At 36.9% G+C, this 144179-nt stretch overlaps 1 protein-coding gene and 2 non-coding genes across 10 annotated transcripts; all 3 read right to left on the reverse strand.

Annotated features, from left to right (window-relative positions):
- Positions 1–5346: 5346 nt before the first annotated feature.
- Positions 5347–5473, reverse strand: LOC126024832 (small nucleolar RNA SNORA51). The gene has a single exon (XR_007500932.1). It is a non-coding gene; the product is annotated as a small nucleolar RNA SNORA51 (small nucleolar RNA).
- A 13343-nt stretch (positions 5474–18816) lies between these two features.
- On the reverse strand, positions 18817–108737 carry KIDINS220 (kinase D interacting substrate 220). Of its 8 annotated transcripts, none has more exons than XM_049784510.1 (31): positions 108723–108737; positions 102789–102932; positions 96224–96322; positions 94797–94895; positions 92364–92462; positions 91305–91403; positions 90830–90928; positions 88786–88983; positions 87469–87567; positions 84227–84325; positions 82869–82967; positions 81798–81975; positions 80835–80999; positions 79653–79832; positions 79083–79248; positions 77265–77416; positions 76814–77103; positions 75744–75884; positions 74034–74277; positions 73785–73873; positions 72292–72436; positions 68654–68816; positions 43571–43749; positions 41155–41381; positions 39851–39964; positions 39079–39135; positions 33589–33624; positions 25893–26024; positions 23719–23817; positions 22748–22981; positions 18817–21727 (listed from the first exon to the last, which is right to left on the reverse strand). In XM_049784510.1, exons 2-31 carry the CDS (start codon positions 102894–102896, stop codon positions 20465–20467), a joined length of 5352 nt encoding a protein of 1783 aa, XP_049640467.1. In that variant the 5' UTR covers positions 102897–102932; positions 108723–108737; the 3' UTR covers positions 18817–20464. The 8 variants fall into 8 exon arrangements, with proteins under 8 accessions (XP_049640467.1, XP_049640464.1, XP_049640466.1 ...); XM_049784507.1 differs by having other exon boundaries at positions 91305–91406; XM_049784509.1 differs by lacking the exon at positions 108723–108737 and having other exon boundaries at positions 91305–91406; positions 102789–102935.
- Positions 103396–103501, reverse strand: LOC126025185 (U6 spliceosomal RNA). The gene has a single exon (XR_007501229.1). It is a non-coding gene; the product is annotated as a U6 spliceosomal RNA (small nuclear RNA).
- Positions 108738–144179: the final 35442 nt, after the last annotated feature.

The following is a 144179-nucleotide window of genomic DNA, read 5'->3' on the forward strand; positions in this document are numbered from 1 at the left end:
GTGCGCTCCCAGTCTCACCTGGGGCCACGTTCTCAGGCCCTGCCCCAGCAGGTGTGTGGGTGGCGCCGGGGAGTCTGCCCCTGCAGGCGCTTCCCGGAATCTGTCACCGCTGAGCACCGGGGCAGGGCGTGGAGCGGCGCCCCGGGTACCCCCAACTGCGCCAAGGTTCTGGGGTGCAGAGCGGGGGGAGGGGCAGGAAATCTGGGCCTTTCGGAACCGCATACCCCGCCCCGACATTTCTCACCCGTCTTAGGTGAGCGCGTTCTTTGCCCTGACACCACCCCCTGCACCCTCTACGTTTTCTGCAGTTAACCGGACCCCCCAAGAAGTGGGCTCCGGCCACTGCACCAGAATGGGGTGCGGGGTGCCCAACGGAGGCCAACCCGCCTTGGAGAACTGTCACCTGGCTTCAGGGCCACCTGTCACCAGCTCGTCCTAGCGCCCTGCAAGCACTGGGCAGGGAGGAAGCGCTCAGACAGTTCTCTGTCCCCCGTGGGTGCAGAAAGCAACTGCTGCTACCTAGGAGGCATTTTGGGGGTGCGTCTGTCCTCTCCCCATCTTCAGCAAGGGCTTCAGGCTTCAGACTTGGCGGGTGGTCAGACCTTGCACGGCTCCGATGGCGACGTTCGGATCCGACCCCGGAGCAGCTGCAGAGTCACGGCCCCGTTGGAAGCGCGAAATTTTCCCGCAAAGACTTTTTTTGAGGGGCAGGACTTTTCTCTGCGCCCGAACCTCTGCGATGGTCCTGCCGGTGGAGGCCGCGCGCCACCTGCTGGCTGCTGTGAGGATGGCGGCTGGCGGGCAGCGTTCCTGACATCCCAGGACTTTGGAAAGCTGCAGAATTTGAAAGCTGGAGGGCAATATTCCCACCACCGACTTTGCACTGATGAAGGGGGTGTGTGTGTTCTGTTTATGACTGAAAGCCAACTACAATCATACTTGTAATGATGGTGCTTAAATAAATATTTTATAATAAAAATAATTAAAAAAGAAAGAAAGCTGGAGGAGCCATCAGTAAATGCCTTCAGCAAGTGTCATAGGGGAGAAAACAACCCTTTTGAAGATTAAATGGCAGCACAAAGTATGGCTCCTTTCTCCATCCCCTCCGAAAGATGAAGTTGTGCCTTAATTCATCATGCCATAAAAGTTTTGACTCAAAGTGCATTAAAGCTTTAATCATAAAAATCTACAACTATAAAATTCTTAGAAAACATGACTTGCACTCTATGACAATAAATTTGACAATGATTTCCTGGCTATGACACTTAGGTCACTAGGAAAAGACGTTTAACATAGACGAATTGAATTTAGTGGACATTTTAGTTGTGCATTGATGAATACTACTAGCAGAAAGAAAAGGCAGTCGGCAATGAAGGAAAGCAAGTGTCTGATGAGGGATTCGGAGGCAGTGCATATAGAGGACTCCTAAAACTCACAACAGAAAACTAACCAGATTTTAAAAGTTAACCAAGAGTGACCAGAGTGAAAATATAGCAAGTAAGCCTTGGCTGTGGTTAAACTGGTTTCAATCCCTCGCATCTCATTTGATCCCCTAAAACCCCTCAAGGAACAGTTCTGAGCACAGAGCTAGTAGTAAGCTGTGAGTATTACTGGGTGTGACCCAAAAAGAAAAAAATACAAAAAACCAGAATGCACACTTTTCCAAAGATTTATGAATGGTCTATTTCTTTCTCCAAAGATTTATCAGCCCATAAAAATGGTGAGTTGAAGAGATAGTTCCAGAGGTAAGGCACTTGTTCCATAGATGACTGCTTTGGACACAGTCCCGGTTCCATTCATGCACTATATAAGTTGCCCCAAACACCACCAGAAATGATCAGAAATAATCCCCTGCACATCACAAAGTTGTGGCCCCTGAACAAACAAAAAGAAAAATGACCCCCATCACTAATCAGTAAGAAAATGTACAAACACAATAAGATGCTACTTCATATCAGGAGAGTTACTATTTTGAAACAAAAACAAAATCTCAGAGGGGTTAGGGATATAGCTCAAATGGAAGAGCAGATGCCTAACAAGGCCTGAGTGTAATCTCTGGCCCTTCATGACCACCCCCCTGCCTAAAACACTTCAAGTAACACCAGGGTGGCCCTATCTAAAAGACTATAAAATGACAAGTGTTGGTGAGGATATAGAAGTCAGACATGTGTGAAGGAATGTGAAATTATACATCCATGAAAGAAAAAAATGTAGCAGCTCCTAAAACACTTCTTCCTACTTTTCTCCCATTTTATATCTTTACAATGGCCAAGCTCATGCTTGATTGGGGTACTCACCCCTTGGCTGCAGTGCTTGTTGGGGTATGTGCTTTAGTTGCAATGTTTACGTTCCTGCTCCCCAGGAGGATCACTCTTACTTGGTGGTGTGGAGAGTTGCTATTTCCAGTCTTTCCCTTTTGTACGCTCAGCCCTCAGGCTGGAGATCTTCCTTATAGCTCTGTGATATCTCAGAGTCTATTCCCATAGTTCTGGATAGCAGTAAATATTTCAATGTCTAGTCACTGCTACTTTTGCCCTTCTTCACAAGGACAGTCTCTGTACTGGTTCCTCACTGGACCCACCTGATGTGCCTGGATCTTTAACCTTCAGCATTCTGTGATGTTCTGATAAAGAGCGCCAAATCTTGGCCTTAAAACAGATTTTTAGCTCAAGATTTGTTTCATGTTGCTGCATAGCAAAGTCCCCTAAACATAGCAGCTATTAATACCATCTTGCCCAAGTGCCTGGATCTTTAACCTTCAGCATTCTGTGATGTGACTTAAGAAAATCACCTCCAGCTCAGCCCCCCTGGAGAATCAGCTTCCAGACTTGCTCTTGCGGTGGCTGGCAGCCTCTGTTCTCACCTGCTGTCTCAGGTTCCTTGACATGTGGTCCCCTATCCCCAGGACAGCTGGTTGTTCCCAGAGATGTCCTGGATAAAAGTTGCCACCTTTGCTAACCTAGATTTGACCTCTCACCACTCTCAGTCATAGCTCAACAAATGAAGCAATGAAGGAAAGCAAGTGTCTGATGAGTGCATATAGAGGACTCCTAAAACTCACAACAGAAAACTAACCAGAGTTTTAAAGTTGACCAAGAGGGGCCAGAGTGATAAGCCTTGAATGTGATTAAACTAGTTTCACTCCCTATAATCTCATTTGATCCCCTAGACCCCTCAAGGAACAGTTTTGGGGCCAGAGAGATAGCATGGAGGTAAAGCATTTGCCTTGCATGTAGAAGGATGGTGATTCGAATCCCAGCATCCCATATGCCCCCTCCCCCCCCCCCCTCCCCCCCCCCCCCCCGCCTGCCAGGAGCAATTTCTGAGTGTAGAGCCAGGAGTAACCCCTGAGCACTGCCAGGTGTGACCCAAAAACAAAAGAAAAGAAAACAAAACAAAAGGAACAGTTCTGAGCACAGAGGTAGTAATAAACTGTGAGTATTACTGGGTGTGACCCAAAAAGAAAAAAAATTATAAAAAACCAGAATCAACAATTTTCCAAAAATTAATGAATGGTCTGTTTCTTTCTCCAAAGATTTATCAGCACATAAAAAATGGTGTGTTCAAAAGCAGCAAGGGGAGAGTAAATGATCATGCAAGGAGTCTAGAGTTAATCCCATGATAGTATACTTCAGGGGTGAGAAACCCTGTATCTCCTAGGTCAAGGGAATTCCCTCTACAATATTCCCAATAGTTACTGTGCCTATGCAGGGGGATAAAGAAAAGGAGAAAAAAAAAGGCACAAAACAATCATTTTTCCACATGTTTATTTATCAATTGATTGATTTTTTTGACATCTTTATTTTGGTGTGGAGACTACGGTTGATGTCTCCAATATTATTTTATTTTATTTTGTCTTGTCTTTCTCTTTCTTTTTGCACTCGGGCATGATTTGATTTCAGAACCGAGACTATTGTGTGGTGCCTGTCTTTATTGCTGTAGTGCTCACCGGTTATTTAATTTGATATTTTTTTCTGTATTGTTGTGATATCTCAATTACCTTTTTCACGTCTTCTTTCAAACTGAAGTTGGAAGCCTCTCGAGGAACTCTGCCCATTTTCAGCATATTTGACTTTTGACTTCTATTTTTTTCCTCTTATTTTGTACCCCAATCTATTGCTTTTCTTTTCTTCAAACAAAACCACATACCTCGATATTTTTAGCTCTGCCTCTTAGAGGGGGGAAACAAGGGAGGGTTCCAGGACCAAACAGATATGTGATCACTAATAGTAAGCCAGACAAAGAGGGGTCCACCTACTCTAGCAGCCCGGGGGGTGGGGGGTGATGGTGGGGTATATGGGTTGTAGAAAGGGAACTGGAATGGGGGGAGGACATAGTTGGTAATGGGTATTTCCCTGATTCAATGTTAATATGTACCTAAAATACTACTGTGAAAGATATGTAAGCCATTATGGAAAAAAATTGTATTTTTAATCAGAAAAAAATAAATAAATAATGGTGATTTGAAGAGATTGTCTGCCTCCCTCCTCAAAGGGAGGGGACAGAGGTGTGGGTGTGGACACCTGAAACTCTTTGGGGTTGAGTACACAAGTCCTTTGACTTTTTACATTTTAAAATCTCCCTCCCCTTGGTTGCTGCTGTGGGAATGAATGTCTGGGGTCTCACATACGTGGTTGTGGTGCTCTTATGCTGAAGGCACATATTCTATCTGTTGTAGTGATCATGGGTGGGGCACATACTGCCTATGCAGTTCACAGACACCAGGCTATGTTGCATTTCAGATGATAGCACCAGGCATTCTAAATGGTAGAGCTGTTGGGTTTTCCCTCAGCAGATATGGGAGGCACCAAGAATTAAACTCAGAGTCTTATGGGAGGCACCAAGAATTAAACTCAGAGTCTTATAAAATAAGCACTTTTTTCCCCATAAGACAAGCACTTTGACCACTGAGACTTCCCCAGGTCACACCCAGATCTTAACAAGATTTTTAATTTTGGGGAAAACTTTGGGTTGTGATACAGCTATGATCAGAACTAGTCCAGGCACCCTGATTCTTTCTCTGATGGTAACAAGCAGAATACAAACTAGAATATATTTTCATGATCAAGAATTAAAAACCATATGTCCTACAAATGATAGATATCTTTTTATTTTTTAATGTCTGGCATCCTACCACAGGCATCATTTTAGAAGGTCCTGGGAGACATTTGGTGGAAATGGCAGGGATAATTTCGGCTATGTAACTCCTACAGCCATATCTTGCTTTGTCACTAAAAATCACAATTTAGGAATGGTGCTGGCATTTCCTCCAGCTGCTGAGATGTCAAGATGTCAATGGCTTCTATGAGTAGTTTTTAATTGTAACTGATTTATTTTTAATTATTTTTTTGTCCCCCAATTCACAAAACAGACCAGGGCCTGGGTTGAAGTATATATGGGGTGCATTTCCTGTACCTCCTCTTTCTATACAGTCAGTGTAAAGAACACAGCCTGTGGTAAGAATTGGGAGGCCTTATCTTTTCTTTTCTTTTCTTTTGATTTTTAATATATATATACACACATATATATAATCCTTCACCAGTGCAACATTTTAATATATTTTTTTAATATATTGCCTATATATTTATATATTGCCTATATTTTTCTAATATATAACTTATTTATTTCAAATTCATTACTAAATTAATTAATTTAATTAATTTCTTTTGGGTATTTGGGTTACACCCAGCAGCGCTCAGGGGTTACTCTATGCTCAGAAATTGCTCCAGGCAGGCTCGGGGGACCATAAGGAATGCCAGAATTCGAACCACCATCCTCTGCATGCAAGGCAAACGCCTTACCTCCATACTATCCCTCTGTTCCCCTAAATTAGTTTTTAACCCAAAAGTAACATATTAAATAACCAGATGTAATGTAATATAGTTCTATGGGCAGAACTTTTAACTGAGATAAATAAATATTCCCATTTCTGCAATGGCAGGGGTATATTTTTTTAACTTATCTAAAAGATGCGAGAGAGAGAGAGAGAGAGAGAGAGAGAGAGAGAGAAGAGAGAGAGATCTTTGTATTAAAGGATTTGGTTCTGAAAACAATTATTCTAATAATAAATGAATTGGCAAGGTGAAATGAGTTCCAGGTATAATAATAGCCAAGGATATATTACAATTCTTCCCTCTTCAATCCCGCCTCCAGCTATCACATGTTTGCAGCTCAACTGAGGTGAAACATTTTCATTACAGAGTATGTCACACATAATTGACAGTCTTTCAGTCAACTGAAGGACATTCTTGAGTCCAAGGGATTGTTAGAAGTAGATCAGAGGGTCAAAGTTCCTACCATCTGCCATGTTGAGAGTGACTTTAGGGTAATTCTCAGTGGGAGAAGCTGAGGACTTGTGTGCTATATCTAGAGAAAGATAGGGAACTTGACTCCTAAATCTTCTATTGATATGCAATCTTAAAATAGTATATATTGAAGATTTTTATACACTTCAACATTTTCTGTGGAGGGCCTTTATATTCTTAGTTTTAGGCAAGAACCCAAGTTTTCTGAGATTCCATAGCCAAATCATCAGTGAAATAGAAGAGAGGGTGGGGGGCTCTTGCTGGAGGCCATATGCAAGCGCGCTAGGGTGACAGTGTCTGAAAAGAAAGCCATTTCTATTTTTTACATCTTCTTTCACTATAGTACGGGTGTAAATTTTAACTGACATTTCAAACTAACTGAAATTTTCCGAGAATGGTAGAGAGGAGCAGGGAGGTGCAGAGAGGCAGTTTTTTCCTGAAAGTACACTTAAGACTTCACTGTTGAGGGAAAATGCCTATTTGATTTTAAATATTTTTGATCAAGACTAATCGATCCATTTTTCTGTCCCACGGTAACCTCAGGGGATTTCAGGAGACATAGAGCTTATGTCACCCCACCTCACCTCCCCCTGCAATGGGGAAGAAGAAGGGTGCAAACATTTTAGCCTTGGGGCTGTCTCTCCCATGTGAGGTGCAGTCACTAGCCGCAGAAGCCTACCCAGCTGGGGTGACCCTGCTCCTGCATCCTCCCTCCTCTCCTGCCTTTCCATCTTTCCTCTTCCTGGGCATGATCAACCCCCAGAAGTCCTTGTCTTCCTTATTTCTGTAGTGATGGGCCATAGGTGTTGTTTTCCAAAAATGGCAGCAAAAATATTTCTGGGTCTTGTGCTTTTCTAGAGCCTTGCCACGCTGTCAGCAAGACACAGAGTGTCTCCTGCCCTGCCTTGCCATGCCCTACACTAGATTTGGTGCGAACTTTGGCAGACATGCTGAAATCCAAGTTCAAAAGGCAGAACAAAATCTGCTGCTCTCCCAGCAGTCTTTCCCTGTACTCTCTCCCTCACTCTGTCCTTTCTCCATCCCTCCCTCCCCTCCACTTCTCTCCGCCCCCTCTTCTCTCTCCTTTCATCTCCTCTTCTTTTACATTTTTCTCCTCTCTTCCTCCCCCCCTTCTTCCCTTTCTCTGATCTTTTCCCTCCCCTCTTGCCTTCTCTCCCCATTTTTCTTTTCTTCTTTCTCCTCTCCTCTCCCCTCTCCTCCCCAAACTTTCCCTTCTCTCCTTTCTTATCTTCTCTTCTTTCCCCTCCAGGCCCCAAAACTCCCCTTTCCTCTTCTCTCCTCCTAAACCTTTCTTATCCCCTCCTCTCATCTCCCCTCTCACCCTGGAGATGTAGCTGCCATTTTGTATAGTTCTCACACTGCAGAGAACACTGTATCCAGGAATGCTTGCCCCAGCAGTCCCTCCCTACATTTAACATCATCACCTGACCCATAGGGATTGAAGCACCTGTGAGATGCCTCCCGCCCTGCCCCATGTCACCACAGCTGCAACTTAACTTCTGACTGAGGACACACATGGTGGAGACTACTGTAGATCTCTAAGCAAACTATCGATCACCTGCCTATTATCTCTCCTGGCAATTTCTTATCCTGCTATCCTGCTAGAGGGTAAGTAAGCCAAGGCATGGTGTAAGGAAATCTTCAATAAGCCACAATTAAGTCTTAATATTTTTGTATGTTTGTTTTGTTTTTGGGGGGCTATATCTGGTAGTGCTCAGGGGCTACTCCTGGCTCTGCACTCAGAAATTTCTCCTGGTAGGCTCTGGGGGACCCTATGGGATGTTGGGGATCGAAGCCGGGTTCCTCCCAGGTCAGCCACATGCAAGTCTAACACCCTACAGCTGTGCTATCACTCCAGCCCAGGTTTTAGTGCCTCAAGGTTCTTTTTTGGTTTATTTAGTTCATTTGTTTAAAATTAAAAGAAATCAATTAAAAATGTAAAGTCAGGAATTATAATCTTCAAACTATTAATTTATATAATCTTCTTAAAGGATTTTGAAAAACTGTGTCTCCGTTCACACCATTTTAAATTGCCATCTAAACTCATTTTTGTTGTTGCATTTTGGGCCACACCCAGTGACATTCAGGGGTTACTCCTAGCTATGTGCTCAGAAATCGCTTCTGGCTTGGGGGACCATATGGAATGCAGGGACCAAACCGAGATCCGTCCTGTATCAGTCGTGTGAAAAACAAACTCCCTCCCACTGCACTATCCCTCCAGCTCCCTAAAATCATTGTTAAAACTAATGACTGCAAATACAATTTCACACAAAAGCAGTCCAGCATTTCAGTTCAGCAAAGCCTGTGGACTATCAGCACAATTTAATTTTTATTGGGGAGGTGCACCCCACTGTGTTCAGGGCTTCCTCTTGAGCTTGCTGAACAGCAATAAATGGGAACAGGACCCCAGTCTCCAGTCCCTGTCGAAGTAGGTTGACTGTGATGCCACATCAATTGCCGGGCACCAGCAACTCTGAACCCTGGACCAGAGAGCCTTGGTGGGCTAGATCTGGTGCTATTCCAGTTACAGGGCATTAATGACTCAATGACTTTTTGTCATCCAGGTGCACACAACTTAGAACCACAGGCACCAGTTCAATCATACAAGCATTTAAAAAAGGGGCCAGTGATAGAACAGTGGTAGGGCATTTGCCAAGCATGCGGCCAACCCAGGACTAACTCAGGACAGACCTGGTTCAATTCTCTGCATTCCATATAGTCCCCAAGCCTGCCAGGAGTGATTTCTTAATGGAGCCAGGAGTAATCTCTGAGCACTGCCTGGTGTGGCTTAAAAACTAAACATACCCCTCAAAAAAAGGCAAATAAAAAATAGTACCCACTGTACTATTGTTCTGTCATTTCATTATAAAATTAACTATAAAATTCCTTTTTATGTATTTGCATTTTACCTACAATTTTTATTTTATATAATCTTTCAGGGTATAACATTACTGTATTTTAAGATATGATATTGATAATTTTGAAATTAAAACAACTGCAAGATAGACCAAGTTGAACATGCTCAAAAAGCACTCTGAGTTCAATATTACAGTCAAGTTAAGTGTGTTAGACTTGAAAATTAGGAGCAGGAGAGATAAATACAGTGGGTAAGGTGCTTGGTCCTCAAGCTCACCAGAAATGATTCCTGAGTTCAGCGAAATGCCCAAACACCACTGAGAATGGTTCAAAAACAAGAAATGATTTAAAAAATCATAATCTCTTTTTGGAAGTCCTATATTTTTGCATGTTGTTAAACTAGGAACATTCCTATTTTTGAATATTCTATTATTTTTCTACCTATTACAGCTCTTTTAGTAATAAAATCTGTTGATAATTTACATACCATGTTTATGTTTGAGTCTTGCATTTCAAGAGCAAGCTAAGGCTGCTACAGAGGAGATTGTATGTTGTTAGCAGAAAAAGATTCTCCTGTGTTGTGATGCTTTATTAAGTTTTAAGTTATAGTTAAAACTTAAGTCATACTTAAAACCTTTTAAGTTTTAAGTCAGTTTGCCTTTCAATAGAAGATATTGTACTAAGCAAGTACAGCAGGTGAGGAACAAGGAGCATATGTCCATACATGGGAGATTGTAGGGGAAATAGTCTAGTGGGGCTAGAGAGATAAGTCCAGCAGGGAGGGTGACCTATGTTCAATTTCTGGCACCATGTATGGTTCCTGGAACACTACTAGGAATGATAGTTGAGTGTAGATCTATGAGTAAACCCTGAGCACCACCAGGAGCTCCCAAACCAAAAATAAAGATGACTAGCTCTGAACTTATTTTCCTGAAAATCATTGTCATATTTATGAAACACTTCATAAGTGGGCAACATTACTTGAAAAAAATCAATTTTTACAGGACTAAACTGGAGCCATATTTTGAATTTTCATCAAATATCATAGAACTGGATACTTAGGTGATGGCATAGTCACTGACATTACTGAACAGGAATTGTGTATTTTTCAGAAGCTCTGGAGACATTTGTGTGCAGACTGGTGAAGAGAAAAAGAGGTGGGAGGCAAGTGATGGTGTGGTTCTATTCAAGGTGAATGGACTATGGCGATAGTCTTCAAAGATGTTACAGAAACAAGTTGAGAAGTTGGTGAACAATGAGAGGAGAGAGAATGGGACTGTGAGGGCAAGCAATTTTTGTGCCTGAGTAATTGAGATGTTATGGCACCAATGACAAGGCAAGGAAATTTGGGTTTGGGGACTTATTTTTAGTTAGTTTTTAGATATGCAACACATGAGGTCATGAACATTTATTGGAAAGGTTCAACTGGTGCTAGAGAAAGGGGAGAACTGTAATTTGAAGGTGACTGAACATATATATATATACAAAGTTGTTCTCTAACATGGTATCTTGGATCACAGCTGTTTTCTCTTTGCAGCATTCCAAACAGAAAAGTCTCCATTTTAGTCTCTTATGCTATCAACTTACACAATTCACGTCCAACTCCTATAATAATAATATTATTATTATTATTATTATTGTTAATTTTTTGGTTTTTGGGTCACACCTGGCAGTGCTCAGGGTTACTCCTGGCTCCCCGCTCAGAAATCACTCCTGGCAGGCTCGGGGGACCATATGGGATGCCGGGATCCGAACCACTGTCCTTCTGTATGCAAGGCAAATGCCCTACCTTCATGCTATCTCTCTGGCCCAACTCATAATATTATTAAGATGAATAACTACTCAATACATTTTGCAAATTTAGGTACTAATGTTTGCAAGTGACTTATATATAATAACAATTGGGAAGTGGTATTTGATATTTTACATCAAAATTCTTCCTTCCTCCATCATATATATTTATATGTATTTAATATATATCAAATATATATTTATATATTTAAAAGACAATGACAAATCTTTGGCCATCTGATAAATAGTGCATCAGGTATATGACCCAAGACTTGGCACTAAGATGTTTTCTTTCTTTTTTTTTTTTTTTTTGTGGTTTTTGGGTCACACCCGGCAGTGCTCAGGGGTTATTCCTGGCTCCATGCTCAGAAATTGCTCCTGGCAGGCACGGGAGACCATATGGGACGCCGGGATTCGAACCGATGACCTTCTGCATGAAAGGCAAATGCCTTACCTCCATGCTATCTCTCCGGCCCCTAAGATGTTTTCTTTCACTTGCAATGTACTAACTCGACCAATTCAGTAATAGATTTAAAAATAAGCTAACAAAGTGATAGGTAAGTGCACGTAGTTTTAATACTTCAAGGTGGTTTTGTGCATGCGAAATGAAGAATTCTAGCGATGTCATCTAGAGATCAAGTAACCAGACAGGTTTACTCTGATATTCAAATTCATAAAGGTCAAGATAGTCTGTGACTGCACCCCTTTAATTCCCATCATTCTAAGAGTAGAGGAAAATAATTTTTATGAAGATCTGTTATTCATTCAGCTAAGCACAGGCTCCTATGCATTTAGTAACCTTGAGTAATATCTTCTAGAATAGAATATAAAAAACAGAAGCACCATAGACTCACTTAGGACAGATTTTAGTTCTCCCAGAAACCTGCTTCACATTACAAATTTAATTTTTCAGATGTATGGACAGAACTGCTTAATTGAAAATGACCCTCCTTTAGAATTGTCCTAGATTAGATTTTCTGCTTTCATATGAGATGCCGGGATTTTAACCAATGACCTTCTGCATGAAAGGCAAACACCTTACCTCCATGCTATCTCTCCGGCCCAGTTTTCTGCTTTCAATAGACTTCTCTACCGGAATAAAAACTGCATGCAGTCAAAGTCAAGATTTCTCAACAAAAAAAATTCTGAAAATAAGAGTAGTCAGTTTTTTAATTTGCTATGATTTCAGTGGCAAAGACTCGTTAAAATCTTTTCCTGAGATAAAAGTTCCAGCCAATGGAATTATGAAGGCCGATAGAGGTGGGAATGGGTATATACCACTCCCAGGCCTGCACCACCCAGACTTTCTAGGTGTGGTCCTTCATCCTCCCTCTCTACAGCATCCAACGATGAAAATCAGATGGGACAGAGGACCTTTTAAGTTACAAAATATCAACTTAGGTCTAATACTTAATTGTTATAAGGACATGAATTAAACTTCAGCCTATCAGATCAATGAGATTTTGGGATTGTTATAATGACTAAACTTTTTTTGTGTGTGTAGTTTTTGGGTCACACCCGGCAGTGCTCAGGGGTTTTTCCTGGCTCCGTGCTCAGAAATTGCTCCTGGCAGGCACGGGGGACCATATGGGATGCCGGGATTTGAACCGATGACCTTCTGCATGAAAGGCAAACACCTTACCTCCATGCTATCTCTCCGGCCCATGACTAAACTTTTAATTAGAAATTTACAAATACTGGGGCCAGAGCGATAGCCTTGCATGCAGCTGATCAGGGACAGACCCAAGTTGGATTCTTGGCATCCCATATGGTTCCCCTGAGCCTGCCAGGAACGATTTCTGAACGCAGAGCCAGGAATAACATCTGAGCGCCACCAGGTATGGCCCCAAAACAAAAAACAAAAACAAAAAAAAGAAGTTTTCAAATACATAATGATCTACTTACATGTTTTCAATATACAGTCCCAGTATATAAAATGCTTATCTAAGGTTGAATTCATCAGAATGTTTTAAAGATAAAGATGGTAGTGAAATACAAGGATAATAAATAAGAATAAAAACCAATCTTAGGAAAAAGAAAGGTTTGAAAACTAAGCTAAAGAGGGATGGATAAACCTATATAACAAATTTTCTGAGATAGTTCTGGTATTTATTATTCCCTTTGTAAAGATGTACCCCAATTTGGGCTCAGATAAAACATGTTTTCACCATAACTAAGTTCTAACTGAAAATATTTTTGTCTAAAAGTAAAATGCAGAATGAAGCCATTTAAATTTTATTTCAGTCTTATATTCAAAATATGAGCTTTTTTTTTTTTTTTTTTTTTTTTACAAAGGAACAAATAGGGATTCAAGTACACAGTAAGATTTAAAAATAGGGCCGGAGAGATAGCAGAGTGGTAGGGCATTTGTCTTGCAAGCGGCCGACCCAGGACCAATGGTGTTTCGAATCCCAGCATTCCATATGGTCCCCTGTGCCTGCCAGGAGCGATTTTTGAGCACAGAGCCAGGAGTAACCCTTGAGCACCACCGGGTCTGGCCCGAAAACAAAAACAAAAAACAAAAAAAGATTTAAAAATAATGTAGCCTTGTGCTTCAAATGACAGTGATTTCAAGATGAACTGACTTTTTACTTGAGCATTTGACAAAGCATAATTTTTTTTGTCACAAATAGAAAAACTTGTAAGGTCTAAACAGATACAGTGATAAGGAAGAATGGAATCTATGAAAAACTAGAATTCAATTGCACAGTATTTTTTTAAATAAAGATATTTTATTTATTAAACTGTAAAATAAATTTTTAAGAATTTTTTTTGTTTTTGTTTTGGGGCCACACCCAGTGATGTTCAGAGGTTACTCCTGGCTATGTGCTTAGAAATCGCTCCTGGCTTGGGGGACCATATGGGACGCTTAGGGATTGAAATGTAGCCTGTCCTAGGTTAGCTCGAAAAAGGCAAACGCCCTATCACTTGCGCCACTGCTTTGCCCCTAAAATAAAATTTTTAACAGGGACTTTTTTGGGGGGGTCACACCAGGCAGTGCTCAGGGGTTATTCCTGGCTCTATGCTCAGAAATCACTCCTGGCAGGTCCATATGGGATGCCAGGATTCAAACCAGCATCCTTCTGCATGCGAGGCAAATGCCTTACCTCCATGCTATCTCTCTCGCTACTTAACAGGGATTTTATTTTGAAAACACACCTCATAATCTAAGTATATTTTCTGAAAAAATTTATTGATGAAAACATAAATATATATATTTTATTGATGAAAATATAAATTTATTTATAAAATAAACATAAAATTTATTTTATTGGTGAAAATATAAATGCATATACTTTATTTTTAAATTTTATTTAAATACTTTGATTACAAACAGGACTATAGTTGGGTTTCAATCACCAAAAATATTAAGGTATTCAAAAACTTTTTTTTTTGTGTTTTTGGGCCACACCCATTGACACTTAGGGGTACTCCTGGCTATGTGCACAGAAATTGCTCCTGGCTTGGGGGACCATATGGGAGGTGGGGGGATCGAACTGGGGTCCATCCTAGGCTAGCGCAGGCAAGGCAGATGTCTTACCTCTAGCGCCATCACGCCGACCCCCTCATTATTTTAAGAAGACACTGCCGAGCAGACTCTTCTAGTTTAGTTATGCTTTATTCATTCAACAAATATTGATTGAATGCTACTCGCTGTTCAAAACCCAGATTTTCCTCTGGGTTCATTCCCACTCTTGTCCTACAATATGTCTTATGGCAAAATAAGATGCATATATGATATCCTTAAAAATAAATGACAAAAAAATGGAGAACTCAAGTAAAGCACGGGGGTTGGGGGACACAAATAACACTAAAAAAAGAAAATATTTTTAAATGAAGAGTTTAATCTTTATTATTATAACAGTAAGCAGTTTAATAAAAACTTCAGAAAAAAACTTCAGAAATATCTAAAAAATACTGTAACTGTCAATAACTGTGTTAATTTTGAAAATACTTAACTTTTTATCTGACCAAGAAAGTGGCTTAAGATGAGCATATCATATTATATATTTTATTAACATGCTTTTAACTACCCATTGGGCTTTTTCACTAACATTTCATTTAAAAAAATTCATTACTTCTAATTTAAATTCGACAACTAAGAACAAAATAAATAAATAAATAAATAAATAAAACCAATAGAAGTGAACAAATCTTCTCCAATCAAGTGGAAGGCAGGATCACTCCTGGCAGGTAGTATCTTCTTTTCTTACTTATGTTGGTTGATGAAGCCAAGTATGAGAAGTGAACCGAATTTTCAGGCAGATTGGTCTACGGGCAGGGGACTAAGATCTACAGCCCTTGTTGCCTTTAAAGAAAATGAGGTAAATAAGTATAAAATACATTCAAGTTAGAAACTGAGAGTGGATATCACAAAGATCTTAATAGTTTTGAATACTTAACTTAAATAGGATCACAATGATCTTAATAGTTTCGAATACTTAATTTGAATAGGAAGCATATAGTTCTGTGATCTTTTTTTATTTATTAGTTCACTTTGAAATTTTACTATTTTGTCAAATTTCAATAAAACTGAGAAAGGGCTAATAAATATCTTGGGACTGCTACTACTAAGCAAACATAATGAATCTTAGAAAGTTAAGGATTTTTTTTTTTTTTTTTTTTTTGGTCACACCTGGCTGCGCTCAGGGGTTACTCCTGGCTCTATGCTCAGAAGTAGCGCCTGGCAGGCAAGGGAGACCATATGGAACACCGGGATTCGAACCAACCACCTTAGGTCCTGGATCGGCTACTTGCAAGACAAACACCGCTTTGCTATCTCTCCAGACACGAAAGTTAAGGATTTTAAGTGTATTCACTGTAAACGAATTATTCCTCAACAGATTTGAAATACTGAAGTGCTTTAAGACAAATGCCTTTATTATACAGTATTATGTAACTTATGTTTTTGTCAATTTTGTTTGTTCTTCACTTTGGGTTAATCAAATTTTCCCCCCTCTTTTAGAACAATCCTATTAGAAACTGAAAATAATTGCTTTTCTTTCGATAGACCTTTTTTTTTTTTTGGTTTTTGAGCCACACCCAGCAGTGCTCAGGAGTTACTCCTGGCTGTCTGCTCAGAAATAGCTCCTGGCAGACACAGGGGACCATATGGGACACTGGGATTTGAACCAACCACCTTTGGTCCTGGATCGGCTGCTTGCAAGGCAAACACCGCTGTGCTATCTCTCCGGGCCCTCGATAGACCTTTCATAAATTATTTTTTATTCAATGTAATTTTGAATTCACTGTAACTGTGAATTTAAAATAGTTCTCTTTATTCAAAATAGAACTACAATCGCTCAGGTTCTATTCAAAAGGTTTTTCTACTCCAAAGTTCCAAGAAATTCTTGTTAGAAGCCTTCTCCCTGCTTAAATCCTAGCACAAAGACTCAAGATGGTGTCCCTCAAGTCTACATTATACTAACAAGTTTACTTTAGAAGTTTTGGTCAGGTAGGCAAGAGTGGCTTGACCTGTAGCCATGGTTTTAGCTGTTTCTTACTTAATTCTATTTCTTTTTTTGGGGGGGGTCACACCTGGCAGCATTCAGGGGTTACTTCTGCTTTATGCTCACTCCTGGCAGGCACGGGGGCCATATGGGATGCCAGTATTCGAACCACCGTCCTTCTACATGCAAGGCAAACGCCTCACTTCCATGCTATCTCTCTGGCACCTTAATTCTATTTCTTAAAATGATGAGAATAAATGTTCTTCAATTCATGTGTTTTGATAGCTGACTTAAAAGTAGTTAATACTAAAAACTAATGTTTTTTACATACCTTAATTTAAACTGTCTCCTCTGAAGATTTATCTACCTCAGTGACAGCATTTTCTTCCTAGGCATGAAAGGGTTTAAAATTATGTAAGATTTAAAATTCTCTTGCTAGTTTAATCAGTTTCAACCAAGGATTCTCAACCTTTCTGAAGTGATGAGTCATTATTAGACTAACCAGTGCTGGCATCCAGTTGATACTTTATTATTATTTTTTTTTTTTTTTGGTTTTTGGGCCATACCCGGTAACGCTCAGGGGTTACTCCTGGCTATGTGCTCAGAAGTTGCTCCTGGCTTGGGGGACCATATGGGACACCGGGGGATCGAACCTTGGTCCGTCCAAGGCTAGCGAAGGCAAGGCAGGCACCTTACCTTTAGCGCCACCGCCCGGCCCCTGCTTTATTATTTTTTAATTTTTCATTTGCATAACTGTTTTCTCTGTTTAAAATTCTCAGGTAGGGAATGGTAGGGGCAATGATACCTCGGAACTTGAAAATGTAATCATCCCACATAGTCCACTGGTGTCCTCCAACTTCCACCCAGACGCCAAGCAAAAAGTCTCCCCATAAATTCTTTTCCTTCTACCAAATTTCAATGCAACTCTAGAAGGGCAGGCAGAGAAGGAAGGAGCCTTGATAGTGAATGTCAAGTATTTTCCAAAGAAAATAATTGTGGGACCAGAGAAAGTACAGCAGGTAGGACTCTTAACTTGCACGCAGATGACCAAAGTTCAATCCCAGTACCCCATATGGTCCCGAGTTGCCAGGATAATCTTCGAGCATAGGTGTGGCCCCCAATTAAAGAAAAAGAAGTTAATTTTAAGGCACATTCCTTTTATCTGCCTATTCTTTCAATGTTACTCTTCTGTTAAGAGAAATAGTGTTCCTCTGGTTCTCTTTTTTTCCTAGGAGTTATATTTTTTTCAAGTTAGTCAGGAATTCAGGATTTTAAAAATATGGGGTACTTCTAAATAGGCTGAGAATTCCTGGTGTAACCAAAAATTATGTGGTCTTAAACTTTTGAAATTTACTATTTTAGCCAGAATAAAGAACTTACTTTCACTCTGAAATATATTATGAAAGTTAGTATTTTTAAGGGAAAAGTACATAAACTACAAATATGCATCGCCGCACCACCACAGCATGCAAATTATCTAGAGTTCTCAATGGAAGCGTTTTAGAAAAAAAAAGTTTCTAAAAATATTTGGCAAAGCAATTAAAATTATTTGATCCTATATAAATTGAAATAAGCTTTGAACTTGATTGAAATAAGTAAAATATAAATAAAGATGTCCTATTAATAAAGAAAATGTTGACTTAGTAATAAATATTTATATTTTCCAGAGCTGATCCTTAAAATTCCAGTATTTTGGAAATTTTATCAGTAGAAAGGTGTCAACAAATTCTTTTCAGTTTTAGTTTTCTACACACTTTACTCATCAATATCAATTCACTTATCAGAGATGAATGGATCTGGCTTAAATATTATGCTACAAAAATAGAACTATCTGTGGGTCAATATCTTATAGACCCTAAATGATGAGGATCTAAGGGACTGGCTAATTTAGAGTAACAATTTTCCTTTTCTGTTGATTTATTTGATAGCATTGATGTACAGATGAGAATCTAATTGAGTTATAAATTAGAAATAGATACAGACACAATCATGGACAGATTCAAAAGGATGAAGGTGTGACTCAATAATACATCTAGTCAATTTCTGTAGCAGTATGAAGAAAGTTCAAACTTTTCTAGAATGTTCATATAATTGTTATCTGCCCAGGATCTGGATAAGTTTTTTTTTTTAAAGCTCATCAATAATGCATAATTTAGAATATTACTGTTGGGCCCTCATGCCTCACAGAAGCAGAATTTGGGTACTGTGACCTAGGAGCCAAGCCCTTTCAGACAGATTAGTTAGGGCAGCTCAATTCATATATGCACTTCCAACTGCGTAATATAAATCTGAAATTTTAGGAGATAAAACAAACACACACAAAAATCATTTTAAATTCTAACAAGAACATGAATCATCCCTTACTCTTGTGAATAAAAATTCATGAGTCAGAATAGCATGCAATTTTTTTTATTGTTTTCTAAGTCTATTTGTACACTTAATACTCTATGTTAACTTCATAAACAGTATACATACGACAACAATATTAAGCAGAATATACTCTCAGTAAAGAAACAAAATATTGCCTGAGAAATAATGACTAATTATACAATATTGAAAACTAATACCATAACTCTTAAACTGTTAAAACATTTCAATGATATCAATAACATATCTTTAAAAAACTGGTTAAAACATTTGTTAAAATCATGCAAAGTGAACACTTTATGAAAAATGTTAGCATATACTCAACACCAAGGTAATGAAAACAAATATAGCAATTACCAAGTGCAATCACTTGTTAAGTAAATAAATTTATGCATTAACTTAGTAAAATTAATTAGATGATAGTCATCACAAATATAACACTAACATTCAGGTAAGAGCACATTCACGATATCCACACGTATAATATTCTCTGTGACTGAGGACATACTGCCAAAATTAATTCCACATAAATTAAGCTAAAGTTCAAGAACAAAAGGAGCAATGCTTGGAGACAGGTACATGTCTAGTTTACTCAGTACTGAAATATGATCATTCCCTCTACTCTAACAATAAATGAAAAGTCACATCGGTGTAATCTTTTTTATCACATGTTTTTACTCTTTAAAAAAGTATTTTCTTGCATATGATCATTCCCCTTGGTCTAACTTAGGAATAGACAAAGTAAATAAACTCTGCTGTGCTACAGAAGATAATTATTTCACTTTATCTAGTTTCTTTGTCAATTGCCAGCTGCCAGTGACCTTCCTGATGTAACTGTCTCCTCATTTGCTCACTCCATAGTATTTATTATTGCCTGTTATTAGTAAGTTATCCTACATTTAATATTTTTCCTCTCATATTTCAATGGTCAATGAAAAATGGTGGAAACAAAATTTAATGAGTTAGAGCAAACCAGGGTGGGTTCTCAAGCAGATGGAAAATGCCTGAAGTCAGGTCTAGAAATTTGGAGACCAACCAGGTGACCTCCTTGTAAGGTCATGGTCCTTGCAACTAATGGCTAGTTATGGGACTTTACCTTGTGCATAAATGACTTACTTTCCTATCAATTCCCCTTTATCATATATTTTCTACTTGAAAAAGTTTAATATGAAATTTGTTAGTACATAGAATACTGGTTACTGGTCTTTAAATTATACTTTTTAATCTGTGGACTACTCTGTAAGTTTCCATTTCTATTTTGAATCTAAAGAGAGTAAAATTTACGTCTGGATCATCTAATTCCATGTTTTCTCTCAAATATTTGATAAGTAAATCTCCTACAAAAAGAGTCTCTAAATTCTTACTTTGTTTGGCAAATTAAGTCCTTTGTTTAATAATTTACTTGATTTATCTTCATTTCAGATCTTATCTCAAACATTTTTATGGGGTTATGTACCAATAAAGATCAAATTAACAGTATTTGAATTCTTAAGCTTCTAACTATAAGCATGGATGGTTGGGTGATAACCACTCTCTCCTCTAGTTTGCTTTATTGAATACTATGTCTCTTTAACCAAAGGTCTTCTCAGACATTATTATGACATATATACAGATAATATGCATGGACAGATTCACTATAAAACTCAATACGGTTCTACTTCTGCTTATTCTTCCTTAAAGAATGCTTTCTCTTTCCTCTCCAAAACCTGTACTCTCAGGAGAGGCTACTGCATGAAGCTCTGAAGAATCTTTTGAGAGCCTTGTGTAACTTGAACGCTGGCTTCGCTTATGTGCCATGCTTTTCAGATTTTCATTCTGAACAGAAGTTGAGGTGGAGCTGGAACTAGGCCTCAAAATGACCTGTGAAGTATCCCTAATTCCCTCCATTTCATCAAAATTCTGATTAGCTCGATTAGTGGGGGCACTGTTGTTGTTCAGGGTCACAGTACTGGGTGTACGATTCAGATTGTAGGCTTTCTGACACGATGGCCAGTTCTCCTCGGGGCTACTGGCTATTAAGCTACACTCGGAAGGGCTTTTCTTGTCTTCTGAGCAAATGGACATCCGAGCTATGATTGGGTCTTGCAGGCCACTCAAGCTATGTGGTATTCCCCTTTTTCCAGGATGGCTGTCGTCTTCAAGTTCTATGAGATTTGCCTTTTCAAGCTGGGCATCGTCAGCAGCTTCATTGTGAAGAGAGTGATTTGGAGAGCTTTCATTGGATCTCACTCCTGAATCAGATGAATCTTTTTTGTCAAGAAGGGCATCGGATAAATACTCTTTAGCTTTAATGAAGGTTCTAATGGGTTCAGCACTGTGTTCAGGAGACTTGGATGCTCTTTCTACTTTCCCGTCAGCCTTTTTATCTTTGTCATCTTTGAGCAGTGGAGTATTATCCGATTCTTCTGTTCCAGACTCATCTTCATCACTTGGAAGTTTTTGATAGCGCAGTCCACCTCCTTTAAGCTTCAAGTCTGTCTGGAAGAGACTAGACCTTTCTGAAGATTTCTTGCTGGAGAGAAGCTTACTGCCTGACTGATCAGATTTTTCATCTTCCTCAGTGATAGGATCCAATGGTGAGGCATCACTAGTAGAAACCCCTGATGATGAATAGTCTATAACATCTCCCCTCTTCATTAAAAATGCCTTCCTTCCATCATCTTGTTTTGGTTCACTGTCTTTACCTTTTTCTGCTTCTAGATTAGAATGAATAGAGCCCCCTGATGAACTCTGACCCATGTAATATGTACTATGTGGAGAAGATCTGCCACTAATTGTTGTAGACCCTGTTCCCCCTTCTAGCTGTGACATCTGAGCAATATATTCTCTATAGGCATCCCTATACTCAGCCTGCACCTTATCAGTAAGCTTTGAAATTTCAATACTGGAATCCTGGGAATTAAGACTCGAAAGACTTGGGGTTCTTCGAGTTTGTGACTGTAAAGACAAAAATAAAAATTAATTCAAATAAGCAAAAAAAGGGGCAAAATAAACATCTCAGCAGTATAAATGTGTATACTTTTTTAAATCCTCAAAATACCAAATTAATTTAAAGTTATTCCTCATAATATACTTTAACAAAAGCTGTGAATTATTTTAAAATCAGAAAGATTTATAATCTCAAACTTTTAAGTTTTTAAGATAGTCATTTTTATTGATAAAAATATAAAAATTTCTTTTAGAAAGAAAATATGCATTAACATATTCAAGATACTCAATCTTCATTGTACAACATAAAGTATATCTCAGATTATAATTCAGAATGGGAAGAAAATTCTTAAAGGAAGAGAGTATAGAAAGCAATAGAAAACATAAAAGGATTCAAGTAATCAGAAATGGAATGGAAGCCACTAGTCAGGTCCTGATTTTATTGCTAACAATTAATGGATTTAAGAAGAAAATGATCATCAAAAACTAATCTCTCTCTCTCTCTCTCTCTCTCTCTTTTTCTTTCTTTTAGTTTTTGGGCCACACCCAGTGATGCTCAGGAGTTACTCCTGGCTATGCGCTCAGACATCGCTCCTGGCTTGGAGGGACCATATGAGACGCCGGGGGATCAAATCACAGTCTATCCTAGGCTAGCACAAGCAAGGAAGACACCTTACCACTTGTACCATCGCTCCGGCCCCCAAAACTAATCTTTCTAATATTCTAATCCAAGATTGATTTACCCTTATGCCACTACTCTATTTTCACTTATCAATTTCTGAATATTCTAATCCAGAACTGATTTACCCTTATACCACTATTCTATTTTCACTTACCAATTTCTGAAATAATTTTATCAATTATCATCTCCAAAAGAATACAGTTCCTTAACAAAAGGGGGTGCTGCACCCAGTCTATAACATTTACACTGGAACTCAAATTATTTTCTGTATGATTATGTAAATGTAGCAATATAGCCTCCATAAATTAATATCTTTTTGGTCTCAATATGAAAATGACAATAATTACCTGCCAACTTAGATTACTATGACGTGGGGCACCCTCATCCAGGCCAAGTGTATTCAGTTCTTCAAAGCTGAAGTTCAGTGTGTAGGGCTGATTGGACAGCTCGGTATGAGGCAGTTCATTGTGCGAAGAATGACGAGCAGTTTCACCATGAGACACTGGGCCACTGTTGTTTTCACTCAGCAAACGTGGTTCTTCAGGGACCACTTGGTTCTCTGCATTTCTCATCTCTAGTACCTTGACAGAAAGTTAAAATAACATCAATATCCACATTAATGAATTGTATTTCAGAAGTTTTAGGGATTAACAACTTAGAAATGGGCAGTCACTCAATGGTAAAAGCATCTTTTAAGTAAAAACACTGTAATGGGAGGAAAAGATATCTCTGAACAGAATAGAATTCTGTTTGAAAGCATACAAATGAACATTTATAGTCGAGGGGGAGTTGGGGGTCAGAGAATGGACAATTGCTAAGAAGGACCATTAGAAATAAGGGAGACTCTAGCTTAAATGACTTGATAGGGATCCTGCTGGTGGAAAGCCTGGTGACCTCGGAGATGGTGGGGAATAAAGAATCTGATCAGATACCATGGTCCTACACACTGATTGACAGTTCTGCTGAATTAATTTCATGAGTTTTGCTAAATCTGACATAACCTACAACAAGGTTTAAATGCTTAAGACATTTCTGACCAGAATTAGATCAGAAGAAGCACTTTTCAGTTATAAATTATGTACAGTTGACAAACACCTCTTCCTAAATTTTCCAAATAAAATTCCCAAAGGGATTGTTGATTGCTGCTATTTATTCTGTATGAAATACTATATAAAGGTAGTAAGTAGAAAATAGTTTTTAGGTGTTTTTTTAAATATAGAAAATACAAATTTAGAGCATATTATCACTATAAGTTTAGACCATATAGAAAAACAACAGCATTTTTGTCTAATACAAGTCTAAAATATAAATATCTTACTGTGCTTCTAAAAAGGTGCCAGTCTCCAAAATTCATACTCATCTCTTTCTTCAGCTCATCAATGTTACACTGAGCTAATACACGACCATTTATGTTCGCCTGAATAAAAATATAAAGCCAAAAAAGAGTCAGACATTATAAAGTAACTTGTGATTAAGTATATTATAGTTATTTAAAGTCAATAAAAATTAGAAATATTAGTCAAAAAAGGCCTCTCATTCCATGTAATTAATATAATAAACAAGTTAAAATTTCACAACATAAGCCACTTCATAAAATCCAGACATTTCCCTGTGTGTGCGAAGCACTTATGAAAAACATTCATTTTCAAGAACCAATACTAACCCTTCCAACTTTGCCCCAAATACCTACCCTGTCACGTGCAATATAAAACATCAAATATGAAATGGAAGAAACATATGAGAACCTATGCCCATCACAGCATTATTAACTAAAGCCAAGATTTGGGAACATGTCAAGTGCCCAACAATAGAATAAAGAAGATGTGGCATATATACCTAATGCAATACTACTCAGGAAAAACAATCAACTCTTGTAATTTGCTGCAACTTGGATGGAATCAGAGGGTGTCAGAAGTAAATGATGAACAAATTAGTCATCCATATAAAGAATTAGAAAACCTCTAATGAAATAAACCCCAAGATAAGGTCAGCAGAGATGCAGTCTAAAGATGCAAAGGTAAAAGGAACTTGAAATAAAGATGGAAGGATGTTAACACTCTGGCACTGGGCATGGTACAAGTATAAAATATTAATACTGGTGAAAAAGAAGGAATGATGGAAAGGAGGAAGGGTGAGTGACTTGGCATAATGGACCTTTGAGTCCAGACTCAGTGAAAAGAAAACCACTGACTTATGGAAACAAAATTATCACAAAGGATATCCATTGGAGACTTCATTATTTCCTGATGTTACTTATACATCCACAGGAGAAAATCAGTTTGTACCTGGGAGAAGAACTGATGCTTTTGCAAACAGAAATCAAAACTCACAAGGTATGGAGGGATCTGAAAACTATTTGACTAGATATGTGTTAAGATTAAGATTAGTGGAACAGGTGACTGGCTTGACTGTATAGTGGGAGGATACTTGTATTGCATGTGGCCAACCCAGGTTTGATATCCATTACTCCGATATAGGCCCCTAAACCTGTCAGAAGTGGCCCTGAGTGCAGAACCAGGAGTAAGCCCTGAGTACTGCAGGGTATGGCCCTCAAAAAAAAAACAAACAAATGAAAGTTTAGTAGAATAGTATTTGTATTTCTTTTGAAAAAATTAAAAGTCATCATTTAAGCAAACAAGCATTAGACACTTGCAATAATATGCCTTTATTAGTCAGATATAAAAATATGCTTAATGGAAATATCTATTATAACTGGGACTTATATTTTCCTTGCAATAAATGTACAACTTTGTGGAAACTACTAGACTTGAAAGAATGGGACCTAGGAAGTAATAAACTTTCTCAATGTAGCTTTGTAAACCCTAAGAGGTTTTTATCAAAAGAGGGCCCAGAGTGATGGTGCAGAGGTAAGGTGTTTGCCTTGCATGACCCAGGATGGATTGTGGTTCGATCCCCCAGCGTCCCATATGGCATATGGTCCCCCAAACCAGGAGTGATTTCGGAGTGCAGAGCCAGGAGTAACCCCTGAGTCCGCTCCCCCAAAAGAGGTATGATCATAAGTCCTGTTAGGCATGAAAATGAGATTATTTTTATCAAATAGGAAATAAAATACAAGGATGGATTTTTTTGAAAATTATCAAGTCACTAATGCAATTAAAGAAAATGTAGTAGGAGGGAAACCTTTAAATTTCTATGTTGTAACTTGAAAAATATGAATGACTGTTTATTTAAATGTGAAATTTCAAAGCTTTTATCAAGATATTTCATCAAGACATTTCTCATCAAGAGTATTTTAATTTATACTTTCACTTTTCCAATAATACAATATACCTTTTAATTTTATTTGCCAATTTTAGGAAATATAAGTTAGGACATGAAATGGTAATAATTAGGTTTCCATTTCCATTTAATTTTCCCATTTCAACAGAGGACCCATCTTTAAGAGGCTAAACATAAAATGTTCACTCTTCATAAAGCCTTTGTTCCCTACCCTCACCTTATCTCGAGCCAGCAGGTACATGTATACATTACCTTTTTGATTGTTGCACAATACTGAGGCAGCATACTCTGGTCCAACCCTTCTATTTGTTTCAGCTTCTCACAAACTGCATCCACATTCATTGAATTCAGTGATATCACTGGTCCTGAGGCTGGGCCTGATCCCTAGATAAGTCATATGAAAATTAGATGTGAGGAAGAGCAGTTGATGGCAGACATAAAGTCAAGTGCCAGAAAAACATACTATGAGTTACTTTGATAAATGACACATTTTCAAATGAAGTGAAAACAAAGAATGTGTATAATATTGTAAAATGCCAAGCGGAAATAGATGTAGCTATTGCTCTCTCTGAATGAGTAGCTTGTTTTCTAGAGGATACAACATAATAATAAAGGCCACTTTTTGAATACAGTGAATATGACCTAGAGTCCTAGACAGTGCCAACCTCTCAAATGTTCAGTCTAATCTATGATTTAATAGGTCTTAATACAGGAAGAACAGGGTTTTTTTTTTAGAAAGGAAGAAAATAAATGATTTTTATTCCATTATAAAATTACAAAAGGCTAAACTACAAAATAATTTTAAAGGTGCCTATACTAAAGAGCTGATAATGTGTCAGAGACTACCTAAAATTATACCAATACTGAAGCTTTAACTCTTTTTTTTTTTTTTTTTGGTTTTTCGGGCCACACCTGTTTGATGCTCAGGGGTTACTCCTGGCTAAGCGCTCAGAAATCGCCCCTGGCTTGGGGGGACCATATGGGACACTGGGGGATCGAACCGCGGTCCTGATCCTTGGCTAGCGTTTGCAAGGCGGACACCTTACCTCTAGCGCCACCTTGCCGGCCCCAAGCTTTAACTCTTAATTATACTTTATGTCCAAGGGATCTAGACTCCCCTCAACAATCTATACAATAATTATGTACACAAAATAAAAGTATTACTTCTTAAACATGTGAAGTGAGTATTTCATTACGATTTGGTTTCATTTCAAGTAAAAGTCAAAATACTGAACAATTCTGGTACTCAGAAGAAAAAATTTCTGAATGTGATAGTGACAAAGAAGTATTTGACTGTGAATCACCCAAAGTACAGATGTACAGATGTACAAATATTGAGGCCTAAAGAGATTGACTATAAAGCCATGGGGGAAAAAAAGCCAAAATGGTCAATGTGGACCAGAACCCTAACATTTTCACAACCACCCATTCTCTTTATTCTGATTGTCTATTTTTTCTTTTTTCTTTTTGGGCCACACCTGGTGAACGCTCAGGGGTTATTCCTAGCTATGTGCTCAGAAATCGCTCCTGGCTTGGGGAACCATATGGGATGCTGGGGGATGAAACTGTGGTTAGTCCTGGGTTAGTGTGTGCAAGGCAAATGCCCTCCCACTTGCGCCACCGCTCCAGCCCTCTGTCTATTTTTTTTTGGGGGGGGGAGAGTCACATCCGGCAGTGCTCAGGGGTTACTTCTGGCTCTACAGGGTTACTCCTGGTTCTATGCTAGAAATTGTTCCTGGCAAGCTCGGGGGACCATATGGGATGCCAAGATTCGAACCACCATCCTTCTGCATGCAAGACACCCTACCTCCATGCTATCTCTCCAGCCCCCTGACTGTCTATTTTTGAGTAGAATAGAAACTATAGACAAATGAAGTCAAGTAGCAAAGATAATTCTGTTTTTAAAAATTAATTTAAATTGCTACTGCAATTTAATAATTCTGATAATTCATAATTATCAGTACATAAGTAGATTACAATATTCAAACTACCTCCAGTCTGTTGCTAAAATGTATTCCTAAAATGAAAGCATAATACTTAATTATGAATTGATATGTGTACACACATAATTTAAACAAAATATATGTAATACTGCATGTAAATATAAATAGAACTAGGAAATGAGATATATTAGCAGATTGGGACATTAATTTTATGAGAGTTAGGAGGGCCTTAGCAAGCTTATTAAGACAGGCTCATCAAAATCTAGAAATTAATAACTTGGGATATACTACACTAATATATTTATTCAATGTCTGCTTTAAATTAATATTTTAAATTTAAATTTAAATTAATATATATTGCATTATATATATTCTCTCTATATATTCTATATATAGTATGCTATATATTATGTGATTTGAGATTCAATTACTTTAAAATACTAAAAGCAAAATACATTTTTACTGAATTTAGTTTTCATATCCCTAGACACAGTTCTATTTTCTGCCTAGATGAATATAGATAATATTTAGTGTTAATTATATACTATCTATTAAGGAAAATTTAAATGTTTTTCTGAATTTTTAATAACCATACTTATTTAATGATTTCTTTAACTCAAAACAGCTTTACTGAAATATCTACCTAATTCATAGAATCCAATGAATCTTAATATATGTACATAGTTGTGAAACCATTGCCACATTATTTTTAGATTGTTCTTTTAGTCATAAATGAAAACTCTTGTTCCCATTGAAGTCATTTCCCATCTCTTACAACATGCACTCCTAGCCCTGGACAATTTACTTTTCATTTCTATCGACTGGTCTATCCTGAACACTTGATAATATGAAGTTACACTATATGTATATGAAACAGCTTCTTTGACTTAATATGTTTTCAAGGTTAAACCATATTAGAGCTCAATATTCTTTTTTTGGGGGGGGGCACACCCAGTGACACTCAGTAGTTACTCCTGGCTCTGCGCTCAGAGATCGCTCCAGGCTTGGAGACCATATGGGACGCCAGGAATAGAATCCCCCATCCTGGGTCAGCCGTGTGCAAGGCAAACACCGTACCACTGTGTTATCGCTCTGGCCCCAGAGCTCAATATTCTTAATTGCTAAATAATATTTATCATTTACATGATAATACTGTATTTTTTGCCATTGCGATTTGTACTACATAATATATTTTTGTTTTCCAACATGTCTCCTCTCTAAACACATTTATTTAGGTTCACATGTCCTTGGTTCAAAACTCAGAAAAAAATCTGATCATATAAACAAATAACAATCACACTGGATTATAACTCATCGGATTAAAATTAACATCAGTGAGACCACAGTGATATAAACAAGTAAATTTGAAATTTTTTTCAGATAGAGTTCCAAGTAATAAATGTAGAAGAGAGAGAGTTCCAAGTAATATAAATATAGTAAAATTAATGGCAGGATGTATAAACAGAAATAAGATATTTTTCAGGGTTTATATTTTGCAAAGGCAAAAATGAAAGGTTATAGTGTTGGGCTGGGACTATGACTCAGTGAATGAGCACTTGTATTGGATATGTGAGGTTGAGTCTGATCCCAGGAACACACAGACAAAATTCACAGTGAAACTTTGCAGGCAACACCTTAACAAAGTGATCAAGGTCAGCATTACCTGTGGTGAGACTCAGGAGCACCAGACACTGTAATATGATTCCTGAGAGCAGCGGAGCATAATTACTGGTGTTTCTCTCACTAACGGTATTTATTTACCTTCTAGTCAAGATAAAATTGTAACAATCATAAAGAAATCGTTTACAGAAGCCAGCAATGTAGCTTGGTGGTCCAACACTTGCGTTGTATGTGTGAAGTCCTGGGTTCAGTCCCTGGCATCATCCCACAAATATGACCAGTATTCTCCAAATGTGTTACTTAAGGTCACAGAGAACAAGGAAAGACTAGTTATTCACCAAAAATTAAAGAACACTTTTTTGTTTTTGTTTTTGGGGTCACATCCAGTGGCGCCAGTAGTTACTCCTGGTTTTGCACTCAGAAACTGCTCCTGGCAGCCTTGGGGGACCAAATGAGATGCCAGGGGATTGAACCCGGGTCCATCCTGGGTCGGTTGCATGCAAGGCAAACGCTCTACCACTGTACTATCGCTCCGCCCCATATAGAACTATTAAGGAAAATTTCCGTAATAAGAAATAAATAAAGATAGATAGTTGATAGATGGATGGATGGATGGATGGATGGATGGATGGATAGATAGATAGATAGATAGATAGATAGATAGATAGATAGATAGATAGATAGATAGATAGATAGATAACTCATTTGGGTCCTAGGCCAGCAAAATTAAACGAGTAGAAAAATTGGTAAAGTGCAACAAAGTCTGTAGTTGCGGTAACAGCACTGTACCAATTTTAATGCTGGTTCATGGGAAATATATTATAGTTACAAAGATGTTAACATAAAAAATACCATTTATATATATATGTGTATATATATATATATATATATATTTTTTTTTTTTTTTTGGTTTTTGGGCCACACCCAATGATGCTCAAGAGTTACTCCAGGCTATGCGCTTAGAAATCGTTCCTGGCTTGGGGATGCCAGAGGATCGAACCGTTGTCCGTCCTAAGCTAGTGCACGCAAGGCCTTACCACTTGCACCGCTGCTCTGGCCCCATTTTGTATATTTTAAGTCTATAATTATTTAAGGTTTTACTTTAATCATAAAACTCCTTAGTCTTTATGCAAAATCTAAAAGTATAATAAATAAATAAGAACAGATTAGCTCTTATCAGTTTAGGGAGAAATACAAAATATTCAAGCTCTTTATTTCTACAGAGAATGTGAAAATTCATATTTATAAAGGTACTACTCCTTATCTAAAATAGAAATAACACAAAATTTTATTTTCATCATCCTTTTAAGCCTTACATTTTAGCAACATTTTTTAGCCTCACCTGGTGGTGCTCAGTGGCTATTTCTGCTCTGTACTCAGAAATTACTCCTGGCAGGCTCAGGATCCCAAATGGGATGCTGAGGATTGAACCTAGACAAATGTCCTATCCATTGTGCTATCGCTTTGGCCCCATTTTATCAATTCTTAAAAATATTTGTCCCTCATTGAGTAAAAAGAAGTCTCAGAATGGCTTCTAGAAACTTCATAAGGCAGACACTCATATATAAACGTAAGATCTCTTTAATTTCATTAAAACTGTAGTTCAAATCTTGATCACATGGGGTTTATCACTGTATAGGGAGAATCATCAATAAATTATAGAGGTGCTTCTTTGGAAAGAAAAAAATTATAATTGCCTGCAATAATATGTTATAAAATAATCTTGAAACCAGCTAAATCTTATAACCAATGTAGTAGTTATGAATGAAAATATAAAAAATAAAAAGAAATATGGTAAGTAATGTATTTTTTAAAAAGACTAATGTAAAAAGTAAAAAAAAGAACCTTAAAAACCTAATTATAGATTTTGACAATATGTAGAAAGGTATTACTTTAAAATTTATGCATTCTTACTTAAAATTTACCTGTTTAAGTCAACTATCTCTCAATTTATAAAAAATTTTTCTAATACAAACAATTTGAATACAGATGTTAGTTTAGACAGTTAAATATAAACTTCAAAATTTATACAAATCAGAATTTTTAGGTAAAAATCAGGCTAACCCAGTACATTTAAATTACATTGATGTGACTATGAACTTTTATCTTGTAAGTAGACTACAAACAATATTTGAAACACTGTCATCTTTAGTAAGTTTATTACATAAGCATAGAATTCATTAGTGAGAAATGGGTGCCATGCAAATGCTGAAGCAGCTATTAAATAAAACCAAAAGCATTGAGATGAGCAGATTTAAAACAGCCCAGCAGCTAGTTGTCAATGGTTGCTTCTAATAGCCTAAAAGGAAAAGTATGATTTCACTGAAGTTTCTGTGCCTGTCTCTGTTTGTTAAACCCAGAGTCACACAGCTTCAAGGAAGGAATCAAACAAAATGAAGGACAGGAGTTTAAAGTAAATCATTAAACACACACATCTGATAATCATAGGGAGAACTTTCTTATTTTTTCCCTGACTTTACAGCAAACACAGCATGGAATAGTCACATAGATGAATATGTTTTAATCTTATTAATACTGCTGTTAACTTTAAATAGACACTATAAAATTATATTCTATTATATATATAATATAATATATATTGTATTCTATTAAAAAGATAACCCATGGGTCATATATTCAATAAGAAAATCAATTTTCCATGAAAAGTCAATAAATTATTGTATACAAACTTAAAATTAATTTTAAAGTATTCACTCTGATTAAAGTGACTAAAGTTAAATACAATAAGTATTTAAATACTTGAAATTCACATAAAATCAAATAAAATAAACTTAAAAAACCTTAGGAGCCTTCCAATGCTCTAAAACATAAATGCAATTATCTGGATACTATCATTAATATCTACTCAGCCATGTAGATTTAAAAAACTAACTCAAAGTAGGCACCACTGATTTATTTTTCTCTACTTATTAAATTGATGGTAAATATTTTTTTAAAATTAAAAATAATTTAGAGATGATCATATGGACTGAAATTAATTTGCAACACTTTTTAGTACAATGAAGTCTTTCCTGACCTAATGTTACAGATTTTTAAAACATTCAATATCTAGAGTAACTCATCGAAGAAATGTCTTAATCTCAATCTGACTTCAAAGAAATTTTTTCTATATCTTTTTAGAGACTTACTTATCAAAAAAGGTGTGCTAATGAAAAATATATTTTTTTTGGTGTTTGGGTCACACCTGGCAGCACCCAGGGGTTACTCCTGGCTCTATGCTCAAAAATTGCTCCTGGCAGGCTCAGGGAACAATATGGGATGCCGGAATTCAAACCACTGACCTTCTGAATGCAAGGTAAACACCTTACCTCCATGCTATCTCTCTGGCTCCGTGCTAATGAAATTATAGTAACAACATACTCAAAACACACACACACAAAAAACTATTGTTAACCTAGTTCGAAAATGTAACTTCTTAAACTACATGAGTAATAATACAGTAGATGAGGATTAGCATTACATTTAATTTTTTAAAAGGCACTAAATAACTGCAATGAATATGATTTTTTTTAAACTTTTAGTTATACTCATGGACTTCAATGATATTACTGCAATATCTTATTTCAGTAAAAAAATTTTCAAATTATACTTTATTAAAATTTCAAAAAAAAAAAAAAGGGGGCCGGGAAGGTGGCACTAGAGGTAAGGTGTCTGCCTTGCAAACGCTAGCGTAGGACGGACCACGGGACTGCGGTTCGATTCCCTGGTGTCCCATATGGTCTCCCCAAGCCAGGAGTGATTTCTGAGCGCATAGCCAGGAGTAACCCCTGAGCATCAAACAGGTGTGTGACTCAAAAACCAAAAAAAAAATTTTTTCAAAAAAGAAATTCTCTTGAGTTGATTTCTGCACAGACATCCAAGTCAGAAATGAATAAACTTTTCAGTATATTATTAAAGGAAAACAAACCAATATTGAGACAAAATAACTGAAATGTGCCGGGGGGTGGGGGGAGAGATAGGACAAGAGTTAGAGTTAGTGTTTGCCGTACATGTAATCAACCCCAATTTGATCCCTAGCACCACATAAGGTACCCAAGCACCACCAGGCGTGATCCCGAACAAAGAGATGAGTAATCATGAATATAGTCAGGTATGGCTCCATGAAGGGTGGGAAGGAATAGAACAGGACAGAACAAGACAGGATGGAAAAGGAAAGAAAGGAAAAGGAAAGAAAAAGATAAAAAAAAAAAGAAGCAAAGAAAAGAGAAAAGAAAAGAAAAAAAGAAAAGGAGAGGGCCTTCTAAAGTACCTCAAAAAGTATGAGTCAATCAACCCACACTGAGAGAATCTTCCTAAAGCAGATAGGAAGAACCTGTTCAAAGTCTGCAATCTAAATTCAAGTTGAATGTCTCTCCAATCCTTACCCTTGGTATCTTTAACATTCGCATCCAAGTCTGGTCCTGAACAATGAGAGACAGCTTGATTTGAACATATATTTGTTTGTAAACAGGTTAGAAATTCTAAACCAGTGGTGGAAATAAAAATTATCTACAGATGAGTCCCATCTTTTAGTTTTTCTTTGTTCCTTTACTAATATTTAATTGGCTGATTCACTAACTGATCAATGAGTTTAATGGATCCAGTTTAATGAATACTAAGACTTTTGCCATTTAACAATACCTTTATTTTTAATTGAGTAGCTTTAATCAATTTCCAACAGTAAAAGTAATAGCAAAATGGAAACAAGGACACTATGTTAGCACTTGCCTTTGTGATCCTAAAGTTATTTATAATTAAATTTTATGCTCATTAATTTCAATGAGGTATAAGTTGTATAAGAGTATCATCAAGTAACCTCTGGATGTGAAGGCAAAGCAACCACTTAGCACTAATCATTCGTTTGACAATGCTCAGAATTCATCAGATTTCATTAACGCGAGCAGGTTTTTCACCTATTTTGTTCATTTTGCCTTTACACTAAAATACCTCCCAGTAAATATTCAGTAAATTTGCTGAACCAATGAGTGGTCAACAGTAGTCTTTTATACTCTATGCTAACTAATTCAAGGAAAAACAGAATTAAAAACTATTATAGGGACCTGGGAGATAACTCAAAGGGCTGGAACACATGCCTTGCTTGCCCAAGTTCCATCCCTGGTAGGACATGGTCCACTGAGCCCACACCACTGGCCACCACTGGTGGTCTCTGGGTACCATTAACCCATAGAGGTGAAGAATTTTCAGAACACTAGGGGAAAGAGCCCCTTTCCTCCCATTGAAGTGACATGCTGCAACACATCTTCCTCTGAATCAATACTTTTCAGTCAAACACAAGTTGCCACCATGAATAATATATCATATCCTAAATAAAAACACTACAATTCTCACAAACTCTTTGAAATACTATCACAAAATGTCACTAATGAGGCCTGACTGGAGAAAGGCTCTTCATAATGGGCTCTTCTTTTCACAGATATTTTACATTCATTGCCAGGGTCAAACCATGCCAGCTGCAGGCATGGCAAATGCCTGAACTGTCTCACCAGCCCTCAATTAATTTCTGAGCTCATCTAAACTGATTTGCACTCTTCAAACTAAAGAGACAAAGGTTATTTAACATACAATAGTTTTAGTTTCTAAGTCTCAAAAGCTCCACAGAATTTAGTCCTTAGAATAATAATAATAATTAGTAGTAATTTCTAAAAGAATGCTAAGACTCAGTAATCCTAAATCAGAACTATGAGGCAGTTTGCTTTTTTCTAAATGAAGTTGAATATCTGAAAAATTAAGTAATTATCCAAAGAAAAATTAAGGCTCCGAGACTATTTAATGTAAAAGAGTCCATATTTGAAATTATGCTCAGAATTAATAGGAGCAAAGAAGGTTGCATGAAACAGAAAAATAGGCTGATATGGGACACTCAGATTATAATGCCATGTCTAATGCTGCTGTGAACCTGAGAGTCTGCACAGATTCTCAAGTCTTTAATGTCCATCTGGACAATGCATCTGGGCTAGATCATGAGAGATCTCACTGAGAGACCTCAAGAGGAAAGTCAAATCAAAGGTGGGGGCCAGAATTCTCTTGGAAGTTCAAATGAAAATGTTTTCTTACAAAGAGGCTTCTCTGCATTAAAAGTTGAAGAAAAACAAAACAGGAAACCTAGTCCTATCTAGCAATCTGGGTCCAATATTAATACTTTCCTCCAATTTTACAAACTTGGAATATATTTTCCCTTTTTATAAACTTGTAGGAAAATATAGCTAGCTTAGAACGTTACATTTTATATCTTTAATTTTGTAAAATACTTAAGATTCATAATTTATTTGAAAACTCTGGGCTGGCTTTCACAAATGATAATCACTATAATAATCTACTCTTTATGTGAGGAAGTCAATTTTTTTTAGAAATAATTTGCTTTGGGGCCGGCGTGGTGACGCTAGAGGTGAGGTGTCTGCCTTGCCAGCACTAGCCTAGGACAGACCGCGGTTTGATCCCCCAACGTCTCCCAAGCCAGGAGCGACTCCTGAGCACATAGCCAGGAGTAACCCCTAATCATCACCGGGTGTGGCCCAAAACAAAAAAGAAATAATTTGCTTTATAAAGATTTCAATTTCTTATGGTTAAAAAGATGGGTTCACCTGCACTGAAAAGACTATGTGGTCAAATCTTTAACATCTGACATTTTTTGTGTGCATTTTTTATTCATTGTTATTTTTTTGTAATGACAAGACAAAAATGTATGGCTTCTTACTTATCATTGAACAGCTATGGTCAGAAAGTGTTTAATATAGGATACCATTGAATAAACAGCAGTGAAATTGATCTATGGTCCTGTTATAGCAGAAAAATACAAAATTTTATAGTATAGCAGAGGAAAGCAATGAAAGAATAAATAATTTTCATGTAGTTCTGAGTTGGTGCAAGAACTCACACTATGATCCCATGTATAGATACTTTTTCCTATTTCCACCACCACACTGTGTAGTTTTAACTAGTTGTCTACAAAACAAATTTTATATTCTATTGTCATTGTTAGTTTTTTTAAAGCAAAGAAAGCTTAGTAAGCAGCTATAATTTACTAGGCAGATCATAAAACTATTTTTTACTATTGACATGTACTAATTGTATGGTTACATGGCTAAACGAAGGCACTAATTAATACAAAGCACCTTTACTCTTTGCTATTGGGCTTCTAAACACATCTTAAGAATGGCATTATTTCCCATTCCCAAAAAAAAATCTTCAAAATTTGATGAATATTCAACAGTGGAAGTGAACAAAATCTAGATATGTTTTATTTATTTTTGTTTTGTTTTTTGGGTCACATCCGGCAGAGCTCAGGGTTACTCCTGGCTCTGTGCTCAGAAATTGCTCCTGGCAGGCACGGGGGTGGGGTGGGGTGAGGGACCATATGAGATGCTGGGATTTGAAGAACTGTTCATCCTAAACAAATGCCCTACTGCTGTGCTATTTCTCTGGCCCCAAGACATGTTTTAATTACAATTGTGTGTATACATTTTTTTTTTTTTTTTTGGTTTTTGGGTCACACCCAGCAGTGCTCAGGGGTTACTCCTGGCTATCTGCTCAGAAATAGCTCCTGGCAGGCACGGGGGACCATATGGGACACCGGGATTCGAACCAACCACCTTTGGTCCTGGATCGGCTGCTTGCAAGGCAAACGCCGCTGTGCTATCTCTCCGGGCCCGTGTGTATACATTTTTAAGCAGGAGAAGAACTACCACTTTAACTTGTTTAGGTCATGAAGATCATCAAATTTTTCAGATAATCTGATTATCTGACGTTTATTGAAGAATCTTCACTCAGATTATTATATCGCAAGCATGAATCTACATAGTAAAGGCAACACTAAATCTCATCTTGCATGTAGTGGGAATGATCCTTGAACTCAAGTAAAATCAATACCCCAAACAGACTTATGGTTTGCTCCACCTATCACTCTCAGATAACTGAAGATATTCATACACTTAGCTAAAATGTACATGATTTTAAAGACATTTTAACCCCACAAAGAAAACATAAGAATGGTTTTCTTTCTCTAATATGAATTCAAAGAAAATTAAATTTAAAAATTGCAGTCTACTCATATTCACATTTTAAGAAAAATTTGGATGAATTTGAAATGTAGATTTCAGAGTATTAATTCTTCCATGTCCTATTTCATGTAGTTTTAACCTGAGGATGCGGCATAACATTTTTTAAATAAAGCAGACTTTAAAATATAAACTATTGTTAAGTTCCCCACTGAGTAAATGGAGATTTATTACATCTTTATCATTTTAAAGTACTAAGTATTAAATAATGAAGTGATTTCCTATATAAATCTATTAATTTAAGAAACCTATATTAATGTATTAGGCAAAAAAAGTTTAAATAATTTCTTTTACATGGTGAGCTAATTTTATATGAAAAGTTTATTTATGAACTATGGATACTTTAACCTAAAAATGAGTCATAATGATCATAACCAAACTAAGGCAATTGATCTTGGACACGCCCTTTAGATAGTCCCACTTGGCAGTAAACTGTAGAGCCTGGACATGCCCCCTATCATGCTGGCATAAAAGAAAAAACTTGAACTTACAGGAGAGGGGGTTCAGAATAGTGACCAGAGCAGTGCCTGCTGGCCTGCAGTGGGCCAGAGATAAAGCATCGGAGAAATGCTGTCTGCTTTGCATCTATTCACTTTTCTTTCTTCTTTGAACCTAGGCCTCCCCCAGCCACTTCTGGTCAGCAAATTTCCACCTAACTCTCCATCCCACTCTCTGAAACCCCTGGGTGGCAGCAGGCCTCAGACTCCAGGAGGAATAATATATAAACTTAGTTTCTTCTCTTTTTTCTCTTCCCTTTCTCTCTTCTTTCTCTCTACTTTCGCTCTCTCTCGCTCTCTCTCTCCTCCTCTCTCACCCTTCTCCCCCAGGTGGGTGGTCACTACATATTGGTGGTCCCCACGCATCAGCTGGGCTCCACAGGCCCTTGCAAGCCTTGTAGCACCAGACCCTGGCAGCCTTGGGCCTCTGCAGCATACAGCCCTGCAGCCCTGACAGCCTTGGTCCCTGCACCAATGCACCAAACTAATTTAATCTAGCTAGACTATCAGGCTCAATGTTTATCAACCAGGATCAATATGGCCCTCTGTGGCCCAAGGATATTCCAAGGAGGCCACAGATGGAATCACATAAACATGGGGGTATGGCATGAGACTAGGAAGCCAACTGGTAGGAGAGTGGGGAGCCAGAGCAAGGAACAAGGTCGGAAAGGGGGTTCACATAACAAAAAGGTTGAGAATTACTAATCTAACTCATACTCTGAATAATTAAAAAATTCCATGTTTATAGTAACTGTATATTGAAGAAAAAGTAGTCAAAAGTGAAAACTTGGTAGGAGCAATAACACAGTGAATAGAGCGCTTGCCTTGCACACAGCCAACCTGGGTTCCATCTTAGCAACCCATGTGGTCCCTTGAGCACTGCCAGGAGTCATTCCTGAGTATAGAATTAGGAATAATCCATGAGCGTCACCAGGTATATGCCCCAAACCTTGAAAAAATGGTAACATTTTGTTCTTTAATACTAAGAAACAAATATCATCAGCATCAGGAATGCTCCTGATAGCTGCTGGAAAACTCTTTTATTTGTTTGACAATTAAAAAAAAAATCTATCCCTTGGCACTGCAACAGGAAAAAAGCAGGACGATATAAAAGAGTAAAGTGAAATATTAGCTTTTCAATTAATCTACAAACTATGAGTATTAGTACTCAGCTACTCTGCACAAACTGCCCATCACACAGCAAATGCAGTTAGTGAACTGCAGTAATTACAATTAAGACAGTTGTTACTGCCAAAGAAGCGATGAGAAGCTTGCACTCCACGCCACAAGACTACTCTGTTACCCTCGAGGAGTCTGTGGGTGAAGAAACCCCCTCAGCAGCATCCTCCTTGATAACCTCCTAATAACACAAAACAAGAGTGTTGGTAAAAGGGGAAGGGATGAAGCTGGATGAAGATGAGGAATGAACATGATGTTAAAATAATAATAATGATGATATATAACACTGAAATCTGTATGTGATTAGAGTCTTCCTTCAAATGACATTTAAATTTAAAGAGCCCTTTGACTTCTAATTTATAAAAAATTATTAAAAGGAATTTTCTTCAAGTTATTAAACTATTTATAAAGAGTAGCCAAAATTTTAAGCACAAATGTACTTTGTATTCCTCTAGACTCAGTACATTTGAATAATTTTCCTTATTCTATTTACTGTCTGTCATTAATTAAAATTTTCTTTCACTATATATCTCTAATTTTCATGGCACAGGATTTATATACATATATCATCTTAATTTTCTTTTCAAAGTTGATAGCATATGTAAACATTTAGTCTTAAGAGTTTTGATTGTAAATCTAACACTTTTGGTTATAAACCAAAGTGGATACTTTGGTTGTAAACCAAACTGGACATAAATTCACTGAGGCTTCTTACTCATTGTTTATCTTCCATTTACCAGATATGAAGACAAAATATCTTTTATGTTAGTCATAGCTATGCTTCTTATTTATAAAGTAAGTAGTGTACTTTAGCTACAGAAAGGAAAAACCCAAACTTGTAGTACTATCTATATTTCTTACTATATTATTACTTAATTACCCTTTTTAATACTTACTAGGCCACTGCTTTGATCTCTGGGCAAATTCGTTTTTACTGATGGACGTGAGATGAGATGTTGGGTACTGCCAGGGTAATACCTTGGCGTATAAAGGTATGGGGCAAAGAATGGCTATGGAAAAAACACGTAACAAAAGAAGGGGGTAAACAGTTATAGAAATCAAAGAGTAATGAGATTTATCAAATGAAATTAACCAATAATACACAACTCCAAAATTTTAATGCAAATGACAAAACAAAACAAAAAAAACACTTACATGCTCTAAGACATGAAACACAAATTTAAGACATTTATATTTAAATTTTATATTAATCACTTAAGCTTTAATTTAAAGCAAAAAAAATTTCACCTTTAATTTGACAAGTTTCTCTTTTCCTTTACCATTTTATATAACCATTTCTAAGTTATTTACAAATATTAACTTGGAATCTTAAATAAATACTGTTCCTTATCAAAAAGTGTTAGTCTTAAACCAAAAAACATATTATATGAAAACATCCTGGCATAAATTAAAGAAGTACTCTACTCCAAGTTTCTGTGTTTTTACTTCTAGTTATATTTTACACTAGTTATTGAGGTTTTTAGTTTTAAGGATAAAAGGACAATTTTCAGAGACTCTATACTTTAAGAGTTTATACTATTTCCTTAAAATGCAAGTATATAAAAAGGTATGAAATATATTGTTGGTATTTATAACTATAGCATTTATGACCATTTCCTATTAAATAACATTTTATGGAAAAAACACAAAAATTAAATTGATTAAACTTCAATTATAATCAAGTAATACTATTCCTTTCTTTCTTGTTCTTTTATCTGATAGCCAATAACACCTGGCTCCTATAAGCAGAACTCCCTAATATTATCCTACATTTTAAAACTATAACTGATAATATAGGTTTAATGAACTAATGCAGACATCTACATTATTTTAAACAGCAATATAAATTATTGTATTAGATTTAACAAATGGAACATTTGTTCATAAACAAATAAGCAGATCCCCTTGAAGCATGAGAGAGTCACTGCTCAACAGGTGGAGTCTACTTTCTTATCAAGATAAGAGTAAAAGAAAAACAATCTCTAATATTCAGACTCAAGTAAGAGCTAGGACCTGTTAAAATTCAAAACAATTTTGCTTTAGATAAATAACCTACTTTAAACTTCTCACTTTTCTTATTGTACAAAGCAGTAATAGAATCATAATTATTGCAAAGCAATAATAGAATCCATAAACAGAGCAGTTTTGTCACTTTCCAGGAACAAATTCTTAAAATGAATGATTCCTCGCACTTCCTTACCCTGTTGTAGAACGGATGCTGAGGTCCTGTCATACCACTGTAATAGCTGCTGTGAGGCTGTGGAGATACAACCCCGCCTCCAAAAGGCCCATTGAAGGAAGTAGAGGAAGAACAGACAGACGGAGCCTGACTGTATCCAGACGGTGCTCTTGCAGGAGCTTCATGTAAAGATAGAGCAGGATATGCAAGTCCTCCGATATTAATCTGGTCTCTGGCAGCACGAACATCTAAAAGATTAAATTATACCCCATAAGGCAAAAGAAAATAGAACATAGCTAATTAGTACAATTACTACTTCCTCTAGTTAGCAGACAGAAATGTGATTTTATCACTCCTGACAAGGATTCCAACTGTCTTAAAAGAAATAGTCAGGGTATCTTAAATATTTCAAACATCTTTACATAAAAACTAAATGAAAGGAGGCAGAAGAGAGAAACTGGAGCAATAGTAGATGGGTAAGACGCTTGCCTTGCATGTAGCTGTCCAGAGTTCATTCCCTGGTACCCCAAATTCCTGAGTGCAGAACTAGAAGGTCACATCAGATATGGTCCAAACACCCCCTCTCCCACAGAAAAGGGGGACAGGTTATGGGGCTAGAGAAAGTACCAAAGGCAGGGTTCTTTCCTAGAAGGAAGTTTGACCCTATTTCAATCCCAGGAACAACTGAGCCCTGCCAGGGAGTAAATTTGAGAATTGCCAGGTGTGATTCAAAACCAATCAGTCAAACAAAAATTTGTATAAATGATGTAAAAACCCTAACATACTATTTGAAGTTATGGCATCTGGATTCTTCTTTTTTTGGTTTTTGGTGTTTGGGCCACACCTGGTGATGCTCAGGGGTTACTCCTGGCTTATCGCGCTCAGAAATTGCTCCCTGGCTTGGGGGACCATATGGGATGCTGGGGGATCAAACTGCGGTCTGGCCTAGGTCAGTGCATGCAAGTCAAACACGCTACTGCTTGCATAACCACTATGGTCCCTGGATTCTCCTCTCTGGATACCAGCACTCTAATTTTTTGTCTGATTCCTCTTCCCCCCCGCCCCCCCCCCAACACTTTCCTTTCAGCCTTTATTCCCTGTCTCCCTCCTTCCTTTTCTTCTTTCCTTCCTTTTTTTGGGGGGTGGTGGAAACTTCCACAGCTACAGTTTTTTTCGAGTGGGGTAATAGTCATGTAGTGCTGGGATTGAACTCAGGTTTCCACATGCACAGTATCTACTTTAGACTTCAAGCAATTTCCTTAGTTCCATGTCTTTGTAAGGTATTTGTACTTATTTTAAAAAAGCATTCTTAGCAAAAGAAAAAAAAAAAAAAAGGGCCCGGAGAAATAGCACAGCGGCATTTGCCTTGCAAGCAGCCGATCCAGGACCAAAGGTAGTTGGTTCGAATGCCGGTGTCCCATATGGCCCCCCGTGCCTGCCAGGAGCTATTTCTGAGCAGACAGCCAGGAGTAACCCCTGAGCACCGCTGGGTGTGGCCCCAAAACCCAAAAAACAAAACAAAACAAAACATTCTTAGCATTTAAAATGTATTACTGAGTATTAATAATCTACATGTCTCATATATATAGATACTATTCTAGCTAAAATATTGTATTTCCAAACTATAGGACTCATCTTCCAGTGAAGAGTAACATAAAATTCCGTAACTCCAAAGTATATCTCTAATATCAGCCTTATCACAGATATATGAAAAAATATATAGGTGTAGTTTAAAGCTCTTTCAAATTTCTGGCGAACTGGAGGATGGATTCGCAGTGCCAATAGGACACAAAAGTAGAAGTGTTTAAATAAAAGTTTTGAGTTTGTGCACACAGTATAGACTTAGGAACTCCTTAACTCTAATTCTAATGTCATTATCTTCAGAATCTATTTAACAAATTTAAGCTCAAATGCTAATTTTTATTTCTTTTGTTATTGTTTATGAGCTATACTCAGTGGTGCTTTAGATTTTATTCTTGGTTCTGCATTCAGGAGTCATAGCAATGCTGGGGGGAGGGGATCAAATATGGTGCCATGGATTAAATTTGGATTGATCTCCAAGGCAAGCACTGTACCTACTGTACTATTGCTCTGATCCAAGATTTTCTTACCTCTGGGTAGAGAACTCTATTTAAAAAAGAATAGTGGTTAAAAAAAAAAAGAAAAAGACAATGAGCCAACATCTTAACATAACTACTGAAAGAAATCTTATGCCAAAATAAAAATTCAGGTGTGTGAGTGGGAAAACATAACTAAGTTTAACCAATGACATTTCCAAATGAATGGACTCTTCGTCCTTAATTTTGTTAATAGCCCTAGTGTTTGATTCAATATCTCCTCATTTTTCATATAGCAAGGAAAATATGTATAGATAAATTACAAGCAGAAAAATTTCTAAGGACCTCAGAGAAGAAAATTCTGGTTTACTAATACTTACCTGCAATAATTTCCCGTAATTTGGGGTCTAGGTTTACAGTGCATGGCAAAAAGGTTTTCACATCTCGAGCCACAAGAACTGGAGTCCTTGAAGATAAAAACACTTCAAAATTTCTTATGTCTCCATCTATTTCAAGTAGTGGCTCAACATCTTTCGTTGTTGGAATATTTTTTGATATTCTACAGAGGAAAGAAAAACGAAAAAATGACATCAGTGTTACAACCAGAAAGTCAAGTTCTGCATATAAAATTTATCAGGTCACACATTATATACTTTGCTTTCATTTAAAAGCTTATTTATTTTGTTTGGGGGTGATACAAAACATGTCAGTTTATACATTATTCTTTTTTTTTTTTTACTTAAAAACTCAATTTATTGTTTTGGAGGCTATAGCTGAGGCTGAAAGTTCACTCACTCATAGTTCTGTACTCATGAGACCATCTGCAGTGCTGGGGATTGTGTCAGCCATGAAAACATGGGCCAGTCATGTGCAAGGCAAACACCTGAACCCCTGCATTATTTCTCTGGATTTTTTTTAATTAGAAGAAAGGGAAAGAAAGGTAGCATTATTACAAAAATATTATAAAAATGGTATAGTTACAAAACTAAGTTAATAAGTGTGAGATAAGAATTATTTTGTGGGACTGGTGCAATAGCACAATGGTAGGATAATTGCCTTGCATGCCGCTGACCCAGGCTAGACCTAAGTTCAATCCCCAGCATCCCTTATAGCAGGGGTCTCAAACTCAATTTACCTGGGGGCTGCAGGAGACAAAGTCGGGGTGAGGCAGGGCCGCATAAGGGATTTTGCTTACTGAATATTCGCAATAAAAAATCGCATTAGTAAGAAAAAAATCGCACTAAACATTTGCATACCCCTAATGGAACTGCTCGGGGTATGCGAATGTTTAATGCAATTTTTTTCTTACTAATGCGATTTTTATTGCGATTATTCGGTAAGTGAATACTGCGATATTTGAAGGCTGGCCGCGGGCCACAAAATGTTGTACGGAGGGCCGCAAATGGCCCGTGGGCCACGAGTTTGAGTCCTCCAAGCCAATAGTGATTTCTGAGTGCATAGCCAGAAGTAGCTTCTGAGAGTCACTGGCTGTGCCCCCCCCCCCCAAGAAACAAAAAAATATTGCATTTGGCCCAAGGCAAAAGTTAGGCAAGAAGGAAAGAAATGGTACATCACACATTAATGACTACGTCTCAATAAAAACAAAATGAGTTATATTACACAGGGGAGCAGACCTCAGTCATGTAACAAGGGAAAAGAATATGTCTTTAAAATAAATGTTTATTATAGGATGCTATATTCTTGCCTTTGCAAAGAAAAGGATAAGGAATAATTTTGAATAAGTTGCATAAATAAGAAAAAATTAGCTCTGGTTATACTTTTTAATTTAACATTTAATTGTATGTTACCTAACATGGTAATAATAGTGTTAACAGTTATGATTTTAATATACAAAATGACTGCAACTATCCTTATGTCACTGTGAGTTTTCCTTTGTTTCTGTTTTTTTTTGGGGGGGCCACACCCAGTGGCACTCAGGGGTTACTCCTGGCTCTGCACTCAGGAATCACTCCAGGCAAGCTCAGGAGACCATATGGGATGCCTGGAATTGAACCAAGGTCTGTCCTGAGTTAGTCACATGCAAGGCAAATGCCCTATCACTATGCTATTTTTCTGGCTTGAGTTTTTGAAAAAAAAAAAAAAATTTGGTGGGAGAGAGATTCTCCCAAATGAGCCTTTCAGGCACCCAGAGTCCATTCCCAAAGATACCTGGCCAACAAGGCCCATGGCTCAGTTCTTGTACCTGAGAGTAAAGTGCTAACCTGAGGTAGTATGTAACAATATAACACAGAAAAATGAAAATCTGAAGGAGTAATTAAAAGAGGAAAAGATAGAAGTGAAGATAAAGCACAGGGGTTAAGGTCTTTGCCTTACATGCAGCTGACCATAAATTAATCCCCAAACATCACTGCCAGCAGTGATTCTGAGTAAGCCTTGAGCATTGCCACACTGCAGGGTGTGGCCCCAAATCAAAAGCAAGATGAAGAAAATAAAGACAAGAAAACTACTAAAAAGATTAATATACTAATAGATTAGTAGGTGAACAATTGGTGGTATGTCCATGTAACTGGAATGTTATTTTGCAATACAAAGGAGTGAACTTATTAACACAAACAACATGGAAAAATCTCATAATTATATCGTATCAAATAATAAAGAGTACATAGTTGTAAATTTTCATGTAGCTATAACTAGAACATGCAAACAAAGTCAAAATAACAAATGTGACAGTCCTCTGCAAACTGAGATGTTTGAAAGAGAGAAGAAAGGAAATAATTCTTAAAAAGTACTTTTGGAGGAGCTGGCAAGGTGGCGCTAGAGGTAAGGTGTCTGTCTTGCAAGTGCTAGCCAAGGAAGGACTGTGGTTCGATCCCCCAGCATCCCATATGGTCCCTCCAAGCCAGGGGCAATTTCTGAGCGCTTAGCCAGGAGTAACCCCTGAGCATCAAACGGGTATGGTCCAAAAAATCAGGTGGTGGGATTGGTGTTAGAATATTGAATGCCAGAAATAATTGTATTATAAACAACTCTGTAAGCCAACTCTGAGCCAATGCTCAGATATCTTTAAAACACTGAACTTCCAGTTAGTCAAGAATATTAATCAGGCCAGGGAGATAGCTCAATGTCTAAAGCACATGCTTTGTATGCTAGAGCTATGGGTTCAGTTCTTAGGTCAGCACAGCTTCCCAACCACCAATGGGTGGGGCATTCTTCCAAAAACAGAATGTTAACTATTAAGTATGCTGGTTACAACTAGAGAGGATCCGTTAAAATTTTCCTGCCCATCAACAAGTAAAATGGATTCTAATTATAATATTAGTTACATTATTTGTTTGAGACCAGCACCTTACAGCTCAGATCCAAAACCAAATATTAAAACCATTTTATAAAATCCAGATAGAGAAATTAGCAAAAAAAAAAAAAAAAAACAAAAAAAACCCCCGAGAATCACAATTTTGTCTTAATGAATTTTAGGAGGTTCTTTTGACTCAAAAGAACTTGTCTGAAAAAAAAAAACCTTCTGAAATAAGATTATTTCTTAATATGTTAAAATGACATTTAAACACTTAGATTCAAATACATTTAAAGTGAATTGGAAGACAGGTGCACAGTATCTATTGCAAAATGGCTAAAATATCAGAGCTTAAACAGTTAAAAAGGTAGTTCATCGGTTCCAGGAGTTTAACATAAAATACTGAGATGCTAGAAAGATTTAGATTAAAAAAAAACACACACACACAGCTGACAAGTCACATGAAACAAATTAACTGAATTTTAATGCCAACTCTGCTAATGCTTGAATGTGAACAGTGTTCTCAATATGATGAACAATACTGCTGTTCACAAGCCAACAGTCTACTGCTGGTTTCCAGATTGAAGTCTCTATTCTAACCTTTTGAGCTCAATACATTAAACTCTTTCACTGAAAGAGATATTTATGTAAATGATAATATTTTGGCGGAGAGCCACCAAAATCATATGTGCCTTTATTTTTCAGATATTTTTCCAAAGGTTAGTATTTAAAGAATTCAAGTAACTTCACTTTTCAATTAAGAGTGAATTTAAATTTCCAGTATTATGAGTCATGTGAATTCAACTTGCCAGCAGTTAAATGGCCCACAGAAAGCATTATAAAACCTCAGGCATCTATGAGCTCCTACTAAGTTTAAATGAAATTTCTATCTGTGCTACCAATCTAGCAGTATTTGTTAATGCCAATATCAAAGTAAGTTAAAAGAACTTTATTATTATACATGATAGTAGCTTATGGAGAGTCCATATTAATTCCTTGGCAGAGATTACATAAGGCATTTATGTGGCTTTCATTCAAAATGAGGTTTTACATGAAAAATTGTATTTTAAATAAAAAACATAAACAGGTTCTAAGAACATAATGTATATGATAGTATTATTTATCAGACTTTATCTAAAAGCAACTTTCTGATAATATGCATTAATTTAGTCACAAAGAGGTTCAGAACTAAGACAAGTTTCTCAAAAATTCTGAACAAGGTAAGAGTTCCCAATTGGTTTTCAATGTCTTGAAACAAATTTAGTTTTTAGTAGACTCTCAAACTTTCTATCAGTAAATACGAATTTATTGAAGGTACTTTTGAGATACTGGGAAGTAGAGGGAGCTCAAGAAAACCCAGCATTTTAGCACAAGGCGCAGAAACAAACACAAAAATAAAAGCATTTTTGAGCTTTTCTCTTCAACTATGGAAAGACTACCAAAAATCGTGACACTGAAGAAGCTCAGGACCTTCCCCTGTCTGCTCTCACCAAGTTAATTAACCCTCTAGTTATCTTCTGTATCTCAGCTCCATTCCCACTTTTAAAGAAGTCCTTCCCAAGAGCTGCAGTCCTTGACCTTGGGCTCTCAAAGCACAACTAATTGGCTGACATCACATGTTGGAATCAGGATTTTATATTCATTGGTGAAATTGTTGAGTCTATCTTCCTTTCTAGACTATACATTTTTCTCTGAAGGTTTTCATTTTATTCACCACTGATTTTGCTCGCCACTGTATTATTACATCCATGTTGAACACAGAAAACGGTCAAATCATTTTTGCCCAATATTTGTAGAATGAATTAAGTACACAAAGAATTCTCTATAATTGTATCATTTATGATACTAAAAAGTTATTGTATTTGATAAAGACTAATATACTGATCCATTTTTAGTTGATTTTCTTTCATGATCTGAGATAAGAATCTAACTTTATTCCTTTGCACGTGGAAATCTTGTCTTATCCCAGGACCATTTGTTGAGACTATTCTTTGCTCAAATGTAAGGTTCTCTGGAGCTGGAATAACTTTGCACTTATTTAGATCTTCTGTAGGGGGAGAAGGAGATTACCAAAGATCAAACCTAGGCCTACACATATTAAGTCTGTACTGTATTATAAATCTATACCCCCAGCTCCTGTATCTTCTTTCATTTCATTTTTTTTCCTGGTCACACCTGGCAGCGCTCAGGGGTTACTCCTGGCTCTGAATTCAGAAACCACTCCCAGCAGGCTCTGGAGACCATATGGGATGCCGGATTCAGCTGTGTGCAAGACCCTACCACTGTGCTATCTCTCCAGCTCTGAGATCTTCTTTAATTTAGTAATGTTATATAGTGGTTTCAGTATCCAAGCCTTTACCCTCACTGATTAAAATTATTTTTGTATATTTTACTCATTTAGAATATATGGTATATAGAATTGTGCTATAATTTTCTTTTAGTTTGTTCACTGTAGATGAACAGAAACACTATTTCATGTGTGTGTAGCTCAATAACCCAAAACTGTTGTATTTGTTTATTAATTCTATTAATTTTACTGTGGATTCTCTGGGAGTTTCTATGTACAGGATCATGCCATTTGGAATTAGAGACAGTTTTTATTTCTGAATAGAATCCTTTAAGTTCTGTCTCTTATTTAATTGTACTTGCAGAACTTTGAGTACAATGATGAAGAGTAATGGTGAAAGTGGATGGTGCTGTAACTTGGACTATTCTCAAAGAGCCATGACATCTAGATTCAAGGGTTCTTAGAGCTCGAAAATGAAATCAGGATGCCAACATAATGACATTTTGATGAGTACTTTTCCCAAGTTTTCAGTTAGCGGTTTGTGTGATACTTCTTATAGGGTGATGGGTCCTATCATAAGGACTTCAGACTTCCTCTAAACCTACTTATCTTCCAAATATCGCCACTTCAGTGGTTGGATTCAACGTAAGACTTAAGGAAGAACACATTAAGCCCATAGCAGCAGATTTTCATGTCTACTTCTTGCCTTATGGAAAAAGCTTACAATCTATCCCAGTTGTGGATGTTAGCTGTGGGTTTTTCATAAACATGGTGTATTATGAGTAAGTTTCCTCCTATTTTTGGTTTTCTGAGTGAGTGTCGTCATCCAAGAAAAGAGTGCTGGATTTTGTCAAATGACATTTCCATGTCCATTAACATTCTCCTGTAATTCTGTTTATTTTTGTAAAGTTGGTGAGCCCTTTCTGGTTTTAGTTATCTATGTCTTCTCTTTTACTATTTCATCAGACTAGTGAAAGGTATGTTGGTCTTTGCAAATAATTTTTGTTTCATTCTTATGACTGATACTCTATTCTCTTATTTATCCCATCTCTAATCCTTATTATATCTTTATGCTAGTATTAAAACTTTCTGAATACCCGCTTCATGTTCTAGTTCCTCAAGGTGTAAATTTGGCCATTATTAAGATGATCTTTTTTTAACCTAGGTATTTTGCAGCTATAAACATCATTATAAGCACTGCCTTTGCAATAGTCTCAAAATTTTTCATAAAAGTATTTGTTAATGGGTCTATAACTTCCATATATATTGGAAAGACTATTAGCCCCATTGGGAGTGAAAAAAATACAGCAATTTTCTTGCTAGAACTAAAGTAATGAGTAATGAAGTATCAAAAACCAAAGTCCCACAAGCAGAAAGCTGTGTTGAATACAGAACAATACTTCAATGGAGCAAAGAATCTATTAGAAGAGAAAACAATGAAGCACCTGGATGTGGTGGTCAGAATGAATTCTCAAGACAACAGCCTACACAGTATCAGGTTTTCTCACTAATACCTGCATTCCAAAGTCTACAAAAGTAATGGCACATTTTATAGGCATTTTATCCAGTAAAACAGGAGAAAATTTAAAAGCACCTGTGATCTGAATAAATGAAACCTTCAGGTTTACTTGTTGATTTTTAATTTTAAGTTTTTTAAATGTTTGACTTATGTTTTTAAGAATTATTTAATTAGGCTTATATGAACCATAACAATACTCACCTAAACCGCTACAAAAATTACTGAAGAACTCAACACTCAACAATGCTATTATTTTACTTCTAAGAAGAGCTTTATTTACATTAAAAGATTTCCGAGAGCATATATTTTCTTTCTTTTTTTTTTAATTTTTTTAAATTTTTAAATTTTTGATTTTTGATTATGAGAACAATGATGCAAAGAGGAGAAGGTAAAGTTACAGTGGAAGGACAATTGCCCATAAACAGAGTTCTCAAAAGAAATCCCCTTGCTGACGCCTAAATATTGAACTTACAGTCAAAGAACATTAAGAAAAATAAGGCAGAACCCATGTACAATTACTTTGTCCACAAGTCCCCCGATTGTAGTACATTATAACATTTCTTAGCAGTATACAAAGCAACCTAAAACCATGAGATTTATGTGACTCCTTAAACATTGAAGGCATAGTATTTTTTTTAAATAATTTTTTTATTTTGAATTATGAGAACAAAAGATGCAAAGAAGGAGGATAAGGTAAAGTTACAGTGGAAGGACAATCACCCATAACATAATTCTCAGAAGAAGTCCCCTTGCTGATATCTTAACTTTGAACTTTCACCAAAGAAAGTCAAGATAAATAAAACAGAATCCATGTGCAATTACTTTGTCCCTCAAGTTCCCAGATTGTAGCACATTATAATATTTCTTAACAGCACACAAGGCAATCTAAAGCCATTAAACTTATGTAACTCCTTAAACATTAGAGGCATAGTATTTTTTACATTTCCATGTACATGCATATTAGCTTAAGTTAACCTCAAATTTTAAGTGGGTGCGTTTTAAGGATTAGAGTCAAAGGAGCACAGTAAAAACGATGTTAGAGTGGCAATTGTTGTTTGCATAGGCCCACCAAAATATGAGAGGCATGGAAAGGAATAACCTTGGCCTAAATACAAAGAGATCCTACCCCTGAAGTTTCCTGGCATAAGACCAGCTCTAGGCCTCAGGCAAGTTATCGTTTGATCCAAGACATATTCCATAGCACCAACACACTTATCACACAGTCTCTGTTGTTGGTCTCATGTTTCTGTATTAAAGATTCTGGAATCTGCATGTCCTACATTGAAGTCATGATGTGGAGTGCCTTCTCGTTTCACCTCACCATGAAAGGGCAATGCAGGAAGCCCTGTCCTGTAAGCAGGTTGTTGTTGTTAAGTCTTCTCAGTGTTAAGGGAAGTCTCTTTTGAGCAGGACGATGTCTGAGCAGTGGTAGGGTCTTCCGTGGTAGAGGATTGCTTCCAGGTGATGTTATAGACAAACCTCACCAATAAGGGGCAATACAGCAAGCCCTGTCCAGTAAGCAGGTCATTGTTCTTGTTGTCTTCTCAGTGTTAAGGGGTGTCTCTTTTGAGTAGATCGATGTCAGAGCAGCTGTAGGGTCGTCCCTGGTACAGGAATGCCTCCGGGTGATGTTATATACAACCTTGGATGTTTTATAAATGTCTTCTGTAGATCAAGGGGTAAATGGAGAATGCCCATTCTTCTGAGGCCTGTGCCAGGTCTTTATGTCAATGTTCAGGGTGTAAGGTCTCATTGCACTACAAGATTTGTGTGTTCCTATTTCTATTAGATAAGAACTTATTGGTATGTATAGTATTTTCCCATGTTAGTGTGCCTACGCAAACAAGATATAAAGCCACGTGGTGCTATCAGATATATGGGGGCGTAAGAACATTTTCAACAGGACCCATGACTTGGTTCAAACATAAGTATTAAACTGAGGGATTCTTACACACCAAATTCCATATTGAGCAGTTCACAAAGAGAAGATAAAAAAAAATGGGGGGGGATCATCACTGTATAAGAAAGTATTTAGCAAAAGTTATAGCCGTCAAAGAAAACACCCATAAAATGTTGAAAAGATATGTGTCCTTTTTATGCCTTTTAAAATATTTGGGTGGGTGTTAACTCTAGGGCACCACTTTGGTCTGTGACTTAGGACTCACAGTACTTAAGTTAGAAAGGGTAAAAAAGGAGTAATGATGATAGGAGTTAAAGAAGTTAAAGAGAAATATGAACTTATGAAGGGGTATGCAAAAGGCCAGAGTACAAAATGGACATTCTGCATACATAAAAACATAATTCAATGATAGTGAGTACTATTAATGTTTCTTGTGAGAGTACTATTATTGTTTCTTGTGAGAGTACTATTGATGTTTCTTGTGAAAGTACTATTAATATTTCTTGTGCACGCGGGGGCGATAGCCCCCGCACGATTTTGAAAAAGTAGACTGGACAGAGATTACCAGTGCCAGCTAAACCTCCTCCTGCTAGACTCCTGGCTCTCAGGAAGGAGAGATCTTTCAAGAAGCTGGGAGACCAGAAGTTCAGAGCCCCACCCAGACCCTCCCTAAGGAGCTGCATGGATAGTGGGCGAAGGCCTAGGGTACCTTCAAGCTCCACCAAGGGACCCAACTCACCGGCTTGCCCAGGCGTGTGGCCCGGGGAAGCCCTGGAGATCTAGAGCAAGGCGGTAGAGGGGTGCTGGGGTTACCCAAGTCCCGCACCCCCACTAGGCCTGGTCAAGCAGGCCTCCAGCATGGCGGGGGCCTGCCAAACCTCCTCCTGCTAGACTCCCGGCTCCCAGGAAGGAGAGATCCTTCAAGAAGCTGGGGGACCAGAAGTTCAGAGCCCCACCCAGACCCTCCCTAAGGAGCTGCATGGATAGTGGGCGAAAGCCTAGGGTACCTTCAAGCTCCACCAAGGGACCCAACTCACCGGCTTGCCCAGGCATGTGGCCCGGGGAAGCCCTGGAGATCTAGAGCAAGGCGGTAGAGGGGTGCTGGGGTTACCCAAGTCCCGCACCCCCACTAGGCCTGGTCCAGCAGGCCTCCGGCATGGCGGGGGCCTGCCAAACCTCCTCCTGCTAGACTCCCGGCCGAGAGCATATATTTTCAAGATGATCTATTTGACCAAAAATTAGGTAGAAACATGTAATCTGAAGGATAAGAAATATCCACTACACAAATTCAGAAGACTATCTCTAGCCAGACAACGCACATATCTTTAGTAGGTGTCATTTAGGCAACACAGGTTGTGACCTTTGTGACAGAGATATCACTGCATCACCTTCTCCTGTGACATATTTCTCCCCTTTTCCAAGTTGTGTTCTGGGTTATAAAGTCAGCTCTGCTGGTAATATATTTGGCATATGTTTAAGCTGCCCTGTTTCCTTTTTGGACATAAATAAAAAAAATACAGTCAGAAACTAGAAATAAAACTAGGACTAGAAATAACAGGGAAAAAAATGCTGTGACCAGAAAAATCTTTTTTTTTTTTGTTTTTTTTGTTTTTTGTTTTTTGGGTCACACCCAGCAGTGCTCAGGGGTTACTCCTGGCTCTATGTTCAGAAATTGCTCCTGGCAGGCACAGGGGACCATATGGAATACTGGGATTCGAACCACCGTCCTCCTGCATGCAAGGCATGCCTTACCTCCATGCTATCTCTCTGGCCCCAGGAAAAAATCTAATTTTTATTTTCAAAAAGGCACTGGATTATCTCAAAACAAAAAGGAAATAAGACTTGAGGCAGGAAAGATTGTACAAAGGTTGAGGCACTTGCCTTGTACTCAGCTGATCCAAATTCAGTTCCCAGCAACCTGTATGATCCAGCAGGAGAGATCATCAAGCACAAAGTAAGGAGTAAGCCCTAAGCACAGCCAATTGTGCAGCACCACCCACCCAAAAGAAATGAGGCTTAATGAATCTCTAGTAATGATTCAACTTGCTAAGTAGATTCAACTGACTAAGAAACTTCAACAAAACCTAAGGAAATGTCTCCTTTTGAAGCTATTAGAGAACTTAAACAATTATATGATATATTTTTCCATGAAGTGCAGCTTTGATAAAGGCAGTGATTTCTAGAGATATAATGTTGGCATATGCTGTAACCTATCTATTTTCTGAAATAGTTACTGTAGTAACAGACTTTAAATACTAACTGGATTATCTCAAGATAACAGTGAATAAGGCTATATTATTTCATGATCAAAATAAGAGGTAATGAAATTTCTTATCAAACAATAAAATATTTAAAGAGAGATAGATCACTTGTAAATTGGGTGGCAAGTCACTTAACCTTTCTAGAGAGACTCTTATTGCCTACATTCAAATTGCTTACTTACTTATGTCAAAGAGACTGTGTATGAGTTTATAAATGCTTCTTTCTCCATAATCTGAGGAGATATTTTTCTCCCAGAACAATGAAGGAAAAATCTAGCCTATACATTATGTCCCTTTTATATCCTTAATTATTTGGTTTTCTAGTATAAACATGAGATATAACTTCACTTGACTTTAAAGTTGCCACTTTGGAAAAAACAGGTTGACAGGAAATAATAGAATGACGGAGAGTGGTAGAATTGAAAGCTCATAGAAGTATCTCTCTACTTTATTCATATGAGTTGTGCCAAAAGTAGGTATCACTTCTTATCCATAAAAACAAAACAGAAAGTTTTATTTTAAAGGCATAAGAAACAAAAAGGGAAATTTAAAAAAACAATGCAGTATGTGTTGAATATATGCTGCCTTTCATTCTGTAACCCAGGTGTTTCACCCATTCATCAATGTATCTATCTTAACATTCCATAAAAAATTATTTCAAAATTTTAACACAAAGAGAAGTGGCTCAAAGAGGTTAAGAAACTGTCTGGGTATTACTCTGGATGTAAGCAGAAGAGCAAGAACCTGTGTCTGATTCAAAAGCCTCTTGGGGCCAGAGAAATAGCATGGAGGTAATAAGGCGTTTGCCTTGCATGCAGAAGATCAGTGGTTCAAATCCCGATCCCCTGAGCCTGCCAGGAGTGATTTCTGAGCGTAGAGCCAGGAGGAGTCCCTGAGCGCATTAGGGTGTGACCCAAAAACCAAAAACAAAAAAAAAAAAAAACAAAAAAAAAAACCAAAAAAAAAACAAAACAAAAACCCAAAAGCCTCTGCCCAGCTCCCAGTCTGGTTCAAAATGGGTGACAATTCTTAAGTCAATAAATTATGTATTCGGGGCCGGGCGGTGGCGCTAGAGGTAAGGTGCCTTCCTTGCCTGCACTAGCCTTGGATGGACCGCGGTTCGATCCCCCGGTTTCCCATATGGTCCCCCAAGCCAGGAGCAACTTCTGAGCGCATAGCCAGGAGTAACCCCTGAGCGTCACTGGGTGTGGCCCAAAAACCAAAAAAAAATAAAAAATAAAAAATAAATTATGTATTCAATTCCTTAAAAATAAGACATAAGACAGAAACCTGTATAAAATGTACTGAGAATGACCAACATTTAAGCCAGTATTTCTTGGTCATCCGGCAACCTCAGTTTTCATTTTCTTTTCTTTCTTCCTTTTTCATTTTTTTGGTTGCAAATATTGAAACAAATATTCTCCTACCTCTTCATATGCCCATTTATATGCCAGCATTTTTCTGTTCACAAAGTTTTGCAAGCATGTACACTATTCCACTCTATCTGCCTGAGCAAAAAGTTTAATAATCTTTTAGAAAAATCACAACCATCATTCATGACGTAACCCAGTAAAAGGACTGAGACAGAAAAGTAGGATTTGAACTTATAAAAATGTGAGCAATTCTAAGATATTGACAACTGAATTTATGAAGCAAAATTCCCCATTATTTTATCAATTTTCTGGTATGGATTAATTGAAAACATCTTAATATTACAAAATAAAGTTAAAAATTCAGCAATGTGGGCCCAGAGAGATAGCACAGCGGTGTTTGCCTTGCAAGCAGTCGATCCAAGACCTAAGGTGGTTGGTTCGAATCCCGGTGTCCCATATGGTCCCCCGTGCCTGCCAGGAGCTATTTCTGAGCAGACAGCCAGGAGTAACCCCTGATCACTGCCGGGTGTGGCCCAAAAACCAAAAAAAAAAAAAAAAAAAAAAAAACAATGTTTGCATCTTCTGAAATTAAATTAACAAAGTTAAATGCAAACACAAAAGATTTCTTTGGTGGGGAGCCTGGGGCACATCTGACATTCCTCAGAGATTAATCTTGGCTCTGATCTCAGAAATCACTCCTAGCAGGACTCAGGGAATCAGGTGTGGTGCTGGCAATTGATCTTGGGTTGGCTGCATGTTAGGCAAGAGCTCTACTCACTGTACTATCTTTCCAGCCCCTCAACCCCAAGATATTTTAACCAATGTAGGGACATTGTAATTTCAAAGTTCATTCTTCTAATGAAATTTATTACAAAATGTTAAAATTTGAATGGGAGAGGGAAACTGGTCACACCTGGAAGTACTCAGAATTACCCTGGCTTGGAGCTCAGGGATAATTTTTGATGGTGCATGGAGGAACATATGGTATATGGTGCTAAGAATGGAACTGGGATAAGCTGCATACAAGGTGAGTGCTTTGTGCCCTCTGCTATCTCTGACACAAGAAATGTTAAAATCTAAATAAATTAATATTCATTCTATTTTACTTATTAGAATTCTACATAAAATTTAATTTACAGAAAAGCTTCCACAGGGGTAAGAACTTAAAAAACAATGTGACTGTAATCATACAACTACAATTATATTTGTAATCACGGTGTTAAATAAAAATGATTTATAAAAAAAAAAAAGAGTACAGGCGGGGCGGAGTGGGGTGGAAGGAGACTTGGGACATTGGTGGTGGGAATGTTGCATTGGTGATGGGGGGTTGTCCTCTTATATGACTGAACCCCAACCACAATCATGTTTGTAACCGAGGTGTTTAAATAAAAAATATTATTTAAAAAAAAGTGTGCTACAGCATGCTTATACCTGTTAGTACCATGCAAGAAAGCAATTAATAGCAATTCAGATGACCAGACATAATTTTTATAATTTCAAGTGATAATGAGAAATTTTACAATAAAGAGACTAAATAATTAATATATTAATATGCTATATTAATTAATCATAACATAATTTGCACTTACTTAATATGAGAGTTGTGTCTATTATATAAAAATGTAAAATCTATTTTTATCTGTGTCTAACAAGATATTTTAAAATATTGTGATGAAAGTAAGTTTCAATTTTCAAAGTTATTTAAGAAATATTAATTATACAGAGAGGTGCTAGCAAACACTAAGAAATGCTTATGTTATTGCACTTTTAAGAAACTTTAAAAAGTATTACACTGTATCTTAAATATTAGGAACAAATGTTTTACAGTAAACTAAAAAGGCAGAGAATGGAGGCTGTGAACACAAAGGTATTCATGTTTACATCTCAGATTAATGCAGAACTTTTAATATTTAAGTTATCTTAAAGATGTAATGCTTATTATTGAGCAGAGAATCCAATATCTATGTTCAGGTTTTAATACTTTAAATATTAACGTAAGTTTTTAATAAATCACTTCAAAATAAAACATCTCATCCATCTTTTTCCAGGAAGGGCCAGAGAGATAGTACAATGGATAAGGTACTTGTTTGGCAAATAGCTGAACCAGGTTTGCTCCCAGGCTTCATATATGGTCCCCTGAGCACTGCCAGGAGTAGTATCTGAGCACAAAGCCAGAAGAAAGCCCTGAATTAGGTAAGGACTCCAAACAAACAAAAACTTCACATGATTTTTCAGGGTTTACAAATGTTCGAGGAAACCATTTTGAAGAAATGAATGAAAATCAAGTTGTAGAGTTTAAAATATACAGTAAACTCAACGTTTTTCTTGTTGTTGTTTTTTTTTTTTTCTGCTATGAAAGGGTGAACGTAAAATGCAATATACATCTTATTTCTCTACTCAACATGCTAGTGATCTAAGGAAATACTCCCATCTTGTGGGCTTGTTGAATATTGCTAACAAAAGCAGAATGGTTCACTTTATCTTATCTAATGCTAGCATCTTTTTGGTTGATTACTACTTTTTAGTCTCAATTTTTAAAGTTTTATACTTTTACTTGAAAATTTAAAATCATAAAATCTGTCATAAGAAAAAAGTGATCACAAAAAACATTTAATGTTTTTGCAAATTTGAATCCTTCACTAATCATATATATTTTAAATGTAAATGATACTCTTACTATATTATACACTATAAGATTAACATATTATAAGTATATGATTATAAATGTTGTAAGTATAATATAATACTACCATACAAGGTTAATTCGAACATACAAGGTATTTATATCTTATATGGTAGTAATACATTTTATTATTATTTTTATTTATTTATTTATTTTTTATTTTGGGGCCACACCCGGCATTGCTCAGGGGTTACTCCTGGCTGTCTGCTCAGAAACAGCTCCTGGCAGGCACGGGGGACCATATGGGACACCGGGATTCGAACCAACCACCTTTGGTCCTGGATCGGCTGCTTGCAAGGCAAACGGCGCTGTGCTATCTCTCCGGGCCCAATACATTTTATTTTACACAGTAAGATATATACATTATTTTTTTTTGGTTTTGGGGCCACACCCAGTGACACTCAGGGGTTACTCCTGGTTCTGCACTCAGAAATCGATCCTTGCTTGGGGAACCCGATGGGACACCGGGGGATCAAACTGCGGTCTGTCTTAGGCTAGTGCAGACAAGGCAGATTGCCTTACCGCTTACACCACTGCTCTGGTTCCTAAGATATATACTTTAGAGAAAATGATTTTGCTACTTCTGGTTTTAAAAAAGACTTACCTATATAATTTTGTCCATTTTCGCATGCTAAGTTAAAATACACAACTATAAACATTTGGAACTCTTTGTTCTGCAATAAATAATTTCAAAAAATGCTTTCAGTTTAAATGATAAATTTTTGTTTGGTTTCTATTATGAAAAAAACTTTGAAAAACCTATCTAATAACAGTTACTAGAAACAACTAACGCTGAATAAAAGATTCGAGGTTTTATATTAGATAAGAATTTTGTTTGTTTTGAGGTCATATCCAGCATCACTGAGGTGTTGCCTCTGGCTCCGCAGTCAGAAATCATACCTTGCCTCAGAGGACCAAATGGGATATTGGGGATCAAACTCAGGTCAGCTGTATGCAAGGCAACACCTTACCTGCCTGTGCTATTGCTCTGGCTTCAGAAAACTTCATTTTTAATAGAAAAGATCCTACAAATCCCCTAGGAAATTTTCTCAATGCCCTAACATTCCCAATGATAAATAATACTTTTACACATTCATTTAAAAATATATTTGGCAATAAAAGTAAAAACTAGTTCAGTTCCATTATTCTCAGTAGCTCAGATCCACTGATGAGTTCTGTAGTTAAAGACAGCTCCTGGCTTCTGAAATTTAGGCCAGTAGCACCTGAAACAGTGAGAGCTTCATAATCTCAGATTAACTCTCACTCTTCATCTCCTAAAAATATTAAATAAAATAATCTAGGGACAGTACTTATGCCAATGTGTGGCACATATTGAGCAGTTCAATTAATGCTAGCAAAGTGTTTTTTATAGCATGTGGCTAACAAACACACAATAAACTATGTATATCTGCTTAATGAATGAACACAATGGAAATATTTTGTGCAAAAAATAAAAGTGGAGTCATCTAAGACACACAGGCTTTTAAAACTAACAATGACCATAGTCTGTGATTAGCAACTGCCATTATGAAGAAATAGCACCAATGCTGAAGATTCACAAAGAGTTAGAAAATGGCTGAACTCAAAATTGCAGGGAAATGCCTACAAAAATACTGAATATTATTATTACTTAATAAGTGCCAGAAACCACTAGGTGTTGGCTAAAATATATATGCACTGCTATCTCTATGTACTGTCTGATCTGGGAATAAATCCATCATCTTACCTATATTTAGAAATCAAAACAAGGGTCTTGTGACCACTACTTACTCTTTTTCAGGATAAAATGTGGTTCCCATTTACTACTTCTCTCCAATCTAAGCCTTCTCCAACCCAGATGTTTTAACCTCACTTTTCTTTTTTCCAGAAATATGCACACCTACTTTATGCTAAGAATGTCTACAAATAGGGAAATCACAACAGATTATAAAAGTAATAATCCATGGAGTTTAAAATCTTAGTTGAAAGGGGCAACAGGACACTTTCCTTTTACACAGCCAACCCATATGGTTCCAATCCCAAGAGTGATCAATCCCTGAGCTCAGAGCCAAGAGCTCAGAGCCCTAAGTGTCACTGTATATGATTCAATATGAAACAAAAAATCTAGTTGAAGAAACAATTTCAAAGAAAGAGAAATGCAAATATTTCACAAAATGATAAATCAGTAGTTGGTAAATATACTAATTTTTAAATATTTTTTAAAATATTTTTAATTTTAAAAATACCTAAAAAATCTTGGAAAATGTTTATAAAAGGCTTCCTGAGGTTTAAGTTCAGGTTAAAAAGGGCACTAAGCATTTAAGAGCAGGTTAGTAAAATGAGGTGGGAGAGGAAAGAATGGCCAGAAAAAAGTTCCAATGTTGCTCCAAAAGCTGTTCAAGATCTCCCTTGACCTCATCACCAGAGCCCTCTGACTGGATTCCTGGGGACATACCAGTTTGTTGGTGTTCCTTCAACACACAAACCACTGTTTGGCCTTAGATCCTCTGTCCAAACAGCTGCCTGTAGCTAGAAATCCTCTCCCTGAATATTCAAATTTTTGTTCCACATTCACCTTCCCCAAGAAGAGCTACCATGAAACTCTTCATTAATATGGAATCCCTCTTTTTCCTAACCCAGTCTCATTCAATTTTACTTTCCTGCCATCTTTTGACATGCTGAATAGTTCCATATGCCAGATGGTTTATTCCTGTTATTCCCTGAAAGAGTAAGCTCTTTTGGGCAAGAATCTACCTGGGGTATATCTATACTTTTATGATACTGTCTGATCAATAAAAAGTGGATAAAAGTTATTTTCTGATGAAATAAATAAACTTTAAGCTTTCTTAATTTTTCACATGTCTTGAGGTAGCAATGACAAAGCAAGGAATCATGACTGTTCATAATAAACAAATTTTTAAAACACAAATATATTTTGTTCAACTATTTTCATTTTTTTTTCAAATAAAAATAGTATGTATAATTTTTCAGGTCCATTAAAGAAATTTAAAAATTCACCCTTACCTTTATCTCTAGGTATATTTTTATAAAATTTATATTCTTCCAATTAGTTTTCACAGAAATAATGATAGAAATGAATGGTATATAACCAGAAATGCACATACAGTTTCCAACATTACATTTGATTACAGGCATCTTTGATTATTCTTCAGAGGCTTAAACTTTAAATTAAATTCAGTATGTATACTAATGTTTAACCAGATAACAAAATTTTTATCTCAGTTGTTCCTTTTTTGTTCCATCATAGACATGTTATATCTCTTCTCTTTATCATGATGATGGTTAATGAGTGAGAGAAGTAGAATGCCTGTTTCGAATATAGTTGAGGGTGTGGGGGAGAAAGTTAGGGGGCATTGGTGGTGGGAATGTTGCCCTGTCTGGTAAAGGGTGTGTGTTCTTTTTATGCTCTTGCAATGATTTATATCAGGCAATTAATTTTTTCACATAAAAGCCCAGGATTTATTAAGTTATTGATAGTTACATTTTAGGCATATAATACTTTAACATCAATCCCACACCAGTGTTAAGTCCCATTAACACAGTTACATTCAATCATATTTCTAGGTATATCATGTTTGGGGGGGGGACAATTTTAAATGGAGTGGTCTTTTTTTGTTTGTTTGTTTGTTTTTCAGGCCACACCCATTTGATGCTTAGGGGTTACTCCTGGCTAAGCGCTCAGAAATTGCCCCTGGCTTGGGGGGACCATATGGGATGCCGGGGGGATTGAACCTCGGTCCTTCCTTGGCTAGCGCTTGCAAGGCAGACACCTTACTTCTAGCGCCACCTCACCAGCCCCAATGTAGTGGTCTTTTTAATGAAAAGAAAAGATACTGATGAAATACTGGAGTCCTAAATAATATTGTATATATAAATTATTAGCAATTAAGAAGAGGAACAGTAGTAAAACACTAATTGTAGAAAAATATTAATTTAATGAATGCTGAAGTATAACACCCACATCCACAGAGAAGTCAGATAATTTCAAAAAGACAGAATCCCATTCCAATTTTAAACTATTCTAAAACAACAAAATGACACGCATAAAATAGTTTAAAAGAAACATTTGTAGTATCTTAAAACTTGAAAAGAAAAATCATCAGTACTAAGAACATATTTTATATAACAAAAGAGATGAGAAACAATGTCATAAAACTAAAGTATCTCATATCCAATAGTTTATAAGATTTGTAACCTAAGTTCACAGGCAAAATAAGCAAACCTGTGCATAACCTATGCCACATGATGAAAAGAGGGACTACAATCATCCAGAACAACACACACACACACACACAAACACACAGACACATAAATACACACAGACACACACACAAATACAAAGAAGAAGAAGGAAGGGGTGAGTGAGAGCTGAAAACACATTAGAAACAACAAAATTAAGCTTATGAACCTTTGGCTGAGTGTCAGGAAGAATTATTATAAGTTATAATAAAAATATGTCTTAAGAATAGAAATACTATTACTTGAATAATTCAAAGTTATTGAATATGGGGCAAATGTTATAAACAGAGTCTACTTAACAAATAGCTATTTTAATAAAATGAGAAATGGTGACCATGCTGAGGTTTTCTTAAAATTTACTCTGTTGTTTTAAAAATAGAATATTAAAGTAGAAAATAAAAACAAATTATGGCATTCATATTAATAAAACTAGTGCAATTGTATCATCTTTAGTTAAAAGTTGATTGAACATTGTCAAAAAGAACTCTTAAAATATTATCTTCATGAAATTATTTGGTATTTAAAAAACCTGCAATTGTAAATTGTAGTATATATATGTATTGCAGTATATATATATGAAATGAAATATACTCAGCTCTAAAAAAAAGATAAAATCTTTTTTTAAGCAGTTTATTGATTGATTGATTGATTTTTGGGTCACACCTAGCAATGCTCAGGGGTTACTCCTGGCTCTGTGCTCAGAAATCACTCCTAGCAAGCTCGGGAGACCATATGGGATGCCAGGAAACAAACTGGTCCATCCCAGGTTGGTTACATGCAAGACAAATGCCTTACCACTGTGCTATCTCTCGGGCCCAAAAAGATGAAATCTTGTTTTCTGTTACTATCTGGATGAAATGAAAGATGTCAAGCACAGCAAAGTCAGTCAGAAGGAGAAAGACAAAAATAAGGTAATCTTACTTATAAACAAATAGCAAGGGACTAGATCTCTGTCCAATAAAGCAAACTCAGCCTCTGGCAACGCCATTAAGGTGACATGAGGGAGCAGGAAGTAAAAAGGAAGGGTCTTATGTATTAGGATGGGGAATTCTGGTATTTTAATGGTAAATGTAGTGTGGTGACCATATCGTACCCCCAAAACATATATTGACATACTTGTAAACTAACGTTACCTTGGTAAATTACTGAAGAAATTTCGCAGTTAGTGAGGGAGAAAAAATATGCTGAGTTAAATCTAATTAAAATAAAACCCATCATTTAAAATGCTTACTGAAAAATACCAGAAATGTTTCATATTGAAATATTTCAATGGTTGTCTAAAATGCTATATAAAAAGCAGACAAAAAAAATCTTTATCTACAGTTTTTATTTTATTCCCTTTCTTCTTACTAAATGTACGTTAACCAAAAACCCTCAAATGATCTAGACAAAAGCTTTTAGCTCAACACATAATTGCAAGAAAATTACAATAATTGTACCAATTAAAATAATCTTGAATGAACAGTATGTCATCTTAATGTTCCAATGGTTTATAGAGGGATCTACTTAATTAGCTGAAATTGCTTTCCAGTGTTAGTATCAAATGTCATTTGTTAAAAGTTGAACAATTTAGAAAATAATTTAACAAAGCAATTTCACCAAACACCAAGAACCAACATTTTCTTTTTCAGCCGAATAAAGCAAGCAGATGTGTCATCAAATCTCTATAAAAATAAATGAGGCTTTTTATGGATTAAAAAAATAAAATTTACTACCAGTGTTAAAAATACTATTTTCTGAATGTTTTCCTCAAATCAGATTTCTTTAATACAATGATTGAATATCAATTATATACTGCTGCTTTTTGTGTGCTATAAATAATTTTTATTATTTAAATGATTAGCAACATCAAAAACTCAATCACAATGAACTAGAAACATTAGTTTAATTATTTAAATTATTTTAACCTATTCTAATATGATTTACAACATGTTGATCAAACATCTTATGTAAAATCATCTTAATAATTTTTTATGAGGGCAAATCCTTAATAAAATTTCAGAGCACTTCAGCATTGTCTTTTCCCCTTTATTTGATTAGCTATAAAACATCTGCTTACATTATAAAAAGTTATAAAGTAACCCCAAACCACCTTGAATTTAAGCCATTCATAGAAAGTAGGCCACCATGTGTTGAAATCTAAATGCTAGAATAGTTTAATAGCAAAATAAAGTTTCAATCACCTTATTATACCTCTACTCCATAATACCTTGCACTCACTATAACTAGAATTTTTGGTCTATCTACAAAAATTCACTCCTATTATTTTGTCTGTAAGATACACCTTAATTAAAAATGTCAATTTTTGAAAATTTCCTCAAACATTAGGAAGTCCTATATCTGAGGTTCATTCGAATGCTGAAAGTAAAAAAAATTTTAAAGGTCAAATAATTTTATATCAGAAAAATGTCTTAGCCTGAAATGTGTTCTATCATCCAGAAAACAATGTTTTAGTCTGACACTGATAACGCTTGTTAATTGGCTGTCTCAGACATCACATATCTGCTTTCAACTAGTTTCAAATATATATGCTTGACCTTCAATAAGAATATGTAAGTTCTTTAATACTGGAGTATTAGGACAAAAGATATGTTGTATGTAATTTACTTAAATGGCTTATCTGAATATAGTCTATTATACCAAGAGAGAGAACAGCAGGCAATTTGAATGCAAATGAAAAAAGTAAAGTAAAACCTTAATAACAGATGAATCTGAATAAGGAGCATGTGAATATTCTTTGCACTATTCTTATTCTAATAACTTTTTGTAAGTTTGAAATTATTTTCTAATAGGAAAAAAGTTAATTAAATAAGGTATAAGTTCCTCAAAAACAAAATGATTTGTCTCTTATTTTTGCAAAATCAAGTGAAGTCATTAAGTCTCTGATCCCTACTCATCTTGGTTAAGAACAGTCAGGATTTCAGCAGTATGTTATATTCAAATTATATCTAAAATCAGATCCAATTTCTTCTCGTGTTTTTTTTCCAGCAATTTACTTTTCTGCCACTATATCTACAATAATCAATTAAAAACTCTAAAACTATTTACTTCTAAAGTTCAGTCCAATGACAATAAAAGACAGATTTTATATAAATTTATTTTTCATTTTCTATTTAATTAAACACAAATACAATTAATTTTTATAAAGAAATGAGGGTATTCAAAGAAAAAAAGCACGTGATTTTACCTAAATAACTCAGACCCAACAGAACTGTGACAATAAAAGGAGTTAAATGCAAAGCACTGAGAATAGTGATAGTCACATAAATAGTTCACAGAACCACAAAACAGTGGATTGAAACAGTTCTGCTACCTGTAAGCTGAGCAACTTTGGAGAGTTACTTACTGAAGCATAATTTTTCGCATTACTAACATGGAATTATTCTAAATACCTCTCTGAGATTTTAAGATTAAAGAGTAGAAAGGCACCTAACAGAGAAATTGGCATACGGGGGAAAAAGTGGAGATATTCAGTATCAAGAGGAAAAAAATGCTAATTACTAAGCGAACTTTTCTCCTTAATTTTTTTCTGGATGCAAGGATTATATCAGGGTCTCCCACATGCTGGGGCATGCACCCTACTACTGTGTTAAATCCAATGGCCTAAACTTGCATCATTAAGTAAGTATACCTAAGAAAACCAGTTACAAAATTTTCAAGTTCTTGAAAACAAGCATTCTATTTTAGAGAAACAATACTAAATCAGTCTCTTACAATTCAGTTCATGTAAACTGCTAATAAGCTTAAGCTAAGTTAGCCTAAATTAAACAGAAAACCTCTTTTAAGAGGATAAATCTTAGACTAATCCTATAATTATTTCTGCAACTCTAAAAAAATTATGTATGTAGAAAATACTAACACACACACACATAAAAAGGAGAACTGAAAATAGTGGAAAACTATGCTGACAACATTCTAAAAAAATTAACTGAACTCTTACATGAGTCTTAATATATGAACTATAGACTATTCTGTTAGATTTAATATTTAATTTATATGCTTAAGAAAATATTTTCTGGTTTCCTCTTTGATTCTGGAGACCAGCTCTTGCCAGGTATGGGGTTTGGGGAAGCCCCACACCAGAGCCCTTTCTCCCTAACCTGGGGAGTGCTGGGAGGCTTGACAGGCCCCCAGCCGTCCTTGTCTTTTTCCCCTGACTCCAGGCCTTCCCTGGGTGTCAGCTCAGATGGCCAGAAGTGGGTTCAGTGGACTCTTAGTGGTCCTCAGGTTCCCCCCTCCCTCCGTACTCCAGGGGGAAGGTGCATGGGGAGGAGGGCGGGCAGACATTTGGCTTCCTGTTTCCTCCTTGATTCTGGAGACCAGCTCTTGCTGGTCCCCTGGACTTCAGTTTTTCCCTGGGCACTGGTCTAGGTGGACTCTATAGGGGTCAACAGGCTTTCCCTCTATCTCTCCCTACACTAATGGGAATGCGCTCTGGGAGGAGGGCAGGCTGTTCTAGCACTGATTTATGTTGGGACAGTCAGTGGAAATTTTTTCTCTTTGTTTTCATATTGATAGTATTGTGTGCATATATTCTATATATCCATAATATCCATCTTGTATTGGGACTTTGATACTGCCCTACAAAGCTCATTTCTAATATTTTACTGCCTCAGTCCCAACCCTTACTTCCCCCATCCTCCCATGTAGGTGCAGCTAATGATATGAAGCTCACCACACAGAGTGATAAGTGCAGTTAGAGAAATAACTACACTGAAAACTATCATAACAATGTGAATGAATGAGGGAAATAGAAAGCCTGTCTCGAGTACAGGTGTGGGTGGGGTGGGGAGTAGGTAGATCTGGGAAATTGGTGGTGGGAATCCTGCACTGGTGAAGGGGGGTGTTCTTTACATGACTGTAATCATACAACTACAATTATATTTGTAATCACGGTGTTCAAATAAAGATAATTAAAAAAATATTTTCAATTATACTCAATTTTACCAAATTTGCCTTAAGTTCCCTTCAATTATAGTCTGTAAAAACAACTAGAAACTTTAAAGGTACTAAGAGATCTGTAAACTAAAGGTTATGATTTTATTCATGAATTTGACAAGAAATATACACCTCTGAAAACTTCAAATATTTGATATTTTACTGTACTGCATCTTTCTAAAACTGTACCATATGTAAACTTTTAAAGTACTTCAAATGACTAATAAAAGTATAAGTCCCTTTATTTTTTAATGCAAACTATGTTTTCCAGACAGTATTGAGTTCCTCAAATCCTCAAGCTTTAAGTTATAAAGACTAAAGAAATGTAGCCTCCTTTGTCTTCTATGAAGTCACAGAATAAAAATTTAAAAATAAACAAATGCCTTAAGGTTTGCATTTCATATATGAATACCAGTATCAATAAATACCATATGGATGTCAACACATAAAACAAAACTGACAATTATATAGTTTTATCATAGGGAAAAAGAATTAGTCTAGAGTTGCAGATTTTTATGCTGCAATACACTTGTGTTGATACAACTCCAAAATTGTAACTATAATTAATGAGAATGATTAATAAACTAAAGAAATGTGACTGTTTTGGAGTGGATACTCAGGGCTTACTCTTGCCAGTGATCACTCTTAGTGATAGTGCTAGAGTGATGATGTGTTACTGGGGTCTTACTCAAGGTCAATCACATGTAAGGCAAGAGCCATGAATTGTGTGCTACTTCTTCTTTGGCTCCCAGAAACATACTTTTTAGGAGAACCACATTCTAGATGCTACTCTGGGACTCATATTTGAGGTTCAGTGCTTAGTAGTCATTCTACTACATAGCAGTGCTATGGAAATAATGTGGTGCCAGCCCATTGAACTCTCTTCACTGTCCAGGAAAATGTACATTTTATATATACTATTTTTATATTCATTTTGCTTTACATGCATTAACTTTTTCTGAAAAATCAACTCACCCAAGAGCTAAATAAATAATGTTTAGACAAAGTACCTTTCATAGATGGTTTTTAATGTCATCTGATCTGGAATACCTTCAGTCTCTTCCAAATATAATATGAGCCATGAAGTTCGGTATGGCCACTGCTCGGTAAGATTGATCCAACTAGCAAGCCTGTCCCAGTTGAAACTAATCTGATTGGCTCTCAGCAACCTCCCTTTAAGAAATACAAAAACATTTTAAAATTAATATTATGTTAAGCAAAACTTGTAATATGTTAAAAATATTTCAACATAAAATATTTAACTTATAATATATTCAAACCTAACATGTATATGGCTTCATTTTTAATTTTTATTAAGGCACTATGATCTACAATACTGTTAATAACAGTTTCGTGCATACAATGACTCATTACCAGAGTGTCAGTATTACTCCAACAATTTCCCTATGCATTTTAAAAAATCCAATTCTGTAGGCAGACTCTGATTGACTTCACTCATCATGATATCCTCTGGCTCTGTCAATGTGGTAACAAAATGCACTTTTTCATCATGCAGCTGAGTAGTATACCATTGTGTATACATATACCACACTCTCCTATCTACTTATCTGTTTTCAAGCACTTGATGTGTTTCTAGATCTTGCCTATTTTGACAGTGCTGCAAGGAACACAGAAGTGCATATCTTTTCGAAATAGTGTTCTTGTTTTTTTTGTTTTTGGGTCATACCCAGTGACGCTCAGGGGTTACTCCTGGCTCTGCACTCAGAAATCACTCCTGGCTTGGGGGACCCTAAGGGTTGCCAAGGGATTGAACCGCAGTCCATCCTAGGTCAGCCGGGTGCAAAAGCAAATGCCCTACTGCTGAGCCGCTGCTCAGGCCCCATCGAAATAGTGGTTTTGGTCTCTTGAAGTAGAGGTCAAGAAGAATTATTGTGTTGTATGGAAGTTCAAGGCTTTTTGTTTTGTTTTGGGGCAACACCTGGTGATGTTCAGGAGATACTCCTGGCTCTGTGTTCAGAAATTACTCGGGGGAGGGGCTTGGAGCGATAGTACAGCAGTAGGGCATTAACCTTGCACGAGGCTGACCCAGGACAAATCTGGGTTCTATCTCCGATGCCCCATATGGTCCCCCAACCCAGGAACTATTATTATATAATAATATATAATAATATATTATGTAAATATAATAGATTATATATTGATTATATATATTAATATAATATTAATATTATATATAATAATATTATATTACTGGTACATTTGGGGTTAAAAATCACAAGCTATACAGTCTGTATGCTGTGATTTTGACCTGATCTCATATCCCAAGCAAGACTTTTCTACTAGAATTTCCTACTAAGCAAAAAAAAAAAAAGGGGGGGGATGGGAGAGGCTACCTCTACATATGGAGATACACACTAAGAGTTATAACTATTAAGGAAATGCATCTACAGAAACATACAAAGAAAATATAGATGTCCCCTTTAAGTCTTTTGAGATTGTCTGTGAGAGGATAAAATCCAGGGGATATAAAATAATTTTTTTTTAACTTTTTGGGCCACACCAGGGAATACTCTTTTTGGGCTCAGGGAATACTCCTGACTCTGTGCTCAGAAAATCGCTCCTAGCTTGGGGGACCATATGGGACACCAGGGATCAAACCCAGGTCCATCCTTGTCCTGGGTCAGCCACGTGCAAGGCAAACACCCTACCGTTGCGCTATCACAAATATTTACCAGCCCCTATCACAAATATTTTTAATTTAAAGTATCACTTGAAATTCCAAGTAGAATATTAGTATATAATCTGTATACTATTCTATATATTGATTATACATTTATAAATTTCTAATTATAAATTTATCTGATTATCAAATATAAAAATTTTATTAATATAACTGTTTTATAATAGTATAAATATTTTTGTATTCAAGAGGTAAAATATTTCCATACTATGACTTCCACCAAAGAACCAATATCCTATTTCTACTCTATTGGACCTGGTTGGCTCGCTTATCCACCCACTGCTTAGTAATCTTAATTCTGTGGTCAGAGTAAAAAGATTTGTATTAGAAAGCCAGTTTTATTGTCTTTTTTCTTTTATTTATTTATTTATTTTGGTTTTTGGGCCACACCCAGCTGTGCTCAGGGGTTACTCCTGGCTATCTGCTCAGAAATAGCTCCTGTCAAGAACAAACTTCCTCAGGCTGGGGTGATAGTACAGCAGTAGCACATTTGCCTTGCATACTATTGACCCAGGACTAACTCTGGTTCTATCCCTGGCATCCCACATGGTCTCCAGAGCCTGCCAGGATCGATTTCTGCTTGCAGAGCCAGTAATAACCCCTGAGCACCACTGGGTGTGGCTGCCCCACCCCCAAATGACTAAACCTCCTCAACCACACCAGGAGTGACTCCTGAGCACCACTGTTGTTTTGGTGACCAAAAACAATAGCAACAAAAGGTTAATATTGAGCACAGAAATGTAGCTCAGTAATAAAACATCCTTTCCATATATAAGGCTGGGGATTTGAACATTATCACCAAACACACACAAAGATTGAGATGGCAAATATGATGTGTATTTTATTTAACACACACCAAGGTCTATCATTTAAAAACTAAAACAATATCAGCATATATAATATGAATCTCAATTTTTAATTAATAATAAATATTCCTGTATGCAAATTAGCATAAATTATCTTTATAGAAAGAGAAAAATTAAAATGAGAAAGCATTTTTAGCATTTGTTTTGTTTTGATTTGGATTTAGGACCACACCTGGCTGTTTTGTTTCAGCATAGGGTTTACTCCTGGCTTGGGGAATATTTTTCACTGTGCAGACAAGGATCATTCTTGGCAGTACTCAGGGACCCATATTTAGTACTGAAACTCAAACCATGTCAGACATATGCAAGGCAAGTATCCTATCCTCTGCACTATCCCTCCAAGTCCAAGTCATCAATAGTGTATTTCAATAATAGTAAATCTGATAGTTAATTTTTGTCAGAACTAACATAATTTTCTTTCTCCTCCCTCCCTCCCTTCCTCCCTCCCTTTTCCTTCCTCCCTTCCTTTTCCTTCCTCCCTTCCTTTTCCTTCCTCCCTCCCTCCCTCCCTCTCTCCCTTCCTTCCTTCCTTCCTTTCTTTCTCTTTCTTTCTGTTTTGGGGCCACACTCGGTGATGCTCAGGAGTACTCCTGGCTCTGCGCTCAGACATCGATCCTGGTTTGGGGGACCATATGGAACGCTGGGTGATCGAACTGGGGTCCATCCTAGGCTAGTGTGGGCAAGGTAGATAGATGCCTTACCACTTGCATCACCGCTCCAGCCTCTAACATAGTTTTTCTTAAGATATACTTAAATATGGGGCCAAAACAATATAGCACAACAGTAGGGCATTTGCCTTACAAGCAGCCAACCTGAGATGAACCTGGTTTAATTTCCGGCATCCCATGTGGTCCCCAGAGCCTGCCAGGAGTGATTTCTGAGAGCAGAGCCAGAAGCAACTCCTGAGCTTTGCTGGATATGACCCAAAAAACAAAACAAAACAAAAAAAACCCCTTAAATACAAATAAAACTGGTATCTAGCAATATAAAAACATGTAAACATAGAAGATCGTAAAAATATATAAACATAATAGTTTTTGAAAGTGAATAGCTTTTCTAATGAAGAAGAAACAAAAGTCACCTGTCACAGAAACAATATTAAGTAATCTTCTCATGGTCTGAGGACTTATGTCACTGAACCAGTCCTCTGTAACCAATAGTTTGGTAAGATCGAAGGACATCTGGCGAGTGATAGTCCGCTGCATCTGCCTTCGTCGGTAAGTATCCTGAAACAATGCATTATCAGTGAGAATAATCTTTGAGTCTGAGAACTAAAAGCTTTTGAGGAAATAATATATATTTATGACATCAACAAAAATATACAAATTTTAGCCAAAGAGGAAGATTACATGGTAATAAAACATAGTCTTTTTTTCCATAAGCTAGAATCTTTACATTAACTAATATTAGCAGCAATTGCATCAAATACTAAAGTGTACCTTTAGGTACATTTGTGTGTATGGTTATATTGTTAAAAAAAACTCCCTGCTTTGTCATGTTTGTAAGCAATCAAAACTGTGTAAACATTTTTTTAAAACCCATTCAGAAGCTCTGTATTTACTGGAATCCTGGAACAAGAAAGTAATCTATCTAATTTTATTCTTTTAAACTTTATTTATTTATTGATTGTTTGTTTTTGGGCCACACCCTGCGGTGCTCAGGGGTTACTCTTGGCTCTGCACTCAGAAATCACCCTGCCAGGCTGGGGGGCATATAAGATGTTGAGAATCGAACTGGGCCCTTCCCAAGTAGGCTATATGCAAGGCAAATGCCCTACCGCTGTGCTATCTCTCCAGCCCCCTCCTGTCTAATTTTAAGGATTCAGTATCTTGATTTTTAAGATCAGAATTTTAAAACATCTAAAACAGATCAATTTTTCCAACTATTCATATATGTAATATTTGTCATATATATGTGCATATATGTGAGGATATATATTAAAGATGATTACTATTATACATTTTATAATATTATATATGTATAGATACCAAATAAAAGGATAATACATAAATACGTAATACATAAGAGAACTCCACTGAACAAAGGGGAATCCCACCTAAATAAGCACAATTAAAGAGTGCCCAGAAATCCAAGGGTAAAGGAATGGGGGCACAATCACAAAAGAACTGAGACTCCTCTGCTGGGGCTGTGAGTTGAGAGAAATTTAGAAGTCATTAGAATTCTAATTCAGTGCTAATTTTACTCATAATAGTAATCTTGCATTTTCAATTACATAGGGTAGAGATATAAAATAAAAAATTAAGCTTTTTAGGACATACAATGTTCAATATGATGGTAGAGAACTAGGAACAATAATAATGCCAACACTTGCCAAGCTTAATCCCTCACAGGGCACTGAAAGACTGGCAGAGGAAAGGGAGATGAAAGAAATTCAGACACCATTAGAGTTTAGTACAAGTTTCATACATTCCCTAAAACATTCACCTGATGCAGAAAGGAAATTCAATTATAATTTACTTAATGATAAATTTGCAATCTTTACGAAAGAATCAAAATAGTTTTATTTGAAATTTAGAAAATCAAATGCACAATTCAATACAAATGTTCTCTTACCCGTCTATTGAGGGCTGTTTTGCTACCGAGTTTAGTTATCTCTCCAAGGCTAATTTGTGATACTCTTCTGTCAGCATCCTCCTGGATTCCTTAAGGAATGTAGCAAGAGAGCAACATTTGTATTAAAATTATATGGTTTGTTATTTTAAAGAAAAGTGCTTTTTACTACAAAAGGAGAGTCACCATTAGAAAAAGCAAACCCTACAAAACTACTCCAAAACCTAACTAATAGAAATATTTGGTCATTACCTGTAGAATCTGAGCATGGAATGTCCCCATTTGTTGTTGAAGTTACAAGAAATTTTCTTGCATTACTTAGTCCACGACTATTAAGGAAAACAGGCAAATGAACTATATTGCGCATGTAATCATGTCCATTAATATTAGAGTCACGAAGCACACTATTGAGGTTCTGATTAATTGCCTTTATAATGATATGTGGGTCACTTGCAAAGATAGCAATGAATGGGCCTTTGGAAAACAGAATGCGGACCTATGGAGGGGAGAAAGTAAACATAGAAGTTGTAAATTATGCAAAAGTAGCAAACAAATCTTCAAATTCTAATACCCTCTTCTAACTATGTTTTTAAATTCTATTTATTTCTCATAAAAATAGTATTCTATGTTGAAACCAATTTTATTAAGCCTTGCTATGAGTTTTCACTATCTACAACTTTTTACCATTTAACAATTGGTGAAATCCCCAAACAATATTATTCTATTTTGAGATACTTATTGCTCCTGTAAGATAAACATACAGGAGAAATATTTTACACGTAGTACTCAGTCAGTATTCTTGTCTCTGCCCACAGTTTACATACTGTTTCAAAAACATGTCTTAAGAGTCACTATATGTACATACACTTTATCTTTCAGTTTTTTTTGTTTTGTTTTATTTCAGGCTATCCCTGATGATGCTCAGGAGTTTACTGGATCTGCACTTAGAAATTAGTCTTGGCCGTACTTGGGGGACCATATGAAATGCCAAGGATTAAATTGGCATCTGGGTTGGCCGCACATAGACAAACATCCTACCTGCTGTACTAGCACTCCAACCTTTGTGCACACACTTTAACTAAAGAAATCTATAAAATCTGTGACTGATATATTAACCTGATTCTAATCATAACCACTTTCAAAGAAAAGCGGTAATAACACAATAAGCTTCAGAGATAGCCTATTATTTTTCCCTCCATACTGCCATTAACCATTGTTTAATGGTTAATGTTTAACCAACTGCGATAAAATATTTGCTATGGGGCCAGGTGGTGGCGTTGGAGGTAAGGTGCCTGCCTTGCCTGCGCTAGCCTAGGACGGACCGAGGTTCGATCCCCCGGCGTTCCATATGGTCCCCCAAGAAGCCAGGAGCAACTTCTGAGCGCATAGCCAGGAGTAACCCCTGAGCGTCACAGGGTGTGGCCCAAAAACCAAAAAAAAAAAAATATTTGCTATGCTTCTGCATATAATGGTTTAAAAAATCACCAGAGAAATGAGCACTATTAAAATTTCATTAGCGCTATATATTTTCTTTCTTTTTTTTGTTTTTTTGTTTTGTTTGGTTTTTTTGGGCCACACCCATTTGATGCTCAGGGGTTACTCCTGGCTAAGCGCTCAGAAATTGCCCCTGGCTTGGGGGGACCATATGGGACACCAGGGGATCAAACCGCGGTCCTTTCCTTGGCTAGCGCTTGTAAGGCAGGCACCTTACCTCTAGTGCCACCTCGCTGGCCCCTATTTTCATTTTTTTAAATTGTGTGTGTGTGCCACTCATGGTACAACTTTAGGATCACCAGGGCCACAACTGGCGAGAGCTACTAAGTGCCAGGATCAAGGCCTGGGTTTCAGACAGGCATGGAATGTGCTCTACCACATGAGTCACAGACTCAGACCCCATCTGACATACAAAGTCTCAACTGCAACAAATGTGACCAACAACATTTCCAAATAGTTGCAACATACAGTGTCCAACATCTGAAGAACTTTGTCTTGTTCACAGGCATCTAGTCCATCGATGATAACTACCAGTCGTGTCTGATTCTGAGTGAAGCTATCAATAGTTTTTGCCATTCTGGCCATCAATTCTACTTCACACTTAAGAACCTATGTAAAATACAGGACAGAAAGAATCAAAGATATGAGAAAGTTAAGCACATTTCTTAAAAAGTCTCACAGAAAGTCATTTTTTGGGAAAAAAAATTAAGAACCCTCAATATCATTTGTGGCTCCATTTAAAAATGATGTGAAAGCCGCACAATTAACTAAGTGACTTAATATAAATTACAGCATTTCCAATGTATAATGAAGCCAAAGTGAACACTCATTTTTGTAGGGGGATGAGGGGTTTGGATCACACCTGGTGTCACTCTTGGCAGTGCTTGGGGAACCATATGCGGTACTGGGTATCATCCCAGAGTTGGCCACATTCAAACCAAGCACCTGTCCAGTTGTACTATCTTTTGGGCTCTGTCATATCGATTTCAAATGAGTTGAATAATTTACTAGTTAAAGTAACATGCCTCCAAGTCCAAAGATGTTCAAATGAGTGCACTAAAAATGAACTAAATACCAAATTACAGAAGAGACACACTGATCAAACAAAAGGTTTTGGAAATTGTATAAAGTTCCATTAGTTCTAATGTATGGCCTCACTTGTTCTAGGACACATGTATAATTAGTTAATAATAACCACCTACAGCATAATAACTGCATTGACAGAACAGTTAAGCCTTGAGAGTTCATGGAAAGAATCTAGGCCTTCCATATGTAGTTTGTGTTTAGTCCATTGAGTCATCACCTTTTAGCTGAAAAGGACCAGTTAACTCCTTTACTAAAATTTATTTTACTAAAAAAAAAAAAATTAGAGCTTTAATCTTTTTGTCTTCAAAATTCAACTTTCCACAGGAAAAATATGGAATAAAACTTAAAAATGTAGTTTCCATTATAAAGTATTCCCTATTCCCAGCCAAAGAGATCATGCCATAGTAACATATCACATTATAATAACTTTCCGATAATCAATGAAAACTTACTTTCATGAAACCTTCACTTTTTAATTTGTGCAGCTTGGAAGCAGCATTATGGAGGCGTTTCCTTTGCGAATTTAGGAGAGAGTCTAGCACCTGCCACCATGTACGACAGTTCAATACCAAAGCCATCCCTACTATTGAGGCAATTGATATGAGGACAGCATTCACAGTCAAATGTTCAGGGTCAACTCTGAATATAGCCAGAAGCGTAATACCAGCAATGACGCAGCCCAAGATGAAAAGAAAGATGACAAAAGATGGGAGGCAACATGTCTTTTTCCACTTCTTTTTACCTAGAATGCAAGAAATTGTCTGAATCATTATTTATATGTGAAATGTCTAGACAACCCTAATCATCATAGTTAAGCATATGACAGACCTAACTTTCCAATTTTCACAGTTACACTGACGTCACCTCATCACCGACCACTCACAAAGAAGGGAGACGTCCTACCCTGTGAGTCTTCAGTCTTAAATACTCGGAAGAGTCTGGTTGCCAAAAACCCAAACTCTCTTTCACAAGCATCTGAGAGAGTCGCGATCATTTCAGCCATTGATGTTTCTCCACCTACACTGGATAACCTATTATAATCTGTAAATAAAAACCTTGAGGAAGGGAAGGAAAAAATCCGTTACTTAGATATCTAAAGAAGCAAATAACTTCAATATATACCAGTGCTTTATCATTTATCTACCATTGCTTTGTCTTTTAAAATTTACTGTTTTTCAAATGCCCCCAAAGAAACAGAAACTGAGAAACTGGTCTTTGGTAAGAAGCTTCCTCTGTCAGCAGAGATGCATTGGGGGGTGTATAAAGAGGGATCTGATACTGGAACTATGATGGAGGGCAGTGAGCCCTGGTGGAGAAAGTGATGTTGGAATGTTTTATGCATGAAACCCTACTATTAACGATATTGTAAACCACAGGACTTAAAATAAAATGTATTTTCAAAAAGTATTGTTTTTAAAAATTTTGTATGAAAAATAATTTTTCACTAGACATCTTCTACTTCTAGCATCTAGAGCCTGGGGATGTAGCCCAGAAGTAGAATTCATAACTTGCATGCATGAAGTTCTGGCATCAAACCGCTGCAACCACAAAGTAAGAAAACAAACAAAAAATACACTAAATTCCTATCAATGCTCACCATATGCCTGAGAGTGAAAGAGAGAAGTTCAATGTAGCAGAATTAAATGAAGTACTTTTCATAATACTAATTTTATTTATTTATTTTAGTTTGGGATCACACCCAGAGGTGCTCAGGACTTATTCCTGGCTTTATGCTCAAGGATCACTCCTGGCAGAGCTCAGAAGAACATATAAAATGCTGGGGTAGGAACAAGGTCCCACACATACAAAGCAAGTGCTCTACCCACTCTATTATTGCTCTGTTCCCAATACTAAGTTTATAAGCTGGTAGTACAAGTATTTTTCTCTTATGTTCATAACTCTATTTTATTTGGTTTATATATTTTCCTCTTAAATACATATATTTTATAATTATTTAACTTTTAGAACATCCATATTTTTGCTAACTGCATTTAATTACATTTTCTTTTAGGTTTCTAATTGTTTTTTTTATTTTACTTCTTTCTGAAATCCTCTAAACTACCTTTTTTCCTTGATGTACATGATTTCAGTTTGTTTTTTGATTTCACTTCAGTCCTTATAGTTTATAATATAGCACTGATAGGGTTTCAAGCATATAGGGACCCAACCCTGCTCTTCCCTTCCCATTGTCTTAGGACCTATCCCCAGGTAGTTACCCCATTACCCTGGCCTCATCTCACTGCACGGTAAGATTAGTTCTGTAGATCAGTTCTCAGTTGACTTACATATTTTAATCTTTCCAGAAAGATTATGCTTTCTCATAGCCACATATTAATTATTAATAAGTCATTAATAATCATTTCTAAAGATGGAAAAAGTACAAAGTAGAGTATAAACTGTTGCGAAGGTTACAAATCAATATAGGAAGATACCATGACCCTATCCTACATACAGAGCTCTTTTCACAAGAGAGAGAAAAGGTTTATGATAAATAAAATTTAGTAAATTAAAGTTAAACATTTCTCTATGGAGTATGAAAATGTACTTCATAAAGATATAATGAGAAGCATTTCCAAAATGAACATTTTTTTGCATGTTTGTTTTATTTCTCATGTAAAAGTCTTGAGACAAAAATCTACTGGAACATATAATGAGAAATGATGCATTAAAAACTTTGTTTCATCTTATTAATGGTTACTTCTGTCAAAAGGACCAACCTACCTTACAGGTAAAGCTTTAGTAGTTTGTTCTGGCAATTCAGGAGGATTCACAAACATCAATTTGAGGAGGAGTTCCAAATATCCAATATGTCTTGCCAATCGAGTACTAAGGACCCAGGCCCAATTCCAACTCTCTCCTTCTCTTCGTCCACCAAAGTAAATGACAACTGTAATTCAAAGTTTTGAATAAAATAACAAAAAACATCATTAATCAAGCAATCTATTGAGTTTCTCTAAGTAGTCAAATATCAAAGAATGTCTTTAACTAACAAAAGGTTCTTACACGACCTTTTATGGCCCCCTGATATTTTCTAATTATTCCTCAAAGAATTGCTCAACTCATTCACTTCCTCAAGCACAGTTAAGTGGTCTAAATAAGTGGTCTAAAATATGACAAAATAATCATAAAGTGTGACATAGGAAAGATACTGCCATATGGGATAGAACCTGGATAAACTACAATGCAAGGTAAATTCCCTACCCTTTCTCTGTACTATCACTCCAGTCCCAAGGGATAATTTTTAAACAATGAGTCTAGACATTTTCTCCATTTCAAACAGAAAGGACTTACTGAAAAAGATGTATAAAAGAGCCAAGAAGCTCAATGACACTGCTATTCCAAGATTTAGGTCAATTGTAAAAGCAAATAATAATCCAAGCCCTCCACAAAGCAGCAGGGTAAGAAATACAATAAGCCATGAAAACTGAAAAAGAGGTTCAATCTGCTGTCCTGCAAAAGTCTTCATTTCATCTGAAAAAGAAATATTTCCTTGTGAGTAAAATATCACTCCTCTGTTAGAAAATTAAATTTTTAACTCACTTTGAAAATGTCACTTTTTAACTCACTTTGAAAATTGAATGTTTCGATATATTTACTGAATACTTACTAAGTCCTTAGAAAACATGCTGCTACTTAACTCATTTTAACCGAAGTTTTCTTAGAAAAAATAAAAATCTCATTCCCTACGAAAACAGGCTTTTGCTTTCTACTGCTTCAATCTGAAGATGTAGAATTGTTTTCCATACATTTTAATATGTCACGATTCTGTCAACAGCTGATTTTAGCAAGTTGAATTATACGAGCACTTAGCTGTTCTTTCCACATGTGAAAATGAAAATACTTATTTTGCTGGGTCTTCAAACCACAAATCACAACCATTCCTTTCTGATAATCACACATCCTCTTCTTACAGTAACATCCAAGAGTTAAAGTTATGCAATAGGCTCAAATGAGCCCCAAACAAGACTCTTCCTGCAAAATTGGTTAAACAATTTTCATAGGCAACATCAGAATGTTCTTTAAGAATGAATTGTCAAGTCAAAGGTGGATGTGTTAGTCGGTGGAAGGTTGAATGCAATTTACAGGAAGCTCCTAATAGTAGCAGTAGCTCAGGAAAATTACTTTGTCTGTTCCTGAGAGAGCAATAATTTTCTGGGGCTGCAAGAACACACAAGGAGTTCTGTTGAACATGGCCATACAAATTGGTACCATAAAACTGTGTAAGCCCCTGGATAATAATGATAGCAAGTAGCACAGAATAACTGCTATTATCAGGTTTTGAGTATAACGAAATTGAAATTTAAAAGAGAATTCAAATGATTCTATCATCAGTTAGAGGGGAATAAAATCCCAATAAATTTAAATTAGCAGATAGCATTAATTTACATAACCTATAATAAAACTCTACTTCAGGAAAAAGAAAAACAAAGAAAACCAAACTGTTTATAAATGCAGTAAAAATACACCCTTTACCTTCTAGTTTCTTGAGTAAGAAAGATTTCCCACTTCCCCACTGTGCATACAGTCCTACACAAATAGGTGGCTGCATGGTAGGTTCACTAAGAATATCTGCCAGGGCACTGCTGTATAAGTCATAACCAAGCATGTCACCATCTGTTTCCGTAGGAGACAAGTGTCCTGTAAATAGAAACACACCACATCCTTACATTAACAAAATAATGCTAACATTAAAATTTATTTGGGGGGGTGAAGCATTCAGGGATGCTCAGGGTCACTATTGGTGGGGATTGGGTGTCAGGGGATCAAACTCAGGTCAGGCAGATGTCAGGCAAATGCCCTACTCGTTGTACTATCTTTCTGAATTTTGTTTTGTTTTGTTTTCGCTTTTGGGCCACATCCAACTATGATAAGAGCTTACTCTTGGCTCAACATTCCTGGTGGTGCTCAGGGGACCAAATATGGTGCTGAGATCAAAGTTGGGTCATCCATATCAAGGCAAGTGCCCTACTCTTTAAGAAGCTAAAGCTCCACGTGCCCCCTTAAAATTTTTAAGGGGGAGGCATACTTTACTGCTGAGAGGCCGAGCAGCCACTCCTGGGAATATTCGGCCAAATAGTGTGGGCCTAACAATTCAGTGCTCAGGGTCCAGCAATGCTGGTGTGACTACAGATGCCATGCAGTGTCACAGATTGAACTCAGGGTTCTGAACATACTAGGAATTTTTTTGTACCTTGGAGCCATGTCCCAGGACTCTTATTCACAAAATTTAAGTATAAAAATAGCTGACTAGTAACTCTGAATGTACAATAAATACACATTCAATACTATGTACATACATAAGAATGTTACAATACTATGTAAAGTATTTTTCCACAGTAAAATATATAAAAATTCCCAATTTTTACATTCTTCAGCTAAGGAACAAATATTGATCATTTTTTAAAAGTTCAGTCAGGAATAGAACCCACTACTTACTGGCTCCAAATATCTGAGTTAAAATACTTTTCTGGTGGCTACAGTCAATGTTATAAGGAGTCTCTCCTGCTTTGTTGGGCCTGTAGAGTAATCTTCCATCTTTGGGATTTCTCAGAAGAAGTTCTGCCAGTTTCCGACTCCGCCCACGAATAGCAATGTGTAAAGGAGTATCTCCTTTCTGCAAAAACAGTGGAAAATTAAACTTTCATTTTTCACATGTAGTTTAGAAAGCAACAATTTTCATATTTCAATAATACAAAATGTAAACTAATTGTTCATTAATATAATGGAACTTTGATGTCTATCTTCCCTACAATTTTTCTAGTATTGCTATTATAAACTATCTTTATGTCTTATTTTATTTAAGTGAATTATTTCATTACATCTTCTCTATCAAGGATCCAAATGTTCCCTCCCCTCTCCCAACTCACACCCTCCCCCCCTACAAATTCAGTTTTGTGGATCAGTTCTCTCATCTTGCCATCTTCTCTTAATTTCTTTCTCTAGTTCCTTACTAACCTTTTTGAGTTACAGCCCTCTGGAGTTAATTATTTTCCACTAAGCAGTGAGTTTTCTCCTTATTGCTCTTCCTGGGTTATGATGGATCCTCAAGTTTCATCAAGGTCAGCAAGTTTATGTGGGCCACGTATTTATTTGAATGAAAATCACCTTCCTCAACTAATTCCTATTCCACAATTTTTTGCTCCATTTGTCTAGACTCAAGTTGCACAGTTCATTGTGATATTCTATCTAACATGAGTTATCTCATCTGCACCTATGTCCCTTCAGAACCAATCACTATCAGATATAGCCCATAAATTTCTGAATATTCTTCACTTTGGGGTCTTTGCATTACATCTGTTCTTCTATCGCCACTACAACCACCACATCCTCATTTTTTTATTTTCCCTAAAATCTTCTTCCTATAATAGAATTCCCAATCAGGCATCACCAGAACAAAATTTGTCCCTCCAAAAAATAAATAAAATCAGGCTTTGACTGCATCTACCAGAAATACAGATCACTTTGAGAATCTTCCAGAAAGTTAGTTTCTCTACACAGGTGTTTTACCTTGTCTATAGCAGAGACCTTAGCTCCTTTATCTAGCAGCAACTCTACCACTTCAATATTTCTCATCTTAGTGGCCTTTATAAGTGGTGTTTCCCCATCCTGTGGGCATCAATAAGAAAGTTGGTCAGATAAATAGCTTTATTCCTAAGTAAAAAGACATATGTCAAAAATTCAAATATATAACAGTAGGACCATTCTATATTCTAAAGATAATAGCGTTTTAAAATTAATAAGTGCTCTACATTTCATAACCAATCTTTTATGTCAAAATCATTTACATCACTCAAGTGACTATGTGATATTATGAGTTAATGATTAGCCATTTCTGGAAAGAGTTACTTGTCCCTCACCGACCTTTGGGGCTATTTATTAGCCACTTACTATCTTCCCACCAAACAACCTACAAACCAACTGGTCACTCACTAATCATACAAGTCTGTGTCCAGATTTTCATAAATCTCTATGAATATCAAATCTCAATAAATATATACGAGGGCTTATATAGGAAAAGAAAACAGATAGAAGTGGTATCCCTAGAGAATTCTAAAGTAGCCTTCAAAAGAGATAATAATTGCTCCTAAAATGAAATTAAGGGAAACCACAAAAAAAAAAAAAAGTTCAGCACTGATTTAGGAAAGAAATAAACATTCAGAAAATCCCAAACATATAGACCCAAAAGAAATAAAAGTATCATAGTGCCTCTTGCAAACCAATAGATAGGAAATTTTGTTCCCTAGAAAACTTTATTTCCCTCATCAGTTTAGAAAGGCACTGTTCCAGATATCTAGCAGATGAAATAAGATTTGTTTACTGGGTTTTCATTAAGAATTGCTAAGGATCAGGTAGCAGAGTACACATACATGACGTGCAAGAAGTATTGTTTGTAATTCCTGCCACCCAAAACTTAGAATTAAAAGAAAAAAATTCCTGCAATTTCATTCTAGAATTTCAAATATATTTTTCTCTGTAAAAAACTATTAAACATAAAGTTAAATATGACACTAAAGTGTTATATAATTTTATTTTTCTCAAATTATTTTTATAAAATAGCCTAAAATGACTGATGGAAAATAAAAAAATTTAATTTATTTTAAAAGGAACTGAAACATTCTAAATAATATAAAAGCATAGAAGAATTCTAGTGAAATGTCCTACCTTTAATTTATATAATTTCTGAAAATATTTAAAGCAACAAGTGATAGATTAAATGACAGATAAAAACTACAGCTGTTTCTCAATTTCATAGTAAATATTACCAGCAAAAATCAGTATTATTATAATGTCAAACAAATATGATTGAAATATTCCAATACACATAGGACTAGTTATTATTAAGAAATTAGAAATGCAATTTATACCTTTGTACATATTTCAGTGTCAGGATTACACTGTAAGATATCTCTCACCATTGTTGCATTTCCTTTCTCAACTGCCCAATACAACGCAGTTTTATTGTCCTATATAATAAAAAAAAATCCAGTTACTCATATTAGATACAATATTAAAAACTGTAACTTATAAAAAGGAAGTTTAACTTCTGAAGAGAGAATTAATAGATCTTACCAACATGAAGTACAGAGGGAAAAGATAATAATCCTTATTTAATCTTAGATTTACATTTGAAACATTTTTATGAACAAAGCTTAGAAAGGACAAACACTTGATTTGGAAAGCAGAACCTGACATAATTGATAAAATATAATTCTGTAATGCTGTCAGATTTTAGTACTGAGCATTGGGTTGAAAATTTAAGTGTATAAACTCTGTATCTTTTAAAAGGGAATGATGTGTCATAAATTTTCTGACCCTGAGTTTCCTTCTGTCTACTAATCTTTCAAAAGATAATGCATGAAAAAAGCACTACACAAGCATAAATCATTTTAATAATATTTAACTCTGTCTTTTTTTCTTTTTTGTTGTTTTTTTTTTTGGGGGGGGGCACACCTAGCTGTGCTCAGGGGTTATTCCCAGCTCTGCACTCACTCAGAAATTACTAGTGGAAGGCTCTGGGGGACCTTTATAGATGCTGATCCAACACAGGTAGGCTATGTGCAAGACAAAGGCCTTACATGACTGTGCTATAACTCCCGCCCCTTGTTGAACTCTCTTAATCTTCACCCAACTCATACTCACATACAAACTTCGATCAGTTGTTCTAAAATACTATGTAGTTAAAAAATTGAAAATAGCGACATGGATCTTAGAATCAGAATTAGTGATAAAGAGCAGAATCAGAAGTGATTAAAATAAAAATTAAAAGTGACTAGAAGCAGAACAGTGATTAAAATGTAGGCAAGTGACCCTTCATAGAATAAAGAAGTTAGATAAAGGTCTAAATAGATGATCCAGCAATTATACTTAGTTAAAACATTTTAATACACAAAATAGTGAATTTCTTTTGACTGCTTCTTATTACATTTCATATACCAGGTTTTCTCCATTTACTATTCTCAAAAGTTTCTACTGATTTGTCAACTTCCTTAGGCTGGCACTCACATATTTCTGGCACTATTTTTTTTACTTTGATATAATCTCCCACCTTAACCTTGTTACCACAACCTTGCTAGAATGATTTATTCAGCTAAGGAGTACCGTATTTTCCGGTGTATAAGACGACCCTCTAATTTTGCAGTTAAAACATAGGGTTAGGCCTATATTCGCTATATCAGACAGAACGTTCCTGTGCTGCATGTGCTGCATGTGTTCCTGTGCTCATGTACCACAGTGAGCCAATCACAACAAGCAAAGGTTCAGAGGTTATACTGTAATAGACTTCCTCTCTGACTCAGGCCAATCTGAGCAGGCTTTTTACAGTGTAGATTCGGGTCCAGAACATTGTCTAATTTGCATGCATAAAAAGCCTGCTTGGATTGGCTGAGTTAGAGAGGCGGTCCGAGCAGCCTTGCAGTGATTGGTGCAGGATGGAGTTGGAAAATTCGTTTTGTGGCAATATTCAGACAATTTTCATTTAGCAGCATATTGAAACATTTTTCGGGATATACTCGGTGTATAAGATGACCTCCAATTTTCGGTTGACTTTTTTTTTATACTTTTTTTTAATATATTTTATTTAAACACCTTGATTACATACATGATTGTGTTTGGGTTTCAGTCATGTAAAGAGAGAAAAACGCAGAATGGTCTCACTCATCTATGGGTTTTAAGACTTTTTTTTGTTTCAAAAGTCGTCTTATACGCCAGAAAATACGATAATCTATTTCACACTTTCTTGAATCTCCTAATCTTAGGATTCTACTATCCTTGCTTGAATACCCAGCTTTCCTTTTTCTTTCCCTTTTCCTTTTTTGTTTTTGTTTTTGGCCACACTTGGAGGGTCTCAGGGCTTTCTTCTGGCTTTGCTCTCAGGGATAACACATGACAGGGCTTAGGGGATGGCAAGAATTGAACCTGGTGGGCCACATGCAGATGAGCATTCAACCCGCTGTACTCTCTCTCTACCAGCTCCAACAACCAGCCTTTTTTTTTTTAACTCTGCCTATATCCAACCCATCTGATAAATTAGCTTAAATTCTAAATTCTTTCAAAATCCTTCCTCAATGCTCTCTTTCTATTGCTTAAGAATCTTGAATTCTTGAATCTTTCACTTGCAATCAATCTTATATCAAAGTGGTATCCCTTTATATATGTATATAAAAAAGATAATAAGAGATTAAACAAACCAACACTAAAACATTTCGATTATAAAACAAATTTCTTACAGGTAAGGATCCCATGGCAAGCTCCTCTGTTATAATATTCATTACTTTGACATCAAATCTAATTAGGATACCGGCGAAATACAAAGAAAACCTAAGGAAAAGTAAAATTCTTCCAAGAAAAATAAACTAACAAATAAATTTTTAATCTATAGGTCTTTTTAATTTTAATCTATAGGTCTTGAAATATTGGATAAATTCAAAAATTCAGGCAAGTTTTTTTCTTTCTTTTTGGTTTTTCGGGCCACACCTGTTTGATGCTCAGGGGTTATTCCTGGCTAAGTGCTCAGAAATTGCCCCTGGCTTAGGGGGATCATATGAGACACCGGGGATGAACCTCGGTCCTCCTTTGGCTAGTGCTTGCAAGGCAGACACCTTACCTCTAGCACCACCTCGCCGGTCCCTTCAGGCAAGTTTTTATCTAAAATTGATAACCTTAAATCTCTATGAGCCACGCTTTTGTAAGCCAAGTTGACAGTATTACTATATCAAGGAAAGGAAAGAAGATAGGTAAGCTGATTAGGGTAAATAAAGATTTTTGTTTCGTAAAGCAAAACCAGAGAAACAATGAAAAAATATTAAAGAACCAAGTTATACAACTCAGAATTACCAACTATCTCAGAAACTATTCATTAGGATTGAATATATTTATATATTAGTGAGGGATGCATATTTGAAAACTATAAGCTTCTTTCTTAATTATTTGACATAATATAGACATTTCATAAAAATGGCAGTAAAATATAATTTAAAGGTTATCATTAAATTTATATTAGAATTTCCAAGTTTATCTCTATAGCATTATTGGAGGAATGACTATGTTTATCAATCTACACCTACAGCCAAATATACTAAAGGGTAAGAGCCACACTAAATATGCATACCTGACCCCTGATGTCTATATCAGCATATTTTTGAAGAAGTGCTCGAACAATTTCCACATGACCACCTCTTACAGCACCAATCAATACAGTATCCCCACTCTAAAAGAAATAAAAACATAAGGCATTCACATGATAAAAATATTATTTTGGGATTTAACCTATATTTCTTTTAAAATGCATTATAAAAATCTTTCTCAGTAAGAAAATTTAAATTAACTAACATTAAAACCTTATATATTAGTAGCCTTAAGAATAAAAAACATAGGACTTTAAATATCAAAAAAAAAAACTTTGAAATTCTGCAACAAAAGTTAAGAAGGATAAGACACCCAGAATAAGAAACCATTCTGTTTAATAGGAATGACAAGGCAAGAGACACATGTCCACATTCTAGAAATGGCATAGCTTATGGAAAGGCCCATAAAGCAACAAGATCCACTGATTTAAAGAAAAATTACATACATGGTGCAATCTATTTAAATAGGGGAAAGAGTCCAATCAAATGAGGATGGAGCATTAAAGACAATATCACATAATGTTTATAAACTAAGAAACTAACAGAGTCCTCTGTGTAAGACAAATCTTGGACAACTTAAGCAAAGTGGTACACAAGAGATTAAATGCTTTAAAATCACCCCTAAGCACAGTGTGGAGAATAAATTATAGATTACAAATAAATCTTGTTAAGATGCTGCTGCAGGATAGTGGAAGATTGTGGCTAGGACTGGACTACTGGTAATGGAAAACATAAAAGAAGCAATCAACTAAAGAATTAAATGTGCAAAGTAAGGCAGAGAAAAACTAGGTTAATATGCAGAACTGGGCCTTAATAACAATGGTTGCAACATTTATTGAAATGGAGCGAGTGAAGGAAAAGTTTTTATTCCAAAGACTATTTTGCAATGTTTAAAAAGCCCTGTAAAAATTCAAATGGAGAGGTATACTTCTTCAGACGTTGAAGAAAAAGATAAAAAATAAAAATGCTAAGTATAAAAGTTTAGATTTAAAGTCCTACAGCAATGAGTAACACTGATTATAAACAAGTGATATATATGTATATATACACATATGTCACATATACATATTGAAGGTCTATTACAGACTAACAGTATATGACATTTTCAATAACATTATTTGACAAAAATTTTAAAAAACCCTCACAAAGACTGAACAGTCTTTAAGTTAATTTTAAAAGAAGAAACAAAATAGCATAAAATAGGATTATCGTGCTTAAAGAATCCTGAAAGGAAGTAAGAAGTTAAAACAATCTCGTATCAATATAACTACTGGAAGAAAAATTTTAAATAAGTAACCTACCCTATCCGGTATGTTAACATATGTTCCAGCATCAAGAAGATCCTGTACAATCTCTGTATGACCCTCCTTGGAAGCAATCATCAAAGCAGTATTTCCATCCTTATCAGTTAAATTAACATTTGGATTCCTCTTCAAAATTTCCTTTACTGACTGTGTGTAGCCTCCTTTTACTGCCACAATAAGTGCAGTCATTGAATTCTAAAAAAAAAAAATATCAAACCAAGAAATGAATATGTAAGTAATGATGATTTATGCCATTTTCATAAAATATTTCCAAGTGGGAGACCTATTATTGTTATTTCCAATTTAAAGTTTTATAGTATAAATGACCAGACATAGACCAAAAATAGTCAGGTGAAATTATTTTCCATTTTTTTTGAATATACATTAATTCTCTGAGTCAACCGAACTTTTATGACACTGAATTCTATAAATAATTATCTGAAAATGGACTCACAATGAAAAATCCCTCTCATTAAGTATTGAAATATCAAACAGTCGACAGAATGACTCAAAAATAAACAACTTCTAAGCTACATTGTCGAAAGTACAGTGAATTCAAACAGGAACTTCTGTGTTACATACTACGTGAAATCTAGACCAACTTTCTTTATTGCTAAGAATAAATACTATTTAAGTTATAATTAAGTTACTGTCACTATTAATTGAGATGAAGGCATGCCAAACTTGCAATTGTTTTCTGAATTAGAAGCAGCAAGTATTTCTTCAATGTGTTCATTAAAATGACAAAGACCCACAAATAACAAAAAACCAACACAAATTTACCAACGATATATTCTAAGTTATTTATTATAAAATATTTCATTTTATTTTAAAACCAGGGATGCAAGATGGTACTAATACACACTAGCTATTGGAAAGATACCATATAATAAACTTGGGAAAATTTTTTTCTTCTTGGAGGAATAATGTATTTTATCTATCTTTTTTCTTTTACCTACAAAGCAAAACAATTTTAACAAAACAATATAAGGCAAGACCATTTTAGGAGATGATTTAATACAAGATAATTACTGGAAGCTAATGTTAAAATAAGAGAAAAACAAATCCTCATACTTCAAATCAATCTTATCTTTCAAAATAAATATAACCAATTTTTAAAGGGTAAATAAAAATTCAAAAAGATTAAAATCTATAGGAAAATGAATGCAAAGCAATGAATAGTTTTCCGTATTTCAATAAAAGTATTTTGTCATTCAGTGATGTAGAAATAATATTTTAAAAACTTGTCTTTCTTTTATAATTTTTATAAGACTTCACTTTTAACTCCATACAACAACAATATTCGCACAACACTAATGTATCATACATATATATATTCCTTGAAGATTAGCAACTAGTAGCTTCTACCAAAATGGAAAACAAAACAAGCTGGTTAATATGTGTCTAGAAGTATGATTAGGAATGCTTCAGTTACAATTACATTGCAGCCAGATATTGATAAGATTTAATGTTAAAGGTCCATTTCATATATATTTCATTTAACATAGACAAAAGATGATCCATTTCTCATACACAATTATTAAATAATAGTGATTTATATAAATTTAATTTCCATATATATATATATAATTTCCATATATATAACTATATATATTCTTATGATATCATGAGAGAAACAATTTAGCATGTTCTACTAGTATCCTTAGCACACTTGGTACAGGGCTGGATACATATATATCAAGAGCTCAGTAAGGAATTAATGCTCACCATTCAGTAACGTATTTAATCTTCCTAGGTATGGACCACTAATTTCTAATATATTTTAGTTTAATATAGCTGATTATTTTTTAGCTTTCAAAAACTTACGTGAATTAGCAAGAGATCCTTAAAAGCATACTTATAGTACATATTATTTGTAATATTTTTATCAAGGTACAGAAATAAATGCTTAGCTTATCTTTTCAAATGCCAATTAATAATTGCAGAAAATATTTCTAGATATAATTTAAATAAAAATGTTCTTTCTCTTAAAACTAAAATTTATTTCTACTGTAATGGTTTAAAAAGAAAAGATACTTACAGCTCCTTCTTGATCAACATCAGCTCCCATGGCTAATAAATGCCTTACACATTCCAAATGACCCTTTCGTGCAGCCCAAACCAAGGGGGTTGTTCCGTACTATTAAAACAAATAGTGAATTCAAAATTATTGTTAAAGGCATACCTAATCTACTGCACAACATTCATTTTGATAAAATTCATACATTTTAATATTACTTTGATGAAATTCATTTTTAGTATTAATTTGATTACTGTTCACACAAAGGAAAAAAAATCACATTTCTACTGTATACCCTCCTGAATTGATGATGAACTGTACATAAAATATTTCAACTAACATTCAGTGACAATTTTTCCATCATAAAATCATATAGCCTCTAGTTTTTAATGTTTCCATTGATTCTTATGTCTTATTAAATACAGAGCACATGAAAATACTTGTAACAGACTACAAAGGAGCATAATAAAAACTTGGAAAGAGCCTGCTGACTTACCTTATCAGAGCAGTTGACTTTAGCACCATTCTGTAGTAAAAGATGCACTATATCTGCATGACCTCTCCCGGCAGCCCAAATGATTGGGTAAACACTGTACTGCTGGGGGAGAGGTGGGCAGGTGGGAGGAAGGAAATTTAAAAGTTTAGGGAAAAAGGAAGGGAAGGTGGGAGGTAGGGGGGAAGAGAAAGAAAAAAAAAGCTTTTAGAAAACACATTTTCTAGGAAAAGTAACAAAGAAAAACAAATGTTTTAAATACAAAACAGTATTACTAAAAATCATTTCTGATTATTCCTTTAAAAACATACTCTAAAACATACCAGGCAACTTAAATATGCTCAGTCTTAAGAAGGTGTGTATTATGAGCATATGGATATTTACAGATTTAACACAATCAGCTCACAGGAAAGCCTAACCTAATAAGATAAATGTGAAGCCCTTCTTATCTGTATTCCCATTGACGTATAATTGATAGATAATATATGAAGATCAGTACAACATAATAATCTATATATATTATGAAAGAATTTTCCCTTTCAATAAGAAATTTTTTAATCTATAAACTGAGACAAGTGTTTGGCAAGGAAGTTATACATGTATATATCAACTATAAAAATGTACAAAAATGGTATTGATAACCATTATGTTAGTAATGTTATGTTAATAATATATAACAACAGAAAATAAACTATTTTAATATTTCTTCTGAAGTGTTATGCTCTTTAATGGGAAGTTTTAAAATTATAATAGGATTATAATAGTGTTAAAGTTGATGACATCGATATGCAAAGTTAATGAAATGTCCCCTCCCACCAAAGTGCCCAGGACTCTTCACTAATGACCCTTTGTTATGCCTGATCCAAATCTTCATAAAATGTTAAGGCAGTTATAGATGACATTTAAGCTTAAGAAATAACTAATTAATACAAACTAAGAAAGAACATTATGCATTATCTTATAAATCTACATTATTTCTATCCATTATGGTGCCTAAAAACTTAAAGTACTTCCTAAGAGAACTTTCTTCTTGCAACAAATAGAGTATTTGTTAATGCTTACCAGACCAGTGACACTGGGATTGGCACCATGAGAAAGAAGCAACTCTACTACCTCTGTACGCCCTTTATAACATGCCCACATAAGTGCTGTCCATCCTCCCTAGAGAAATAAAAGGGGAAGAAAGATAAACATAAAATTTAAAAATGAAGCTCTTTTCACAATAATCTAAATGCCATCATTAGATGAAGGCAATTCTATGTAGTTACAGACTCTCAAGCTCCTACAGAAATATACAGACAGTTGCACCTAACATGAATCAGTTCTCTTACTTCTACAATGGTGAGTCTTGTACTATATCACAGAAACTGAAATGGAGAGCTCTCATGTTGACTCTAGCAAATTTCCAAGATTTTGTTTAGCTGTTTAAAAGTTCTTCCCGAAAAATATTCTTCTCTTTTCACAAGTTCAGATATTTCCAAGGAGGGATTCCAGAAATCATCTTCAATTCTGTAATTGAATGCATCCTACAAATCCCATATCATAATATCTCTTGCTAAGAAGGAAATTTTAGGCAGGGAATGTTGCTCAGCAGCAGAATATAGAATATGTATCTCCCTCTGTATGGCTTAGGTTTGATCTGGCACAAGGGAAAAAATGGCAATGGGATATATAAAAATTACGATTTCTAGGAATGCTAATATAAGTATAAATTAAGGGAATGATAACTACCTTTTTCTAAATTATAAGGCCAATTTTTATGTTAGCTGCAATGGAACTCAATAAGGAAACTAATCAAATTATATCAAAATGAATGATTTCTTTCTCTTATCAAATTAGTATTTGGAACAAACCTTATTTGGTTCTAAGGATGTCAATAGTTTAATCCTTCTGATTCTATTTCATTAATTTTTATTGCATAAAGCTAGACACAAAGAACCTCTCAGTGTTAAAATAAATAATTATTTTAGGGAAATACTAATAAAGATAAAATTTTAAATGTTTAAGAAATCACTTCTGTATGAATTTTAGTGTCCTCACACTTTAAAGAGTATACTTTATATTTCCTAATCCCTTTATAAACATATATGGAAGAATGACACAGAAGAAATGCCTTTTGAGTAAGGCAGGCCTGGGTTCGAACTTATCTAATTACTTAATACCTCAGTGACTTTGGAAATAATCTTCAAACTGAGTCTTCAAATCAATTTATGACTAAATCAATTTTTGCCTATTGATTGTTACCATAAGTCAATTGATGATAGAGACGTAATAATCCAGCTAAACATGTTAAGCTTTGAATAGGTTTCTGATACATTAATTTAGCTGATAAACTGATATGAGTACACTTAAAATATTAAAATTTGATTATTATTTGCACTTTTTCTTTATGTATCAGTAAAATAAAAACTTCACATTTTGTTCTGACCTGCCATATCCCTTCTGTACTGACATTATCTTCTTTCCCTAAATTTTTATAGCAATGTATTTTAGTATTTTTTCAGAAATATGTGGCAAAAATGTTCAATAATTTTCTACAAAAATGATAACACCCATTTCATTACATTTTAATATAAGACAAGTATTATTAATAACCTTGTAACAACATTGTTTAAATAAAGTAATTAAAAAAGAATATAAGACAAGAATGAGAAAAGCACCATAAATTATAAAATACAATATAACATTAGACCAAGATCGTGAAATACTTCAGTTTCTTTAAAAATGAACCAGAGAGATAGTACAGCAGGTAGGATATTTGCATTATTCTGGGTTCAACCTCCTGTGCTAAATCACTGGTACTATATATGATTCCCTAGAAGTGATCCCTGAGAACAAAGCAAGAAGAAATTCCTAGGCCCTGATGGGCCCAAAACAAACAAAACAAAACAAAAATATCAAAACAAAATCAGGACTACCTGTACTTTATGTCAAGTATCAAATACAAAGCAATATATCTTTTTGATACTGAGGTAAATTATTCTTAACTTAAATTCATTGTTAAAATTAAGTCTAGAAAAGGCTAAACATTGTACAGTACAAATAAATCAAAACTAATTCCTTTCTTCAAATTATTCTTCCAATAGATGCCACGATCAACCATGAGCAAAATCTTGTTAAACTTATAATATGCACATTTAAAAAAATAACACTCTTAAATTTATATTTTTCTGAAAAGTATAATCTAAACAACTAAAATATTTTAAAACTATTTTCCTCTCAAAGAAAACAAAATTCACAAGTCTAAAACATTGACATATTAGGCATAATGAGCTTCTTTTAATACTACTTTAGAATTTTAAAATCTGAAAATAGCTAAAAGAGATAAGTTACCTAGGTTTAAAACATTTGAGAGTCATTTTAACCTCCAAGTTAAAATCCTAAAAATACCATCATATCATCTCCCATATAAAAATGAAAAATTTTACATATGTGAATTACTATTAATAAGATTCCCACTAAGTAATAGCATAAAAAGAAAAGATATATATATACCATGTCTCGGTGTTCCAGGTTAACCTCGCATTTAAGCAGTTCTTTCACAATGTGCACATGTCCTTCTTTAGATGCTGATATAAGTGCTGTCCAGTTATCCTTGAACACAAAGACACGGTGTTAACATTTCAAAACCAAAAAATACATTCTAAAATTAGAAAAAATAAATTCAATGTACACACCAAATAATCGTACCAAACTGACATGACTTAATCCAGACTAAACTACTCTAAAAGAACAGTGAAGCAAAATTATGTTTAGAATGTAGTTGTCTAGTGTATCACTATATGGTGAAGTAAGAGTCTCACTACTCCTTATTTAGAACTTCTAATCTCTGTGTGTGGTGTTTTTGGTTGTGTTCTTTTTTTGTTTTTGTTTTTAGCTTTTCTTTTTTCTTTTTTTTTTTAAAGAAAACCGATGACTAACTAAGCCTCAAAGTTAATCCTTCTGGTTAACAATTACTATAAATTGAAACTAAAGAGTCTTTAATCATATTTAGGAGTACACACAGGCGATTAAAGTGATCCCACATGATTAAGACAGGGCTCATGGGTGGGTCTTAATTTAGTCTGGTCCAACATAAGCCCAGTCTGGAAACATCCACATCTGAGAACTCCTAACCCTAATCACATCCTACTAGTTCCAGACATATTTTCAATCTAAAAATGCAAAATTAACACACAGAACAGGGGAACTCCCTCATGCATTTTAATGAGACCCTTTGGAGGCACAAATGACGGTTCTATGAAACTCCTCTGGGAGTGCTAGACCATTAACCTCACTAAGGTTTTTCAATTTATATATATAAAAAAAGATATCTTTTCTGGGAAACAGAAGGAGAAAATTTATGCTTCTTGGAATAGTGCTTTATGCCTCAAAATATATGTCAAAAGGAACCATCACATCTTAAATTTATATATTTTTGCTCATTTGTTTTTGTTTTGGGGTTACACCAGTTATTCTCCAGGCTTTACCATCCTCAGGGTTCACTCCTGAAAGGGCTCTGGGGTCCATATGTGGTGCTAAGGATCTAATCTGGGTCAGCTGAATGCAAGACAAGTGCTTTACCCACTGTCATATCTCTCCTGCACTGACTCTTACCTTACATAATGATATTTATATTAAGTTACAATTAAAAGATTGAAAATATAGTATACATACTAGGCAGGCAATAATTTTATGCACAATTGCTTCCTTATTTAGCCACTGAAATCTATACATAGAAAACATAAAGAGCTAAAGCCTTTTACTGAAAGTACAAATTTTTCTCCACTATTACCTTTAACTTTAACATTAACTTAGGATATGTATAGTTGAATGTATTTGAAAAAACAATATGTATTCTATTATTTTTGAATCACTTTTTAAACCCAGGATAATTGAGAAGTTGACCACAAAAGAGACAGATGAATTATTTCGATAAATACCAAGTCTTCCAGATTGCAATTGGCTCCATTCTTAATTAATTCTTTCACTATTTCCAGATTCCCCTGCTCAGCAGCTATCATCAATGGAGTCTGGCCGCACTAGAAAATATAAGAGAGGATGTGTCACGATGCTATACTTTCACTGAAACACTACCGGTAAATACATTCCATTTATATTTTAGGCTAGTATTTAAGCACTCTTTTTAGTATTTGTTTAATTTACAAGCACACTTAAGTCTTAAGTTTTCAGTCTACGAATTTTTTTTTAATTTTTATTAAGACCAATGTGAATTACAAATCTAGTTTTTAGTCTACTAATTCTATAAAAGTCAAAGAGAAAGTAAAATCTGTTTATTAAACATAGCATTTTTTCAGCAACTTCATTAAAAATAAGTAAACATGGTAAAAAAAAATAAAAGTACAAAACTAAATATCCAAGCTACACATCATGAAACCCAAACTTTAACAACTAAACATAAAGTTGCCTGCTATAATTGCCGGCTATGGTGGAGTGGTGGTGGTGGTATGGATGAACTCTAGAAACATTGGTAGAGGGAGATTAACATTGGTAGTGAAATTGAAGCTGAAACATGGTATGTCTAAAACTTAACTGATTAACTTTGTAAATCAAAATGCTTTAAAAAATTTTTAAATAAGTAAAACTGCATAAAAGACTGAAAAATTATCAAAATGTATATATAAAAGTCCAAGAGTCTTTAATAATACAAGTAAATGTAATAGAAAAGTTGCTTTAATAATATTAATTTAATAATATTGAATACATATATATGGTATCTTACTAAAGGGGAAACAATAAATAAAGACAATGTAGGTGTTATTAATAAGATACTTTTTTTTTAAGCTTCCCAGTTAGGATTTTTAATTTATCACACTAAATTTTCTTCTAGTTATCTCAGTAGCCTAGGCTGTGCGAAGAGTGAGTCACAGTTAGAGAAGAAAACAGTTCCTTGGCACTAAGATAGCAGAGTGGGGTCTGGCAGCTCAGTCCTGAATCCAGTAGCAGCACTCACCCACCCACCACCACCACCACCACCACCCACAACCTCTACTACAAGTGTGCTTCCCAGAATATCATTTGCCATGTCACCAAGACATGGTATAGGTTGAAATGAGGGGTTTATTAACAGTGACAAAACTAAAGGTGCTAAGTGAAGGGGAAAAACAATACAAAAATTAAAGGTTAAGTATACAAACATTTATTTAAGAACCTACTAACCGACCAAACAGATATATGACTACTAATAGTAAGCTAGACAAAGAGGGGACCACCTACTCTAGCAGCCCGGGGAATGATGGTGGGGTATATGGGTTGCAGAAAGGGAACTGGGATGGGGGGAGGACAAATTTGGTGATGGGTATTCCCCTGATTCAATGTTAATAATATGTACCTAAAATAGTACTGTGAAAGATATGAAACCCATTATGATCACAATAAAAAAAAAAAAAAAAAAAGAACCTACTAGCCATGGATCTATGTATGTGGGGGAAAATATCCAGGATATTTTTAAATGGTAATTTGACACCATTTCTCTATTTAGCCTAACCTCCCACTACTCATTTGGAGAAGAATCTAAATCTTCACTGCAACGTAGAAAAGCCCTGAATAATGAAGAGATTGCAGCAAACAAGTTCACCTGGATACTTTCTCTGTTGGTTCCTTAATGCCTATACTAGTTTGAACAAAGTACAGAAGTAAACTGCCTTAATACAATCTTATATAATGAATATGTAGCAATCACCTGTCATTCAACTAGGGTCATGAGGGGATGAGGTATTGTGCATACATATATTTTTCCAGGTGAAAGTTTATCCTTTAAGTATTAAATTTGATTATGACTTTTATGGCAAAAATTATTCTAAAAAGCAATGCCTGCATTGCAACTTGTCAAACAGATTAACTTAAATATTATTTTTATGATTCTGAGTCATAACTACAGACATCAATTATTATACCATGTCTGAATCTGCCAACTCTTTAACATGCTCTCCAACACAATTTCTCCTTTCTAACAAACTGAGATAAAAGGTGGAATATCTAAGTTGTTGGCAAAAATGGAAAGTAAAGCCAATTACTTCTGAATACATAAACTAGAAAATGCATGATTTTCATCAGAGATTTCCAGCTAGTTATTTCAAAGACAGAGGTTTTCTGTTTACTTTTGAGGTCATAGATCAGCGAGTTCACAGACATGTGTTTTTCTTGAGTATTAGAAAAAATAAGATGGAGGAATATAATTACCTATAACAAACTTCATGAAATAGAACAAGCCAAATAAAGGCTTGGAAAGTCATAACTTTCTCTTATAGAAACTATTAAATATCTGCCCTGCATACAGTGACAAGACTTCGTCAAGGAAAACTAACAACAAAACATATCGTTCTACCTCACAAGAAGAAATAATCTTGCAACACCACACTGACTAAGTCTCCCAGGAAAGCTCTATAATTAGACTAACCTGGTGACTATGTGCCTTTCTTTCTATGCCCACTATGTTAGAGCTGTATCACAACCAAGCCCATGTCCTATCTTGAATATGAATCTTACTGCTTGTTTCTGTATTTCTTTGCTAGCCTATTTCCGCTCTGGGAAGTCTGTGTTATCTCTTAAACATGTACTTCTCTCATACTCTCCCCACATCTTTTTAAATAAGTTTCAATAAAATCTATCTTGGTTCAAAAACAAACAAAAAAGGCATAAGACATTACTTCAGCATAGTAAGAAAGGGTCAAGAGGGCAGAATCTAGAGCCTGGGAAGACATCCTGAGCTATCACAATAACTAGGAACGGCTTGACCAGTTTGTTATTTTTTTGTTTGTTTTTGTTTTCTTAAAAGCCCTTCATTTAAGTTGATTGTCACTGTATAAGAGTTGTTACACTCTGTCCAAAGCAATTTCTTTTTTCTTTTTCTTTTTTTTTTTTTTTTAAGAATCTCACTGGAAATTCTGTAGGCATTATATTTAATCTGTGTAATGATGCCTAGATGAACTAGAGCACAACAGGTAATGAGACCCTCCTTCCTTACTAGTTATACTTTGGGAGGTCTATATTGAAAAAACTTTTTAAGTATTTATTTTTTTATATTAAATCACAATGAGATACATAGTTACAAAGTTCTTCATGATTTTCAGTCACACAACATTCCAATACTCATCCCTTCACCTGTGCACATTTCCTGCCACCAATGTCCTCAGTTTCCCTCCCATCCCCACCCCAATCTGCTCTATTACAGACATTTTTCTTGTCTTTCTTTCTTTCTCTTTCTATTCCATTGTTTCTTTTAGGGACTGTGCTTTGCAATACTGTTACTGAAAAGGTATCGTGCATATCACTTTGCATCCTTTCCGTACTCAGTGTCCAGAGTGACCATTTCCAATTATCATTGTTATAGTGGTCCTTTCCTAGTCCTAAAAGCACTCCACTTCTTTCCTGTGACAACTTCCTACCCTGGACCCCCCTGGCCCTTGTTTCTCTTCTGTTTGGGCATTATTACCAAGTTTTTTTTTTTTTTTTCAGAAATTCACAAATGAGTGTGATCATTCCATGTCTGTCCCTTTTGCTCTGACTCATTTTACTTAGCATGTACTCTCCATGTCCATCCATATATAAGTAAATTTAATGACTTCATTTTTCCTAATGGTGGCATAGTATTCCATAAGCAGATGTTCCTTTATCCATGTGTAGATGTTTCTTAATCCACCAAAGCAATTCTTAACAGACAGACCTTTTATAGTTAATCTTAAAATAATACAAACCCAGGCACACTGAAGTAAACATTGTGCACCATTTGAAGTTCCCTAGAGCAGGTACCACACTTATCAGCTTTCAAGAAAAGTATGATTTAAAAAAAAAAAGGCATTTACTAATTTACTATTATTCATCTTTTTTTTTGGGGGGGGGGTCACACCTAGCAATGCTCAAGGGTTACTCCTAGCTCTGCGCTCAGAATTCGCTCCTGGCAGGCTCGGATGACCATATCGGATACTGGGATTCGAAACACCAACCTTCTGCATGCAAGACAAACGCCTTACCTCCATGCCATCTCTCCAGCCCCTAATCATCTTATTTTTAATTTCCAATTCTTAGGTAATTTTATTTCTGTCTAGCTTTTATTAAACCTAAAGAGCCATTATCCTTTAAAATAAAGTTTACTTTTTTAAACTACCATCTTAGTGTTCCAAATATGTTGATATTTTACTAAAAATTGCTTCTAGAATCAATTATTTTACAACAATGAACAACCTCCAATTAGAAAATTATAAATTATGCTTTATGAATAATCTCATGTTTATAACAACTATTGACTGTTCATAATGTATATCATTATGCAAAGATGCCAGATAACCAGTATATTTTGTTCAACATAGAAACATTGAAAATACAGTCACGTATAACATTAGAAGAACTTCTGGAAACTAAGAGAAAGATGACAGAATTAATATTGCATGTTAAAAAACCTATAAATCAGGATGTGTCACAGTAATATTCCTCACAGAGATCATATACAAATTGTAATGAACTAAGATATAAAAACAGTTAGCACAATATTTGCATAAATATTCAGGATAAACATTAGGCACATAATATTATTTCAATAATAAAACTTCTGAGTGGGGGGCTGGTGAGGTGGCGCTAGAGGTAAGGTGTCTGCCTTGCAAGCCCTAGCCAAGGAAGGACCGTGGTTCAATCCCCCAGTGTCCCATATGGTTCCCCAAAGCCAGGGGCAATTTCTGAGCATTTAGCCAGGAGTAACCCCTGAGCATCAAACGAGTGTGGCCCAAAAAACCAAAAGAAAAAAAAAAACTTCTGAGTGAAGATTTCCTTAATGGCAGTCATTATTCAATAAAAGTACCCTGCAGCAAAAATAATGAAGTAATTTTATTATGCAATTTAATACAAATGTTTTAATATTTACATACCATGTTAATAGTACTAATTATAATAGTTAGAAGAGAGAAAACCTAATGTATACCCAAGTATACATTCAATGTCATATTATTCTGCCTTAAAAAGGAAGGAAAGCAGGGCAAAAGAGGCAATAAAATAGGAAGGTCACTTGATTTGCATGTGGCTGACCAGGTTTGAGTACCCTGTATGGTCCTCGAGCCCATCGAGGAGTGATCCCTGAGTGCAGAACTAAAAGGAAGCTTTAAGCACCACCAGGTATTGCCCAAACACACACACACAAACACACACACACACAGACACACGCACACACGAAGGAAACTATGTCACATACAGCACATATAGCATGAATGAATCGTGAAGGCTAGTAAAATAAGGCAGTCACACAAAAAGACAAATACTGTGTATTTGGTGCCTAGGGAAGTTAAGTTCATAGTGACAATAAAAAGAGTAGCGCCAGAAGTAGGAGTTGGAGACTTAAGGGGAGTTGTTTAAAGTATGTTTCATCTTTTATTGCTTATTATTTTAGTTTTGGGACCATTTCCAGTGGTGATCAGGGCTTACTTCTGGTTCTGTGCTCACTCCTGGCAGATTTGGGGCCTTATGGGTACCAAGGATCAAATGAAGTTGGCAGAATGCAAGACAAATACCATCCCCACTATACTACTACTTCAATCCCCAGTCTAGAGTGACACTTGAAAATATTCTGGAAGTATTTCACAATAATGAGAACTACTTAACACTATTGAACTGTATACTAAATAATTATTGTTATGGTTAATTTTATATCTGTCATTTAAAAATTCATTAGGAAGTTTACTATTTTAAAAAATGCTATAACTTAAATGTCCATGTTGAATATCAATACTTTATTTACTTGTATTACCAAAGAGAAACATTTGTTAATGAAATTAACAAATTTATAAAATTATAAATATATATTCCTTATTATATTAAACAAAGCATATAGTATATTTAAATGCATGTTAATAGAGTCTTTAGAGGCCAGAGAGTTAGCACAGCGGTAGAGCATTTGCCTTGCACTCGGATGATCCAGGACGGACCTGGGTTTGATTCCTGGCATCCCATATGGTCCCCCGAGCCTGTCAGGAATAATTTCTGAGCACAGAGCCAGAAGTAATCCCTGAGTACCGCAGGGTGTGGCCCAAAACCCCAAAATATAAATAAATAGAATCTTTAAAATCTCAAGGCATATGGGCTGGACAATTCAGAAAAATAGTTGGGACTCCATTCAAGAAAATATTTCTAAACATATTTTTTGTCTGGTTAATGCATTTGTAAAAAAGACTGTGCCTAAAAATAATCTAAAGCTTCCCAGAACCACTTAGAATATTAATAATAAAGCTTCCTGAATACTGATTATTCCATCTAAGTAAAGTCAACTGTACAATCTAGTCAGCCATTTGAAAAGATTAAATGTATCTTCCCACTGCAAACAAAAATAAAAAGAATCTGCAATGACTAAGAGTAAGAAACTATTATAATTTCTTACAGCATTACTACAATGGGTGGGCATTACATTTTCTTATTATATCCTGATCCTTAGCACAGTACATTATACATATACAGTAGTCAAAAATTGACTATGAAAAGAACTTAAATTTAAAATCTTGGTCTTACCTCATTTCTTTCATCTACATCTTTGCATTTTTCAAGAAGAGCTTTCAGAGCAGGAATATTTTCTTCTTCTACATAATTTATTACACTCTGTGATATTAGAACTGACATTTTCACAGAATATTCTAACTTCCTTTATTTCAATACCTGTTAAACACATAGTAGAAAAAAATAATTTGTGATTAAGAAAAAAACCAAAGTTATTATAACTATATTATTGTCATTCTTCATCGTAAACATGTGTTTTACTGAAAGAAATGAAAACAAGAACCCATAACTCAGCTGTGAAAATGGTGTCCCCTCTCTTAACGAGTTTCATATTTATGTAAATCCTAACCCAGCTGAATCTTAAATTCCAGATCCATCCCCTATATCAGTGTTTCTCATCCGTCCTCAGATGTGGCCCTATCTTTTCCTTCTATTTGGCACCCATGTTTTATCATTTGGCCCTTGGTCTCATGTCATACCCCTTAATCATTTATGCAACCTTTACTGGTGGTCCTTGGATTATATTACCATGGAAATTTTTGCCATATGGACTGCAGTTATCAGTACCCTGCTATTTTAATAAACTCAGTATTTCTAGTAGTTTTGGGTGGACTATTTTTTTTTTAATATGGAACGCTTCCCTTATTTGTGTGTCATCCTTGTGCAGGGCCATGCTAATCTTCTCTGTATCGCTCCAATTTTAGTATATGTGCCGCAGAAGTGAGCACTTTGGTGGAGTTTTTAAGGATTTTTCATTTATATCATTCACAAATACTGATAGTTTCAATTCTTTTTCTAATTGAGTCTTTTTCTGGCTAGCATTTCCAAAACTATGTTGAAAAGATGTGGTGAGAGTAAACATTCTTTTTCCATTCCAGATAAGGAAACAGCTTTCATTATTCCTATTGTATATGATGTTAGTAATGGGTTTGCCATATAAAACCACTATTATGGTAAGGTATATTCCTTCAATTTCCAGCTGATGTTTTTTTTATCAGAAATTGATGTTGACTCAATTTTTGGCATCTTCTGATATTACCATGTGATACATACATTAATAATTATACTTATAGTAATTGATTTGTACTTGTTGAACCATCCAGGGGTGAATTCTACTTATCATAATCAATAAATCTCTTGGTGAATTGTTAGACTCAAATGGCCAAAATTTTGATTAATTAACTTGCATCTACTAGGATGGTTATTGTATACTTTTATTCTTTCTGGGCCTTTACATTTACTATTTTCTTAGTTTATGAAGCCCACACACACTCCATATACATATTCAGCAGATTCTATCATTCTTAAAAATGTGTATCTAATATCTTATACTCCTGGATATTTTATACTTTTTTTAGCTGACTATCCTTCTTTAGCTTCTTTAGCTTAACCCAGTATTCCTCCACATCCTGTATAAATATCTAAAACTAGACTCAACTTTCTATTATATTCTTATATACTTCTCCCTAAACAGTAGGTTATTAAAGCATCATACTATTAGTATAATTGCCTATAAAATAAAAGTTGAGGGAAAGAAAAGTAATAATTGATTATTAGAAACTGGTATGGCCTGCAGAGCTTGAATCTCAAGTGTTCTTCTGTGAACATTAAACAATTTCACAAAAATGAGATAATATCACTCTGTAATCATGAGGCCTGGACAAAAACAAGAAACCTTGGAAATCATACTCAAACAAGAACATGAATATCCGACCTTCAGCTTCAATTCTACTTCAAAAAGTATTTCTGAAAGTTCACCTCAGTGATGTGGTTTAAAAGTATAAGTTACTAAATCTCTTTAAAAGAGAAAGGACCCTTATATTTTGTTTTTATACATGTCTCTGAGCACATTCCTGGACACAGAAGACACTGAATGGACATTATTTGAATATAATGTCTGCAGTATTTATATACTTTCTTGAACAATTAGCAAGAAAATTAGTGTTTTGGCATTATTTTTGAAAATGGCATATATATCCAACAGAGAGAATATGGTTCAATAAGCTCATTTTTAGAATTTGCAAACAAATCAAATAGGCTAATAACATTTCTTGTGATAGTCAAAATACTTTCATCCAAAGCAAAATTCACCTTATAACTTTTCTCCTACAAACAACTGTGAAGTAACAGTAGAGATGTTGCCAACACTTACTAATTTGTGCACTTTTCGTATATGGCATATAAGACAAAAAGTTGAATCATCCTTTTTAATCCAATCTCTTCTGCTCCTACTCATCTAAGTTTCTAACAAATCTGACCCATCTATAATCTAGAACACTCCCCTGACATTGACCCTCTTTGGGTCACATGGCAGTCCTTGCACATCTACAATCCTTCCTCCAGAATGCATCCAAAGTAACGGCTATTCTATATGCAAAACTCCCCAAAGAGTTGTCCTCTCACTCCAAATAAAATCCTAAATCCTTACTATGCCATACTGTGTATACTATGTCATGTATACTATGCTATACAAGGCACTGCTTGATCTCTTTGGTCTTTCCACTTTCCCAACCTCATCTCTAATTACTTCTTCCTACTTCATTTAGCTCAGGTCTTCCTAGATTTTTGTTCAAAAACACCTATTTTATCCATTGATAAAAAGCTGATAAAAAACAGCTATAAAATAGGTAATTATCTCTATTCATCTCCATTCTAGAACCTTAATTTATTCTTCCACCTAATACCGAGCATTCCTCCAGACACTATGCATAATTTTTTTCTACTTTTCTTGTTCCCTATCCATCTAAAAGTATAGCTCAATGAAGGGCTTGGGAATTTAGCTCAGCAGATCACTCTCCTTGGATATGATGGAGGGATGGACACAGTGAGAAAGGATACAATGTGTTTTGTTTTGCTACTGAATCTCCAGCTATTAAAACAGTGTCTAGCACACCTATTTTAAAAGACTAAAAGAGCATGACCGCTGATCCAACTACCTGGATGCCCTATCCAGTCTTAATTTACAAATAAAAACAACACTTCAAAATCCAGCTCAGAAGGTATCTCCTCAGAGACCTCCTCCCCTTCCTTCTTAGCCTCAGTTCTCATATCCTCTGTCCTGCACATTTTTCATTTAGTCTGTCTGCATTTCATATGAAGTTGCTTTGAACATACTTCCCCACACATGTTGCTTTTTCAAGTGGACTATGCCAAGCTGAGGTCAATTGAGGCCCTGCAAGCTTTATTCACCCACAGAATAAAAAACAAGGGGTATTATCTAAGAATTGGGTTTGCTACAAGAAATGGCCTTTCCATAAAGAAATTCATCTATATAGCAGGCTAAACATCTAATAATAGAACATGTAAGCTCTATAATATGAATCCTGGCCACCTTCAACTGCCATGTTTTCTCTCTCATCAGCTAATGCTAGGAAAGAACGTATGCTGTTTTACAAAACTGATCTAAAACAAAAACTGGGGTTAAAGCAATTGCTTTGCATGTAGTGTCTTGGATTCAATCTCTGAATCATGAGTGCAATTCATAAATGCAGCTAGGAGTGCTCCCTGAGTGCAGAGCTAGGAGTAAGCCTGGACACCACCAGGTATGGCCCTAAAACAAACAAAACAAAACACCCACAAACTGAGCAAATTCCTAGATGTAGGTTTTAGAAATTAGAGAGCAAGTTGTAAAATGTGCGAAATGATACACTTTTAAAACAGTCTGTCAGCAGAGAGACAAGAGAGCAAAGAAAAAGACTCATCATAAGTGAAAAAACAAATGAGGTATGCAGAAGATAGAGCTGCACTGGATTCTCATTCTTGCTGACTCTCATTCACTTTGGAGCTCTTTCCCTGAAGTAAAACAGTGGCTCTGTTCCTTCTAAACAGAAGCAGATAAAGTGGACAAACTCTCAAGCAAAAAAAAAAAACAAAAACCAACAACAACAACAACAACAAAAAAACAACTATCAAGCAAAAGCAGGAAGAAGGGCAAGCACATTTGTATGTAGCTAAGAAAATTAACCATCAAGCAGTGCATGTGGCCAACATTAAAGAAAAAAAAGACTCACAGTCCTGGGTACTGTTTAGGGAACCAATCATGGAACGGGTCAGACAGGGAGAAATGGGGTAAAAAAAGGGGGGGGGGGGAGTTACATGAACAATAGAAAATCTCCCTTATCTGATCCTTTGATCTACCAGAACACGGAGAAGAGAGGTAGGTCTGGGATAGGAATCAAAGAATGTCCAGCATTCATTTTCCAGAGAAGGCAAGTCAGGAGGAAGAAAGGGTGTTCTTGGATCTGACCCCCTCCCTTCCCACTACACCTGAGGTCATGAATGCTGATGATCAAAGGACCCACCCGTCCCCCCCACCTCCAGCCCAGTTGAAGAATTCCCCTAATACTGGGAGACTGGAGAGGGAGAGAATGAATGTGGACATCGTTCACATAATCGGTGTTTTGCATCGCAATTACCATGCACCACATTCATTATTTAATTCATTCTCTAAGCTCAACCACTATTTAGGTATCCCCAGAGAATCTCCATTCCCTCAGTCCCCGTGGGATTGGAGGCAAGGAGAACAGAAATGGACATTTTAACAAACACGCCAAAATGATTCTAAGGAAATTGCCCACGCTGGCTAAGCAGAGAGAACAAAGAACCTAACCTAGCTGCAGAATTTCCCACCCTTGGCTTGGCATCCGACCCCCCTCCAGTGTTCTAAAAAATAATAATAAAAAAAAAACACAAAAAAACAAAATTGCAAGCGTTAGGTCCTAGGCGGTCAGGGCGTGGTCAACCATTTAAAGCATATCCCAACCAGCCCTCTGGGTGCAAAAGGGGTGATTCCTAGGCCACACCCAGCTCAGGAAAACGGGGCTCTGGGGAAAAGGGGAGCGTTACCTGTTATCCAGCGCCCCCAGTGGGCAACCAGATGGCTTAAAAAAAAAAAGGCTGGGAATTGATAAAAATTCACCTTTCTTGGACTTGGAGAGATAGCACAGCAGTAAGGCGTTTTTTGCCTTGCAAGCGGCAGACCAGAACCTAAGTATGTTGGTTCGAATCCCAGCATCCCATATACTCCCCCATAGGGTTGCCTGCCAGGAGCAATTTCTGAACACAGAGCCAGGAGTAACCCCTGAGAGCAGCTGGGCGTGACCCCAAAGATAAAAAAATAAATAAATAAAAATAAAAAGGCTGGAAATTGATATTCACCTGTCATTCGAGGGGCCTGAGAAAGAGAGAGAGCACAGCGGTAGGCCATTTCCCTTGCAAGAGGCCTTCCAGGATCTATGCATGTTGGTTCGAATTCCAGCATCCCATATGGACCCCCATAGGGTTGCCTGCCAGGAGCAATTTCTGTGCACAGAGCTAGGAGTAACCCCTGAGAGCCTCTGGGTGTGACCCCCCCCAAATAAATAAAGAATTCACCTTTCAAAAAAGCCTAAAACGACTTGAAACAAAACAAAAAAATCGGGCCCGGAGAGATAGCACAGCGGTTTGCCTTGCAAGCAGCCGATCCAGAACCTAAGGTGGTTGGTTCGAATCCCGGTGTCCCATATGGTCCCCTGTGCCTGCCAGGGGCTATTTCTGAGCAGACAGCCAGGAGTAACGCCTGAGTACCGCTGGGTGTGACCCAAAAACCAAAAAAAAAAAAACAAAAAAATCAAATCAAAAATAAATTTTATTTCTGAATAGCCTCTCTATCGCCCCCCACCCCATAAAAGAAAAACCTTTGAATACCCATAATCCAGGGCTCGATCTCATGCACTGAGGAGCCTGCGGGGGACAATGGGAGTCGATCCTGAGCCTGGAGAGCAGCAGAGGGAGAAAAAAGCCGCTCAGGGGCCCTGGCCTGGGGAGGCCCCGGGAAAGAAAAGAACCCCCTGCAGAATCGCCACCTGAACCCCGAAACCCTGGGGGGGGGGCCTGCGGAGCTCCTCCACACCCACCCCTCACCAGCATCCCGACAGCCTCCCCGGAACCGACCACCACCACCACACTCACCGGCCCCCAAGCACCCGGGAGACGCGGTCACACCCGCCGCGGACAGGCTGAGCTGTATGTGCCACTGCGGCAGACAGAAGGAAGTGCAGGAGAGCCAGACCCGGGGCTAGAGCGCGACGTCTACACCACACCCGGCGGCCATCTTCCACCTCCAGCTTCACAAACTGACAGGTCACGTGAGCGTTCTGACCACGCCCCTTAGCGGGCGGGGCAAGCAATGGGGCGTGGCCAGGACGGAGACCATGGCGAAGGTGACCGCGCGCGGACACTCACGAGTGGGCGGGGCTACTCAGAGGGGGCGTGGCCTAAATGGAGAGCTCAGCGAAGGTGAACGCTGGCATTCGCAGACTGTGCAGGGTGGGTGGAAAAAATGCTGGGACTTAGTCGGGGGCAGGGAGATAGCACAGCGGAAGGGCGCAGCTGAACCTAACAGATGGTGGTTCGAATCCCGGCATCCCTTATGTCTCCTGTGCTTGTTAGGAGCGACTTCTGAGCCAGGAGCTAGGAGTAACCCCTGAGTTTCTTTGGGAGTAACCAAAAAATAAAAATAAAAAATTGCTGGGACTTCTTTCTGACCATTGGATAGTGTTTTTATTTTTATTTTATTTTTATTATTTTATTATTTTAATTTTATTTTATTTTAGTGTTTTTATCTTGTTTTGCTTTGTTTGGTGGTCACACCCTGAGGTGATTCTTGCATTCCGGATTTTTTTTTTCCCTAGCTGTGCTTCCAGGATCCAAGATAGGTGATAAGAGTCTAAGTTGGAACTAGTATCTCTCTCTCCCAGTTCATGGGATAGTGTATCACACACGGTTTTCTCCATTGTCACTGGCACTTGTTATAATTAATTCATTATTTCCCAACTCACCGTTATCATCAAAGTTGAGGTTGGTAAGTGAACCACTGTGATTAACTTCTGAAGATGTCGCAAAAACTTTCCAAGGGCCTACTCAAGTCCCATCTACCAGAACCCAGAAGAGCAGTTTCTGCCTTCCCTGAATGATTTGTGTAATGATTTTTGTAATCATCCTCTTCTGAAGAGCCCAGTGCCTCTCCCCCCCCCAACCCACTTCTTTGCTCCCCTATACATCCTGCAATCAGGCCTGTGCCCCACCTTTGTAGAAGGCGCCTCTGACTTGCTCCTTTCCATGGGTCCTGTGATTCTGTTTCTACCTCTTTCCTCTCCCATTTTCCAGAAGTTCCACTTATATTGCTGTCCCCTCTTCCCCAATCCCAAATAAGTCACTATTTCTAGAAAGCACAAAGCTGGATAGGTGAGTCAGTTTTTCCTCCCAATGCCACTTCCTCCTGGTTGTACTGTCAGGCTATTCAGCTCTAGTTGCTATTTATCAAGATGGGAATTGAAGAATCTACCCATCATTCTCCCCTCCGCAACGCCCCAATTCTTTGCCCCCATCCCCTAACCCTGACATGCATCACTCTGAGCCATTTAGAAGCTTAGAATTTTCAGCCAAAGTTTTACCCCCAAAACCTTCCAGGCCTGACAGTAGCCTGAAGAAATTTATTTATTCCACAGAATAAATTCTCAAATAGTGCAAAATGTAGATGGCATGCAAGGTATGCCAAATAGAGGTGACAGTTCCTTAGGAGTTGGGCCCTGTGGGATTCTTTCCATCATGTTCTATCTACTACTCTCTACTACTACTATCTACTACTCTCCTCCTAGCCCCAGGATGGCAATGTTTCTTGGAATATTAGATGGAGTGATTTCTCATCTCTATTCTTTTCCTAAATGATCACTTACCCAGAAATTTTTCCTGGCTTCCTGTGGATCTGATTTCAACAGATGAATTATTTTCATCTTCTAGAATATAGCTTAGGTGACGTTTTTGTGTAGCTTCCTAGATGACATGTAGCAGAGTTCAGAATTCCATCACCTGTAACCCCCTTCTTACTCCATAGTCACTAGGACTCTGTAGATGTTCAAAACTATTACAAAAGGGCTAGAGAAACAGTACAGTGAGTAAGGCACTTGTCTTGCACATGGCTGACCCTAGTTCGTAGCACTCCATACAATTCTTCAAGCCTAACCAGGAGAGATTTCTGAGCACAGAGCCAGGAGGAAGCCCAGGGCACCGTTAGATATAGCCCAAAATCAAAAACAAAACAGAAAAGAAACAAATATAATTAAAGCACATTTAACTGGTTGGCTTATTTTCCCCTTATTGTGGGCTCACATCATTTGTATGCCACCCTCTTTCCACTCCAATTAGAATAGTGTTAGAGCAAGCTGTTAAGGATCTTACAAGTCTGGAGTACTTAAATAACTTTTGAGTACTTAAACAGCTTTAGACAGTTTTCTCATAACCTTAGGAGTATCAGTCACATCTAATGGGAGTGACTTCCTTCTGGGCTTTTTCCCTGAGTTACAAAGTTGATAGCTTGTGGATGCTTCTCACGGGTTCCTTTGACTCATCAGTATCATGTATGGACTTATAAGAAAAATCAAGACCAGCCAATTCTTGAGGATTTAAAAACATCTACCTGGGTAACTATAATGATTCTCAGATGTGATCTTTGGTCCCATTATATCTGAATCAGTGATTTTGAATATAAAGATTCCTTTTAATATTAAGCAACTTTTGAGGCCACCCACTGGCAGCAGGGAAGCCTTTAGTAACCACTGAATATGAAAGTGAGAAGGAAAATGGAATTTGTGGTTTCACAGGGATCTGCAGCTCCAGCATGAGATCTGTGGTCTATATATAATGAACTCTATGAGCAGTGGGTAAGGTTTCCTTGATGAATTTGTGGTCACATTAAAAAAAATTATGGATGCTGTCTCAAAGGGTAGTTAGAAAGCACTAAAAGGTCTTACTTATGTGCCTTCACATGGGGAATGCTATTTTTTTTTTTTTTTTGGTTTTTGGGCCACACCCGGCGGTGCTCAGGGGTAACTCCTGGCTGTCTGCTCAGAAATAGCTCCTGGCAGGCACGGGGGACCATATGGGACACCGGGATTCGAACCAACCACCTTTGGTCCTGGATCGGCTGCTTGCAAGACAAACACCGCTGTGCTATCTCTCCGGGCCCGGGGAATGCTATTTTGAGAGGAGCTGTTTCATTATGATCCTTGTCCTCCCATGTTTCCAACCCACTTCACTACATTACCTACTCAACCTCCCAGCCCAGGAAGCTGACTTCTGGCAGACCTCACACCTCAGCAGAGTGCTGCCAATCAGTTCTGAGTTGACTGAGTGGCCATGAAGCAGTACAGCCAGAATGCCTCTCTGGAGAACTAGGAATGCAACAGTAAAAGGAGAAGGACTGGGAGGACAGTGGTCCTCCAACTTTTGTGCTCCCAACCAGAGCTAGGACACAGGGAAGATACTTGGTCAATTATTGTATAAATCTCAATCCAGAGGCCTGGAAAGATAGTGAAGATAAGGCACTTGCCTTGCAACATGTCTGACCAGAGTTCAGTCCTCTACATCACATATTGTCCCCCAAAGCACCACCAGAAATGGTTCCTTAGTGCAAAACCAGTAGTATTCCCTGAGCATCACTGGGTATGGCCCCAAAGTCAAATAAATAAATAAATAAATAAATAAATAAATAAATAAATAAATAAATAAATAAATAAATAAATCCCAATCTAGAAAGGAATGTTTGTCCTACCAGATAGTCTCCCCAAAGGCCAATCAATATGGCAGATATCAAAAGATGTAGTCAAGGGACAATTCTAACTAATTAAGCACCTCCCCCCAAAAATTTCTCTTTTTTGGAGACCTTTATTGAGAGAAAAGACTAAGCTTCTTCCAGTAAATGAGAATGAGGAACAATGGCCAATGCAATCCCTATGGGCTTCTAAAAAACTGTTACTGTTCTTTAGTAATGTGAAGTTGGTTATGAGAAGTGAAGACTCAAAGGCAGAAAAGCAGCACTAGTTCCACCTCAGTCCTTTGCCCTTTTCCTAAATGGGAAAAACAGCCAGTGATCCCCCCATTTTTTTATAATTGATTCAGGTATAAGTTTACTGTAAATATATTTTCTCTATTTGTGAAACTCCTGTTATTTCCTCTCAGAGGATTAATGAGGTATTACTTTCTGTACCAAGTGAAATTTCTCCCTCTCCTTGATGTCCCAGAACTTTTAACATAGAATATTCATTCCCAATCTTCCCTATTTCTTTTCATAATTTACAGTCATGTAATTGTCCCCATGTATGCTACTAAATTTATTTTTCCTTTGCTAACTCATCTGATGCTGTTTTGATCATTTACCCAGACTAAAAAGAAGCTTGCCAGAGAGGTGTGGTCTTTACCCCTGCACTGATAAAATGATTTCCCATGCTACTCCCTTTTATCTCACCCCCAAATAAAAATGCCTAAAGATAGTCTGTATTCTATGAGGAATATATTTTTCAGAGCCATCCAGATAATACTGTAGAAAGGACTAGAATCAAGCTTTATTTTAGCTCATACTTTACTTGAGCTTAAGAGGAGAATCAGAGTCATAGGATGGTAGGGTGGGGAAAAGAGTTATATAGATTTATGAATAATGTTGAGATGTGAAAGAGAATCCTCATTCCTCTGGGATTTTCTTTGAATGGGTGAGAAAACAAGATGGCACCACACTTGCTAGCAAGGAAACATCACAATATGCACAGAACTATTATGCTGACACATTAATTTATGCAAAGGAGAGAAGTGAGTTAGGTTCCTAGTTGAAAGAATGAAGTTTCCAGAGAGGAAGTGGAGATTTCACATGACAAGAAGGGAATGAACTCTCTTTGCTTTATAACTCTGCTGGATTACATTTGCCTTAATCAATGCAATAGTATAGTTAAAAAATTATATATACTTCCTAACAAATATTCCATAATTCATACCAAATTATATTTATTTCTTTTATACTTTCTTTAGACTTTCATGCTTCTTAGCATTCCTACCTGGCAATAAAATAATTGGTGTGAAACATAAATAAAAATGCTCCTCAGGTTTGTTTCAAATATATCACTCTCCATGTTTTGTTTGTTTTGTTTTTATCTTCTCATGATTTCTGCAATTTGTCTAAATCTTTCTGAAAAATGTATCATAGGGATTTCTTGCATCAGCAGAATCACTCAAATCAGCTTGAAGTGTATGCTTCTACTCTGCATGTGATGTTATGCAGAAAAGAAAATATCAGTTAGCTTCCTTTCTGCCCCACTCTCTGCTTCAAAGCTGTAATTTTAATCACTCTTTCATCTTTTTAAATGGTATCAGCATATTAAGACAATAATTTCCACAATCCAATCTTTTCCCATAATTTTTATATCAATTTAAAAAAAGTCTTTTTTTCAAAAAGTGGAAAACATGAGATTTTCTTTTTTTTCTTTTTTGTTGTTTTTGGGCCACACCCGGTGATACTCAGGGGTTACTCCTGGCTACGCACTCAGAAATCACTCCTGGCTTGGGGGGCCAGATGGGATGCCAGGGGATTAAACCGTAGTCTGTCCTAGGCCAGTGCATGCAAGGCAAATGCCCTACTGCTTGCACCACAGCTCCAGCCTCAAGATAAGTATTTCTATAGAAATATCGATATGTTTAATATACCACCTTGCTTTAAATTTTCCTCCAATTATAAAGTAATTCATTGTAAAGAATTTTTAAAATACAGAAAAATCAGAAGATATCTTATCTTACCACTTAAGACTGCTGGCTTATTAAATAAAGATTTGAAACAAAAAATTAGAAATCAGAAATGACTGGCTTTGAAGGCAGATTTCCCTGCCTTGCCACATAACGGTGAGATGAAACAAAAACAGGAGAAGCATCAGGATGTCCTGACTTCAACATAGAATATGTGCTAACACCAATATCTCCAATTACTGAACCCTGATGGTAGGATGCTCTGTGGTAGGGATACCCTGTTTATAGGTCAAAGGTTTTTTCTATTTTTCCAACTTTTGCTGTGCCTATGAAAAAATATTGCTAAAGAATATTGCTAACCTCTTTATCTTTTAGTTAGAGGCATCTGCCCTTTTCTTAGAACCATAGGATGTGAATTACTTTGTTTTTTCTATAAAGTCAATTAGGAGGAGATGTTGGATTATTAGGTCTTACACGACTCAGTATTCATTATTTACCCCAGGGTGTGATCTGGTATTGGATTACTTGGTATTCATTCTCCACCCTAGAGTGTGGTCTGTTTCTTGCTAACAAAAAGTTCAGGTCTCAGGAAGGCAGGGTATTCATTCTCCAGTCTTCCTCTACTCAGCTCCCTTACTTCTTAGGAGCATAAGGCTTGAGTGTTGGAATTCCTGGCTTGAGTGTTAGAATTCCTTAAACCATTCTTATCCCCATTCACTGTGTGGATTATTTTCTGCATTGAGATTTGCTTCCAGACCCACATCTTTCCAGGTCCTAGTTTTGGAGTCTGAGATTCTACCCACAGTGCAGAAGCTTCTTAGTTTAATGTAGTCCCATTTGTTTATCTCTGCATCCACTTGCTTGGACAGTGGTGTTGAAGATGTTCAAGGAATGAAGATGTTCATGGAATTCTTGAAGAATCCTTTTTTCAATGTCATGGAGTGTTTTGCCTATATTTTCCTCTATTTACTTTATGGTTTCAGGTCTGATATTAAGGTGTTTATTCCATTTTGAGTTGGCCTTTATGCATGGTGTTAAAAAGAGGTCTGAGTTTTTTTGTTTGTTTGTTTTTATTTTTTTATTTTTTTACATGTAGTTGACCAGTTCCCAGTACCATTTGTTGAGGAGACTTTCCTTGCTACACTTCGTATTTACTGCTCCCTTATCAAAGATTAGTTGATTGTATACCTGGGGGTCAGTCTCAGAATACTCAAGTCTATCCCATTGATCTGATGTTCTGTCTTTATTCCAATACCATGCTGTGTTAATGACTACTGCTCTGTATTACAATTTAAAATTGGGGAAAGTAACACCTTGCATCTTCTTTCTACCAAGGAGTTCTGCAGCTCTTCTCAGTTTATAATTCCAAATGAATTTCAGAAATGTTTGATCCATTTCTTTGAAAAATGTTATAGGTATCCTTATAGGGATTGCTTTAAATCTGTACAGTGCTTTGGATAGTATTGTCATTTTAATTATGCTAATCCTCCCAATCTATGCACAGGGTATATGGCTCTATTTCCTTGTGTCCTCTTTTTTTTTTTTTTTCTTGAAGCAGTGTTTTGTAGTTTTCTTTGAATAGAATTTTCACCTCTTTAGTTGACTCCAAGGTACTTCATTTTCTGAGGCACAACTGTGAATGGAATTGTTTTTTAAAGTCTCTTTCTTCTTTTTCATAATTATTTCTTCTCTTTAATGATTTCATAGTGAAATAATTTGTTTAGAAAAGCCATGGATTTTTACATGTTAATTTTGTAGCCTGACTCTTTATTATACAAATCTATTGTTTCTAGAAGCTTTTTGGAAGAGTCTTTAGGAGTTTTTAAATTTGGTATCATATCATCTGCAAATAGTGAAAAATTGACTACTTCTTTTTCTATCTGGGTGCTCTTGATATATTTTCTTGCCTGATTGCTGTGGCAAGTACTTACAGTACTATATTGAATAGAAGTGGCAAGGGAGGGCAGCCTTGATTTGTGCCAGCTCTTATAGGAAAGCCTTTTAGTTTTTCCCCTACTTGCTCATTTTAGATCCCTCACTTCTATAAGGTATTGATGTTTAATTATATTGTTCAATGAAATATATAATTAAATCTGTTACTTGTTATGCCTTATAATTTATGTTTCTTAGTAGTAAAATTCAGTTTTATTTTTAGCATATTTTATCAAGCTGTTTTCCTTAATAAAGATCATGATAAAATTGTTTAAGGGTTGGAGCGATATTACAGTAGGCAAGGTTTGCATGCGGAATACTCAGGTTTGATCCTTGGCACCCCATATAGTCAGAGAGTACTAAGAGAAATCCCTGAACACCATTGGCAGAGACCCACCGTTTCAACATTTTCTTAGAATATCACGGTATACAATACTAGATTCAATTAATATTCAGTAACTATATATATCACCATATTTTCCTCTTATTTTGATTTTAGGGCCACACCCAATATAGTGCCAGTAATCAAACCAAGTCAGATATAGGTAAGACAATCACCATACCTACTATGTTCTTTCTCTCTGGCCCCTCCTCTATTCTTTTAAAGTAGTATTTAACCTAAAAATACACGTTTTATTATTTTTCCATATGAAGCATTAAATATTTTTTCTGCTCCCATATTGTCTACCAAATGGTACTTTACTGGATTAAATTTACTTCTATTTTATTTATTTAAGTATTTGGATATCTTTGAACTAATATGCAATGCTACTATATTTACTTTATAGTTTAATATTTTCTAGAATAAATTTTCTAAAATTATTCTTCAATCTTTTATTGATCATTGTTGGAATTCTTAGTAATGGATGACTTCAATATCCAAACCTTCTCTCCTTGTCTTCTCCACTCCTGAAAATCTAATTATTTATATGCTAGACCTTTAAGCCATATCCTCTGTTACTAAAACTCTTCTGCAGATTTACTACCTTTTTTTTTATCTTCATGCTAGTCTATGAATATTTTGATATAAATGCTTGAAAAGTAACAATTTAATTACATTTGGAGGTAGCTGGGAAATCTTTATAACCAAGGTAAATTTTGAATTGGTTCTTTTTTATAGTTTTGGCCAGATCTTCGGCAGACAGCATTTTAAGCAAGAAGAAGAGAATTATGGTAAAATCAAGGAGTGGGGTGTGTGTGTGAGTGGAGAGATAGAAGAGGTTATAAGACAGGCTTTTTGTAAATAACTGAATTTGATCCTTAGAACCAAAAATGGACTCCTAAGCATTGTTGGGAGTGATTCCGGAAGAGCCAGAAGCCCTGGACAATACCAGCTGTGACCCCAAAACAACTCAATAAAAGAGTTTGATTATAAGCCTATAGAGAGATAGACAAGTATAATAGAAAAAGTGTAGTATAAATACATATATATGTATATTATATAACTTTAGTTATCCCAGCTATTAGAACCCTATGGACACTATGAGACTGCTAAGAAAATGATACATAGATCTTAAGGTAATTTCTTTAGTGATAGAACAAATGTATCAGTAAAGATTTTGTTCTGGGATCAGCCTTTATTCACTCAATTATTCATTTACTCATTCAAGCTTATAAACTTTTATGATGTGCCAAGTCCTTCTTGAACAATTAATAAGATTCATTTACTCAACAAATACATACTGAAATTTAGTCAGCATTTTTCTAGGAACTGGGGATATGGTGATGAGAATAAAGTCCCTGCCATCTGCTCTCCAGAACCTTATATTCCAATGAAGACAGATACCAAGCTAACTAGTAAATAGTTTACAGAGAGTTATTAAACAGTAGAGAAAGGGAAGGCAGAATTATAAAAATAAATGCATGAACAAAGTTTAGAGTACAAGAGAAAATGCCATGCACTGATTGAAGGAAGAGTGGTTCAAACAGATGACACATGAGATACAAATCTCCAGAAATGGGAGTATGGTTGACATATTCAAGCAACAGCAAGGATATTAAGAGTGGTTGGAATAGCAAGGGTAAACATAAGAAAAGGAAGAGACAGAACCCACAAGGCCAAATGAACAGAGCCTTTTTTTACCATACTAAAAATAGTACATTTTAGTGCAGGAAAGAGGCCACATGAGCTGTCTGCCAGTGTTTCTGAAACCCTGAAGGTCTCCTCAGAGGCCTAGGAAGCGCACCCCCCCAAAAAAAATGCATGTTGAAGCTGCCCAGTAAGTACATTCTGGCTGTGGGGGTCGCCGTCCAATAAGCTGAACTCTCTGGCCTGTGGAGGCTCCAACCTGCTGTGCCTTTGTTCACTCTGAGGACTTCAAGGAAAACTTCTCCTGCCTGTGCCTGTCTGCCTGTGTTTCTGAATCCCTGAAGGTCTCCTCAGAGGCCTAGGGAGTGCACCCCCCAAAAAAATGCATTTTGAAGCTGCCCAGTAAGTACATTTTGGCTGTGGGGGTCGCCGTCCAATAAACTGAACTCTCTGGCCTGTGGAGGCTCCGCCCTGCTGTGGCTTTGTTCACTCTGAGGACTTCAAGGGAAACTTCTCCTTCCTGTGCCTGTCTGCCTGTGTTTCTGAATCCCTGAAGGTCTCCTCAGAGGCCTAGGTAGAACACCCCAAAAAAACTGTCAACTAGAGGCAGCAGAAGAGCACACTTCGCTTTGCAGCCGCACACTCTTTCTAACCAATGAACCCCACCACAACACGCAGGAAAAACCACAATACAAGCATGACAATGGGGAAAACTTGCAGGCAAACACCATACACAGAAAATGAAGACAAAAGCTCAGATGACCTAATAAATTCCAACCATCTGATTAACCTCTCGTTACAATGACAAATCCCACAGATAGAATACTGAAAGCAGCAAGATCAAAAAGAAAAATTACATTCAAAGGAGCATCCTTAAGACTTACCGCAGACATGTCACAAGAAACTCTCAAGGCCAGAAGACAGTGGTGGGATATTGTGACAAGACTGAATGAAATGAATGCCTCACCGAGAATACTGCACCCAGCTCAACTCAAGTTCAGGTTTGAAGGAAGAATACATAGCTTCATGGATAAACAACAGCTCAGAAACTTCACAGATGATAAACCAGCCTTAAAGGAAAAACTGACAGGTCTACTCTAAAACAAAGAAGACCAACAAACACAGCAAACTTATCTACAAATATGACATTAAATACTATGACAATCATCTCCCTCAATGTCAATGGACTAAATTTACCAATTAAAAGACACAGAGTGGCAAAATGGGTCAAAAAAAATGAATCCAACCTCCTGCTGCCTACAAGAAACACATCTGAATAGTCAGAACAAACATAGACTCAAAATCAAAGACTAGAGGAAAATCATCCAAGCAAACAACACCCTCAAAAAAGCTGAGGTGGCCATATTAATATCTAATGACACCAACTTTATACTCAGAAAAGTGATAAGAGACAAAGATGGACACTATGTACTAATCAAGGGATATGTGCAACAGGAAGAAATCAGACTATTAAACATATATGCACCCAATGAGAGACTAGCAAATTATCTAATACAATTACTGACAAATCTGAAAGAAGAAATCAATAATAACACAATAATTGTGGGAGACCTCAACACAGCCCTATCAACACTTGATAGGTCAATCAGACTGAAACCCAACAAAAACATACTAGCCTTGAAAAGAGTAATGGAAGAAAGAGGACTAGTAGATATATATAGGACACTCCATTCCAAAAAACCTGGATACACATTCTTCTCAAATGTACATGGGTCATTCTCCAGAAGAGTCTACATGCTGACACATAAAACATACCTCCATAAAATCAAAAGGATAGAAATCTTACAGGGTACCTTTGCTGACCACAAGGATCTGAAATTAGATGTGAACTACAAAGCCACACAGAAGAAAAACTTTAACAATTGGAAATTCAACACCCTGCTACTGAACAATCAGTGGGTCCGAGATGAAATCAAAAAGGAAATCAAAACTTTCCTGGAAACAAGTGATAATGAAGACACAAACTGCCAGAATCTATGGGACACAGCAAAAGAAGTCCTGAGAGGAAAATTTATAGCTCTACAAGCACACATCAGGAAGGAAGAAGGAACATAACTGAATAACTTAATGACGCAGCTCAAAAAATTAGAAAATGACCAACAAAAGGAACCAAAAATAGGGAGACAGAAGGAAATAACAAAGCTGAAAGCAGAACTCAATGAAGTGGAAAATCAAAAAACAATCCGAAAGATCAATGAAAGCAGAAGTTGGTTCTTTGAAAAAATAAACAAGATTGATAGACCATTGGCAAAACTCACAAAGAGAGAGAAATTTGATAACCTGTATTAGAAATTAAAAGGGGGAGATCACGACAGATATTGCAGAGATCCAAAGGGTAATCAGAGACTACTTTGAGAAACTTTATGCTAATAAACATGAGAACCTAGAAGAAATGAAAAAAATTTTGGACACATAACCTTCCACATTTAAGTAAGGAGGATGTAGCATATCTAAACACCCCCATCACTACTGAGGAAATTTAAACTGTAATCAAACATGTGCCCCAAAAGAAAAGCCCAGGCCCAGATGGATTTCCTAATGAATTTTTTCAAATCTTTCAAGAGGAGCTACTACCAATCCTAGCCAGGCTCTTCCATGAAATTGAAAAAAGGAGAACACTCCCAAACAGCTTTTATGAAGCCAACATCACCTTGATACCAAAACCACACAGAGATGCTGCCAAAAAAGAAAATTACAAACCAATATCCCTGATGAATGCTGATGCAAAGATCTTCAACAAAATCCTGGCAAATAGGATCCAATGCATCATCAAGAAGATCATACACTACAACCAAGTAGGTTTCATCCCAGGAATGCAAGGATGGTTTAACATCCGTAAATCCATCAACATCATACACAACATCAACAAGAAGAAAAATAAAAATCACATGATCATATCAATAGACGTAGAGAAAGCATTTAATAAGGTCCAACACCCATTCTTGATCCAAACTCTCAGCAAGATGGGAATGGAAGGAACCTTTCTCAATCTAGCTGAAGCCATCTACCACAAGCCAATGGCAAATATTATCCTCAATGGAGAAAAACTAAAAGCCTTTCCTCTAAATTCTGGTACAAGATAAGGTTGTCTGCTCTCACCACTCTTCTTCAACATAGTACTGGAAGTTCTTGCTATAGCGATCAGGCAAGAAAATGAATCCAGATAGAAAAGGAAGAAGTCAAGCTCTCATTATTTACAGACAACACACTACTCTACTTAGAAAACCCCAAAAACTCTACCAAAAAGCTTCTAGAAACAATAGACTCATATAGCAAGGTGGCAGGCTACAAAATTAACACACGGAAATCAATGGCCTTTTAATATACCAATAATGATAAGGAAGAGAAGGAAGTCAAGAAGGCAATTCCATTCACAATATTGCCACACAAACTCAAATGTCTTGGAGTCAACTTGACCAAAGACGTGAAGGACTTATACAAAGAAAACTATAAAGCCCTGCTCCAAGAAATAAGAGAGGATACACGGAAATGGAAACACACACCCTGCTCATGGATCGGCAGGATTAAATCATTAAATGAAAATTAAAATGAAAATACTCCCCAAAGTATTAAAATGAAAATACTCCCCAAAGTATTATACAGATTTAATGCGATCCCCTTAAAAATACCCATGACATTCTTCAAAGAAGTGGATCAAACACTTATGAAGTTCATCTGGAACAATAAACACCCTAGAATAGCTAAAGCACTCCTAGGTAAAAGGAAAATGGGAGGCATTACTTTCCCCAACTTTAAACTGTACTACAAAACAATAGCTATCAAAACAGTATGGTATTGGAATAAAGACAAACCCCCAGATCAGTAGAATAGGCTTGAGTTCTCAGACATTGTCCCCAGACATACAATTACTTAATTTATTACAAAGGAGCAACAAATCCTAAGTGGAGCAGGGAAAACCTCTTCAACAAGTGGTGCTGGCAGAACTGGTTAGCCACTTGCAAAAAAATGAACATAGACCCCTAGTTAACATCAAGTATGAAGGTAAAATCCAAATGGATTAAAGACCTTAATATCAGACCTGATACCATAAGGTATATAGAACACCATGTCGGTAAAACACTCCACGACATTGAGACTAAAGGCATCTTCAAGGAGGAAACTGCACTTTCCAAGCAAGTGGAAGCAGAGATCAACAGATGGGAATACATTAAACTGAGAAGCTTCTGCACCTCAAAAGAAATAGTGCCCAGGATACAAGAGTCACCCACCGAGTGGGAGAAACAATTCACCCAACACCCATCAGATGAGGGGCTAATATCCAAAATATACAGGGCACTGACAGAACTTTACAAGAATAAAACATCTAATCCCATCAAAAAATGGGGAGAAGAAATGAACAGACACTTTGATAAAAAAAAGAAATACAAATGGCCAAGAGGCACATGAAAAAAAGCTCCTCATCACTAATCATCAGGGAGATGCAAATCAAAACAACAATGAGATACCACCTCAAACCACAGAGATTGGCACACATCACAAAGAATGAGAACAATCAGTTCTGACGGGGATGTGGAGAGAAAGGAACTCTTATCCACTGCTGGTGGGAATGCCGTCTAGTCCAACCTCTATGGAAAGCAATATGGCGATTCCTCCAAAATCTGGAAATTGTGCTCCCATTTGACCCAGCTATTCCACTCCTAGGGATATACCCTAAGAACACAAGAATACAATGCAAAAACCCCTTCCTCACACCTATATTTATTGCAGCACTATTCACAATAGCCAGGCTCTGGAAACAACCAAGATGCCCTTCAACAGACGAATGGCTAAATAAACTATGGTACATATACACAATGGACTATTATGTAGCCATCAGGAGAGATGAAGTCATGAAATTTTCCTATACATGGATGTACATTGAATCATTCATGCTGAGCGAAATAAGTCACACAGAGAGAGAGACGCAGAATAATCTCACTCATCTATGGGTTTTAAGAAAAATAAAAGTCATTTTTGCAACAATCCTGAGAGGAGGGCTGGAACTTCCAGCTCACTTCATGAAGCTCACCACAAAGAGTGGTGAGTGCAGTTATAGAAATAACTACATAATCATGTGAATGAATGAGGGAACTGGAAAGCCTGTCTGGAGTACAGGTGGGGGTGGGTTGGGATGGAGGGAGATTTGGAACATTGGTGGTGGGAATGTTGCACTGGTGATGGGGTGTTCTTTACATGACCGAAACCTAATCGCAATCATATTTGTAATCAAGATGTTTAAATAAAGAAAAGAAAAAAGAAAAAAAAGTCTTTTTTTTGTTTTTTTTTGGGGGGGAGGGCCACACCCATTTGATGCTCAGGGGTTACTCCTGGCTAAGAGCTCAGGAATTGCCCCTGGCTTGGGGGGACAAAAAAAAAAAAGAGGCCACATGAAGTATTGAGAGATAAGGAATATTTTAAGAGTTGACTTGTTTTACGAAGTAAGTCAGAAGACAAAAGATAAACACAGAATGGTAGCACTATTCTGAAGCACATAGAACATACATCTCAATCACAACTAATACTTAACAATCAAATAACAGGGTCTAACAGGGTAGAAACTCCAATCACTGTAATAGTCAACATATACCTGGGAACAGTGCCCAAAACACATGAAAAAGGAACAACACAAACTCTCAACTACGCATTATACCACAAAGAAAACAGCAACACCAGAACAGCAGCATAGAGAGAACAGGTACGTAATCAACCTTCTACAATAATGGCCCATAATAATCCTGTAGAGATGGTATACAGGAACACAGGTAAAGAATACCATGGCAAACCACTGACTCCAATGGAAACATCCCATAAAACTATGTATTAATGCCTCTATCTTACTATATTTAAAATAACCTCTCAGCTTTTCTGTCCACAGGCGTTCTTGGATACAAAGGGCGGACAAGCTAAGATGGCAGCTCGGGATACCACACGAGATACCATACCCAGTTTGCACTATGAGATGGCCCCGAGAAAACTCTTTAACATACACTTTATCTCTAGGTTTACCTTCTTTTAGGGTTTCAAGCACGTGACCAGTCAGACCACCGAAGCAGTAACAGCGACGTACAGACCCAAACTACATGCTCTATTCACTGAACACATTCAAGCAAACTAGCATTCCCTTGCTATTCTCTCCTCTCTTCTCACCACTTTCTTGGTTATTTTTTCTTTTCTTTTCTATTCTTTTCTTTACTTTCTATCCTTTCTCTTCTCCCTTTCTTTCTAATGTATTTTTCTCTTTTCTCCCTCCCTACCCCTTCCATACACCTTACCCTTTCCCCCCTCTGGAAATCCAACTATCCCTCCACCCCTCAATCCCATCCAGACCTCCCTCTATATTAAAACACTTCACCCTCAGTCCTTAATCTATTAGGCAACAAGATCGACCTCCTACCCCAACGAACCAGTACCCAGCACCCAAGAGAAGGGACACCCAGTCAAACCCACACCTCGTCCCGGGCAAGAAAAGACAGCCAACTCCCCTGCGGACTCATGCTGCGAGGCCCTCCCTACCAACTCCCCCTAACGTGGACTGTTTCTTGAAACCAGACCTAGGTCCAAAAGTATCCCCAATGCAATAACTCTTCCAAGACCTCCCTGCCGCAAATTTTTACCAACCTGAAGAAGGTCAGGGGGTGTGATAGGAAGATGCCTGGGAACCCACACATCACAAGAAAAACCCAAAAGACAATGGGAAAAACTGTACTTCCAACATAGGCATAAGACCTGTAATACACCACCTCGTTACCTGCTCTCCCCCAAATGTAAGGTAGTCTTTTGCACCACTTTGGTCCTTTAAAAACTTCGCTAACTCATTTTATTTCTTTTTTTTTCCTTAAATTTATTTATTTATTTTTTTAAATGTTGGTCCTATATATACATTTGCGAGCACATATATTTTTATTTATTTCTTTTTTTTTTATCATTTTTGGGTATGTGACCTGTGTCTGTTATCCCCTCTGTCCACCCCCAACTACACTGACAATACAATGTAGCACCACTTCCCCCTGCAAAGACACACTAAATAAAGGGGAAATCTTACATATAAAAAAAAGAAGAGCTCTTATCTACTAGAGATAGGAACTCATAGTTGTTTACAATACAGGGATATCTCCTACCTTGAAAATATGTCATGTGGAATCAACTTAGACCTCAGATGATTAGATACCATTCATCCAGCCTTGAACCCTGGATCCCAGACATAGAATCGGCACAGCTCTTCACAACAGCTGCAGGAAACAAACTCCATCCGGGACAGCCTTAATACTGCGGGGTCAACAACAAGGGCCAGCTCTAACATGATATCCTGACAATGAGGAAAATGTGAACAACTTGAACTTAGAGCAGATTAGCCTACCTTACCAGATAATGACAAGACAAAACCAGAGGACTCGGCACCCTTTGGTAGGTCCAAAAGCCAAGATCGTGACTTATAGATGACTGGCTACCAGAACCACGACCAGACAGTATACATCTTGGGACCAATAAAAAAGCCCTAGTTTAGGGTTTGAACTATGACTTGCACAATAAGCATGATCCCCAGTCCTAAAGGTCTGACAGAGACAACTGCAACAGAATGGGGCTTCTAGAAGCACAAAGAAAGACGCTATCCTAGGTGCCATCCTAGGTTCAGTGCAAAGACCAAGGTCACCAACCACAGAAGATGGATTAAAACGACACTGAGGTAACAGAACCTCTAGAACCACAAAGACTGACTTCATCATAAGTCCCACCTCAGGATCTGTGCAGATACTGAGACCTCTAAACACAGAGCTCTGAGTGTATCACCCTGGACAGAACAGAAGTCTTCCACACACCAAAAAAACACCACCGGGAGAATAAATGATCCTGGGCAAAGTCTAGAGTTGAATCCCATGACAGTATACTCCAAGGACGGAGAAACCCCATATTTCTTAGGCCAAGTGAATTCCTTTTCGAATGACCCCAATATTTACTGTGCCAGGGCAGGAGGGGAAAAAACAAAAATACAAAAAGCACAAAACCTTGGTTATTTTATATATATATATTTTACCTTCATTTATTATTGTTATTATTTTTATTTACCTATCTATTTTGGTCGATTTCTCAGTTTGGGTGTGATTATTGAAATCGTTGTCCCCAATTATACTTATTTTTTCCTCTTCTTTTCTTTTCTTTCGTTATGTGCTATGCCATGTTTCTTATTTCAAGACCATGGCATGTTTTTGGTTTGTTTGTTTGTTTTTGTTTTTTTTGTTTGTTTTGCTTTGTTTTTCGTCTGTTTTTGTGGTGCTTATCGATATAGCTGGAGTCCTCACTGGATAATTGACACTTTTTTTGGTACTGGTGGAGTGTTTCACCTTCTTTCTCTCCTTCATCTCCCAAATCGATGATGAGAGCCTCTAGAAGGATTCCACCCATTTTTGGAGTATTAGACTCTTTTTTTTTTTTTTTTCATGCTCCTTTTTTTTTTTTTTTTTTTTAATTTTTATTTTTTTATTTAAACACCTTGATTACATACATGATTGTTTTTGGGTTTCAGTCATGTAAAGAACACCACCCATCACCAGTGCAACATTCCCATCACCAATGTCCAAGTCTCCCTCCTACCCACCCAACCCCCGCCTGTACTCTAAACAGGTTCTCAATTTCCCTCATACATTCTCATTATAAGGAAAATTCAAAATGTAGTTATTTCTCTAACTAAACTCATCACTCTTTGTGGTGAGCTTCCTATGGTGAGCTGGAACATCCAGCTCTTTTCACTTTTGTGTCTGGAAATTATTATTGCAAGAATGTCTTTCATTTCTCTTAAAACCCATAGATGAGTGAGACCATTCTGCGTTTTTCTCTCTCTCTCTGACTTATTTCACTCAGCATAATAGATTCCGTATACATCCATGTATAGGAAAATTTCATGACTTCATCTCTCCTGACAGCTGCATAATATTCCATTGTGTATATGTACCACAGTTTCTTTAGCCATTCATCTGCTGAAGGGCATCTTGGTTGTTTCCAGAGTCTTGCTATGGTAAATAGTGCTGCAATGAATATAGGTGTAAGGAAGGGGTTTTTGTACTGTATTTTTGTGTTCCTAGGGTATATTCCTAGGAGTGGTATAGCTGGATCATATGGGAGCTCGATTTCCAGTTTTTGAAGGAATCTCCATATCGCTTTCCATAAAGGTTGAACTAGACGGCATTCCCACCAGCAGTGGATAAGAGTTCCTTTCTCTCCACATCCCCGCCAACACTGTTTGTTCTCATTCTTTGTGATGTGTGCCATTCTCTGTGGTGTGAGGTGGTATCTCATCGTTGTTTTGATTTGCATCTCCCTGATGATTAGTGATGTGGAGCATTTTTTCATGTGTCTCTTGGCCATTTGTATTTCTTCTTTGTCAAAGTGTCTGTTCATTTCTTCTCCCCATTTTTTGATGGGATTAGATGTTTTTTTCTTGTAAAGTTCTGTCAGTGCCTTGTATATTTTGGAGATTAGCCCCTTATCTGATGGGTATTGGGTGAATAGTTTCTCCCACTCAGTGGGTGGCTCTTGTATCCTGGGCACTATTTCCTTTGAGGTGCAGAAACTTCTCAGCTTAATATATTCCCATCTGTTAATCTCTGCTTTCACTTGCTTGGAGAGTGCAGTTTCCTCCTTGAAGATGCCTGTAATGTCCTGGAGTGTCTTGCCTATGTGCTGTTCTATATATCTTATGGTTTTGGGGCTGATATCGAGGTCTTTAATCCATTTGGATTTTACCTTCGTGCATGATGATAGCTGGGGGTCTACGTTCAATTTTTTGCAAGTGGCTATCCAATTGTGCCAACACCACTTGTTGAAGAGGCTTTCCCTGCTCCATTTAGGGTTTCCTGCTCCTTTATCGAAAATTAGGTGGTTGTATGTCTGGGGAACATTTTCTGAGTATTCAAGTCTATTCCACTGGTCTGAGGGCCTGTCCTTATTCCAATACCATGCTGTTTTGATAACTATTGCTTTGTAGTACAGTTTAAAGTTGGGGAAAGTAATTCCTCCCATATTCTTTTTCCCAATGATTGCTTTAGCTATTCGAGGGTGTTTATTGTTCCAAATGAATTTCAAAAGTGCCTGATCCACTTCTTTGAAGAATGTCATGGGTATCTTTAGAGGGATAGCATTAAATCTGTATAATGCCTTGGGGAGTATTGCCATTTTGATGATGTTAATCCTGCCAATCCACGAGCAGGGTATGCGTTTCCATTTCCGCGTGTCCTCTCTTATTTCTTGGAGCAGAGTTTTATAGTTTTCTTTGTATAGGTCCTTCAAATTTTTAGTCAAGTTGATTCCAAGATATTTGAGTTTGTGTGGCACTATTGTGAATGGGATTGTTTTCTTTTTTTTTTTTTTTTTTTTTTTTTTTTTTTTTTTTTTTATTGTTCAGGTTTTTTTTATTCAATTATTTAGATCAAGATTAGCTATATAAGAATAATTTTCTTTAGCTCAAGGGATAGAAGGATCCTATATCACAAGGTAACTTTTATCAACTCTTTTTTTAATATATTTTTATTTAAACACCTTGATTACATACATGATTGTGTTGTTTGGGTTTCAGTCATGTAAAGAACACCACCCATCACCAGTGCAACATTCCTATCACCAATGTCCCAAGTCTCCCTGCTCCCCACCCAACCCCCGCCTGTACTCTAGACAGGCTTTCTATTTTCTTCATACATTCTCATTATTAGGATAGTTCAAAATGTAGTTATTTCTCTAACAGACTCATCCCTGTTTGTGGTGAGCTTCATGAGGTGAGCTGTAACTTCCAGCCCTTCTCTCTTTTGTGTCTGAAAATTATTATTGCAAGAATGTCTTTCATTTTTCTTAAAACCCATAGATGAGTGAGACCATTCTGTGTTTCTCTCTCTCTCTCTCTCTCTCTCTCTCTCTCTCTCTCTCTCTCTCTCTCTCTGACTTATTTCACTCAGCATAATAGATTCCATGTACATCCATGTATAGGAAGATTTCATGACTTCATCTCTCCTGACAGCCGCATAATATTCCATTGTGTATATGTACCACAGTTTCTTTAGCCATTCATCTGTTAAAGGGTATCTTGGTTGTTTCCAGAGTCTTGCTATGGTAAATAGTGCTGCAATGAATGTAGGTGTAAGGAAGGGATTTTTGTATTGTATTTTTCTGTTCCTAGGGAATATTCCTAGGAGTGGTATAGCTGGATCGAGAGTTTCTTTTCTTTTTTTTTTTTTTTTTTTTTTTTTTTTTTTTTTTTTAATTCTCAGAAGTCCCCTTGCTGATATATTAACTTTGAAATTTCAGCCAAAGAACATTAAGATAAATAACACAGAATCCATGTACAATTACTTTGTCCCTCAAGTCCCCAGATTGTAATACATTATAATATTTCTTAACAGTACACAAGGCAATCTAAAGCCATAAAACTTACGTAACTCCTTAAACATTACAGGCATAGTATTTTCTTACATTTCCATATACATGCATATTAGCTTAAGTTAACCTCAAATTTTAAGTGAGTTCTTTTTAAGGATTAGAGTTAAAGGAGCACAGTAAGAATGGTGTTAGAGTGGCAATTGTTGTTTGCATAGGCTCACCAAAATATGAGGAACATGGAAAGAAATAACCTTGGCCTAAGTACAAAGAGACCAGACCCCTGAAGTTTCCTGGCACAAGACCAAGTCTAGGCTCCAAGCAAGCTAGATCGTCCAATCCAATACATTGTCTGTAGTGCCAACACACTTTTATTTTTCACACAGTCTCTGTTGTTGGTATCATGTTTCTGTATTAAAGATCCTGGAATCTGCATATCTTACATTGAAGTCAGGACGTGGAGCATCCTCTCCTTTCACCTCACAATCAAAGGGCAATGCAGGGAGCCCTGTCCTGTAAGCCGGTCGTTGTTGTTGTTAAGTCTTCTCAGTGTTAAGGGAAGTCTCTTTTGAGCAGGTCGAAGTCTGAGCAGTGTAGGTCTCCATGGTAGAGGATTGCTTCCAAGTGATGTTATAGACCAGCCTGGATGTTTTCGTGGATGGCTTTCCTGGTTCAGGGGAGAATGGAATATGCCCTTTCTTCTGACGTCTGTGCCAGGTCGTTATGTCAATGTTCAGGGTGTAAGGTCCCTTTGCACTACAAGGTTTGTGTGTTCTAATCTCTATTAGATAGGATCTTATTTGTATTTATACTATTTTCCCATTTTAATGTGCCTATGCAAATAAGAAGCAATGCCACATGGTGTTATTGGCGCGTATGGGGGCCATAAGAACAATTACAATGATTCCATTGACATGATTCAATCATAAGCATTAAACTGGGGGACTCTTCCACCAAAATTCCTTGTTAAACAGCTCAAAAAGAGAACATAAAAAGTGGTTAGAATCATCACTATATAAGACAACATTTAGTAAGAATTATAGCTGTCAGAGAAAAAACACAAAATATTCTAAAGAAATACGTGTCCATTTTATGTATCTTGAAACAGTTTGGGGTTGTCATACACAATGCACAGCTTTGGACTGTGATTACGATTCTACACTACTGAAGTTAAAAAGAGAAAACTAGATTAGTGATGTTTGAGAAGGGGTTAGAGAGTTAAGGAGTGAAAAAGAGCTTTGTAGGGGGTGTGGGAAAGGGGAGAATACAAAATAAACATTCTGTGTACGGAAAACATAACATAAGAATAAGGGATATTCTGAATACATGAAATACATGAAGTACGCGCGGGGGCGTAAGCCCCCGCGCGGTTCTGTAGTTTTTGGATGCCTAGGGAGGAATTTCTCACCCCCCTCCCCCCAAGGGCCCGATTAACCAGGCGTGGCCCTGAAGACCCGCCTGGTGTAGGGGGAATCATGCTCTCCTGGACAAAGTGGTCAGCCCAGGGTCCTATGGCTAGCTGTCCTGCCCAGAGCCCCCATCATACCAGTCAAAAGCCCACGAAATCCTGGCATGTGGAGTGTTCTGGTCCCAGCCGAGCCTCTGTGGTTTTTGGATGCCTAGGAAGGATTTCTCACCCCCTCCCCCCAGGGCCCGATTAACCAGGCGTGGCCCTGAAGACCCGCCTGGTGTGGGGTAATCTTGTTTCCCCTGGACTAAGTGGTCAGCCCAGGGGTCCTATGGCTAGCTGTCCTGCCCAGAGCCCCCAACATACCAGGCAAACACACCAAGAAATCCTGGCATTCGGAGTGTTCTGGGCCCAGCCAAGGCTCTGCAGTTTTTGGATGCCTAGGGAGGAATTTCTCACCCCCTCCCCCCAAGGCCCGATTAACCAGGCGTGGCCCTGAAGACCCGCCTGGTGTGGGGGGAATCATGCTCTCCTGGACAAAGTGGTCAGCCCAGGGTCCTATGGCTAGCTGTCCTGCCCAGAGCCCCCCATCATACCAGTCAAAAGCCCACGAAATCCTGGCATGTGGAGTGTTCTGGTCCCAGCCGAGCCTCTGTGGTTTTTGGATGCCTAGGAAGGATTTCTCACCCCCTCCCCCCCCGGGCCCGATTAACCAGGCGTGGCCCTGAAGACCCGCCTGGTGTGGGGGAATCTTGTTCCCCTGGACTAAGTGGTCAGCCCAGGGGTCCTATGGCTAGCTGTCCTGCCCAGAGCCCCCAACATACCAGGCAAACACACCAAGAAATCCTGGCATTCGGAGTGTTCTGGGCCCAGCCAAGGCTCTGCAGTTTTTGGATGCCTAGGGAGGAATTTCTCACCCCCTCCCCCCAAGGCCCGATTAACCAGGCGTGGCCCTGAAGACCCGCCTGGTGTAGGGGGAATCATGCTCTCCTGGACAAAGTGGTCAGCCCAGGGTCCTATGGCTAGCTGTCCTGCCCAGAGCCCCCATCATACCAGTCAAAAGCCCACGAAATCCTGGCATGTGGAGTGTTCTGGGTCCCAGCCGAGCCTCTGTGGTTTTTGGATGCCTAGGAAGGATTTCTCACCCCCCTCCCCCCAGGGCCCGATTAACCAGGCGTGGCCCTGAAGACCCGCCTGGTGTGGGGGAATCTTGTTCCCCTGGACTAAGTGGTCAGCCCAGGGGTCCTATGGCTAGCTGTCCTGCCCAGAGCCCCCAACATACCAGGCAAACACACCAAGAAATCCTGGCATTCGGAGTGTTCTGGGCCCAGCCAAGGCTCTGCAGTTTTTGGATGCCTAGGGAGGAATTTCTCACCCCCTCCCCCCAAGGCCCGATTAACCAGGCGTGGCCCTGAAGACCCGCCTGGTGTGGGGGGGAATCATGCTCTCCTGGACAAAGTGGTCAGCCCAGGGTCCTATGGCTAGCTGTCCTGCCCAGAGCCCCCATCATACCAGTCAAAAGCCCACGAAATCCTGGCATGTGGAGTGTTCTGGTCCCAGCCGAGCCTCTGTGGTTTTTGGATGCCTAGGAAGGATTTCTCACCCCCTCCCCCCAGGGCCCGATTAACCAGGCGTGGCCCTGAAGACCCGCCTGGTGTGGGGGAATCTTGTTCCCCTGGACTAAGTGGTCAGCCCAGGGGTCCTATGGCTAGCTGTCCTGCCCAGAGCCCCCAACATACCAGGCAAACACACCAAGAAATCCTGGCATTCGGAGTGTTCTGGGCCCAGCCAAGGCTCTGCAGTTTTTGGATGCCTAGGGAGGAATTTCTCACCCCCTCCCCCCAAGGCCCGATTAACCAGGCGTGGCCCTGAAGACCCGCCTGGTGTGGGGGGAATCATGCTCTCCTGGACAAAGTGGTCAGCCCAGGGTCCTATGGCTAGCTGTCCTGCCCAGAGCCCCCATCATACCAGTCAAAAGCCCACGAAATCCTGGCATGTGGAGTGTTCTGGTCCCAGCCGAGCCTCTGTGGTTTTTGGATGCCTAGGAAGGATTTCTCACCCCCTCCCCCCAGGGCCCGATTAACCAGGCGTGGCCCTGAAGACCCGCCTGGTGTGGGGGAATCTTGTTCCCCTGGACTAAGTGGTCAGCCCAGGGGTCCTATGGCTAGCTGTCCTGCCCAGAGCCCCCAACATACCAGGCAAACACACCAAGAAATCCTGGCATTCGGAGTGTTCTGGGCCCAGCCAAGGCTCTGCAGTTTTTGGATGCCTAGGGAGGAATTTCTCACCCCCTCCCCCCAAGGCCCGATTAACCAGGCGTGGCCCTGAAGACCCGCCTGGTGTGGGGGGGAATCATGCTCTCCTGGACAAAGTGGTCAGCCCAGGGTCCTATGGCTAGCTGTCCTGCCCAGAGCCCCCATCATACCAGTCAAAAGCCCACGAAATCCTGGCATGTGGAGTGTTCTGGTCCCAGCCGAGCCTCTGTGGTTTTTGGATGCCTAGGAAGGATTTCTCACCCCCTCCCCCCAGGGCCCGATTAACCAGGCGTGGCCCTGAAGACCCGCCTGGTGTGGGGGAATCTTGTTCCCCTGGACTAAGTGGTCAGCCCAGGGGTCCTATGGCTAGCTGTCCTGCCCAGAGCCCCCAACATACCAGGCAAACACACCAAGAAATCCTGGCATTCGGAGTGTTCTGGGCCCAGCCAAGGCTCTGCAGTTTTTGGATGCCTAGGGAGGAATTTCTCACCCCCTCCCCCCAAGGCCCGATTAACCAGGCGTGGCCCTGAAGACCCGCCTGGTGTGGGGGGAATCATGCTCTCCTGGACAAAGTGGTCAGCCCAGGGTCCTATGGCTAGCTGTCCTGCCCAGAGCCCCCATCATACCAGTCAAAAGCCCACGAAATCCTGGCATGTGGAGTGTTCTGGTCCCAGCCTGGGATTGTTTTCTTAATGTCCATTTCTTCCTTATTGCTATTGGTGTATAGAAAGGCCATTGATTTTTGTGTGTTAATTTTGTAGCCTGCCACCTTGCTATATGAGTCTATTGTTTCTAGAAGCTTTTTGGTGGAGTCTTTAGGGTTTTCTAAGTAGAGTATCATGTCATCTGCAAACAGTGAGAGCTTGACTTCTTCCTTTCCTATCTGAATTCCCTTGATATCTTTTTCTTGCCTAATCGCTATAGCAAGTACTTCCAGTGTTATGTTGAATAGGAGTGGTGAGAGAGGACAGCCTTGTCTTGTACCAGAATTTAGAGGGAAGGCTTTTAGTTTTTCTCCGTTGAGGATAATATTTGCCATTGGCTTGTGGTAGATGGCTTCAACTAGATTGAGAAAGGTTCCTTCCATTCCCATCTTGCTGAGAGTTTTGATCAAGAATGGGTGTTGGACCTTATCAAATGCTTTCTCTGCATCTATTGATATGATCATGTGGTTTTTATTTTTCTTGTTATTGATGTTGTGTATGATGTTGATGGATTTACGGATGTTAAACCAGCCTTGCATTCCTGGGATGAAACCTACTTGATCGTAGTGGATGATCTTCTTAATGAGGCATTGAATCCTATTTGCCAGGATTTTGTTGAAGATCTTTGCATCGGCATTCATCAGCGATATTGGTCTGTAATTTTCTTTTTTTGTAGCATCTCTGTCTGGTTTAGGTATCAAGGTGATGTTGGCTTCATAAAAGCTATTTGGAAGTGTTTCCGTTTGTTCAATTTCATGAAAGAGTCTTGCCAGGATTGGTAGTAGTTCCTCCTGGAAAGTTTGAAAGAATTCATTAGTGAATCCATCAGGGCCTGGGCTTTTGTTTTTCGGCAGACCTTTGATTACCGTTTTGATTTCATCAATGGTGATGGGGGTGTTTAGATATGCTACATCCTCTTCCTTCAACCGTGGAAGATTATAAGAGTCCAAGAATTTATCCATTTCTTCCAGGTTCTCATTTTTAGTGGCGTAGAGTTTCTCAAAGTAGTTTCTGATTACCCTTTGAATCTCTGTCATATCAGTAGTGATCTCTCCTTTTTCATTCCTAATACGAGTTATCAAGTTTCTCTCTCTCTCTTTCTTTGTTAGGTTTGCCAGTGGTCTATCAATCTTGTTTATTTTTTCAAAGAACCAACTTCTGCTTTCGTTGATCTTTCGGATTGTTTTTTGGGTTTCCACTTCATTGATTTCTGCTCTCAGCTTTGTTATTTCCTTCTGTCTTCCTATTTTTGGGTCCTTTTGTTGAGCACTTTCTAGTTCTATTAGCTGTGTCATTAAGCTACTCAGGTAAGCTCCTTCTTCCTTCCTGATGTGTGCTTGCAAAGCTATAAATTTTCCTCTCAGTACTGCTTTTGCTGTGTCCCATAAGTTCTGATAGTTTGTGTCTTTATTGTCATTTGTTTCCAGGAACCTTTTGATTTCCTCCTTGATTTCATCTCGGACCCACTGGTTATTGAGTATGAGGCTGTTTAACTTCCAGGTGTTAATGTTTTTCTTCTGAGTCCCCTTGGAATTCACAAATAATTTCAGAGCCTTGTGGTCAGCAAAGGTAGTCTGCAAAATTTCTATCCTCTTGATATTATGGAGATATGTTTTATGTGCCAGCATGTAGTCTATCCTGGAGAATGTCCCATGTACATTGGAGAAGAATGTGTATCCAGGTTTCTGGGGGTGGAGTGTCCTATATATATCCTCTAGGCCTCTTTCTTCCATTTCTCTCCTCAGGTCTAGTATATTCTTGTTGGGTTTCAGTCTGGTTGACCTATCCAGTGTTGACAAAGCCGTGTTAAGGTCCCCCACAATTATTGTGTTGTTATTGATATTATTTTTCAGATTTGTCAACAGTTGTATTAAATATTTTGCTGGCCCCTCATTTGGTGCATATATGTTTAGGAGAGTGAATTCTTCCTGCTCTATATACCCCTTGATTAATATAAAATGTCCATCTTTGTCCCTTACAACCTTCCTGAGTATAAAGTTTGCATTATCTGATATTAGTATGGCCACTCCAGCTTTTTTATGGGTGTTGTTTGCTTGGATGATTTTTCTCCAGCCTTTTATTTTGAGTCTATGTTTGTTCTGACTATTCAGGTGTGTTTCTTGTAGGCAGCAGAAGGTTGGATTGAGTTTTTTGATCCATTTAGCCACTCTGTGTCTCTTGACTGGTGCATTTAGACCATTGACGTTGAGAGAAAGAATTGTCCTGGGATTTAATGCCATCTTTATATCGAAATTTGGTGTCTTTTGGTTAGTCTTGTCTTAAATTAGGTCTTTCAGTTTTTCTCTTAAGACTGGTTTTGTGTCTGTAAAGTTTCTGAGCTGCTTTTTGTCAGTGAAACCATGTATTCTTCCGTCAAACCGGAAAGTGAGTTTTGCTGGGTATAGTATTCTGGGTGAAGCATTCATTTCATTCAGTCTTGTCACAATATCCCACCACTGCTTTCTGGCATTGAGTGTTTCTGGTGACAGGTCTGCTGTAAATCTCAAGGATGCTTGCTTGAATGTAATTTCCCCTTTTGATCTTGCTGTTTTCAGAATTCTGTCTCTATCTGTGGGATTTGTCATTGTGACTAGGATGTGTCTTGGGGTGGTTTTTCTGGGGTCTCTTTTGGTTGGTACTCTTCGAGCATGCAGGATTTGATCACCTATATTCTTTAGCTCTGGAAGTTTCTCTTTAATGATGTTCTTGACCATTGATTCTTCCTGGGAATTTTCTTCCTGGGTCTCTGGGACGCCAATGATTCTTAAGTTGTTTCTGTTGATCTTATCATAGACTTCTATTTTCATCTGTTCCCATTCTTTGACTAATTTTTCCGTTGTCTGCTCATTTGCTTTAAGTTTTTTGTCCAATCTCTCCTGCTGTATGGAATTATTATGTATCTCATCTTCCACAGCACCAAGTCTATTCTCAGCTTCTGATACCCTGTCCCAGAGCTTATCCATTTTGTCATTCACTTCGTTTACTGACTTTTTCAGGCCTGTTAGTTGACATGTTATTTCAGTTTGGAGTTTTGTGATTTCTGTCTTCATATTTTCTTGGTTCTTATTAGTGTTCTGTTCAACTCTGTCCATGGTTTGTTTGAGTTCTTTGAACATGTTCCATATTGCTAGTCTAAAGTCCTTATCTGAGAGGTTGATTATTTGGTCGGTCATTATCTGGTCCTCAGAATTGTCATCTTCATTCTCTATGTCTGATGCTGGCCTGCGTTGTTTCCCCATTGTCACACTTGTATTGTGGGTTTTTCTACGTGTTGTGGTGGTATTCATTGTCTATATGATGTAGGCAGCACACTCCTCTGGCTCCTCCCTTTCTGGATGGGCTGGCTTGCCTCTAAGGGAGGGGAGTCCTCCGTGGATGAAGCCTCACACTGGGTCAAATCTTAGGCCCGAGCATGCAACAGAGAAGACAGTCCAGAGAGAAATGCTTGCTTCTCTGATATAGCACAGTTCTTATTGTGATTTTTTCTTATTGTTGCAATGGTGTTCTTTTCTTAGAAGGAGTGCACGGCCGCGTAGCGAAGAGGACAGTAGACAGATATTTACAGTTCACACTCACAGTTGGGCCCCTCTGCGCAGGCTTAGATTCGTGTCTTTTCCCCGCCTGATGTCCCAAGCAGGGAATCCAGCTTCTGCAGCAGTCTGCCGGCTGGTTTTTATGTTCTGAATCCCGCCCTGGAAATGGCCTCCGGGATAGGGAGAGCAGATTTCTGGAGCCTCTTTTGCTCCAATCCCAAGAGTTTCACACAAGAGGACAGTAGACAGATATTTACAGTTCACACTCACAGTTGGGCCCCTCTGCGCAGGCTTAGATTCGTGTCTTTTCCCCGCCTGATGTCCCAAGCAGGGAATCCAGCTTCTGCAGCAGTCTGCCGGCTGGTTTTTATCGGAGTATTAGACTCTTACCCCAGTTTATTTATCTTCTCTTTTTCAGGCAAAACCACGCAACTTGAACTAGCTAGTCCTGCCTACAGTTAGAGGGGGAGATAAGGGAGGCATCAAGACCAAACAGGTGCAAGACTACTAAGTAGTGGGTTGGATACAGAGGGGACCACATATTCTAGCCGCCCTGGGGGTGAGGGAAGAGGAAATGGGAGGTAGGACAAAAACGGAGGTGTAGGGAGGACAAGTTGGTGATGGGAATCCCCCCTGATTTTATGTAAATATGTACCTAAAATGTTATTGTCAACAATATGTAAGACACTATGATCAAAATAAAAAATTATATTAAAAAAAAAGAGTTGACTTGTTTTAGAAAACTCATTCTCTGTACTATTTGAAAAAGAGACTGTTGGGAATAAGAAATTAAGGGGCTTTTATAATAATATAAAATCTTATCATAATAATATTATCTAATAAAATAGTAGTTTCTAGGTATAAATATATAATGGAACAGAATGTCAGAAGCATGTGATTATTAGTAAAAGTATTCTTTTGTACATTATTAGTCAGTTTATCCCTGAATTTACTGATTCATAAAAGTCAGATGGTATTTAAGACAGGCATTCTACACAGACAGGGGGTGGGGTAGAAGGGGGAGGGGGTATTGGTAGTGGGAATGTTGCATTGGTAAAGGGGAGAGTTCTGTTTATGACTGAAACCCAACTACAATTACAATGTTTGTAATCGTGGTGCTTAAATAAATATATCATTAAAAAACTGGAAGAAGAAATAGCTATTTGAATAACCTTGTAACCTATTAAGGAAATTGTAACTTCCGTACTACTCCTTTAAAAAAGTAAATAAGACTTAAAAGTATTATTGAAAAATAAAGTCAAATGATAGTCATTTGGGTAATTTCCTTATATTGGTGTCTTTTGAGTTATTCTATGTCCACTTCTCTATTATTCCTAATTAAAAGTTAATTGATTCTTCTCCTTCTGGCCTAAGCATCTAAGAATATGATAGTCAGGAAATCAGTATGCAGCATTGTCAAGAAAGGAGCAATCATCATATATTCTCTTACCCCGTCAAGGTCCAGAAATGTCACTGGACTATTTTCAGTTTTTAATTAACATGCATATTAGCTGCATCCTTCATTTCTCACTTTACTTCTATTATTGTTATCTTTAAACTTTTAAAGTTAATGGGAGAAGTGAGTAGCTTGAATAATTCAAAATGAAATTTATTATTTTGTAAAATAGCAATTCTCACAATAGAAAAACCTATAAAGTGCACCATATTAAAATCAATCATTTATAAAATTATGGATTTTTCTTGATTGTATTTTACTAGTCATAACTGTGTGTGTGTGGAGGGCTCATTAAATAGCATATGCCTTTTAAAATAGCCACTTTTATGGGAACTGAATTGTACCTGTACAGTGTTTTGCACAGGATTGTCATTTTAATGTGATTCCTTCCAATCTATGAACAGGGATTTGTTTCCATTTCCTTGTGTATTGTCTAAGTTTGTCTTATATTTATTTTAATAACGATTTATAGTTTAATACTTCCTGTTACTTTTATGTAAATCTTCCCACATGCTTTCTTTTTTTCTAATTGACTCCCCCATGATTCTCTCTCTGTAAGTCTTCCTCATAAAGCCAAGAGCCTCTTCAGAACTATCTACTCTAACTGAACTTCCTCAGTCCCTTCTTATTTTAAAGGCCCTGTCTAAGCCTCTAGTAATGCACTTGTTATTTTATGGTAATTAACTATTTATTAGCATCTTGAAAACAAGAGCAGCAATTTATTCTTTACTCAGAATAGATAGCTCATTGCACAATTGTGGGAGATTGTGAAAGAAAATACAAAATATATTACAATGTCCTTTCTTCTAAATAAAATAGAAGATCTATAATCATCTGTCCTTCCAGATGATTTTACAACAAACAAATCTGAGTACCTTAGGTCACATTTCTCAGAATGAAGGGTTACAGTAACTGTCAGCTTACGTCCAATCTATGTACTGCTCCTGGTTACAGCCAATTTCAGGATGTCCCTGAGTAGCAAAATTACTCCTGCACTTTTCTATGCACTGGGGATATGGTATGAGGATGAAATCCTTGTTATCTACCCCTCCTGAGGCTATATTCCAATGAGGAAAACAGATACCAGGTCAAGAACTAAATTTAGTCTGCGAGAGTAAATCTGTCCTTGTAGTCTAAGGCCTTCCAGAGAGAGAAGGCCAAGATTCAATTTGTAGTGACTTGTATAATTTTTGTATATGTTTCCCCACAATTGCTCACAATCGTGTCCAGAAGAGTAAACAAGTATACTAGGAAGTTCCTATTGTATGGAATCATAGTGCAAAAACCTAGGGGGAGTTCCAGGGTTCTGATTCTCAAATGCATAAGGAAAATGGAGACAAGCACTGTGACCCATTAAGGAAGCAGTTCTAAGGAAAATGTGCATCTTCCTCATTGTATAAACTGAGCATATAAGAGAAAACAAATAACTATACTCTAATTCATCTGACTGCTTTCCTAATAGCAGTGCTGAATTTTCACTGGTATTTTGGTGTAGGTGTGACATAGAATATTATACATCTAAAGCATAAAGATGAGCTTTAGTTTGAACCATGTTACCTCAATAATAAGAACAACTCCTAAAAAGTGCTCATGGCAATGGTTTCTTTTGGTTTTTAAGCAGTTAAACACCAATGAATGCCTCCTTAGAATTCATATTGAAAACTCCTTATATTTAGTTTGTGAAATTATCAAACAGCGCACACAGGTATTTTTAAACTACTGTTTAATCAGTTGTAAAGACACACAAATTAGAAACAAAAACATTTATATGTCAGTTAAAAACATTTTTAAAACCCAGCAATAAGCCACAAGTGCAGCTCTGAGGACAGACTAGAAATGAGTGCATATGAAATTGTCACGTCACAGTGAAACTGACAGTGGTTTAAACCTACCATACAACAAGAACTAATTTATGGATCTGCTGAAAAATAACACTTCTTTAAAAAAATATTCTGGAATAATAAAAACGAAAAGCACAGAGTACGTTCTATTCTCATCCAGGGAAGACGAATGGGCACTGTAAATACTGGCTGCTGGAGTGGGTCTTTCCTCTGGCTATGCAGAGGTCAAGATAAAATTCCTAAAGGAAGGCAGGAATGAAACCACGTTTTCAATCTGAAAAAGGATTCTTGTTTCAGCAGAGTATCTTTTACTTTCATTTCTATTGCTTTATTTCTTGTCCCTTCTGGTTGGCAAAGCAATCCAGAAGGTAGCAGAAGCTGGAAAAGTCAGGTTTGTTACACATGCCTGTTGTATGCTTAATTCTTTTTCTCCATGACTGAAAACATCAGGAGCACATGCACTTCACTGAGAAATCTTCACATCCAAAACTCCAAAAATGCTTAAAATTGGAAAAGAGGCATATTTTTTTAAAGTTTGGTAAATTCTCTGGATATCTTTGCCATTGAATGGAAAAGAACAGTTAGGTATATTAACAGATCAATTTTTCAAAAAAGTTATCCCCAAATAGAGACTGGACAGGATAGTCACTTAAGACTTCAGTAAAAGGCAACCTTACTTAGTTCCTTTTGAACTAAAAAAATTAGTAATTTGATTTTTCATTATATCTTCACTTTATAATATTAGCAAAATTTAGTAAAACATGACTGGCTAGAGAGGTCTGCATCATTGAGTAATTTGTAGGTCGTGATTTGCATGGAAATCTTTACAGCAAGTTTTGTTTTTTGTTTGTTTTTGGGTGATGCTTAGGGATTACTTCTGGCTACGTGCTCAGAAATTGCTCCTGGCTTGGGGGACCATATGGGACACCGGGGAATCAAAGCGCAGTCCATCCTAGGCTATCGAGCACAAGGCAAATGTCTTACCACTTTGCGCCATCGCTCCGGCCCCTCTTTACAGCAATTTTTATAGAACACATGGTCTTGGGATTTTTGTTTTTGTTTTTAATTGTTTTAATGTTTGTTTTTGTTTTTAACTCAACAAAGATAATTAAATAGTTTTAAAGGCAAGACTGATTTTTTAGCATAGAAATGTGCTTTTCAAGCTGTTTTGGGTTTTTCCAATCTTCTTTGACTTAACGAGTTTGTTAGTTCTTTCCTGGGGTTTGCATGATGTTAAAAACCTTTAAAATAAATATTATTTAAAAACATATAAAAACATTATTATGCAGCCCACCAATTTAAAATGTCAATGGCTGCATCGTTTGTACAATAAAGCCTCAAAAATGCAGCAGTCATTGATTAGAAGAGAATCCTACAAAATATCAACATGATAAATTTCTAAATTGTCTTGTCATGAGTTATTAGAGACTTCAGTACATGACACTACAGAAAACACCGGAGACTATCCAGCCTTCCTAATCTTTCACATCCAAACATCAGAGTAGTGCTTTAAAAAACGTAAGTCATCTTTTGCATTAGAATCATGCACTGATACAAACGCACTTTAAAGAGGGTTGTAGAGAGCAGAACTTTCAATATCTAACCTAAGTGGATAAATGATCAGCCACTTATATTAAATGTAGCAGCTCTGTAAGGTACTCAGGACAAGTAAAATTACATTTCATAGTGTAAAAAATTCTGCACCTATGTTAAATCTGATGTATTCAATTTCAGCAGGATGGGCTATTTGTGGCTAAAGAAAACTTCATACCAGGCTGGCTTATATCTAAAATGCAAGACAAATTCTTTGCTAACACAGCAAAAAGGGACACAATTCTAGAACAACTATTCTCTCAAGCAAGTTTTCTTTCTATTATAATGTAGAAGTTTTAAAACCAATTACCTAATATTCTTTTGAAGTTTTAGAGGAAAAAAAGCGTAAATGTTCACAGTTGTTCGTGAATATACAAATTAAATATTTACAAGGTGTGAGTTTTAAATAAGACTTTTTGTCCTAAGTTGTAATCTAGTCCTTGAATAAAATATTATACATTTTAAAATTATTTTAATGGAAGAGTTTTGTAATTTTTCCTGTAATTTAAAGTAAGGTGCAACTAAATTAAATACATTTTGAATTTAAAATAAGATGCAACTATATATATTTTAACTATCTTTAAATGAAATATCTGTGAAGTTATATGGTGGTAAATCCTGTCCAGTAAAATAGGTAATTTGTTTGAAGAATTTCTTAGAATATATATTTTTCAGTTTTGCAGCACAAAAGAAAACCGAAAAAAGGAAAAGAAAAAAAAAAAAAGAAAATGGGTTTTCTTTAGTGGAATAATTTCCTTATGAAAAGACTCCCTTAAAGGGCCTGACTTATAGACATGGTAAAGTTGCCACACCTTCACACCTTCTAGTGTAATAGGTCCAAAGGTTTTTTTCTGTTGATTTTTTGAGGTGCTAAGGCTTTACTCTCAAGTAATTAAAGAAAAAGACTATTTCTCAAACTCCTACTAACCTACTAAAAACTTTCACTTCTTACAGATCTGACTAGATAGACATTGTCAGAATGGATCCTTTGGCTGACTAAGGACCTATCCCACTCTTAGGGCTCATTAAACATTGAGCCAGATGACACAGGGCTTTTCTCTGGTTTTTCATAGACGTCACCCTCACTTTTTAGAACCATTCTTTTTACTGCAAGTTTCTTTTTAAGACTGCTATCTGTGGTAATCTGGTGAGTGTCTCATATGGTGGGGATCAATAGCAAAAATATTTTCAAGCCAAATGTTTGGTGGTAGTAGAGCTTTTTAAAGTCAATTAAATCTCTATTACATGGGCCATTTTAGAAGCTAAATTACTCCAATTACCCCTAAATTCCAATAAAAATGCTTATTCTAAAGACTAAGAATGGGCCACTCATAAAATGGTACAGCCAGAATGTCAAATTAAATTATTACTATTTCACAAATAAAATTGAGGGAAGAATAATTGTTTTTGTTCATTTTTTCCCTGAGAAGTATATAATTAATAAGATGTATAAATATGATGTTGATTGATTATCTCTGGAGCAGTTTCATGACAACTGAAATGTGGAGAAGTATGCACAAGATCCTATTCTGCTGCTTAAAGTTTAAAGCAAACACATATTACAATGAATCCCTTTTTATTTAAGTAGGGTTATGCCATTTTATGTTCTTCTAAGTAGCTATATTATTCTTTACAACATTTCAAATAGACATCCTTTGGCACATAACCAAGAACATTCTAAGAAAAATATGTTGAGAATTAAAATTATTTCTTGGTTTTTATTCTAGATAGC

This window comes from Suncus etruscus, chromosome 12 (assembly GCF_024139225.1).
Source record: "Suncus etruscus isolate mSunEtr1 chromosome 12, mSunEtr1.pri.cur, whole genome shotgun sequence".
Lineage (NCBI taxonomy): Eukaryota > Metazoa > Chordata > Mammalia > Eulipotyphla > Soricidae > Suncus > Suncus etruscus.

What these genes read in the sequence shown, in the direction of transcription:
- KIDINS220 (XM_049784507.1), bottom strand. Translation starts at nt 102,896, where the DNA reads ATGTCAGTTCTAATATCACAGAGTGTAATAAATTATGTAGAAGAAGAA. An exon ending in ATATAGACATCAGGGGTCAG is followed by an intron (nt 84,326 to 87,468) that starts GTATGCATATTT and finishes TTTATTATATAG; the next exon opens with GACAATAAAACTGCGTTGTA. An exon ending in TCCATGCTCAGATTCTACAG is followed by an intron (nt 73,874 to 74,033) that starts GTAATGACCAAA and finishes ACATTCCTTAAG; the next exon opens with GAATCCAGGAGGATGCTGAC.